The sequence below is a fragment of the Buteo buteo genome, chromosome 6 (assembly GCF_964188355.1).
Source record: "Buteo buteo chromosome 6, bButBut1.hap1.1, whole genome shotgun sequence".
Classification (NCBI taxonomy): domain Eukaryota; kingdom Metazoa; phylum Chordata; class Aves; order Accipitriformes; family Accipitridae; genus Buteo; species Buteo buteo.
Window position 1 is genome coordinate 5,243,752 of NC_134176.1, and position 144,115 is coordinate 5,387,866.

A 144,115-nucleotide genomic window follows, 5' to 3' on the forward strand; every position below is an offset into this window, starting at 1 on the left:
CCCCGACCGTCCGCACCGATGGCTGAACATAAACCTGATCCTGTTCCTAGAAACCTTTCTATTAATGGCAATAATATAGGGCTGGGAATGGAAACCTTTATCCCTATTTATGCTCCGGTCCCATGTACCGTGAGCTTCACGTGCAGTGTAAGCCACAGATATGATGCGAGGGCTATTTACATCTTTCAATGCTTTCTCTGTATTTCAAGCTCAGTCCCTAAGCCCTGATTCATAAAAGCGCTGAACTACTTACTCGGAGTCCAGCACATCTGTAAGTACTTTGCTGAATTAAAGCCTTATTAATCTTCCTGCATTTAAAGTAACTTTTTATTACATTTTAAAAATAAATGGGCATGTACTATTTTTTCATGTTTGGGATTTTTTCAAACATTGATTTTAAGGTTCTTCTGGCTTGGCTGGATATCCCTTCTTCCAGCCAAGCAGCTGCTTGCGCTAAACCTGGGAGAAAACTCCCTCTCGCAGCGCCGATGCTGCCGGGAAAGGAGCTCCAAGTTATCTGTGATTCCCACATCCAGGGGGAAAACAACCAAACCTCCCCGAGGAGCCACGCCAAGCCATCCCGAATCCGAGACCACAAGGCATTTTGCGTTGAAAAATAATGGATGTAGCTGTGGGTACATTTCTCAATTATTTCAATGGATTTTGGGAAAAATGCCAGCCAAGGGTTGCTTGCACAAGTTGCAAAAGGGATTTTTGGAGCTGGAGAAAATAGTGGTGCTGGGATTTGGGGCTGAGACCTGTGCGGGAGGGGGAGCCATGTGGTGTACAGCAAAGCTGCTCCCTCCTCCCGGCTCCGCTTCATTAGTCAAAATTAAAAATTTAAAAATTTAAAAAATTAAAAGCAGTTTTCCAGTGCTGGAAGCAGTAGGTCCTTGGAAACTGCAACGAGAAAACCTACGATTTGGGAAGAAAAGACACAGGAGCCCTTAAAACACCTTGTGAGGCTGGGGCTGAGCTTCCCTCTTCACTTGCCAGCCTAAAATATCCCGTGGGGAGATGCAGAATGGAGAGATTGTGCATGTACAAATGAAGCGCATTTCCAAGGAAAAAAAATAATGCATCAACCCAAGCGGCAGGGGTTATCTCGCTGTCTCCCACCACAGGTACATGGTGGGCAGGTGCCTCCCCACCCCAGCACAGCTCATCCGCCTCCTACAAATACATCGGGTGCAAATATTCCCCTGTGAATCCCACTGGGCTCTTTTTTCCAGGCCTGTGCCTTTATTTTTCAGCCATGCAAACCAGCACATTTTCTGCAGTTAATAGTTTCTGCATTTCTGTATTTAAATACGGCAAATGCACTGGTTGGCATTCCTGAAAAAAAACCCGTGCAGGCTTGGCAAAAGTGTGCAGAACCTTGCAGTTACGAGCCTTGTGTGCAAAGCTCTGCGCAACTTTTCCCTGTTCTCCAAAAAGCAGAGTGTTAGGAAATGAGAAAGTGGAAAAAAAGGGCAAAATCAGATCTTCAAGGTCCTTCCTCGTCCCTCCATCCCTGTGTGGGGCTGGGGGAGCCACAGGAGATGCTGCAAATCCAGCCACGTTAATGGGATGTTTGATTTACGGGAAGCTGGGCTGAGCTGAGCTGTTCGGGAGCGTTTTTTGGAAGAGTATTGAAGTTTGTTTATGCCATGCAAAAGCCAAGCTGCCACGAAGGTCTTGCTTTCGGGGGGAGAAGTTGAAGAGGATGCAGCCAGGAGGTTTATTTTTCACACTGGTTTTGGGGACGTATTTGTTTTCTTTGACAGTGACTTACAGCCTGGCTTTCTTTTCTATTTTGTTAGGGCAATAAAGAAGATAAATCTGTAATAATTCAGCTCTCTGTCTTTAATAAAATCTTGTCTTCTTCACACAGCCCCTGGGAAGATCTCCATTTTGCAGCCCTGCGAGATTGGCTGGGTTTTTCCATTTCACCTCTTCACCAGAAACGACAGAAAAATAACATTACCGGGAAAATTAATAGCTAAATACAATTTCAGGCAGAGGGAAAGCTTTCGGCAGGAGGAGCAGGACTCGATCCTGAGTCTGAACGTGCCGGCCCGGCGGATGGTTTTCGGCAAAGGCCGGGAGCAGCGTGGCGGCTGCTGCAATTACTTTTGTGTTCGTTAACGGGCTCCCGGGTTGGAGACCTCAAATAGCAGCTAATGAGAATTTCCATCCTCGACGCGGATCAATGTCGAGCTAATCTTTGTTGGTTTTGTGCTTGCGTTGGGTACCGAGGAGAAAGGAAATTAAGCTCCAAGCGAAGGGGGCGGTGGGGGAGACACCGAGGCAGCAGCGGGCTGGGGGAGGGAAAAGTCCTTGGAAGTCACTGTGGAAAGTTTGGGGTTTGCGTTTTTTTTTGCACCCCGTTGCCTTTTTAGCCCGGTTTTGCATTGCACGAGGCCTTGGTGTCTGGGCATGTGCCCCCGGGTGTTTGCTTGCCCACCAATTTTTTGACATAATGACTTATCTCACCCCAATTTGTCAGAAATGGAGGGAAAATGTGTTTGCGCTTGAGCGCTGTGGGGGGGTGGGCTTGGGAATACCATGGTCACCCACTTTTGTTCCAGACTTTTTCCTTTCTTTTTGGAAAGTTTTTTTTGAAGGAATAAAGCAGCTGGGGATGGCGGTCGTGCCTGGAGAGATGAGTCGGAGCATTGAAAAGCGCCGGCTTCGCAAAGCTCTTCCCGAAGAACCAAGGTTGGGTGTGGGGGGGGGGGCATTTTTGCAGCCTCAGAAGAAGGCACGGGAGAGAAGAGGCTGGAAGTTGGGCTCTGCAGCTCCATCCTCATCCAGGGACGAGAGAGGGGAGAGCGGCCATTCCTCGGCCACGAGCGCAGAACCTTGACGGTGGCCCCGTCGCTGGAGACCGACGTGCTGGAGACGGCGGGGAAGGTGCAGGAGGTGGGTGGTGGTCTGGACCCCCCCTTCTTCTGGGGTGGGAGGTGACCTAGGAACTTCCCTGGTGGGGGGGAATCCAGAGCACCACAGCTATCGAGAACCCCTGGGGGAGGTGATCTAGAACCTCCCCACCCAGCTGCAGGCAGCCCAGAACCACCCTCTGGGGCAGGAGGTGGCCTGCAGCCCCTGGGAGTGATCCAGAACCCTGAGGTGATCTAGACCCCCCCCCCAGCCCAGACAGGTGACCGAGACCCGGGTGATCTAGAACCTCGGGCCTCCAGGCAGGTGTGGGTCTAGACATGGGGCAGGCGGTGATCTAGAACCCCACGCAGTGATCCAGTCCCCCAGGGGATCTGGAACCCGAGACACCCCCCCCCCCCCCCCTCCACAGACAGGCTGCGGCCTGGACCCTTCGCTGATCCAGAGCCCCCCCCCCCCCCCCTCAGGCGCGTGTTGGCCGGCCTCGCCCCCTGCTCCCCCTCCGCGGGGCGCGGCCCCTTTAAGAGCGGCCCCGTCCCCTTTACTCTATGTTTACATAACACAGCGAGGCCGTACCATTTGCTAGCGGTGGGGAGGGGGGGAGAGGGGAGGGTGCGAAGGAGGGGGGCGGAGCCCCGCCCCCCCCCCCCCGCGGGCGCGCTCTCCTAGGTGGTGAATGGGAGCAGAGGGGGGGTGGGCGGGGCCACGCCTGAGTCGGGCGGGCGCCGCTTTTCTCCTCCCGCCCCCTACCGCGGCGAGTTGGTACGTCCTCCTCGGCGCTCCTCCTCCCTCCCCCGGGTGTAGTGGCCGTTGTCGGGCGGCCGGCGGCTCAGTGCGGGGCGCAGCGCGGAGCCCGCTCGGGACCGTCCCCGTTCCTTTCCCCCCCCCTCCCTCCTCCTCCCCTCCCCAGCGGCGGATGGGACTGTAGCGGCGGGTGACTGACTCCGCGGCGGCCCCATGTTTTCCCCTAGCCAGGAGGAGCACTGCGCGCCTAACAAGGAGCCCGTCAAGTACGGGGAGCTGGTGGTGCTGGGGTGAGCGCTGTGGAGGGACACCGGCGGGGTGTGTATGGGGGGGGGGGGGGGGGTGGGGTCCGGAGAGCGCGGCGGGGGCCCGAAGTGGGGCGGGGGGGGCGGTGGGATTGCCCCCCTCCCGTTCCTCCCCTCAGCCCCCGCCGCCTTCTCCCCGCTGAGGTAACGCTCGGAGGCGCGAGACCCCCGCGCGCGGGGCGGGGTGGGGGGGGCGCGCCGCTTCCCGCCTTTCCCCCGCCGGCGGCCGCGCGCGCCTTGGGCGGCCGTTGGTGGTGGGGGGGGGGGGGGGTGTCCCGTCCCCCCCCCCCGGCTTTCGCCCCCCCCCCGCTCCGCTGCGTGGGGAAGCCGGCCCGCTTGTCGGGTAACTTTGCCCGTAAGGGGAGAGGACGGCTCGGCCTTCCTCCCGCCGCGGCTTCGGGGCTCTTTTCGTGGGGGGGGGGGAGGAGGCTGCTGGCGGCGGGCTGTCGGTCACGGTGACCGTGGGGCCTGAGGGTTGGAAACAAACTTTGTGCGTGGGGGGTGCGGAGTTGTGCCGGGTGAGGCCGTGGGGAGACACCCCCCCCCCCCTCCGCGCCCCGGGTGCCGTCCTGCCGCCGGTGCCGCTCGCAGGTGCTGAAGGAGACGCAGCCGCTGGCTGAGCTCTCCCTGGCGGTTTCTCCCCTCGCTCCGAGAGACGGCGTCCTCCTTGCAGATTGCAGGGGAGATGACTTTGGAATTAGGAGGAGAGGCGGCGGGGGGGGGGGGGGGGGGGAAGGAGGAGGGGGAAGCACTTATATTCAGATTCGTGGTGGAAATGTTTATTTTCTCAGCTTGATACGGATCTTAAAGTAATCCGCTTGGTATTATGTTCTTGCCCTGCTGTTAAAAGCTTGAAGCCTTTCTGCTGAACACCGTAGAAGCAGATGAGGGAGAAGCGTCTAAGCCGTGCTGGCTGAGAGCCCTTGTGAACCTTATAAGAGATGCTTAATTTTTATAGTTTAGTATGTAGAAACATATGGTTAATGGAATAATTTTTAATAATAAATACATTAGGATGGTTTCAAGCCAGCCATGAAGCAGAACAGTTACAGCCTTGCTGCGTTATTCAGCCTCCCCCAGAATCTGTTACGTATTTGCTGCAGGGTCATAGAAAACCTTATGCTGGTTTTTTAGGGATTTTTTTGTTTTGTTTTGGCCAAGTCATTTCACAAAGAACCGTGTTCACCTCTGCAGAATAACTGTCTGAAGCTCTGGGAGCAGATAAAAAGAGCAGTCGAGACTGGGTACTCCTGTGTCCAATGGTGCACCTTTTTTCCTTAAGGGATGCTAAATCTTTCTTATCACGAGACTAGGTCAAGGTACAGTTACCGTGGAATAAAATACAGCTGTTACCATGAACGTGGCATAGCTGGCACTTCAAAGACTTGAATTTAAGTCGAGTAACTTGATTTGGGAGAAATACCCGTATCAAACTAAATTTAATAAAGAAACCTTCTTACTGTTTCATTTGTGGAAAGGGAGGGTAACCTCAGCTGTGCAACACTGTCTCTAACAATAAAGTCATAGTAAAATGTTGAATCTTTAATTAAATTAGAGTGCATAAATTGATGTTGTGCTGCAGAGGCTTTTTGTGCACAGCTGAAAGCATTTTCCTTTCTGTTGCTTTACTGTTTTTAGCAGCAGTTGAAAGCACAGAAGTATGAAATGTTTTGGCTCTGATCTTCACCTAGCAAAGTCTGGTGTGCTTTTCCTTTAATATGGAGATGCATTGATCTCAGCTTATCGGTTCTGCCAGAGGTCTTGATCTTCACTGCTGTGTGTTGAAACATGCCAATAAAATTTAAATAAACTTTCTATGACTGAGTTTAGTTGTTATTTGAGTATCAGCTGTTCTCTAACACTACTGAGGTTGTATCTTCTGGGTGTTACATGTACTAAAAAAGCAAACAAATCCTCTCGTCCTTGTAAGTACAATTATGAACAAGAAGTCTGCAGTTGGGCAGCTGAATCTCTCTGGTCAATACGTCTCTGTGGGCAACACTGAAACAATAGGGCATTGGCTGTCACAGCCTACTGACACAATGTGCTTGGTGGATGTGATGTAGAAATAGGTAGGCATGATGGAAGCAGTCCAGGAAATGCCGTGACTTCAGTAACTACGCTTTCCATTTTTGGACTGAAGATGGGGGTTTTAAGATCTATTTGATACTTTAGGAGTTGATTACTGCATTTCCTATCAGAGATGTCTTAAATGTTGTATGTAGTGCCATAAATAATACAAACATATCTCTCTCTGGTGACTCAACATTTGTGATTAGGAATGCTTGGGACAGCTTAAGCATCTGTTCAGTATTCTTAAAAAAAATAAAAAAAATTCTTAATACCTGTTTTGTATTAAAATCGTGTATTCTGGAGTTCCATTTAAGTGAGACAATGTAAATCTGCTCTCCTCCCCATACTGAAACTGAGACCTATGGACAGACAGAAGCGTAGCATCACAGCTCTCGTTACAACTGCTTGATTAAAATTGATAGAGTGACCTCACAGCTAGCTTTTAAAAAAAAAAAAAGTTGTTTTGAGACTGTGGTTTTAAAAAAAAAAGCATTGGTTGTGATATTGATGAATAACTTCTGTCTTGAGCTGTGAGACTTTTAAATTAGGTGGTGAAAAGGATGATGAACAAAGGAATTGACATACCTGGCAAATTGCTGTGAGTCCTGTTTTTAAGATGACAAAACTTTCCCTTTATCTTTTGCTCTTAACTCTGTCTTAGCAGTATTAAAGTAGGATTGTTGTATACTTGACCTTTAAATCAAGGGGAAGGTGTTCTTTTGGCAGTAGGTAGCTCTCCCACCAGAACATGTTCCTGTATTGTCTCCAATAGTTGTGATTGCTTGTCTGATCATTAATGTGATCAGATGGTAAAGCCTAAAGCATTTGAAGTCAAGTCATTATAAGTCAGCAAATACGTTTCTAATAACCTTCTCCCAGCAGTCCATTGCGTATTTTCCCTCAGTGATGTGGCAGTGCATGTTTGGTTAAGATTTTGTTGAGGTTTACATAATCAATGTTGTAGAGAATAAAGACGGTTTATGTAAATCAAGCCAGGCGGGTCAAGATGGCTGGTAAAGAAGAGATCATCTGCTTGATTGTGAATCTGCTTGTGTATGTCTGCTTGTAGCATCATCTGTTCACAAAAGGCTATGGATTTCTTGGTGAAGCAGAAACATTCATGTTCTAATTTTTTTTTTTGGCAGGGGGTGGTGGTGGGGGAGCTTTATTTGCAGTCCTGTCAAAATAATGGCCCATTATATGTTTCTTGGAACATGGGGCTGAAGGGAGTTTTGAAGGAGATAATGAATACAGTAACAAGTACCTGAAGAGAGTGTCATGGTATTAGTATGTTGTTTGTCAGTAGCCTTCATTTGACTTGTCTGGTATCTGGTTAGTGATACAGAGCAACTTACAGTTAAGAACTGTGCTAGGGAAATCAAAATTAGCCTCTTGAGGTGTATGTCCTGTCCGCCTCCTCCCACTACCCCCCCCCCCCGCCCAGGTTTGAATTGCACTGTGAATAATTTATTCTGGCATAATGGCATTCGGGCCAGCATGGCTTTGTCTGGTGTGCTGGGTGCTGATTCCTGGCTGCATGGGGTAGCATTCAGTGAAGGCAGGTGTCAATGGCCTGGTGCCACTGAATCTCTCTTCCTTTGGGATGACTTTTCCAATATTTAGTGATGTTGAAGGGCAGCTTTAACTTCTCAGAAAAGTCACTTGATTAAAATGATGTAAGTTGAAGGAGGAATACCAAAGAAGCCTAAGTTTCAGTCAATGGCTGAGTTCTCTAGCAGTGAAAAGTTTTTGTACCTGACATTAGATACTTTCAATGTGATGTATTGCGACCAATACTAAGGAGAGTTTTGGACTGGGTTTCTGATAGGAGTGTGCATGTAAATGTAATATTTCTTACTAACCAAAGACTTCTGTTAGCTACTCGTCAGCAAGGAGGTACAGCCTGGTGCGTCCTCAGCTGAGGAAGACTTCGTCATCTAGAAGTAATGGGTTTTGCAATATCTAATAAATTTTTTTATCTAACTAGACAAACCTCTAAGGGCTGTTGCTCAGCATTGTTATAGAGGTCACTTTGAAATCACTGTCAACATTTTATGTATAAATTTTCCACAGTCAACCATTAAAATAAATGAATTGGTTAACTTAGAGGCACTATGAATTGTTATGTGAGCTTTGTTTAATGTGGACTGTTGGACATCCTCAAATAAACAGGCTGTAGTTCTGCTTAAATTTAACCTTTTGAAAAAATAGAATAAAATTCTCATCTATATTTACAGTGGTAAATTCTGTGGTAACTTGTTCTGATTGATGGAACACTTCATACTTGGAGCAAATTTAGATTTGCAACATGTCTTTTTGTGTTAATCTGAAGGGACCTCCATTTCTAGAGTCCTGTTTCTCATACAGGCTTTTTCTGACTGGTCAAAGTTGTTCCTTAACCGCTACCTCCTTGACAAGCTAAATAAAGTTCCTGAAGTGTTTCCTACTTTTTAAGCGCATTTCCAGTTTTTACCTTATCTGTTTGGCTTTTCACGGAACTCTTTTGTTAATTTCTTGCTGTGCAGTTCAGGAAGAAGCTGATGTAGTTTTCCAGTAGTGTTGACAAATGCAGATGCAATATGGTATCTCTGCTTGTCCTTGATATCTCTTTGCTTCTGTTTATGGGCCAAAGACAGAGGGAGGGTTGTACTGGCTATGGCATTAAACTAGGGACTTATGTTGCACTTACACAGTTTTGCTGTTTGATATCAAGCTGAAGCTTTGTTTAATGTTTCTGTAATTTTCTGCACTATATGGTGTAGATATATTGGTGAAACTGCTCAGGTGACTTGGGTTCTGCTTTTGAACTTTGTTTAAAAATGTACTTTAGGCTTCATTTAAAGGCGCATCTGTAGCAAGTAATGGTAGCCACCCATTAGATACATTCGAGGTTATGATTCTCTCTGAGAATCATTTGCTTCAACAGTCATAGCTGGAAGGCTGCTGTTCTGGAGAAACTGATCTATTTTTTTTTATTTGATATTGACAGTGGCTTCTTGGAGACCTTTATGTCTTGTGCTTAGTTTATGATGTATCTTACATGCTGCATATGGAGAATACGTGATCAGTGCCAGTTCAGAGTGTGCAAGTAGATTAATCAAACACCAGAAGTATTATGTCTGAATAGAACATTAACTGCATTGTAGAAAAAAAATAGTAGAAAGGATTGTATTTGAGGAAAGATTCATGGATTTTTCAGCAAAAGCTTGTGTATGGCTGGATAGAGCAAAGGCTGTGCTTCATTTAAGCTAAGAAAGAAAACATACTCGAGTTGGTTCTCTGCGACTATCCTAATCCTTCGAGTACTTTTGACTTTCTCAGAGTGCAGATTCGTATCCAGCTGTAGGCTTTATTCACAGCGTCTCAATACTGATATAAAAATCAGAAAACAGAAACTTCAAACTCTAGAAGCTAAAGATCTATATTTGTTGAAGCAAATCAGAACATCAAACATCTGCATGTTTAATGCTTGTTATAAAAAGGAAAGCGAGTGCATTCTGGAGGTTAAACTGTAATCCCCTTGGCATGTACAGGCAGTAGGTCACACATGTAGGAGAGGAAGACTTAATTTTTTTTCTTAAAATATGGAAAACAGACCGTTCACTCTGAGTAAACAAGTCTGAAATGTAAGACTTTGCCTTTGACTGATGCACTTCTCATGTAGAAGCAAATAGCTTCTGCTTTCCTATTTTGGCAGAATCAGGGATGCATAGTTTTCCATTTTCAGCTGAAATTTATGAATGAGTAGATACCGTGAAAGTCCACTTGGTTCTACTTTAAAATATGCATATAAACCTAGAAATTACTTTCTAGGCTATTAAGATTTGTTCTTTGTTGCTGAAAGCAGCATCTTGCTTAAGCTATTTCATGCTCCATCTTAACAGCAGGCTGTTTTTCAGCTGTGATTACAAGGTTGCTTGAGAACAGATTTTTCCTAAGAAGTCAGGAACTTTTTATTATCCAGTTCAAACTAAATTATGGCTGGTTTATACTCATTTATTATGGAGCTAATGCTGCTCTCTGACTTGCTTAGTCCTTATTCCTCAGTAGTGATAGCACATTGCATCTTCTCCAAGTATCAAGTTGATACCTTCTTCTCCTGTACTCTAAGCTAACGAGAAGCTGTGTGAGCGTAGTATGGCACTGAGCCTGAGCCAACATGCCTTGCTGAAGGTAGGGTTTATTAGTTTAGAGTGCCAGCAGAGAAGTTTTACAACTGTTTGCAAAATACTATAGGCGTGCCTGTAGGCAACAGCTGTTTAGGTAGCCTGAACCAGCCTGTTGTCTTGTGTCATTTTTCCTGTTGGTATTGTCAGCGCATGCTTCGGTTCTGAATTTGTCTCTTGAGTATCTGACTAGTATGGCTATGAAACCTTCCAAAGGAGACTCCTCTAGCATGTTGTACTGTTACAGTCTTTCTTCATGTTTAGCAGAAGTGCTTCTCATGAGACATCTAGAGTTGCGTTTGGTTATTCTGCACTGTCATAAATGTGGCTTATTTGTCCTGTGGTCAGCAAGGCAAGTGAAGTAGAGGAGGATTCAGTCTGAGCTCCCAGCTTGAAGCAGAAACTCTAGTTGGTTTCCAGGTGTACTTTGTGCTGTCAAATCCTGTTCTTCTTGTACTGTTTGATACCCTAAATGTCATTTGTGTTGAGGATGCTTTTCCTTTTATCAACAAATATCCTTATGTTTATTCTCGCTCTGTCCCAAGGTCACTGCTGAAGAGCTTGCATGTGACTTGTCACAAGCTTAAACCTTGAGGGACAGGAGTGGGAATGCTGGCATAGAGAGCATGCCCACTTCCAGACACTTGTAAGGCAAAGCTTCTCATTTTGTTTGTTTTATAAATACATTGCTAAATGGTGCCCTCACATTTTTCACTTTTTATCACCTGCATATGCTAATAGTATGTTGGAGGGGTCCCATTTTTCTTTTAGATGACTTGTTTCCCTCTTGACAAGGTGCAGTTCAGAATTTTATGCCTCTTACCTTTGCCTCGTATTTTTTTAGATGTCTACTGGTGTAGCTTTATACAGGTTAGTACTGGGTCTTGAGATCATAGTGTCATTCACAAAGTTTGGGGGACCAATTCATAACTTCTGGCAAACTCTAAGTAACATCTGGGATTAGACTGGTTTAATCCTATTACTCGGTGGCCTAGAATAGGTCTCGGTCCTCATATTAAGCAAATGGTACAGTCAAGAGCAGTAGGGACTTCCAAAGCAGCAGATTAATGTGCTTTGAGGGCAGGGGAATAGCTGGAGCAGTGCTGTCCCAGCTCTTCAGCTGTGGTACACCAGTGTGCATCCTCCCTGGATGACCAGATGTGCTCCTTCTGTGATGACTTGTACATTTAACCTTGTAATACGACCTCCTGTGCAAGTACTCTCTTGCTGGGTCTCTGTATACTGTTGATGACTATATAATGGGTGCACTTCTGGCTATGCCATTTAAAACTAAACAAAGACTGGGGGATGGGAAGGGTGGCAGGCAGTAAGCTGTAGGGTTTTCTTAATGTCTGAGTAGGCATCGTGGTGCTGGGAGTTCAGCAGTAAGAGTAATGAGTAACCTGTCTTTGGGTTTGACTGACTCTACAAAATAAACATCTTTCTACTGCCCTTTCCACAAACAGCACTTGTTGGCTAGCATTATTAGAGTTTAAGATACAAGAAGATGGTCCTTGTAGGAAAACTTTGCAGAGCAAAGCTTCAGCAGTTGTAATATAAACATTCAGTCTTTGAAAATTTGTTACTGAGGGGCTGTGTGACAGGAGAACATGGCGTTTTAATATGATTGCATTATGAATGATGTGTGAACAAGGTGATACTGGACTTGCGTTATGTAGTTGTAGTTTTTACTTGTTCTGATTAGTGTAATTTCTGTAACAAAAAATATCAAATATCAGCTGTTCTGCACTAAAGTTTTGTTCAGTTCTTCCACGGCTAGAATATGAGTCCTATGAGGTCAGTCAGAAGTGTGCATGCAGCTTCATAGTAGCGGCAGTTATTAGCTCATGGTGAAGAAAGAATAATTCAGCTAAAAGCTTTCCTCCGTTTCACAACAGAAATGTCATATAGATGAAAGATATTATAAACAGCAGTTGTGAAAATGGTTACAGACAACATCTACAATGCTGAAGAGTTTGTTGTATTAAAAGCAAAGTGGTTTTGAGATGAGCTCAATTTGATTAGGCATGATATGAAGGTGCTGATTGCTGAAGGGCCTATTAGGCATGCTTCTATCAATAGCAATTTGTTTCTCCTGTAGGGAGGGAAAGTAAGCAAGCCCTGTTTTGTGCTTCTGGAAGTGATTTACTGTAGGTGGGTTTTTGTTCCCCATTTAATGATATCATCTTTAATATTGGACTTAGGCACGCTGCGTATCCTGACCTCACTGTAGAGAAAACTAGCATGCTTCAAGGAGGATGAACTAGATGTGGGGCTGTTCCTAATCTAATGTAGCAGAAGGCTTCTAGTGCTAGGGAGCTGTACGAAGGCCGCACATGCCCTTATGAAGTGTTTGGCAATAAAGACCTAATGTTTATCTGTCATATTTATTGCTTATATTAGCTATGATATAGCTGCATTACTGTGTAGCAACTAATTGTATTAAACTGAGGTGAAAGCAGCCAGTTGCAGTGTGAGACAGATACTAACTTAAAACATCAGTTTACTGTGCTGCCTCCCCAAAGGAATGGGGACAGGCGAGAAAAATTAGAGATAGCTGGCACATAGTAAGTTAAAAAGAAGGCCAAGAAGCATTATGGTCTTCCCCTTGAGTATTGTAACGTTAACTGATCCCTGTTGTTGCAAAATTCTCCTTTTTCCGCTTTATGTTCAAGGAACTGAGGATAAAGGAGAAGTGTTGGAATAGTCTTTCTAGCTGATAAACACTGTTGGAAAGCAATCTTCGTATTCAACTGTAGTGATGTGTTTAATAGGCTCTCAAATTACTCTTCACCGTCAAATATGTATGCTACCTTTGTGTTAGAATCCAGTAAGTTCATAAACTGTCATGAAACAATTTTATTCTTCAAATTGGATGGTTTTAGTAATGCCTAAACAAACAGGTAGGCTTTGAACTTATGAGATGTATCCTTTTAAGGCATGCGAATGTCATGGATGAAGACAAAGTGGTACTGGCAGTGAAGACAATTAGTCACTGTATGCAAGTAAACTAAAATTGAAGCATATAAAAGCTTAAATCTCCTCTTGTATATTACAAATAAATGGGAGGCCAAATGTGCAAACTCTAGCACGTGCCTTTAGGAAGAGTGAAAGAACTGTTTAGTCTAGACACAGAAGTTAATGGGCTGAAACTTTGATATAAGCACAGCTGTATTTCTTCACGTGCAACAGCATGACTTTATTTTGATTGTTGATGTCTGATTTAGTAATGGTGGAGTCATAGCCTTTGAAACAGGAGTAGCGTGTGTATGTCCCTCTTTCACAGGAAAGACTGAGCTGTTGAAAGATACTAAGAGCTGTACAGTTCCTGCATCCCTGCACATCCTGTGGCAGGGTTCTGTATCTCACAGATGACTGTGTTTTTTGTGGAACATTGACTAATAAACCAAAATGTTGCTGTACTTCCAACTTGCCTTCCCCCTAGTCCATGCTTGACCTCTTGAGAGCAAGCAGCTGTGAAAGTCAATACTTGGATTCAAAAATCATTTTGGCATTGGAGAGGAATCTTTCAGACTAGATAGGATTCATTACCTTGTAGTCGTCCTAACCTTTCCACTAAAAGATGTGTAAGACCTACTTTGAATTACGTTCTGAATCTTAAAATTTGCTGGAATAGTTTTGCTGTGCATCAGGGAGTGAGTTTTGAATTCATGAATTTAGTGTGTGGCCTTCTGTCGTAGGGTGTGGGCAGAAGTCCTATTCCAGAACCATGTGTGTGATTGGAGAGGCTGCAGTGCCTTCCTGCAGGTCTGTACCCCCTCTGGCAGAACAGCGGCGGAGACAGTGGATGTCTTTGTAAGAGTGTTCCCTAATCTGATTCTGCTAGAAGATTTAATTAAATGGGCTGTCATACCTTGTTGTTTTTTGCCAAAAAACTACCAGCAGATTAGGCAAATGGAACAAATTGGTCTTAGGGCAGATCTATGAGAAGGTGAACTTTGTTTGACATGAGGAGCTGAGTAACTTCTTCCATCAGAGCTAAATCTGGAGAAGGCAGTTTGGCAATAGCCAAATGGATGAGTCTTGCATGTTTTTTTTTTCTCCTCTCTTGTTTTTAGCGGGTCTTCACTGGACTAATGAAAAGTTTGAAAACATGAGACACGCCTTCTAAGGCTACTGGCAAGCCAGCTGCCCTTGGGATGGTATTGGCGTTCCTAGAGGTTACAGGAACGTGCCTCTGTAGGCAGTGTCTGTAGAAGCTGCAAGGCTTTAGTCTTACTGACTGTGATGAGATTTTTCCCTAGGTAAGGTGTCTTGCTGAAGGTGCCAGGGTGCAGAGGGATTTGTTTTTAGGGATGCACATTGCAATTTTTTTCCACAATTCTAAAAGTGTTTGTTAAATAACCCTTTTTGGTAGTAAGCCCCTGCACCCATTTAAAGACTTTGACAGAGCTTTCCCAAAAGCTCTAAATATGTTCCTCCTTTTGCCTTTGAGAGATAAATAAGCCATTTTTTGCAGTATTTTCACAGTCTGCTTGCTGTCAGAGCAAAAGAACCTTAACTTTTGACTTTTGTTTTGTGCCTTACTCTCAGTATTTGAGCACAAAATACTGCTGTTACATTGCTGGCTCAGCCCTGCCTTATCTCTTTGGTTGCACAATCACACTTCCAGCTGCAATACTTGAGTGCTATATATCTAGTTTTATTGCAAGTTTTGAGTTTACAGCATGCAGAGGCTGGTGTAATATAGCAAATACCTTTCCATGTAAGGATGCAGGAAGACTAACTACAAAACATAAAGTACAGTTCCCTCTGTAAGCAAAGCTAGGGTTTAAGTGATTAGCAGGCTCTAAGTTAAGCTCAGCATACCCTCCTAGTTTATTATGTGCAATGTGACTTTAAATTCAATCCAGGAATTGGCCTCTGATCATATATTGCTAGTTCGCACCTTAAACTCCTTGGAGGAGACTGGTTTATATTAAGGCTTTACCTAGTGGAAATCTTTCAGCATAGAGAGAACAATTGTAAAATAATACTTTGTTAAAGGGTAGGCAGATCTTTCTGTGGCAAAAGTGATTTGCTCTTTCTCCTCTGGGCATTTCGGACCCAATGCAGGCAGGAAGGAAGGAACTGGATTTGGGGTTGGCTAGATTCCAGTTGCAAACTCTATTCAGACCCAAGCCAGAAAGAGTATGGGTTGATTTGTACGTTTTGGGCAGAGATGGCAGTTGAGAAAAAACAGCTGTCTTGGTTTTGTGAACTCATGAGATTTTTTTATGAATATGTTGGGTGGTAAAAGTGTGATGCTTTGTGCTATATAGAGGTAGAGAAATATATTAAAGATCGGTTTATCATGCATAAGTCTAGAGAGCAAAACAGTTGAGGTAAACTAAAAGAAATATTGGTAGGTAAACATGTACGGTGCTCTTTAATATCCAGAAAATTAGTGTATTCACTTGTAAAAACAACAAATCATTCATTAAAACCAGATGTGCAAAGTGATGTTCTCCCCCCCCCCCCCCCCCCCGCCCCGCACCCGCCATCATTCTTACTTAGGCTTCACTCAGTTCATGCACATGTAAGTGATTGTAAGCAGTCTTTTGTTTACTTAAATGAAGGCAACTTCCCATCTATATTCATTACTAAATCTAAAGAGTGGTCTGGTTAGGGATAATCTAAACTTTTCATTTTCTTCCTCCTACTCCTAGGTCTTACATATGCTGTTGACCGTTTTTGGAGAAACAGTTTTATTTGGTGTACAGACCTATGCAGAATGTGACAGCTGTTGTCAGAATTAAAAAAAATAAGTGGTATAGCAAGCAGTATTTGACAGGACCTTTTAGCTTCCTATTATTTGTTGTTTGTTTTATCATTCTTTGCTTTGGAAGAACAAAAGTCCAGGTAATGACTGTTCAGATATGCAGTTTGTCTTGGCATAAATTAAGCCTCGTTGAAATCTAGAGAAGCTCTGAACAGGTGCCGGTTTCAAATTGATCATGGTAACTTCTTGTAGCCTCTAGAACCACTTGTATTTAAGTGGTGCGAGATAAACTGTTTAAGGATCTGGTGCCTCTTTGAGACTGTAAAGCGCAGCCATTGGTTAGAGGCAGAACAAGGTAGTTGGTTTTGGGGTAATGACCCAAACAGATGGTGTGAAGTCACATGTCTGAGGTAGTTACTGCTCCTGGCTGTCTAGGCAGTCTTCTTGCTGGAGGATGCCACATCCTCAACTCTGCTGGTACTATTAGCTCCTTATTCCAGTCATTTTCTGTCTGCCTCTGATGAATATGCTGTGATTTTAAGATGTAGTGACAGGTGAGGTTGTAGTCTGTAACTGGAAATGAAGTATGTCATTGAACTGATTTTATTCCAAAGCCTCCCAGTGCTGTTTGAGCTCTGTTGAGGAGAGTCTATAAGATGAATGAGCCCTCCACATCTCTGCCTCGTTAGATATCAGGAAATCCGTGTGACCATGATTCTCACCTCTGAGGAAAAGCTTCAATTGGAGCTGTCACCTCAGTAGACAAAGAAGGAATCCAACTGCAAGACATGTACCCAGAGTAAATCATGCTTTGCGGGTTCTCTGGCTTATGAAACTCCTTGTTTTTTGATTGTTCTCTTTGTCACTACTATTGCTTCACCTCTACTGCCTGCAGTGATGGTGGCATGGCAGCTTTGATTGAATAGGAATGGGCACAGAAGTTCTGGCACTGCAAGTAACTATGGGGAAGAGGTTTGGATGTACAACAGTGGTGTAATCCCCTAGTTGCAGCCTGGGCCACACCATAAGGTCTGTCACAGGTGTTTGTGAAGAAAACTTCAGTATAGTAGATGTTCATTGTGTTGTATGTACAAGTTGGCACAGTACCTTGGATGAAAAATTTTCTGGTTGTTACTGCGGTACTAGAAATCCTGAAGTACGCTTGTTCCATGAAGCATTCAGTATAGAATATTGGTCTTGTGGTGATCTGTGCTTTTACTTTGGATCAGTTAATCTCTGCTTTTTCATTGGAAAAAAAAAAAGTCCCTGAAGAATAACTCTAAGTGTCTGCTTTTCTTGGAAAACCAGCTTTTTGGAGGCATTTTGAACACAACCTGAAACTTTGTTTTGGGATTTGCAAATAATGTCTCATGTAGTTTAGCAGCCTCATACTTTTGCCACTCATGTATGAGCTCAGTTCAGAACTAAAACTACTATTCTGTGTTACTCAACATAAATGTTCTGGATGTGAAAAGTCTCCCTTTCCAAGTGGTTGTAAAATAGCCTGGTTGAGGATTTTTGTCCTTGGCCAAAACTCTGAAAGGAGAAGTTTGTTTGGGACTTGTCCAGATGTTAATGCCTATCTAGTGGACTTCAGTCTTGTACCATTTTGGTGGGCAGTTCCAGAAGATTTACTTCTGAGTTTTACATACAAAGATATTGAAACAGACTGACAGGGTGTGAGTGTTTCTGTACGTCATTCTTACCTTCTGCTACCCCTCAAGGTGGTAGAGTGATGACATTTCTCGCCTTAGAGATTTCTGCATAATAAGAAGCAAATGCAATAGCTCTTCCTCTGCTTTTGGTAGGGCTGTAGGAGGAGAGTAAAACAGTTGTGGGAGACCTTACAGATATGGGTGTAATGCCGAAGTATTGACAGAGTAGCAAGGGAATGTGCTCTTTATTTTCTAAAATGCATATGCAGTATATTTAGCTGGGTGAGGGAGAAGAGGTAAGAGTTTGGGTATCTGCAGAACCCACATAGAAAGGACATAGATTGTCTGTACAGGCGTATACTTGTGCACTGGCAGGGCGGTGGGGTGCAAAATTCCTTAGCATCATACTGCTCCCCTATTCAGTTAAAAACAGTGTATCATGGCCAGGGTGCCCTTATGGAGAGTGATGTCAGGTATAAAAACTTGAGGGCAAAAGGGAATCTCTTGAGCCATACAGCTGTAATCGATTACTTGATTTCTGTGTCTCTGAACTAGCTCTTTTCAGGCATGCTTTGCTGGGGAATCCACTTCCAATTTCAGCCTTGGGCTCATGAGCTTTATTTCTACAGCTGAATTTCCATTTGGCTTGCAAATGCTACTTCTAAGTCCTGTAATACTGTTTGGAATTATAGCCTGTACTTTGGGAAACACTGGTTTAAACAGATCCTCTGTTCTCTTGGTCTGGTTTTCCCCATAGGGCATCCTTGCCTTTAAAATCAAAGCAATCTAGATAAATAGAGAGAAACATATGGGGTGGCTTGTTTTTTGAAAGCTGGTGAACAAAAATAGTAATAGTATGCTGACTGTCTTTGTGGGTTTTGGCTAAGAAAAAGAGCTGGATTTCCAAAGGAAAAAATTTGAGGGAGAACTCTATGTGGTTTTAAACTTGTTTTCTGTTCTACAAACCATTGTGCCACTTGTGAGCATTACTTAATATCTGTTGGAATGCAGAAATGCAAACTTTATGAAACTTCAGATTGTAGAGTATGTAACCAGAAGTAGGCAGGCTGGATTAGCACTGCAAATAAGCTAAGTGAAAACTTTGGTCCTCCAAGAAACTTAGCTGCTATAGAGCCAGTGTGGCTTGTAAGGTTTCAATGGTTGCATCTGTATATAAACGCAGTCTTACATGGTTATCTTGCATAAAACCATGTCTTGCTGCATCACTGAGAACAACGTGCCTTCCCATCTGGAGACAACAGTAGTGCAGAATCTCTTGTTCAAGTGGTTGCTGCAAGAAGCTGTATAATGAGGTTCTTCTAGAGATCGGAATCTCTGAGCATTTACAAATGAAAAAGTTTAGGAATACATCACTTCTGTGACTGTGATTCATTCTTAGTAATTGCATGCAGATACCTCATAATTCTGAGACCTGTGAAGGGTCAGTGTTTATTTGATGTAACATTTTGGGAAGCCCTCTTAAGGGAAGAAAAATCTCAAAATTCTGTGTGTAAAAGTGTGGAACTGAAACACTTTGCTGTCATAAAGCTGTATAGATCAGAATTAGTTTTGCTGATCAGTAGCAAACATTTAACAGCCTTGCAGAATCTTTTCCTGCCTAGAGGTGACTGATTAACTTTGTTATAGATTATGATGAAAGCAAACACCCAAGGTTGCTGTCAATTAGTAAGTTGTCAGAGTGTTTTAAGTCTGAAGAAGATATATTGAAGTGTAGTTCTCTGCATTGCTGCACTGTTAATTTCTGGTTTATAAAGACTTTTTAAAAAAACCACAAAACCAACCACAGCTTCAGCTGTGCTGTGATGCTTGTGTACTTATGGTACACACACTGATCTGGTAGGTTTCAGGTAGTTCTTTAAAACTGGGTATGAAGAATAATTTATCCTGTATGGTTTTTAGGGCACATAACACACTTGTTACCAAAGAATAGGTACTGGTAAGCTTCCTTGCTAGCTGTTCTAGGTGTAATGCTGCATTGCTTCATGGTGCTCTCCAGACTTTTAGAGCTGTGCAGTTCTTCAGGCTTCTGTGTGTTCTTTGTCTCACTGGTTTTATTTCTACATCTACCTCATAGAAAGCCCATTCTTTTCTGGTTTATATTGTTTGGAGAATAAGAATTAAAAGCAGGAACCTCTGACACTAACACAGTGAATACTACATGCTAAATGTAACCAGAGAATGATTCTCAGCTAGGTTGGTACATCTGGTCCAACTAGGTGCTAGTGCAGCAGCCCTCTAAAATAACCTCCATCTGGAAACTTTTGACCTCTAGATCTTGCTGGGTGCCAGAAGGTGGAAAGGTAATTCTTTGGTTTTTCTTTACTTACCTGCTCTAAATCTGCTTGGAGCAGGCTGTGCAGTAGATTATCTTGCCTTTGGCTGCTTGTGCTGCTGTAGCAGTCGATGATAATGCAACACCAGTGATATTAAGGAAGCTGCTGTGTTAAGAGAGGCAGTAATGCTTGCAGGTGCTATGAAGAAGGAAACCCAATTCTTTATTTTCTGTTTCCGAGGCAAACATTTGGGATTCTGTTAAGCAGTTGGGATTGAACAGGGAGCTGTACATTCGTAAGGCAGTTTTTTCCCTGGGAAACTAAAATGAATGTGTAAATAGATAGGATTTGACACAGATGTTGCAGGTCAGGATACAGTAGTTGAGTGCTTCACTCTCTATTCAGTACACTGCCTGTGAGATCGCCTATATTCACAAAATGGATGCAAATTGTATTTCTTTCTCTGTGCTAAATGATACTGGAACGAACCTAAGAAGATTCCTGTCATGCTTGAGTGTTCGAAAAAGCTGTAAGTAACAGACATCCTGGAACTTCTTGTCTTTGGAATCACAAAAATGATGTTACAACTGCTTTTATTTGGAGGATAGCTGAAGTTATAAGAAAGCTATCACTTTTTCTTATGAAAATGTGAACTGTCAAATAGTCCTTGATAGTGTTTTAGGGAAAGCATTTGATTGCTTAGGAAATGAATTGTCTGGATTGTGCTTTTTTTTTTAATGGCCCAAATGGTCCTTTGAATCAAATGTAGTTTCTCCATAATGTTTAATGTAGTGAAGTTTCAGATGTAACATGGTGTTATTACTGTTCATTCCTCAGACTAAAATTTGAACAGCTTGCTTTTGCACCTTCAAGCATGTATGAAGCACAAATAGATAGGTTGGGAGCATGTTTGGTATGTCAGGGCAGGCATGTTTTGAGGTCTCTTGTCCCCTTGCATTGTACGAAGTCTAATTTGTCTTAATTTTGAAACTTGCAGCTTTTTTTCTTGATCTGGTATTTAAGAGAAGATTGTAAATTGTTTCCAGACAAAAGTATGTGGATCCTAAGCCTCTGGTGTTTTGGATAAACAGTCTTCCTCCTTCACTTCTTTCTCTCTTGCATCAAAACCCAGCTGTGCATAGTACTTTCCTTTGAAAGGGATTTTGTGTTTATCTGGCTTGTTTTGAACGCAGTAAAACTTAGATCTCACTTTCTATTGTATCTATCTGTATTTAGTTTAACAGAATGCCGTATCAAACAATTTCAGTGGCATTTGGCTAGATTATAGATAGTTCTCAGATGAATAGCAATTTCTTTATAGTATGAGAGGTTTAGGGTTGGAAAGAGGATTCTCTAAACATGGTGCTTTGACCACCTCTTATGCTCTTTTAGCTAGAATAAAAAGCATGCTTTGAAATGAACTTGATTAGTTTATACCCTGTATTTTGCTGTGCACTAGCATTGTTGGTTTTATGCAGTGGTGAATGGTTTTAGTTGACAGCTTTGGAGACGGGCTTAAAGCACTGAATAAAATTGCCTCCTTGTTAAATGAATGCTGGGGGGAGCAGTAAAATGTTGGAAATAAGGATTGTTAAGGAAGTCATTATGTGAAAGAACAGATTCCCTTACCCTTTGCTTTCTAAAAGGAAAACCGCTTGCATCCTAATGTTCTTCTGGCTTATTACTTATATTGGAATTGGTATAATAATATCTTAAATATGGGGTTTGGTGTTGTGTGTTTGTGTTGTTGTTTTTTTTTCTTTTTTTCTCTCCTCTCTCTCCTGTTAAAGGTAGCTGCTCTTTTTCCCTACCACTATCGTGGTTATGGAAGGCTTCTAAGAAATCTGTGTTGTAGGTGAGACTACAATCCTTCCTTTCTCTGGCTGTAGTGCTTAACTGGGCTACCTATACAGGTTTTTAGCTATTAAGTTGTTTGGAACTGTCAGGTTATTTGACTGCTTTAATTGAAGCTTATCCTGATGCTCTAGTAGTCTGCATCAGCATGCTCCTTTAGGCTCTTCTAGAGTATTAGCTTTTAATCAAACTCTTGTGCTGCTTATATAGTTGTACTGCAGAAGCCTATGCAGCAAATATCCATTACTGCCTCTTGAAATACCTATCTCCACATTGTCTTTAACACATGCAATTGAAGAGCTCAAATTTCTTTAGTTAAACTAAGGTTGCAAAGCCAACTGAAACTTTTACAGAAACTTACATCTTTCAGAAGTGGTGGCAAGGGTCTGCTGTCTTGTTATTTCTGCTTTTGTGAAATCCAAATGATTTTCCAGAAGAATAATCTGGGGCAAGTAGCAAGCCACTTAAGAAAAATATGGTCAAAGAGAGTTACAAGAAGTTTATATAGTAAGTTCCTCGCACCCTGGAAGAAGTATCAGGTAGTTTACACGAATGTCACAACTATGCTCCTAACTGGGTCTCTGTCATTTTATGTTACAAGGAGGTAGAGTAATAAGGCTCTGACTCTGTGCCCCTCACTTTGAGACTTGGCTGATTTTGCTACTTTGCTTCTGTATTTTCCTACTCTGTTTTCCCACATCAGTGAGGGGGAGGGTACCAAAATAGCAGAGAGGTTTGGGGATTTTGGAGGAAACTGGATGTGTAGTGTAAATAAAGCTGATTAAAAGCAATTCTTGCACAATTGATTTGGTATTTGCAAGCCAATAGCATCCTTTAACTTTTTGTGTAGGGTGAAGTTAGTATAGATCAGGTGTATATTTTCTTGAATTGCCTATATTATGTAAGCTAAAGATGCGTGAGGATTAGTCGGCTGTATTTTCTGTAAATATTCTACCTAAACCAAACTTTTTTTTTTAAGTATTATGTTACAGTAGCAGGGTAGTCCTGCAGACAGTGGAGGGAATGTGTGGAGTGGAATAGTTCAAAAAGCAGCCTATGAATTAATCTTAACTATAGTGTACCAGATCCTTTCATCACCTGGCGGGCAGGAGGGGAATGGGAGGAGGCTGTAGCAGCCAGAAACTGGCATTTTCCCCTGAGAAATAGGCTTTTTCCCCACAAACCAGAATAGCAGCGAGTTCTGTTCCAGAACACTAAAGGAGAAGTAAGGTCACCCTGGAGAACCCCAGCTACTTCACATGTGATTTCTTGTGGTGTTTTCAGTAGATAAGGTTCTTCTTAATTTGTATACCTTGTGAAGGAGGGAAGTAGGTTCTAGCTTATCTGATCTGTTGTAGGTGCCTCTGAAAGATCTCCCCCCCCCCCCCCCCCCGGTGTGCATAACCTTTTAGCCATGTGTTCAGTTAATCCACACTTCTGATTCTGATCAGAAAGAGGCTGGCTGTTTTTGAAGGTAAAAGCACCATAGGTGTAGTATACAGCTTCTGGTCAAGCTGACCGCTAGGTTACTAATGGTAGCAGGAGCAATTAGGAGCAACTTTTGAAGGGTAGCTTAAAAAACCCAACAAAACAAAACCAAAAACACCCTAATCACTAGCCCGTGATACAAATCAGACTTCTTTCGGAAAAATCTGCCTAATAACTATAGGGGTTATCAGGTCAGACTGCATTTCCCTGAACCACTGCAACCTCTTTGAGGCTCTAGGACTGTACAGGTAGCAGTAAACTAGGCAGGCAGTGCTAAAATTTGGTGCTGGGAAAGAGGAGGCTTGAGGTGGACACACAGGATTGATCAGTATGCCAACGAGTATTCCAAAAGTACTGGAGAAGGGAATATTTCCTAAAGTGTTTTATGAGATTAAAATGACTTCACAGATGCTAGTTGTAAGAACAAACACTTGTCTCAAGAAGAAAAAAAAAAAAGCTGATTATAGCCACAATTAATTACTCCAGCATACCTTTCTCAGGGATAATCAAGTTCATAGATGCAAAAACATTCTTTTAGTTGGGGAAAGAGAGGAGATTATTTGGTACTTTGGAACTTGCTGGTTTGGATTTTCTTGCTCTGCAGGAAGACTCCTTTATTAAGCTGTACTACTGGTAGTGATTAGGAAGCATTTATGCCTATAGAGGTGTCTTGGCCAGCAGAGTCTGAGGTGGGACTGTGTTTTTCATTCAGGACTTCCTCCAAGGTTGCATAAATCAAAGGTCTTGGATCAGTGGCTTTTGTTACTCAAAGGATGGAAGCCCTTTGCTTGCCCATGAGTTACTCATTGCTATAGTTATTACAGTAACAAAACCTCAAGGCTACTTTAGTTTGCTGCTGTAACTTCTTAAAATGTTTTCCTTCAGAAAGAAAGAAAAATCAGATGGGAATCAAATCTTCTAGCACGTGAACCTGCTGTGAAAAGGAAAAGAGAACAGGTTGTTTAGGTTCTTTGGTGGATTTGGCAGGAAGTGCAGGAGACTTGCTTTGACCTGAATCTCCCTTGCTGCATGCATGGGGAGAATTTTAACTCTAAAGATGTTGGAACAAGATGAGGAGGCCCGGATTTTCCAGACTAACTGAAACAGAAACGTCATGGAAGGACTGGATCAAGCCTTCGAGTTGTGGATGAACTACGTGACTCCTTGAAGTTCCATCTAGCTCTGTTTTCTGTTGTTCTGTGATCAGGAATCAGCTGTACATTTTCCGAAAGGTACATGTGATGCAGTGGGGAAAGTGTGTCTTTGGAAGACAGAAGGGAACCTTCTGTTCAGTCTAGGCTTGTTGAGCTGCTTGTTGAGTGCCTGGGGATGATAATGACAAGGACGACAGTATCCTCCTTCCAACCTCCAAGAATTGTCAAAATTAAAGTTTTTTGTTGTAATCTGTTGTAGTCATCTGAAGCACTACACTAGTGGTTCAAGAAACAGTCTTCTGTTCACTGCCAAAACTTTACAGGAACAGGCTGACAATTAACAATACCTCTGGTGATGTAGGGTGCTTCTGAGACAGAAATTGATGCATGCAATAATCAGCTGGAGGTAGGCTTAGACTTAAATTCATATTGAGTTAGTATCTGTAATACTGATACACAGTACCAGAGAATGGAGTTCAAAGGAGAATATAAACCAGTACTATCCTGTTGGTACAGAAGTAATGCTTATCTTTGCTTTTCCTATTTGGCAACGCTTCCCAATAAGATTAAGTTTGAGAATAACTTCACTGTTCTGTTTTACTGACATTCTCAGATAATTGGCAGACAGCAATTGCTTGTTTTATGAAGGTCTAATACAGAAAAACATATCTGGAATAAATATTGTCTTAAAAAAAAAAAAAGAGAAGAAAATCCCAAACCATTTGTTCTTTTGCTGAAATAGCACATCAGTTCTCCTAGATACAAAATGAATTGTTCAGTATGATACAAGGAGGGTGATGTAAAGAGTATGAAGTACTGGCAGTGATATTACATAAAAGGAGGTAGAAGTTCACTTATTTTGTTGTCAGCGTTGCATATGTTGAAGCTTTCTGTTTGCATTTTGATATAAACTAGCATGTGACTTTGAGTCTGTGTTCAGGGGAGTAAATGTTAGATGTTTCAGCAGAAGAGGGCTTTCCAGTTAGTCAGGACTTCAGCGTACAGTCGTGAAAAGCTCTGGGGCTGGATATTGCGAAGGTGAATAATGTATCTTTAGACATCTAATGTTGTAGATGTCATGATAACTATAGACTTGTAATACTTGCAGAGGAATCTCTCCTGCCCTCTGTGCCATTTTCCCCTTGTTGCTGATACAAGCGCTTCTGTGGCTTTGCAGTGAATTGGAGAGTGAGGAATTGATGTGGTTTAAAACTAAATTTAAAGCATAAATCTGGTTTTGTTTCCCCTTCATGTGAACAAGGGAGAGAAGTAGCAGGAACAAACTAGCAAATGAAAGGTGGGACTACTGCTTTTAGCAGCAGGATTGGCCCACGCTAGTTCCGTAACGGTAAAAATATGGTGTAAGCACAAACTGAATTTTTGATATGTGCAGAGTATATACTACTGGATAATACCAAATATGGAGTCAGAATGTACTTAAACAGAAAAATTCACTCAAGCCTGACTTGACTTCTGCAGCTTTACTGTATAGCGCAGCAAAGATGTGGGCTATGGTAACAACTGAACTGTAGCACGTCATCTGTTCATGTAGCTAAGTCTGTGAAATGGGATGGTTTGCATCTAAAAATGACAAGGTGTGCTGTAGAACTGTTAGTAGTAGGTGAGGAAAGTAAACAAAATTACTCTTTTTTTTTTTTTTTTTTTTGTCCAGGGGAAATATTACCTGTGAAAATTATGACTTGTTCAGTTTGTAGTCTTGTAGGAGGTAGGTTGCATAGGTATGGAGAAGTTCTATGATAGTTTGTATTTTCATAGCATTGTAACAAAAAAAACCCAAACAAACAAAGAGCTACATGCAGTGGCTTCTGTGTCTGGTAGCTAGTAGATACTCCCCTTAATTTTGAGGATTACTTCCCTGAGTTGAAGTCTGACTTTTCAAGGTGCAGGTCAAGATTTTTAGAGCTCTTGTCCTAAATAACAGAGCTCTTGTTTACTCTTTGCCGCTGGCTAAGCCTGATTCCTTTTAAAAAAGCAAAACAAAACAAAAAAGCTTGTGTAACAAGCTGTCCCACAAATGGTTCAAAACTTGTTGATGATCTCTGATGTAGTCAAGTAGGTTCCTACAAGACTTGTAGAAAATAGGAACTTGCCGCAGTGTTCGGACCGTGGGAGAGAGCGTGTGTGGTCTTGCTCTCCAGACAGCCATGGACCCATGCAGAGGAGAGGCTTTCATTACATATCCTAGCCATAGGAAAAACTTAATTGGAGTTTGAATTTCATTATATACCAAAGTCCTCGACTGTTTGATATAAATATGTAGGAAACTGGCTTTGATAATTATGGCACCCATAGCCTATGCCAGCACCACTCCCTTATTTGCAAGGAACAGTGCTATCAGCAGAGGTAATTGTCCCATAAGGTTTCATAATACTAGTTGTACCAGTATTGCTGTCACTGAGAAGCATTTGGAAAAAGTATAGGGCTGCTCTTACCACATGCATTGGGCTGATGTTTTGGAACATCTGGGGAGCTTCAGAAGTGCCCTGTAGATCTGCATGTGAGCAGAATGGTCTCAGAAGCGGTCATTCTGTCTCTGAAATTTAATTTCTCCTAGTTCATTTTATTAGTTGGGAACAACAGTTGTTGTAGGCTTTTTGGTGGGATGGAGAGTTCCAGCTGCAGGTTGTCTTTGGTAGTGCTGTCCATCTTGTGAAGCAAAAAGTTGGCATGCTAATGTGCTGGTCCCTAAGGTGCCTCAGGCTTCTGGAGCTATTGGAAGGGTGCAGGGAGAAGGGAAATCGGCTGATTCTGGTGGAGAGGGGTTGTGGGAAGATTGGACAAGGAGCTTCTGTTCTGTTTATGAAGCTCCTGTTGGCTATGTGGAAGCTCAGAGTCCCCCCAGTGTTCAGTGAGGGGATATTTTTGGCCTTAGTCCTTGTCTCTCCTCTACCTGTGCAGTGCCATCCTGCTGCTGCCAGGGAGGAGGCAGTCGTGGCTCACCCGCACACTGCTTGGTGGAACAGTTGAGAAAAATGAAGGATAGGAGAGGGCTGCTTCTCTCGCTATAGCTCCTTGTAGCAGTGTTTAGAAAAGCTGACTTGGCAAGGTGTGGGTGGCCATGCCTATATTCCTCCTCCTCAGTGCTGAAACCCACTGTGTCCTGTGGGACAGCTCAGTTCAGTGAGGCAGGGACTTGCCCAGAAATGAATGTGGGTCTGCTGCTTCAAGAGCAATCTTAGTTGTGTGCTTAGCAGGACACAGACACTGGGTGAGCGCGTGGGTGCAGGTCCTGTAGTGGCTGACAAGATCCCATGGCATTAATACTGGTTCATTTGGTATGTAGACTGTTTAGGTAGTGGCAAGGAAAGGTGTGGCCCAAGTGCCATGGGGAGTGCTGGTTTGATGAACAAGTTGGGAGTCCTGGCCTGGAAAAAAAATGAAGGCATCTGCTGGCTGTGGAGAGGAAAGAGGCAAGTTCGCTGATGTTCTTTTTTTCTCCTGTAAAACATACATATGCCTAGTAATTGTCCTAGCTCTTTTTATCAATGTCAGATCAAAATAAAACTTGCAGGTCTATAATTAAAGCATAACAAATAGTAAAACTACCACTCAATTCCTCCTGCCCTTTTGTGCAAATGAAATTTAGAAATTGGCACAAAGAAAACTTTCATGAAAACTTGTCAGTGCTAATCAGGATGAATGAATTAAACTTTCACTTTGCTTTTATTTCCTTCCTATTTAAAGTTTCCAAAATGCTTTTTAACCTTGAGTGGCTTCTTTCTTTCTCTTCTTTAAAAGACAATTAAATCCCACAGAGACCTGAAATGAAATCAAGTAGCCTTTCCCAGTTATAATTGTTTTGTGAACATGAGAAAAAAACCCACAAAATAACCCCACTAGCCTGGCTTTAACTTTCAGTGGAACTACTTAAATTCAGTACTGTTTAACAGTTACGCAAATAAAAAAAATTTAATTACAGAATATAAAGCTGGTGATGACACTGCTTATATTTCTGAAGGAGTTGTTGCTTTCTCGGGTTTTCAGATAAAAATACTTGTAGAAAGAATGTTGTCTTCAGGCAAGTTAAAACTTGCTAGCATATTCATGGTAATATAGTGTGTTTGAAAGAAAGCATGTGTATATATCTAGGAAGATTCAAGCTGCAGTATCAAATCACTCCTGTTCTGAGGGCTGGTATTGCCTGTGGATTGTACTGATATGTCTTTCTAGCAATTGGTCTCTTGTGATGAGGATCCGCTGTGTTAAGTGAGTGCTACTCTTGTCTTGTGTAGGGTTAATAACAAGTTTCTAGGTATGAGTAGGCCTGGCATGAAGTAATAGTGACTTACTCCTGTTGTTTTTCTGCTGTGTTGGGGAATCTCTTTTAATATTCCAGAAAAAATACAGTAGTCTTCCTTATGAAAATGGAAGTGGGAGAACAAGTTCAATTGTAGCCCAGCTGAAAGCCTCTTAACTTACTATGTGTCTCTAGCATCATGTATTAAATGTATATTTAAAAAAAGTGTCTTTATGTTCTAGAGTACTTAAATTTGAGATTATTTCAGTCCTTAAATCTGTTCTTTTGTGCTCACAAACATTCAGCAGTCCTGCAGTTCAGACCACCAGTATTTAGACATTGTGCATGTGAAGTTTTAAACTATTTTCCTGTGTGACACCAGCTGATCCTTGGCTGAAGTAAGCAGTAAGCCTTCTGCAGGGCAGTGCTCCAGAGCCTTAACAATGAGACTGCTTACTTTCATCCACTACCCATTTCTAATTTGCTTGCGAAAGGATACAAGGCTCTCCAAGTGCATTCTCTTGTAACACTAACTAGTTAGTTACATATACAAAAAGTACAGATAAGAAAAAAAAAATTCTGGGTTCCTGCATTGCTTTACCTAGTCAGCTGTTGTCATAGAACTGCTCTTACAGCCTGAGCAGTGAGTGGCTATTAGCCTTCTGCAAGGCTACAAACGAATGATTTTAATCTGTGGATAGTGTGGTGGATGTAGAGCTGAACTAAGTGTATCTCTAACCAGCTAATGAGTTCTCCTAACTTTTTTTTAACCTCTTTTGCTTTGCAGGGAGTTAGAGGAAGAGTTAAAGGTGACTTTCTTCTCTTTTCAGATTCTTTTCCTGACTGTGATGTTAGCTTTTAATCATAAAGACTGTAGGAGAGGGATATATGTGATCAGTGTAGAACAGACCCCACCAGAAAGACAAATGAGGTTTATAAGTGGAATAACATCTGTAGTTCTTCAGGCAAAAGTCTGAAATCTCTGAGGATCAGTTATGGAAGAGGCATCTATGCAGTAAAGCCCTGAGAGATCTTCATACACCAGCTGAGAGTTAGCAAGAATGTTGCAGGTGACAGTGCTGTGATGAGAAGTGTCTACCTGTCCTAAATATTCGGGATGGGGTGGTGGTGAATTCAATGCTTATGCATTGCAAAGGAATTTCCAGTTGATCCCTTCCCTGGAGAAGGAGCTATGTCCCCTTGAGGCTTAAGACTTCTCTGAATAATTAATCCGTTGGGTCTCTGTCCACAGAGAGAAATGAAAGAACTGTCAAAGGCTACTGTGTTACACCTGATAAAGGAAGTCATTAGTGAGTCTTCAGATACAGTCACATAAATTAAAAACACTTGCATCCTTTTTCCTTAATAGTAGATGAAGCCTTTAGGATTAGAGCTTAAATAAAAGGGGGAAAAAACCCCTCCACAACTAAAAAAAACCTTATATGGGAGTAGAGTAAAATTCCCCTTCACTTAGTTTTACTTGCCCCTGAATTACTTTGTTTTTCCAAATCACCCCTGTTCTTCCTCTTGTCTTTTCCATTTCTGCATGAGATGTGGGGAAGGGGGATGGTAGGGTAAAAGCATTTTTAAAACTCCCCATGTTTTGAATTACAGGGAAGATTTGTTCTTCAAAATTCCTTTAATTCTAGAGGTGAAGAAGTATTTCTGTGTCTGAACAACTCTATTTCGTTTGTAGTTGATTGCCTTATTAATGAGGAATAAATTTTCAACCATTGGTAAAGAATGTTTGAATGTTCATAATTCAGGAAACAAAACTTATGCTTGTTACTTTTTTGTTTTGCCCATGCATTTGACAACATCAGCATATTGTGGCCAAATTGCTGCTCTCCTTTTCTGTATTCCAAATTAGTGGTGGTTTATGGCAAACTCTTTTTTTCTTTATTTCTAGGTATAATGGATCCCTCCCTAATGGTGACAGAGGACGCAGGAAAAGCAGATTTGCCCTTTATAAGCGACCTAAGGCAAATGGAGTTAAGCCCAGCACTGTTCATGTGATTTCTACTCCTCAAGCATCGAAGGTACGTGACAGTGGGGCAAATCCTGTTTTTCTGATGATCCTGGGTGGAGAACAACTCATGTATTACTGCTGATTTACCTTGGTGCCAGTTCATTCTGTGGCAGATAATTTGTTTTAATGAAAAGTCTGCAGTGGATTTTCTTTCTGGGCATATATATCTTTAATTTTAATCCAGTTACCTGTTTAAAATAGCCTTTAACCTCAGATATGAGGGAATCTGACCCTTCTGCCCCTGTTCAGAAAGCTGACTTTGTCAGTGCTGACTGTTTTATCTGAGCCATAGAGTAGTCAGGTGATGTAAATACAAAAAGTATTTTAATTTCTTTCTCACTGGAGTGTAAGATTCGTATGTCTCTTTCCTCTCCAGGAGGATAACTGACATGGTATTAAAAAAAGTCACGATCTCTCTGGGCCTTTCATTTTTGTTGCTAATAACCATATTGTATATGTTTTTACCCAAAGTTTAGTGTAGGTGAAGGAGGAAAAGCAGTAAAGTAAATATATTAAGGTAGTAATTTATGAAGGAAGAGCAGTAAAGTAAGTATGTTAATATAGTAATATATTAACCCATAGAACTGTCCAGGTTACAATTCTGGTGGTGGAACATATTTCAAGTTGCAAAAAGTCATGCTATCTCTTCCCTCAAAGCCACCTTCCTAGAAGCAAAAAGTGACCAGAGTTTGGGCCAAACTGGAGGGGGAGTTCTGTGGTGACACTCACAAAAGTGGATGGTTTGCAAGAGGTGTATGTCACTTTTACAGAAATGTGTATCGGAGGAGAGGGAGAACCTACACAATTCTCAGAACTGTGTTGTCTAACTTAGATCAAGAGAAGAATATTGTTTAATACATAGTATAGGATTATGTTTTCTTTTATAATACATACCATACACAGTATAAAAGCTAAACTTAACAAAATATAGAGTATCAGAGCTTGGTTTTTTAAAAGATTGTATAGGGCCTGCCTAGTACAGATAAATATGTAGTCTTTTGGATTAAAAGTGTCTGTAAATATTTTTCAGTGTTGGTATTCTCAAAAAGAAAGCATTTGTGAGTTAAATTTTCCTGACGAAATCGACCTTCAAAATAGGCCCTTAGTATATGTTTGTATGTTGGTAACTCTGGTCTATTGCTTAAAATGTAACAAATGAAAAAAATGTGTTTTACATAGCTGATGGAAATATACACATGTTCTCACTGGATAATCTTTAAGCATTTGGACTGCAGATAGAATTTTGGCATTTGAGTTGCAAAATATTTAAACACCTGGCAGACACTGCAAGGTGTCTGGTTAATGTTCATCTGCATTGTTATTGTGCAGATAAAATATGTTTGCTGTACAAATTAGTGCCCTTATAAAGATAGCGTAGGGTCTGAGACATTAAAGCCCCTTCTTTGAGGATTTGGATTCAGGTAGATATGTTAGGTTGAACGTATGGTCTTGCACTTTCTCTGAACCCTTTTAAAAGAGCTTATGTGTATTTAGACTGTTGTCTGGGGCAAGGCTGGTGGATGTGTGCCAGAACAGTGATGCAGTGGATTTCAGTTAGTGCTCTTTCGATGCACAGAAAGAACACTTATGTTTTAAGATGCTTTTGTAGGCTTTTCTGACATCTTGGATACCAGAGCCTAAATCTGTTTTACTAGAAATGGTTTCTGCAAACAGCTTTTGTAAATGACTGCAGACACATAGACTAATAGAGAAAAGCTTTGCTCTTAGAAAATAATGTGCAACTTGACCTCAGAAATTTTGTTCTGCTCTCAAGTCTTTCAGTCTAACTTTTACTTAAGGAAGTTTAAAATGGTGGGAACTTGTGCTGCACAGGATATTAACAAGTTTCCTCCCTTTACATCCTTCCTTCTAACTTTTCAGATAGCAGTTCTCTGTTTTGCTTTGCTTGTCTGTCACTGTGTAAACTGAATCTTTGAGTAGAAAAAACCATGTTATTTTTAGAGTAGTGATGCTTTTTTGGGTGGTGGATTTAGCAGAGGTGGATAAAGGACTGACTGTCTCCATTTGTTTTGTCTCTGCTGTGGCATGGATGCTTGCAAAAGGTGCATAGCTGGTTTTGTGCTAATTGCATTAATGCAGCAGCTCAAGAACTGTGGCTGTCGCCAATTTTAATTTAGTGTGTAAGCCTGAAAACTGCAATAGATCGTAAGAGGATGCTTGTCATGTTCCATTGTCCCTGCTATGCAGGTGTCAAGGACAGCTGGAGTAGCGCTGGTTTCAGTAGTAAATTTAGCTCAGCTAATTGCATATGAATCAGTGCCTTTTGTTTTTTCCACTGGAGTGCTTGTTTTTTGCCACGCTGCCTTCTGGAGGTGCTGAAGAAAATTTAGAATTGTTTGGCCTTCTGAGGGTATATGGGTATATTTGGGGGGAAGGCACTGCATGGGGTAATGAGTCTCAAGTTTTTTCAGATTATTGTTAAAATACTCATGCATCTCTTCAATATTATGCACTTGACTTTAAAACCTATTTTATTAACTAGGCTTAGGTACCATTCAGGCAATTTTCTAGTGTCCCCTATTTTACAAAACTCAGACCATTTGTTTGAGACAGACTTTTTCCAGCATTGTCAAAATTGGTGTTACTGTAAGAAAGGAAGCTTAAAACTCTTATGTTGCCTCTTGTTTGTGTGTGTGTATGTGTCTGGGGTGGGGGGGGAAGTGTGAGACTTTCATTAACTGCGTGTGAACCTTACTCAAGATTTTAATAATCCCCTTTGCTAGACTAGAGAGTTTGTTTCAAAATCATCAAGTCACAGGAGAGGCCATTCTTTGCATTGGGGCTTGGGTCTTATGATGAAGAGGAAGGCTGTTGTCAGTCATGATCAGATGATCTGTGAAACCTTCCTCTGACTACCAAACTCTTAGGTGTGAGTTTGCTACTAGCTTATCGTGACATAGCTAGGATTGCTGAATTTTATTTTCAAGCCGTTAGAGCTATTTAACAAAATCAAAAGTTAGTTGTAATGTTTATTTTGTTTGGTTGAGTTGTCTTAACTGTTGCTTTCACGCACAATAGTTAGTGCTGTGGAACTCAAGTCTAGGTCTGCCGGTGTTGGAGATGATTACAGATTTTACTTCTGCAGAAATTTTCCAGTGAGTGCTGAACTTCAAGTGAGAGGGGGGTGTAAGTTTTCAGAATAATCACCTGGGAATGATGGGATGCTAAACTAGAGTTTACTAGGTTTTTTGGGGGGGATGTGGGAGGTTTTTTAAGGGTTTTTTGTGGTTGGGGGTGTGGTTGGTCTGGGGTATATACATGTCTGACAGGAAAAGAGGTGTCTGTAACTGAAAATAAAACCAGCTTAATATTGCTGTAGAAAAATATTTGAGGACAGTATATCTTTCTTACAGATCTTAAGTAGGTGAATAATATGCCCTGTCTTATATAAAACTGTATGATCCCAATTTCTGCTAAGCAAAGATATTCATGTTCCTGTACGCATCCAATCTGTTGATTCAGTGGGCTGTTAGGTTAACACTTGCCCCTGTGCAAACACAGGTGGGTCTTCACTCCTGTTTCCTCCTCTTCATAGCCATCACCAACTCCTTGTTGGATGTTGTTAGTTGGAGGAGTTCTTTTTGTGGAACAGTGGGAGAGAACTCCCCCAGTTCCATAGATGGGGAGCTGCTGGCTGCTGACATAACAATGAGATTACTGGTGATACTGAACACTCAAGTCATGTTATCCCCCATGACTTTAGGTATGCATACATTTAGAGTTCTTTATTGGTTTCTCATGCTTTGGAATTACACCCACGAAAGTGAAGTTTAGAAAAATGAAGAAGGTGCTTCATGTGCATTTGAGTTACTTGAAGTACGGCATCAGGAAGGGTGAGTTGTTGACATTAGCCCTCCGGGATTCCCTAGGATTACTTTGGAAGCATGAATGAATTCTATTGTAACAGCATGTGCGATATTTGAGACCTTACAAAGTATTGAGTCAGTGGGCAAGAGAATATAACTAGGAAGCACTGGAAGTAGTCCTTTCTAATGAGTGACTGTTGTGCTTTGATAGCTGAGGAGTTGCATTCTTAACACTGACTTGATGGAGGATTGCAAATGTCTTTTGATTTGCTGCAGAGTACAAAAAAAAAAGCCACCTTTAATACCTTTTTATGGTGGTATGTCTTCGTATTTATTATGTCTGTCTGTCTTGGGATCAAAGTTTTCCTTTGGTAACCTGTGGTAGATAAAGACAACCTATTTTCTCCCCTATGAAATTACTATTTCAAGCTGACTGGGGAAGATCTTTACGACTTCAAGTCCAATTACCTGCCGAGTTGGCTTCTGCTTTGTGCTATCACAACAGCAGCTTGTATAGTCACTGGCTGGGTTCCTGCAGCTCAAATCAAGTTTCATGCTGCTACTGGAGAAGAACAAAATGCAGCCATACAAATAATTATTAGGTTAGGGAGAGAACTACAATTTGTGCTTTGAGTGATGAGAGAAAATGAAAGTATAGGATTCTTGTGATTAGTTATCTACTGTAGATATTGCATCTGCTTTGACGTACTTTGTGAATTTTGAGTAAAAAGACCAGAAATCCTTTTGGCACTGACAGCTTTTTGGTGTTCATTGTGGATGAGAGCTGTAGAGCTCAGCTGCTGTCAGGAGGATACTGTGTCTGTCAGTGGCTTCTCTCTTTCATATTGGGCTTATTTATGGTGTTATCAGTTCATGGAGCACTAATTTGTTCTGAAGTAACTTAATCAGATAGGTATCTTGAGAGTCCTGAGTTGTGCAGAGGCAGCTTTTTCTTGGTTCGTCAGACTGAATCTGCTCGAATAATAGTTTCCTCGGTGTAATGTCCTTTTTTTTTTTTCTATTAAGTGCATCATCTTAACGTGCTAAATCCCTATCGCTTGCCCTTGCAAATAGTAGGGAATGGTTAGAAGAAAATGGTTAGACCAATTTCATTAGTAGGGCTTAATAAATAACAACTGTTACTTGGTTTGAAGCTCTCCTTCCTGGGCTTTTGGGACCTATTGAGCAGAATGCATGTCAAAGGTTTTGGAAAATCATTTTACAGTGTTTTCTAACAAAAAACAGATGGTTAGTGAAGGAAGGGGAATTAAAAATTGCTGAGGACTACAACAATTATTTTTTTATGACTTAACGTTGTTTTTTTGTTTTCATGTTCTCCCTTCAGAGGGTAGACAAAAGATCAAAAAATGCTTTCCTTGTAAATTCTGTTTAAACTACATCTGTTCTAAATCAGTATTTAGAGCAGATTCTACTTGAATTTGGGTGCCCTTTGAAAGCAGAGGAAGGTGCAGTGATCACCAGGGGTAGTGTTAAGAAACTTGGGAGCATTGCATTTCCCCATACGCCTCCACTTCACTTCCTGCAGGGTGCCAGGCTGTGTAACCCGCCACTGCAGAGTGTCTATCAGTTTGCAACTTCCTTTACCCTGTCAGAAATAACCTGGGGGAGTTTGGTCTTATGGTAATGGAGAATTAGGTAGAGACTGTATCTCAGCTGAATTTCAAATGCTGTGGTGTAAGGTCAGATGCTGCAAACCTGTGCTGCCCATCAGGGAATGTCCTGAATTCTTCGTGCCACTGGAAAAGCAAGTAGGATATGTACTGCAGGCAGCAGAGCTGCTTGTTTCACTGAAAGGTAACAATTTCACTACTTTAGCTTCATGTAGCAAAACTTGTTTAAAACTAATTTGTTCCAGTTTGACTGGTTTCTGCATGCTTCCCCACTACTCTTCAGGATTTAGAGTGGAAATTTTGGACCACCTACTGTAGTGGTGAAGCTCTGTTGTGTTACCCATTTGTTCTGTTTGGACTCTTAATTGGCTGGAATGGATCTCGTCTTAGAAGTGCATGTCTCCTGAGAGCTGGGCTGGTCTGAGCTTCCTAAAAGTTGGGAGAAAACCTGCAACTGGTTTCGGATCAGATGAAGCTGCATGGCCTGAGCGTAATGTTTCTGCCTGCATGGTGGGTACTGCCTTTTGAACTTGCTGTTGGGGATAACACATCATTGCAAGTTGGCATTACTAAGTGAGAACCTCCCTAGAATATTAAAAAGTGATGACAATCTGCTGTTGTGTTTGAGGTGTTTGGATGGGCTGTGCTGCCGCACAATTATGAACAGCCTGATGACTACAGGGGCTTGTATACAACCGTTGGAAGAGTCTGGGGCTGTTAGCATCTATAGTACAGGAATTCCTAGCTACCGTTTTGGAAACGTGCTTCATCACCTCTGTCATGGAGGGACTTTACACAAGTCTGAAGTGTGACTTTTGCATTAGCTTTGAACTGCAAAGTCCCTGTAGAGAGAGACAGTTTGATTCTAGGCTGTATAGAACGTAGTTTTATAGCACATATGGCACAGAGAGCCTGTCCTTGACTGAGGCTTGTACCACAGAACTGAAGACAGATGTTCTGGCACTATGAAGAGGCGTAGGGCAGTGGGCATCTTATTCTTGTGTTACCCTCTTTCAATGAAGTTGAAGGTTCTTGGAATGTTTGTTGCTAATGATATGTATATAGGTTGTCTATGCTCAAAAGAAAGTGTGGTGACGAGAGGAACATGCAACTAATGATGTATGTGCTTTTCCTGTTATCTCAAACTGTAATGTCCAAACAAAATTGTCTTAAATGGACGGAATGTTGTGTTTTGGAAAAATAGGTAGCATATACTCAGTCACAGCAGTATGGAACAGCTTTCCTGGAACAGAGGAGTTGGAACTGCATCAAAGACTAGATGAGGCTCCTATGCTCTAAGGCTTTGTTGAGAGGGGCAATTATTTTGAAAACACAGAAAGCAATTCAAGCTTCATGGGCCAACAGTAACTTTTCAAAGAAACAAACAGCTGCTATTCCTGTTTTACAAATTAGAAAATACTTATTTTCCAGAGTGCTTTGAGACTTTGTTGATGGAAAGAAAAAAATCTGAGTATTTCTCTTTTTGGGAGTCTTTTATGACTACATCTGTAAAATGAGTAATTTTATCTGTTCACTAAGTGAAGTACTAGAGGTGTGACTTGTGAGACTACAAGATTGCTCTTTCCACACTTTGTAGGTCTCTTGTCTGAGGTGTGTTTATGCTTTCTTTTAGATGCAGGACTACTTTGTTTTGGGATCCTGCTGTTTTGCTCCTACTGAACACCAAAGACCTCACAAAGATTTTAGGAGAAAACAGGGAGTACTTTATCAGGATAATCTCTTTTGAAGGGATGTATCCCCAGCAAAGTGCTTATGATGATGCTTCATTCGCTGAATGCTCCAAGCTCTTTAGCGCTGCGTGCGAAATTCTCTGTTATCTGTGTTTGGCAGTCATAAGAGCAATTCAGATTTCTTTAGCACTATGGGTTTGCTTCTACAAGATCATTATCTTTTTGTTGATCATCTCATGAGCTGTCTTTCCATGAAAACAAGCTTGTCTAGCCATTGGGTCTACATCAGAGCTTGTGCTTACATGACCTCCATGCAAGACTATGTGAGTTGTGTACAGACTTGTCTTTAAATTCTACATATGTCTCTTGTCCATAGTGATTCTGCCAGTACTTCAGGAAGTTCTGGACTCTGCAGATGCCTGGTGTGAGATAATGTGTATGGTAATATATACTTTGGCCTTCTAATTTCAGTAACAGCAGATGCCTATCGCTTTGACTTGAGGAAGCTCATTAAAGGCCCAGCACTGCCAACTTGCTTGGTTGTACAATACTCTGTTTTCCTCCAGCTCCATATCAGTGTGAGCTCAGAGAGATCTCTCCTACACTGAGTTCACCACAGTCAGGGAATGATGGATGCTTTCTCCTCTGCTTTTTGATACTGCTAAGCAAGGAGGGGCATCAGTCCCTGTCAAGCTGAAAAACTGTGGATTTGGTGCACTGAAGTCAGATGTGCATATTCCCCCTGGAACTCTTACTCCAGTGACTACTGGCCTGGCATTTGACTGGTTGCTCATGAGAATGAGACCAGTGTCTCAAGTGATCTGTCTTGGACTGGGATCATTTAGAAGTGTTGTGCTCTCAGCCTTGGATGTTGACAGCTACCACTTTTGTGGTTCCAGAGATCTCCCTGGGAACCATTCCTGTTTTCTAGGTTTAAGATACTGAGACATACTTTTCTTTCTCTTTTGCCCTAACCCAGGGTAAGGAAAGGGAAAGCAAACATAGGTTTGATTTTATATTTTTTTTTATTTAGTTAGTTTTCTTTCATGGCTCCCATGTGACCAAAGAAACTTTGGTTCCAGGGCTTGTTTTGTAGTTTCCTGTAGCTGCACAATTCTGTTTCTCCTCCCAGACTTCTCAGCTGTTCGAGCCTTAGATGACAAAGCACTCCCAGTTTGCAGTTTTGATAGCTCTTGTGTCTAAACCAGTACTGCTCAGCTTCAGTGAGGGCTGTTCTGCAGCAGGGGAATCTGAAAAAAACCTGCAACTTTCCTGGAGATACAAACCACATTTTATGCTTGCTTTGCAGCAAGGCAAACTACTGGTTTTTATTGCTAGTTAATCTCTAATCTCAGTTAAGTTTAACTGAAGTGATGCTTACTTTTGTAGGATCAGACTTCTTCTGGGAATCAGGACTTTGTGGGACCAGAGCATACACATTTACACATCCCTGATGATCAGAGTATTTCTGAACCTGTAACAGCTTGCTTGTTCCCCAGCTCTTTGGGGAATTTTCTATAGAAGCTGTTCTTTGGGTAGGGGTTATGGCCTCTGTAGATTAGAGCTTCTGTTCCCTTCCCCAGTGCTCTTCCTAAGCAGCTACTGTTGCTGAAGCTTAATTTCAGCTGAATGAGATTATTCTACCTTTTCCTTCCCTGTCTTTATAAGGTACGTGCTTTCTTGAATGAGTTGTGCTGTCTTCAATATTGACATGACTAAATTCATAGGACCAGCAACTCCCCATCTTTATGACAAATGGCCAAAGGTTTGATAATCCTCTAGCTGTGTTAAGACCCATTGTGGTCTCTCTTGTGTTGAGATGACTGAACCATTCCTAAAGAATGGTTCAGCTCCTGAGATTGGCCTTAGTTACATATCACTGGCGTAACGTAACACTACAGCTGAAATATCTAGATGCTGTACTTAGAAGAAAAAACTGTCCTTCAGTCCTTGGCTTAAGTGTGGACTCTGGGAGGCTTTTTTGCACAGCTGGGTCTTTGGGTAGTTCTGCTTGGAGTCCCTCACTGTATGGGGTGGACATAAGCTGATCACACAGATAACCAGCCAACCTCTCTCTTTGAAGCTCTTTCCTTCACAGTATTTTGACTATGCATCTGTTTAACGTGCAGTCTCTTCCTGAGTCCAGAATTCCAGAAGAGGTGATTAAGGAGATCATGTGGTTGAAAGAAGGTGAGGGAGAGGTGTGGTTTTGTGCTTGAGGTTTTGGAGTGCTTGGTGAGTGTTATTAAAGCAAAACTTTTTTCCTGTACTGCATGGATGCAAAAAAAGTGCATGAATGGTCAAAAAAAGTCTTTAACAATTATGGGCTGATTTCTCTAATTTGCACATTTGATGGCACTGTACTTTATATATCCAAACCTTACTAGTCTTGAATTTTCTACAAAGCAGGTTTGGAGGAAATATTGAATAGGACAGTGACTGCAAACCCACAAAAACTGGAAGGAGCTCTGGGGGGGCTTTGTGGATTACTTTTGACTGCTAGCCTTCATATAATGACATTTACTATTACAAACTTCAGACAATAGACTACTGTGTAAGACACGCAGAAATTTTTCCTCCTCTCTGTTTTCTTTTGCTAGCATTTGTTTTTCCACACCGTATTCTATTTGCTTCAGCCCACCAAAGAATCTTCCACTGCTGAAGGTCAGCAATAAGGCAGTGCCTTGGTGGTCCAGGTGGGAGGCAGGCAGGAACAAAGCTGACCTCGCTTCAGCATGGGCAGCTGCTCTTATTTTTTTCCAAATGAAAAGCTGGCCTTGAAAAGCTGGATTGTGAAACTTCTAATAGCTCATAAAGTGTTCTTCCTAACTCATCCCTCTCCCTCAAAGCTTTCTCAAATCTTACTGTTTGGTGTTTTGTCACAACAAATGGCTCCATTGCTGCTTGAGTGTAATAAATAAACTGTAAGTCAAAACAAAATGTTGGCAATTTTGTGCAAGAGACAGACCATGTTAAATATCTTAAAATATCACTCTCTTATGATCTTGACTGTTACTGGGAAGGTCTAACACTAGTTTCCTTGGTTAAAAATATCTTGATTATTTAATGTTGTATCTTAGTATCTTTGTACTATAGTAGCAGATACTGCTGGAGTTGAGCGTATTACTGTCATTATGTGATGCACGTGAGAAACAGGACTCTTCCTGAGGAACTTTTTTTTCCTGGAAATAATATAAGAGGATTTCATAAAGGAAAAGTTGCATATCTGTTAAGTTCTTTTAGATGTGTAAATTTACCCAGAGTCTCAAGTAGATTGTGAAAAGATCAGGCTATTGAGTTAAGGTAGTCCCATTCATTACTCTTAGTTCAAAACTTTTCCAGAACTGTTTTTGTCAAATACCTATGTAATGTACATGTTTAGATGATGCAACGTATGTTTTACAGCTGTTTTTCTAAACTGGTTTTATGGCTTTTGCCATGGAAATATTTTAAGGATTGGGAAAAGAGAAAGCATTCCAATCATTATTTAAAGAATATTGGATTTTTTTTTTTGAGAGAAAGAATTTGTAGCTTTAGTGGATATAAAACTTTGTACCCAAATTTTACAAATGTAATGAGTTAATTCAATAATTCTAAACAGGAGTATATGTTCTGTACCTTGTAGTTTGTTCCAATATTGGATGTTGGACAACAACTGCTTCTTTACAATCCATTATTAAAACCCCTTGGCAGAATGCTTTTCTTGCTGTTGGCTGTGGGGTTTAATTCCAGCCCTTCAAGTTCAGAAGGCTTTTTTCCTGGGGAGTTGGTGTGAGGAACATTCCCACATCCTGACAGATTAGCCTGCACCTCCCCTGCAAACCTCTGTAAAATCCAAGTTCATTTCTAATCCTTAGTGCTCTAGGATTAATCTCCCTCTATACCAGTATCTGCATACTTCTGCTGCCCTGTCTGCTATTGCCTTAGATCCAGTTTTCGTCATTTTGTAAACTCTTGATGTGTAACACTGTCTAATGCTTTGGAAAGTCGACATTTGTGAGATGATGGTGGTGAAGCAGTGGTATTGCATCACTTGATTCCATCACCTTCAGGAGGGATTTCCCTTCCTGCAACCCCTTTTTCTCTCTAGATGAAGATGTACTTGCTAAGATGAAAAAGTAGGGCCCTGACTTTGTGACTGTGTGAGTAAACACTCAGGAATCCTGTGTAGAAAATACTCTGATTAAACTTTAGCCATACTGATAAATAAAAATACATATATGCATACCAAATACAGATGACAAGAGGGAACACCGTCATATAGTGTGGCAGTATGAATGTACTGAGGTTTTTTTCAGACTGAAGTAGTAATTTGTTTTACTTGGTGGCAGTGAAGGTAACCACATTTAGCCTTAAAAGCACTAAACCCACTTTGAAACAGGAGTGTAGAGGCACCCTCCTAGGTCAGAGAGTTGGATGGCTTCAAACAAATCTCTGAAAAGGATTAGACTTTGGAACGTAACAAACAGTACCTCTGCTTCAGGTAGGATGGCGGGCTATGCAAATGCTGAGAGATGATAGTTCTGTCTCAACAACCAAACGTTACAGCTTTCACAAAGCAGTAATCCTTTCTGTTCTAGCGTTTGCCATGTAATGCTTAGCTGCAGTGTTGATGGCAGAGCATTAATGTGAATTAGATGATCTCTGATACCCAAATAGTCTTGCTCCCAGCTGTAACAGTCCTGCCTAGAATGCCCTGAATAAGCCACTTTGCACTAGATAAAAACAAAACCCCACAACAGTGCTCAAAGCTAGATACAGTGGAGATAGTCCATCACTTTGGCAGCATAGCTGTTTCAGCAGCTCTTACTTGTGGAGGTCATTGAAAGGAGTGTCAGGGCCATTAAGGCTGGGCTTGAGTCTGAGAGTGACACCTCAGTAGACATGCTTGCTGTATGTGTGAAGATGCTGAAGCCTTGTCTGTGCAGGTTTAGTCTACATCCTGGTGGAGTCTAGAAGGTGGCTCAGCTGAGCAGCACATGACCGTTCTAAAGCAAACTGATTTGGTCAAGGCTGCATTGACTAAGTAGCAGCTTAGACATCTGATGTGTAATGGTAGGTCATACCAATTTAGGTATCTTAATTGCTGATTTAACCCCAGCTGAAAATGACTCCAGAAGGAACTCGAGCAAGTTTGGGTATAGTGGATGTTTGACATTTTGGGAGCCTCATGTAATCTGTTGTCCTTCAGTAGTTTTTCTGCCAAACACTGAAGGAGTGTCTGCAGAGTCTTTCTTTTTCTGTACTCCTGCCAAGATTCAGATACTCTTTGTTATGAAGTCAAGGAAGTCGTCTTCAAGGAAATGTCATACCCAGAATCGTTTGTTAGTTGTGCATAGCTCTGCTTATACTTAGGGCTGGCTTTATTAGCCCTGAATGTTCTGTCTTAAAGGCGGTACTTTCTTGGCTTTCACTTGCCAACTTGTGAATTGAGTTATTAGTACTAGTAAAAGTTCGTAAGTCACAGATACCTTGATTCTATCTAAAGCAGTATGTTTAGTGTTCCAGGATTGTCTCAGTCTCGTGTTTCTCAGGCTTGATCAACAGAAAGGAAACAGAACACTTAGGATACTTGTTGCAAGTACCTAATGTCTCTTCTGTATCACTTGTATAACTTTTCCCATTCTGTGTCAATATGTATTTGAAGGACAATGAAGATAAAAAGTAGGTTTTCTTTAAAATGGAAAACCTCTTCCGAATATTAAGGACTCACAGTCTCATTTCAATGACTGGCCTAAGTCTTCACATTAATTTGACATGATGGTTTGCTACTTATGCACTTTATTTTGGGGTTTGTTTTTTTTGCTTATGTATTGGTCCAGATACCACGCTCTTTTTGTTAACTAAAATAGATGACTAGTATTAAAGGAAACTTGCAACCTATTGTGGGGGGGACATGCAGTTTACAGTTGCGGCCCTTTTTCATGAAGCATCTCGGATATATTTAAATCTATTTACTTGGTGCCTGCTAACTGTAGCCAGTATGATGTTTGAATGCTCTTTCATGCAGAGTAATGGAAGACTTGGAGTGGAATAAGAGTCACCTTTGATGGAATTTGCTAACATAACTTTGTCAACAGCAGGCAATTGTATACAGAACAGACAGGCCAAAAAGGTACTAAATGTCTTGGCATTGTCAGTGCCATATTAATCTGACTTATGATTGTGCCTTGCTGTAGTAGTTCTGTATTAATAGTTTGTTACACTGAGTGTATGTTTTGCTCCACATTGAGGGGGGAAACACCTTGCCTTTAAAATAGGGATTGTGGCTATATTAAAGTGCTTTTGGCAGAAACTGAGATTAATACGTTTCTGGGGCAGGTCGTCTTCTCATCAAGTATGCAGTTTGGTTGTATGTGTGTGTAAACAGAGTGAAAACTTGCTCTCTGATGTGGTGTTTCAGATGAATTGCTGCAAAGTTGTTAGGTTGGGAGTTAGTTCCTAACTTTGCCAAGATTTTAAAGCATTAAAAATTAGGGCAGAGGGGGTTGCATTAAACTCTTAAACAATTGACATACAGGATCGGGCTGTGACATAGTTTTGGAAGAATGTATTGTAACAACATTCTATGAGAAGGTGACATAATGTAGAAATAAGCTGATGAAGAAGCTTGCGGTTTGTCTTTTTTCCATTATACATGATCTCCTGCACATTTTATGAGAATAGATATCATACATAGCTTGAAGAAGTGGGCTTTTGATTTAATGAATTGGTTTTAAAGGATGGGTTAAAGCCCTTCTGCAATTACTCTCCTTCCAAATGCACCACCCCTCTCCCATGCCCTGCCAATTACCCATCTTGTGCTGCTCTCTACTCAGTGTTCTTTTGTCACTGGTTTTTGGGGTGGAGTTTTTTTTTTTTCCTAATTGGCCTATGATAGGTATTGTTGAGATGTTTTTGGTAAGCTTTTTAGAGAAACATTGCTGAACACTTTCTTTTTGGAAAGAAAAATGTTAAAACTGTACTCATGGGGTTTCTAAAAGAGAATTTTCCTTCTCATTTTGCATTTAATATATAAAACATATATGCACTGTGCTTAGCACTCTTTACTGTTGTAGAGCCTTGTTCCTACTGGAATACATAAAGTAAAAATAGTCCAGTATGCTCAGGAATTGTGAGACGTGATGTGTCCCAGTTTTTATTTGTACCACTAACACTTGCATGGTGTCGATCCATTGCTCCACAGTGGTAGCATTTGATTTTTATTTTTCTTCCTCTTGAGCTGGCAAAATGTGAAACTTGTTTTTGCCATAGCAAGTTTCTTTCCTTGTCTCTGAACACAAATTGTGGCAGTGTAGCAACAGAAAGGGAGGGGGTGTGTTGACAGAATATTCACATGTAACATTAGATCTGGAAAAGATACTTTAATCTAAAATGTGGAACTACAAACTGTTCTGTTAATCATTTGTTTTCAATGCCTGTGTTCATGAAGGTAGTTCAGAACATTGCTGATTCTGGCTTAAATCCTAAAATCTTCATTGAATCCTAGTTTTGAATCTTCATGAATAAATAGGTCTTAACTTTGTAAAGCAAGAAATTGTAGGATTTTATTGCACTGCTGTTTGTTCATGTTTCTGTGAAGGGTGAAGGGGAATCTTGGAGTAATAAACATGCTTCTGTAATTAGAATATTAGTTACACTAGATTATCTCTTCATTTTACTATTTCGTACTGAAAATCAGTACTTTATATGCTTTGCTAAGTGGGATGCACAGAGGCAAGCATTAAAAATGACATGTTACAGTTGACTTCAAACTCTGCTGCTGTTTTTGTATTTTCCTTGGTACTGAGGCCTTCTGCTACTGAAGGGAAAAAATGTGGGATACATGCTGTTCTTTCGTAGCTATCGTTCCCTCAGAACTATTATTTTGCTTGGATGCTAGTCTGCGCAGAAAGTGTCAGTCATCTATCTGTGTGTCTAGCAGCAGAACACTGATTTGTGATCTTCTAGTGTCACAAATAAAATGAGTCTGTCCAGATCTGGACAGAATTTCAGCTCGTTTTTCCGGTAGCGTTTGCACTGGAGAAGCTTCACAGCAACAACTCAGCTTTTTTCCTCCAGTAGGAATGCCTGTCTGTTGTTCTTACAACTTAAGCACATTGTTCTTTTATGAATTCCTTTTCCATAAGTGCTGTGTGGGTTTTTTGTTTGTTTATAACTAAAAAAAAAAAGTAAAATTTTGCATTAATTTGTGAAATTGTGTTTGAACTTCCTAACAGAAGTTAGGTTGATGTGCAGTGATACACAGCTGCAATTATCTCTGTCTTTGTACTCCCGTGGGGCTTCATTAAAGTGGCTCCTCTTTAGCTGCTTCTGTTTCTCAGCATGGTGAAGTTCAGGATTCAGCAGACCCAACAAGTATTTGCGTGTAGTTCCTGCAGATGGAACGTTTAACCACCCTTTTTTGCTGTTCTGGTAGCAACAGGAGAGTCTGTGTGAGTTCTGACAGACCTTTAGTGTTTAAACCTACTTGTTTGATGGTGATGCAGCAAAAGTATCGACTGTGTTGCTGCATCAGCTTGTTCACTGCTATCAGCTAAAAACAGGGACAATTGCATCTCTGAAATGGCTTTAAACTAGTTTATTTCTAATATTGCTTAATACAAATTGACAGGCACTTAATACTTTAACTCTTAAAACCTTATGCTATAACAATAATTTCATTATGGGATAGTCTGTGTTTCAGCAGGATCTCCTGAAGTTTTAGATTTGATAATCAACCCTGAGGGCAAGTATTTAATACTGCAGACCTTCCAGGCTGTCAGTTATGCATCGTAGTAACGTTGTCCGCTTCAGGTAGTGCTTTGTCTTTTCATAACACTTAAACCTTCCTTCATTTGACAACTTTGGCTATCAAATCAAAGTTTCAGCCTCAGCACAAGACTGTAATAAAGATGCATTGGATTGTGGACACAAAAACTGTCTGATGCTTATACTTTCCACTGTGTAAGAATGTGTCAATTGGGCACCTGATATCAAGACCCTTTAAATGATTAAACTCCATATAATTAATATTAGAATTTTTTTATTTAGAACTAAATGCTCTTTTTCTGCATGTGTATTTTAGTGGGGTGTAGTTCTTTTCCCACAGTGTATATGGTGATATCTTTGCCAGCATTTAAGTGTTGAGTGCAAGTCGGAGGAAACAAGTAGTTTATACATGTGTTTGTATCTCCTTGTTAAGGGAATTTCTATAATTTTTTGAAAAGAATGTGTGTAAGTTGGTATTTACAATTCACAATACTCTGTCTATGCCTGGAAAATGAATGTTAACTATTGTTCAATGTTTATTTTTACAAATAGACATGATATGGGGTGGTCTATCCAAAATATTATTCTTGAAAGAGAATGTGTCAATATATAGATTTGGCACCATGCAAATCCTGGCTTTCTCAGACTCTGTCAGCAAGGAGGAGGGGGAAAAATGTACCATGACCAGTGGGAATTAAATGTTCTACTGTTGTGCATTATTTTGTTCCATTTCAACGGAAGACAGGACTGTATGAAGGATGAGACTAGTTTTTTTGCAAGTGAGATTGTCATCTGTGTTGAAGACAAATTAGAGCATCCAGGAGCACAGTCTTTGGTAAGTGTGTTAAACAGCATATGTGAGAAACTCATTCAGCAGGTTCTAGTCGAAAGAAATTCCATGCTTGCCTACATAATAATGCAAGGAATCTCTAAGTCATCACTTGAGAAGAAACTTTTCTCTGGCATTTTTGTAACTTGCTGAGGATTTGCATAAATGAAGTGCTGATATAATAAAGGACACTTTCAGAAAGCGTATGGCGAAGTAGGAAGGGAGAATGTGGTATTCTAAACTACTTAGTTTCCCGCTCACGGTGGAAGGGGGCAGGAACATAGCATGAATGCCATGATCTAGTTCCTCATCCATTTCAGTTGGATTAGGTCCTTTACAGTATCTTTTGTATAGTTAAAGTAATGAGGCATACTTTAAGTTTGTTAGGAATATGAGAGAGCCTGGCTGTGTTTCCTTCCCAAAGGTAGGTGGGCAAGATAAAGCTTGGACAGCACCTCTTCAGTGCTTTTTCATCCCTGTTCACACATTTGTTGCCTGTATTTGGGGAAAAAAGCAGAACAGTGCGTGTCTATTCACTGGAGGGTTGTAAGGTGAGTCCTGGTTTGTTGAGTACATACTAGAAGAAACGCTTTTTAAAAGAGTGCATTTCCAAGAATCCTAAGTGGCCAAAGAGAGCACACACTAGCTTGGTAATTGATTACTGGTATTAGAGCGGTGGGGGAATTCCTGAAGAGTTTTATTGGTCCGATAAGAGTGTGAAAAAGTAAACTACGTGATTAGGGACCAGAGTTGAATTTCTTATAACTCTACGTACAGGATGAGAATCCAGCGCTAGTGAACACAATTCTGTGGATAATGTGCTTTTGTCAATAATCTACTGATTTATATGGGACCTTGGCATGCAACTTGTCTGATTAACTGTATCAATACCCTGTTGCGTATAATCCTAAACAAGTTCTTGTAGTTCAGCTGCCTGGTGATAACAGTCTAACTGTGCTGTTACTGTGGTGAATGTGAGGAAGCTTAGTTGTGTTTAACTGGGAGCGATAAAATAACTGCTAGCGTCCCACAGTATTGTGTGATGCTGTGAAGTGAGAATTGTATACAAGGATGGTAGAACAACTGATTGATGATAACTTGTGTATTGTATTTTCCTTTTTCTTTAAGTTTTTTTTTTTTTTTTTTAGTTAATGATATTCTGGTATCAAAAGTCAAGAGGAGAGAAATGTGAAGGAGCTTTATGTGATATCATCTTAACCATTATCAGCTGGTCACTAGTTAATTTAAATCCCAATAAATTAATTGTGAACTTTAAATTCCTGAGTTGATTACTAATGGGATTCCATAGTGGTAAGCAATTTACAGCATTAAATGCATTATAGGAAAGAAAATTAAAAAAAAACAACAAAGAAAATCCTAAAAAAACCCCCACGAACTTCTTTTGACAAAATTGGTAGCAGTTCAGCTGTCAGAAGGGTAAATAAAATAAAGGTGGCTGCATAGAGTAATCTAGATGGCTTGGTGATACATGTTTTTTAAAAAAGGCATGTTATTTGTCATCTAACTATAACCAAAATACTAGCAAAGCTAAATACTTGGAGGGTTTCAGTAGTGTCTATAGCTATTACAACAGGGGCTGTATCTTGGAAACAGAGGTTTTTTTCTACAATCGGTAAGGAGTAACAGATTTGTTGGCTTGGATGAAAAGGGAAGTAGTAGGAGTAAGCGAATGGTAGCATTGTACAGTCTATGTTGATGAGGCTGCTTAATGAAATACTGTCTGCAATTCTGCTGTCAAGTTTTCAGAAGCATTTTGAAAAACTGGAGAGGAGGCAAGCAGGAGTTGCAAAAATGATTTGAAGGAGGGAATAGAGAGACTCTGACTTGTATAGCATCAAGTGAAAACTGGCAGCTTAAACTAGCTATTCTACAAGTTTTATTCACCACAGCAACTCAAGAAACTGCCATTTCCATGGCAGAAAGTGGCTCACAAATTTGCTTCTGAACTGCAGCAACTGCCTAGCTCCTTGAAGAACAGTCTGGTTTGCTTCTCAAAGACTATTGAGCTCTGTTAGTGTGCATCCTGCAGCCATGAAAATACAGGATACTAAAAGGCATTCTGTTCTAGCAGGAGAATCAATAGTGAGAGCTAGAAGCTGAAGCCAAACCAACTGAGATGGGAAGATTTTTAAGAGAATGGTTAACTACTGGAGCAAGCTAGTAAGAAAGATGACTTAATATCTTGATGAAATCAGGTTGGTGTGGAGCAGATTGAAAGATCTTAGCAAAACATGTACTTAAAAAGCTATATGGGGACAACTGGATGAAATGGGGGGATATCTGATATGGAGAAAATTTGAGCTGATTAAAGAAATTATAATTAAGATTTTTAAACTCTGAATTAGCTAAAGTGCTCTTTGGGAGAAATTAATATTAAGTGCACAAAGGTATTTGGTTATTCTGCAGCAGGTGTTCACTGTTTTCTTTGAAGTTGGGGTGGGAGGTGAGATAACTTGTGTTGCAGTAACTATGGTGGTGTCTTGAGGATGGTAGAAAACATTCTTGTGTTATAGTAGCCACTGTTTGCAATGCATGAAACTGGATGTGGAGGGTAACAGATCTTGTAAAAACAAAATAGGGCTGTTTTTGAGTAAATGCCAAGATTGAGACTCCTTTTTTTCTTTTTTTTTTTTGTGTAGAAAATGATAGTGCATATTGAGAGAGAGTAGTATCTGTGTATACAGTGTGGATAGAAAACCTCGGAAGCATTAGTCTTGGAAGATTAAAGGAAGATACCAGCTTTATTGCCCGTATGTGATTTGTAGCCTCAGCTCTGTCTGCAGAGGCATCATATTGCAGGGAAGGAGGTAAAAACCATGCCTTCATGGATGTGGAGAAACCCTCTCAGCTGTTGAGGCTTTTTGTTTCTGGTTCTTCATTACACAAAGCAGATGCCATCCATCTTTAACAGAGTAGAGATTTAAGAGATTGTTACTCTTATAGAGGCTCAATAACAAAATCCGATACCAAAAAAACCCTCAAACTGAAGTTTGTATTTAATCTGCAGAATTATAAATTTGGAATTATGCTGTATGCAGTGTAAAGAAGTGGTTTATAATCGACAGTAAATTTTGGGTTATAGCTTCTGCCATCATTTTAAATCCCTGTGTTATCCCTACTCGCTGACTTAACTTAATAGTCAGAGGGCAAATATCTTGAGTGAAAATAATTTTAAATCAGTTGGCATGTACAGAAACAAAAAATGCCAAAATGAGATACTTCAATAAAAGGTCTTCTAAATTACTTATTATATATAATAGCTATAATAATAATATTAGTGGTTGATACAGCAGGATAGACTAATGTAGTTGGGGAAAAAAAAAAAAAAACCAACCAAAAACGTTTTAGTTGTGAAATCTTTCCTACTTAATAGGCTTTCTGTTAGTGAATGAATGCCATTATCCCAGAGATTAAGTAAAGCATGGGAGAGTCAATACAAAAATTAATGTTTTGATAGGACAAGACATGCTGAGACAGTAAGTTGTTCAAAGTCATGTTGCAGGTGGGGGATTGCATTCTGTTATTGAGATAGACTCAAACCCTTCCTTACATGTTTATAGAAGAACTGAATAGGGGTTCCTCTACAGTTTTCTGAAAGTAATTCTTTAAATAAAGCAAACTATTTGTGTACAATCTGTACATAAAAAGAATTCTTGTGTTGGTATTGCACTCCATGTGGTCTGCATTTCTCCAACAGTACTACGTTATTAAGTTCTTGCTTTTAAGGACCAGTGAATCTGTCCTAGCTTGTTGGGTGGTTGTTATGAAAACTGTTAAAGCTTTTTTCCAGTTATAATTATATTAAATACGAATTTGAATACATTCTTCAGTTATATTGACTTTGAAGATACTATATTTTTCTTTGGATTTCCATTTATTATAGTTTCTCTAAAAATATGTAAGTTCTTAACTATTTTACTATTTGGCATTTGATCTGGATTGCCGTTTTCATCTACTGTCATTAATTACTTTTCCTGCCATTTTTGTAGATTTACAGTTCATACTTTGTGAAAGAATCAATTGGTTTCAGTGCAGATTCCCACATTAGCTATTCTTAAATTACTTTTTTAGCTTGGCAGAGTGGTGGCTGATCAGTTTTTGCAATTTGATCTTCATGGTCACTGCTGTTTTAGTTTATAAAAACAACAACAAAAAGGCCTATTCACAATTTTTCTACTGCTGCCTGCATTAGATAATCTGATAATTTATTTGTAGATAGGTTTTGCTCCAAGGATTCCCTATAGCTGCTGCTTCATTTACCCATACGCTGTTGACTTCACCTGCCATTCCTACATTCAGTGTTCTGAGGATTCCTTTGGATACTGTCCAGATATGCCAAGTGTACTGGAATTTGACTAACGTTTGACCCAAAGCCATGTGACTTCAGTGTTTTTAATTATATACTATATATATGTATATAAAATATATACAATTTTCCAAATCATGCAACAGCTGTCATTAGATATTTGGTCAAGAGAATATAAAGGGCAGGTAAGTCGGGAGGTGAAGGTGGGTGCAGAAAAAAGGGACAATGCAAACTATTTAGATGATTCTGGGAATGCTTTCATGCAGCAGCTTTCTAGAAGGTGGTAATGGCAGAGGGCTTGCAGGAGGGAATCTTTTGTTCTTACCTGCAGCATAATTTTTATGCTGGAGTCATCAAAGCTCAAACTTTTATGAATGTTGGTCTGTAATACACAGCAGTTAGTATGTATTCATTTCATGTGCCAAATAAGCTTAAAAACCTGTGTAATGTGAATAGTCAACAGACTAAGCTTCAGGCCTAGTTGTGTGGATGGAAGAGGTTGTCCTTCAAACTGCTTAGTTTGTCAAAAACGCATTAAATAGTGGGTATTGGCTAGCTCAGCTCACAGATTCAAACAGGTTCGGGAACTTCTACACGAGCTGCTCCATTGGCAAGAGCTGTGGTCACAGGCTGCAAAGAGTGAGTAAGCAGTAATGTCTTCAGCTGTATGCAAAATGTGTAGGTGTCTGTACCAATGCTTTTTAACTGGCAACATCCAGCTCGCGTGCTGCCTGGAAGGGAGAACAATGAATGTCTAGCCAGCAATCAAAAAACATTAAACTTGGGGCAAAGTCTTTTGGAAGTTGAGAGCTGTAACTTCAACGCAGCGTGGTATCATACAAGGGAGTCTTGCAGGCTGCTCACACTGCGTGTTTGTTGTGCTGCAGTGTAAAAGAGGTGAAAAAATAAAATATTGGGGGGTGGTTTTGGTTTTTTACTTCCTTCTCGGTAAACTTGTAAAATTGTGGATGGTGAGGTGGTTTGACTCAAACAGGTCAAATATGCTTCTGAGAGTTTTAATCGCAATATATCTAAATTTATGAATTCTTAAATGTAAGCAATAATCTTGAACTCGTTTATCATCTTTATTGTAGGCAGCCTAATAGTTCTGACTGCTAAATACTCTTAACTGTCACAAGACTGAGATTCAAAGCTCTACCAGAAGAGTTCAATGCAGTGAAGACTTGCCAACTTGTTAGAAGCTGCTTTAAACAACTGATTTAAGAAATCAAGTAGTTTAAGATACCAAATTAAAAACATGATTTAAATCAGTTAATACTGGGAAACATGATTTATGTAAAGAACTTGTACCCAGGCATGCTGGAGGGGCGGGGGGGAAGGTGCTTAAAGTGCTTTTTGCTGTCTGTAGTTTCATAAGCCTTCTATATTCTCTGCATAAATGTAGGCTGCTTAACCCTCAGAAGCACTTGATATTCTATAGCCCTAATTAAAACTGTGCCTTATGTATGCTGTGGGCCTACTAAATGCCTTGTGTCATTGTTTAATACTTGTTTCTTGCCATTTGTTTTGTTCAATATAAACCCCCAAATCCCATACATCACTGGGTTCTAGTCTCTTTTTCATAGAAATAGTGATGTATCCCATAATTTTGCTACTGCAACTCTAGTCTTGTGCTGTACCTTTAAAAAAACAAAAAGTCCTTTTGACCATATGTTCAGATAACTTGGGCCTTATTACTAAAGGTACATGTGGAAAAAATGTGTTAATACATGATGGAGTTCTGCCTTGCTTATTTCTGAGAGAGCCTGTATGTGTTTGGGGGAGGGAGGCAAACGGGTCATATCAGTGGTAAAATCATGTTGCATGAAGTGCATAGCTTTTGATGAGCCATTCTCTTATCTAACATTACATGTGAATATAAAGCAAGTTGCCTGTAAAGCTTGCTTTAAATTTTAATAAACTGCAGAAGAGGTAAGTGGTAACTTCTGAATATAAGTGCATCTAGCACAGCCTGCTAAAACCAAATTCCAGTATTACGAATTTTAAAGCAGATCTTTGTGGCTTGAATTTTTAAGCTGGAATGATAGATTTAAATTTTAGGGACATAACTTTTCCTTCCTTGCCTCTGTCTGAACCAATCTTACTGAAAAATGACAGAAGATTTGAATTTGAGAACACAATGAAAATAACAGGAACTGAGACCTATAGAAGCGACTAATCCTCTAATTACTTTCTCTGAACACTGGGAATTGTGCTGCAGAATATCCTTCAGTACAATCTAGAGTAAGCTAAATTTATTCCGTTCCAAAGCTATAGAGGGAGGGATTTTGCTGCCAACTCAGAATAGTAATGGACTGTGGTGGTCTTTATCTGACAGAACTGAAACAGATGTGGCTACTCTGTCAAATGTCTGTCTACGGGCTTGAATTTTCCTGGGTGTTAATTGCCCTGTGCTCACCCTTTCACACCCTGGATTTTGAAATTTAACTAAATGATCAGGTAGGCAGAGCATTTCACTCTGAGGGGCAGGGGCTGAGGATGTGGCATATATGGAGTGGTGACTGTTTGTGCTGGACTGACTATAAAAGTTCTACTTGACTCCACTCTGATATCAAAGCTATTTAGCCATATTTTGACTGAAGTGCTCTTAGACAGTTCTTTTGTACTTGCTTTACTCTGTAGTGTACTGTTGATAATGAAACTTTCCCCAATCTGGTATTCCACACTGAAGTTGCTAAATAGGCAAAGTTAAATACCTGGCTTTCAGTTGAACCTCCCTGTACTAGTATTGAATGTATTTCATGAACCTAGCTGTTAGCTTGGACTGTAAAGTTTTTGGAATGACAGCCAGGGACAAAACAGTCTGATAAATGAATCCTGAATTTGCTTGTTAACACTTTGTTACAGTTAAGGAGGGTGACTGAGAGTGGAATATGTACTTGTTGCTTTTTCACTGTCCTTCTCAATTTGCAAGATGGAGAGGTAGTGCTAGTTACTGCATACTCCCAGAGCTGTGCCATCTCCTGCGTGAAGAGATGGTCTTTTTTTTTAAACTTGATAATTCAAAAAACCCACCCCCAAACCCCCCCAAAACCCCAAAACCTCCAAACTTCTGGTTCTGGCAATCAGAGCCAGACTTGTTTTCAGTTCTGTTCAGATTCAGAGACAGCACTGGAGGGGCTTACAGTCAGTTATGTTTTGAAATGAGCTTGGCAATAGCACATATAGCGAAGAAAGCTCCTTGTTTCCCACTTGTTTGCAAGTTGATTTTTCCACTCCTGTGCAGCAGCATAAATCAGGATTGCATTTTGTCTGCTTAGTGTGTTATCTTGTTGACTTAAATCACTTAAGTAGCTCAGTCAAACAGAGTTCAAACAAAGAGTGTGTGTGTGGGTTTTTTAAATACACTAAGTTGTGTACAAGGAATGTGAGTAAGTTCTGATCTTTACACAGGAAGATGCTTGGTGATACGTATACATGATAACTGGAAAGAATAGAAATACTTTTGTTTACTGTAGATTCGTAGGACTTTAAAAAAACTGAAAGTGATCATTTCCCACATGCGAGGTACGTGCTATTAACTGGCATGCATTTCCTCTACTTGAGTATTGGCGTACCGAGAGCCTGCTGGTCAGCCCTATCGCCTGCATCCATATAGGAGACAGATCCCACAGATGTACCCTTTTGTGCCTTCTGTACCCAAACTGTCTTGCAGTAAGGATGCTTTGTTTGAAAGAGGGGCTTAACTTGCTTTTCCTCTGAGAGCTACTGTCAGTAATATTTGTCCAACTTGGTTCAAGTAACAGTTGAACTATTCTGCAGGAATTTTTTTGTTGGCAGTCTCCAAGAAGGAAAATGCTACAAAGTCCAGTTTGTTGTGATGACTTGTTGCAATTTCTATAGGAATCTCAGACCAATAGAAAAGAATCTGATTGCTTTTGGGTTTGTTCTATTGAAGCGTGCTTTCTATCAGGACAATGCTTTAGCTATAGTGTGAAGTCTAGAAAGCAACTTCTGTCCCTTGTTGGGCTTTCTAAAATGTAACTGCTTTCTATAATTACTAAATGGCTTTTTGGTAAAAGTAAGTTCACTCCCCCCCCCACCCCAAGATTATTTTTTTTTTTGTGCAGCTGCTTAACAGGTCTATTAAGGTAACTGTCTGGAGAGTCTTTGGCTGTCTTAATGTAAAATTGATTTGTGTCAGATTGAATTTATGGTTTCTGGAAGGTACAGAATGATATGCAGCTTCTCATCTTGTTATGTGCTCTCCTTTGGCAGGCAGGCTTAGATTGGTGCTCATGGGTGCTTTGATTCACAGAAGCATTCACTGCTGATGCGCTGAGTGTACAAATCTTTCAGTCTATGTATTGATAGAAGCCCTTGAGGGGACTTTATCACTATATTTTTTTGTCTGGCTTTTAGTTAAGGATTCTAATTTGTGGCTATTTTGTGTGCTTGGCATATCCAAGTACATAAGTGTAGCCAGGCATCTGCTGCTTTTGTTCCTGATGTATATAAATGAATTGTAGACTGTTGGCACCAGAATGTTCAGCTACAAACACTGTTGCATCCTTCTCTAATTACTGATATTTTTGTGGGTGTATCAAGAGTTTTGGGGGATGTGCTCCAGCTGCAGTGGAAAAATCACGTTTATGCCTTCATGTTTAAATTTATAGGCTTGTAGTCTTCCAGAAGAAATCCTACTCTTAGTGAACTAATGCCAGGAGTTTTGGGGTCAGAAGTTTTGCTTTCAGAAGGTCACACATCAGGGAGGGTCTTACTGGTCTTCAGTATGTGATCTTAGTACAGTGAACTTCATATTCAACACAGCTCTTGGCATAGTAGGCTTTTTTCCAGTCAACCATTTAGTCTCTTCCTCCCTAAAGTGGCTGTAGCTGAACTGTCTCTTGTGCAAAGTCTCTTTTAGTAGACTGCAAATCTCTTCAGCTTCTCTTGCTTTTAAACAAGATTTCTTAGGCTTCTTTACTGTAGAAATGAGGAGAACTAGCTCCATGTTACAAAGGTAGTAAGCCTTAGTACTACCAAAGTCCTAGCAGCGTGACCAGGAACAGTAGCTCTCAGCAGAGCTCAGCTGGTTATCTCTTCTTCCATGTTTATTGCAGATAGGGGACCTCGAATGCTCAGTATATTGTAAGAGGTCTTGTTTCAAATCAGTATCCTGTAAGAATAGGTTCCAACTTTTTGGTCCTACTTTTCTGGGCTGTTTTGCTTCCATTTCACAAATGGCAGTAAAATACTCTGCAAAACGGCTTTGCAAATTCATGCCCATATGCATTTTTCTTTTAGATAATGATATGACTGCACGGTGGGTTGAAGCTGAAACAGGAACAGATGTGTCTTCCAAAAGTATCTTAATCATTCGTTTGTAATCTGTATTGACAGGTACATGGAAATCTAAGCTGTAACACAGTGGGTAGATCTCTATATACTCTGTAGTGATCAGCTGAGATAATGAAAAGAGAATACCTGGTGGAGTAAATGAGAATTTATAGTATGACTTTTTTTTTTAAATATGAATAAATTATTGTTGGCTACCAGTATATGAACTGCAAAATTTAGAGGAGTTTGCATGTACTGACAGTCTGAAACAGTTGTTTAAAACCAGTTAAGGTCACATATCAAATAGATGAAACTCAGTACAGGGCAGTGATAAACATGTATATCTCCTGGGTTTCCAAAGCAGGTGGAATGTGTCCGCAACACAGGACTACAGCAGGCAACTCCAGAGCAGTTGCAATAGGAAGTTTAGCAGCAATGTGCAGGCTGTAATTTGCCTAGAGGAGCATTCTGGAGTTTGGGGTAAATGATTTATGCTGTGAGTAGTCGATGTATCTGACATTGCCATAGCTTTGTGTTATGCCTCAGAGCGGTCTCTAGCTCTAGTCTGCTTGGGGGAGGAAATCTAGCAAGCTGACTCAAGGAGGAAGACTACAGACTTGATTTCAAAGATGGATGAAAGATCACTTGCAACGTAATGTTACTGAACATGGATGGAAGAAAATGGAAAGGGAAAAGAAAGGGGTTTTTAAGGGTTAGGAAGAGCTAAAAGGTAAGATTGGGAGGAAAATGATTCACAGGTTGGTTAGGTAAAGTGTTGATTCACAACCACTAAAAGTTTGTAATTTACAAAACAATTCCTGAGCCACTGTGTCATATAGCTATGCCTGTATAAACTGGCACCTACTTTGAGCTGCTTTTAATACTTTGAATTAAGTGGAACAACTTGGCTTCTTTTACCAGAGCTGGTCAGGAGTCCTAGGTATGAGGTAGGACTTGGGTCTAGTAAGTGGCTGCAACAGTGATTGATGGTTTTGGCTACCTAACTTTAATCTGTGCAGTTTAGTCAACACCCACTATGTGTTTTGAAGATGTGTTTTGAATACTCACTTCTGTCTGAGGAGTAGCCTACTCTACGTTATTCCCTGGAATAACGTAGCATGCAATCAAGTGTCTGTCAAGCCCAACCTAGTTTTACAGTAGCTTATCTAGAAATACTTTTAGATTGTTGCCTCCTTACTTGTTACAGTACCCAAAATAGAGAATTATGGAAATGACATATTTTGATGCCTCTTCTGGAGAAAGGGTGGTATGCACTGTTGTCCTGCTTTTGGCTGGGATAGAGTTAATTTTCTTTCTAGTAGCTGGTGTAGTGTTATGTTTTGGGTTCAGTATGAGAAGAATGTTGATAACACACTGATTTTTCAGTTATTGCTAAGTAGTGTTCATACTAAGTCAAGGATTTTTCAGCTTCTCATGCCCAGCCAGCAAGAAGGCTGGAGGGGCACAAGAAGTTGGGAGGGGACACAGCCAGGGCAGCTGACCCAAACTGGCTAAAGGGGTATTGCATACTGTGTGAGGTCATGCCCAGTATATAAACTGGGGGGTGTTGGCCTGGGGGGATCGCTGCTCGGGAACTGACCGGGCATTGGTCAGCGAGTGGCGAGCAATTGCATTGTGCATCACTTGCTTTGTATATTCCAATCCTTTTATTATTACTGTCATTTTATTATTGTTACTATTATCCTTATTATTTTCTTCCTTTCTGTTCTATTAAACTGTTCTTATCTCAACCCATGAGTTTCACTTTTTTTTTCCTGATTCTCTCCCCCATCCCACAGGGAGGGTGTGTGTGTGTGAGTGAGTGGCTGTGTAGTGCTTAGTTACCGGCTGGATTTAAACCACAACTATATTGGCTGGTTGTCTAAAATTGCACACAAACACAAATTCAGCAAATGGAGAAAATCATTTAACATCTGCCTATTGAGTTGATGAATGGTAAATTGCTTGAGTAGTAGTGCACAACCTCACATGTGCACTGGTAGCAGGTGGCTTTGATGTATGCTACAGACAAATGTGTTGTCCCTTCTGCCCCCTCCCTCTCAAATCTCCAAGCTTAGCATGAAAGGTTACGTAGAGCAAACTTGTGAATGCTTTGAAAGCTGTAAATGCTTGAAGTGTAAATAAACTGGACTATTTGCTGGAGTTGTTTCTGCATAGGCACTGAGCCTGTGGACCATGAGTTTGAGGGGTTTGATTTGCAGTCAGTGGATTGAAGAGAGGTGGCCTGCAAGTTACATGCATCAGCTCGTTTATTATGACTGGGATTGCAGACAGTGCCACACATATGTAGTTTTAAACTTTTTCTTTAAATGTCAAGTATCTGTTGTCCAATTACTTCCTACATGTGCATTTTTAACTTTCCCCCAGTCTATTTGTTAGTGTTTGGATCACTTCACAAATGAAGAAGACTGTCTGAAACTAATAAGGAATTTGTAATGTTTTTACAGTTAATTGGTGTTTTTCAGAAGGCAAGAAGCATTGCTGTATTCAGCTTTCCACGTACTGAAGAAAAAGAAATAATTTGCCAGTAGGTAGTTGCATCATCAGAATATGTATTAAAAATTTTTGTCATAAATGCTCATTAAGTGCTGCGTACAAAATTTAATTTCTTTACGGTGGCATATTCTCTTAAATTACCTGTATTTGCTGACTCTTGGTCTTTTTTGACCATTTCCTAACACTCATTTAGTTGTCAAGAGAATATTGACAGCTGAAATACTAGAAAGAGACAAGGTATTTGGCATTGGTATTCAAAAAATGTGTGCATAGATGCTGTTGCAGTTCTAACGTAGATATTTATAAGGAAAGGAAGGAAGAACATTGAAGGATAGGCTTGTATGGAGCTGTGCAGGAAGCAGATGCAGATTTGTTAAACAGCTGGGCCTGTGATGATGGTTGGTACGGTAGGCACATAAAACCTGAAAGGTTTCCATGATAATGTCTCTTATTTTCTTTGCAAAAGGCTAAGGGAAAATTATATAATAGCTCTATCAGTAGCCAGAGGTCAGTGTAAATTTTCAGTGTTACTGAAATCTAGTGTTACAGAAGCAGTAATTCTGGTCAATTACTGTTGGGTTTAAGTTGAGACAGTAAAACTGCAAACAGTTTTAATGTTATATGAATTGACGTTTGTTATAATTTGCCAGGAAACTTCTGAAGTGGACACGCTTCTGATGCGGGGAAAAATATCAGTGTGTCATGATCATGAGCTTTTGTTGTGTTTTCTTGTGGTAACCTAAAGTCTGCTGGCGCTGGCAGTCAGCCTGTCCAAAAATCCAGTGGATGTGTTCTTCACTTTAAAAGGATTCCTTCCTTGCTAGCTAAAGCTGCCTTTTAAGTTGCAAGATCTTTTGTCTGACGTCCCTGAGTGTTTCTTGTGTTCTCTTTTTATAAAAGAAATTGAAGGCCAGCAGCCAAGTAAGAAAGCATTTAACTCGTGAAGGCACTGCTGTCATTAATTTTAAACACGTCAGTGTGGTGTCGGTCAGCTTGACTACCAACAAAGAAAACTAAAGTGTTGCCATAAATCATTTTATTGTCCTAATCCAACCTAATTAACTAAACTAAAACTCCTATTCTAATGGAGCAGCCCTTCCTGTGAGACATCTGCCTCTTTTCTTAATGGGTTTTAGCCCTCACTTCTGCTATAGTGCAGAAGTGTTGGTAACCATAATAATGTTAAGTCACTCCCATGATCTTTGGGGAGCTAGCTAGGCACAAGTGAACTGTGAAATTTAAATTTCCAAATGTAGAGGGGTTTTTTTTGTTGGTTTGTTGTTTTTTTTTCTTGGAAACACTGTCAACAGACCAGAAGAAAGCGGCAAAATCCCAATTTCTAGAAGTGGATTAGACCTGCTCCCTGCAAGCTTGTAAGCAGCAGCTTAACAGCTGTGTGGATTTTGGGATCTGCTTCTCTAGTTTATTGACATACCCCTTAACACAGAAGGTTTGACCTGATAGTGTTAAGTTAATGCAGTCATGTGTGAGCTCCTGACCTGTCCTTGAACTCCTGGGGTGAAGATGACTAAGGGAAATAAGCAACTTCAGTGTCAGTGTGTGGGAGAGCGCTGTGGCACACCAGAAGATGTTCCTGTATAGAATGTATGTAGATGTAAAGTGTGTGTGGTAGACAAATGTAGAATCTCATGCTAAAGCAGTTAGTATAATTTTTAGGGAAGGAAAAAAAAAACCACCCACATGTACATTGCAAGCCTTTCTTCAGGTTTGATCCTGAAGCCAGAATGTTTGCTACACCCTTATGTCTGTTGTTGGTCCAAACAGTGGCATGCTTATTACAGAAGACAAATTTTAAGAATATACACTAGTTCGTAACTATGTGCAAAATAGGGGCTTTCGGAGCTCTCAGAATAGCTCATAAAGGAGTGTAAGGAAAATGTGGGTTTTCTCGTTGCACTTGGAGAAATCCAACACTGGTATAGTTAACCTCTTGAAAAAGAATTGCATCGTAGGTCAAATTATTTTACAGGCTTTTTGTATGCTCTCGCAGAAGGGGTGGTCTGCTGCCATTTTGCCTCCTTGTAGCTTGCTGGTCGATAAGAGCATTTCTGGAGATGTGTTTGACACTAATCTGTCATTGTGCAACAGGAAACAGCTGAAGTTTTTTCAGAAGTACTGACCTTTCTGCTCATTTCCAGGACAGTAGCCACCTATGCTGTGTCTCTGTGGTTCGGAGGAAGGTGGCACTCAGTAGAGTGGTGGCACTCAGTGCTGTGCATGCTCCTGGGTAACACTATGTCTGCAAATACGATGGTGTGTGTTGCTGCCAGTCGGTTGGGCCTATGTCCAATCTGCTGAAGACTTATTTTTTTAAGTTTTGTGTTCCTTCCTTTTTCTGTATCTTTGCTAAAAAAGCAGAATACTTAAGAAATACTGGTTTTGAAATGAAACCTTTGTGTATTCTTATTCCCCTTACCTGCAAGGTGTGTTTATATGTAGGGTGAGGGAATTCTACTTTCTCACTTCTTGAAAAGGTGGTAAAACTGATAGCAGCTACTTTTCCAGGGGAATGAGTGGAGAGCAAAGAATTCAGGTGGGCTGGGATGTTCCAGGGGCTGGCTGAGTTGCAGCCTTGCTGCTGGGAAAGCAATCTCTGTTTGATCTTAGTTCCTCTGAGACCTGACAGATTTGTAAGCCGTAGCCTTTAGCTGCTGCTTTGATTGTGAGTGCAGAGTGCTGGAATGAGGTTTTGCTCTCAAAACTGAGAAAAAAGAACAAGAATGAAAAGTGTGTGTAAGGAGGCAGGGGAAAAACCAAGGCCAAGTGTAATTCCAGCCAGTGGGAAGGATGTAACTGAAAACTTAGGCCATGTTAGTGTGGGGGTGAGACAGTGGCCTTCTCAGATGCAGCTCCTTTTCAGTCTCTGATAACATATGGCAGTTTTGATGACCCTAAATCACTGGAGTGCAAATCTCAAGGCAGTGGGAGTGCTACGCAGCGGGGGTAGCTGCAACGTTTATGTTGAGCGATGCGGAGGAGAGGAGCCTTCCTGTTAAGGTAAACTGTCTCAACATATAGTGAGGCTTGCAGCTGCTGCATACTGTCCTCCAACTTGAATACCCTATGGAGATGGATGGATTACTGTGCGAACATGGGTTCTGTCTTGGAAAGATGCTGGGGAAATCTGTCCCTTCATGCCAAGTGTAATATGGCACTTCAGGTTTCCCTCGTTGCTTTCATTTGGCATTTGGACTTTTTAAAATCCCTCGGCCCCAATGTGGACATAGAGTCACTATCAGTGGAATTATTGTGGAAAAATCTTTTGCTGCTGTTATTTGTTCCCTCTGTTCCTCCACAGGATTTTTGTCAGTTAGTCTCCACTTTGCTATCTGTTTCCTCCAAAGGGAATTACTTGAATTCAGTGGCTTGAGACAGCTAATCATATAAAACAAACTGTTGTGTAGGCGGCTGAATTAATCTAGCCTGTATCTCCCCACCAGCATTCCTACTGGACAAGAGATGGCACATGCTATGGCCAGTCTGGAGCCACATGTTTCCAACTTGTTTGGCAGGCTCAGGTTGTATATGTTAGCGAGGTTTTTCCAGCATTTTTTTCTTTTGGGAGCTAAGTTAGGTGGTTTGGGTTTTTTTTTTTTCCCCTGTGCTCAATTGATGATTTTCATTAAACTTTTAAGAACCTGAATGATAGGAGAACACTGCTCTCAAATTGAGCTGATGTTGGCCTACACACTGAAAAGTTTGGTGGACTCTTGAGTACAATCTTTGAAGATACGCACTGTTGCTCTGGTGGATCTTGGCAGCCTTGGGGTGGAGGTGAAGAGATACAGGTAAGGTTTAGTGCCCCGTTTTTGTTCTTTCATGTTTTAGTTCCTGCCTGGAAGGTGGACATGGTGGTGTCCAGGCTGAAACTTTGAAGTCATCTGCTAGAAGATGTGATGAAGCTGTATGGCTTGTGAGAGTCAGGGCTCTTCTCACAGCTTCAGTTACCACAGCACTGCAATTATGTGACAACATCAAGGTTTTTTGAGGAGGGGAAATCCTCCTGGCAGAAGAGTGTAGAAATTTGAATGTTAAAAGCGGTAAAAAGGCAACCTCACTATTTTGGTTACCACAAACCGATTTTAAGGGGGTTGGGGCAATCAATCTCCAGACTTTATTGGGACGTGTAGTAGTGTGGTTCTGTAGCGCCTCACACTGTCAAAATCCTTCATGATTTTGCCTGTGGCTGCATTCCACTTACAGTACTGTTTTATTAAGATGTTTACCTTTCACTTGTTATAGTCATTGTAAATAGTTCATAGTTCTTCTGTTTTGTGTAGTTCCTGAAATACTGTTACTTTTTTTTTTTTACTTGGAAGTGTCCAATTTTTGAGACCAGCATTTAAAATGCTTGTAAAATGTCTTTGAATCGGAGCAACTGTTGGTGATGAGTAGACTGTGAAAGCACACAAGTTGAAACATTTCTCATAATGTTCTTAGCTTTTTGAAAAACGATTACCCAATTCCAGGAAATGAAATGCAGCATTTCACACTGAAAATAACTGGGTTTAAGTAGTGGAAGACAAAGAGGAAGGGAAATAAGATGAGGAAGAAGAGTTGTGAGGGGAAAGGAACACACACAGAAAAAGAAAAGATTATGTCCTACCCTATTATTTCAGAGGAGATACTGACCCTGGTCAGCCTAATGGGAATTATTAACGTATCTAAGCCCCAAGTTCTGTAGGAGTGGTACATGACCTTACTAAGTAATTCTGGAAGTTGTTATATTTCACCTCTTGGTTTTTCCATCGGACCTTAAAACTTCCAGTTTTGTGTCTCGCTGAAGTTTCCATTTGATCCAGTATCTTGTCTGACAAGAGCATAAGCTTAGGGCACGCATCCACGCCCTGGAGTTTTACCTGGTTGCTGGTTGTCAGTGCTGCACAGACTAGCTGGAGCCGAAGCCAGGACCATCATGTTAACAGTTGCCAATGGGCCCTCTATTGTATCCGCAGCTGCAACACAGTTTTGTGGAAATGAATGAAAATTTTGTGTGTGAAAGCTATTCTTTCTGATGTTTGAAATGATGATATGTGATAATATGAATATAAATTGATTATTGACATATTATGCTTAAAATGCAAGGCGTAGGCGTGTCTCATTCATCACTTTATTTCATTTATATTCTAGGAACACCTGAGACCTTCTCAGGGCTCGAGATCCCCTTGTTAGTTGTCAAACATGCATAGAGGAAAAGCTCTTCATAGATGCTTCAGACCTACAGTTCAGTGTCCTAGCGGGTCACAGAGTGTTAATGACTTCATTAAAATTGCATCTCAAGACGCTGTTTATTCTTGCAACATACTGTGTGCCAGCGTAATGGTTATTACAAAACACTATAAATTTAAACTGGGAAATTTAGATTCTGTGTACTGCTGATTACCAAATATGTTTACTTCACTTTTCAGCTGTTGTTACAACTGTTGGAACAAAATCAGGGAAACAAGACTTTATAGGTTGAAGTTTTGTTAAAAGCTTCATTGCAGAAAAAAAGTACTGAAAGGGACTGGGAAAGGTCATCTTGCCTAATCCTTTGCCTCCAGGTATTATCACCTAAGCCTAAATCTTTAGCAAGTGTTGGAGCTGCTAAGAGCTTTCAGCAAGAGGCTTGTTGTAAAAGTAGTCTCTAATCTGTTGCTGTAAATGCACAAGGTTTACAAGAAAGAATTCTTCCCTTATGTTTTTTCAATAATTCTGTGTCAATTACTTTTGCTAACCCTTAGAAGGTTTTTAGTATTGCACATAGATGTTTCTAATACCTCCAACATTCAGCAAGACTTTTAATGATTTGTTTAATAATTGATCTGCAGCATTGGGATAATTTAGACTTTTGAGAGATGACAGACAGACGAGTAGAATATATTCAATTGCTTAGTTTAATCATCCCTGTCTGTGAATTTTGTAGGTGAAGAGCAGCATGAAAGAATGGAGCTAGTGAGAGAACCTCTTCTAGAAAATTACCCCCCTTAGCAGAAAACTGGAGAAAGCTTTAATTAACTTATTAATTCAATACTTAAGTGTCTGCAAAGTGTTTTCTAAGCAGTAACAGTCATTACCTTTCATAATTGTGTGCAGTTATATGGACCTTATATTTACATATATTTCGCCATTAGCCAATGGATTTAGTTTCTCAGCTTGTTTCCCTCTGTCCTGAAGCTTTTACTAGTGCCTTTACATCGTACAGCTAGTGCAATTACGCTTTGACACTGCTTAATCATTTGAAGTGAGTGTTAGTCTTTAAGCTTGAGAAACGATCATCAGTGCCACAGATTTTGTATGCTGAGTCTCAGAGGTTCTGAAAGTATTGCTGGGCCTTGCCCCTTCTTATGGCTCTCTGCTGTGGCAGCTATGCTCTGTGTTTATTCATCAAGGAAAACTGTTTCTCACTGTTTCTTTCCGAGTTGGGATTGCTCCTGTGCTGCGGTGATGTCTCTGTTCTGTTCTCTGAAGTAGTTGCTGGACTAGTAAAAACGCAACCTAGAGATGTGAACCTTGGAAGTCTTGACAAGTAAGGAATTCAATCTTAGTAAGATACGGCAGAATGACAGGAGTTGTTCTCTTCTAGTCTTGTTTTAAATACTGAAATACTATTTAGTCTTTGATGCTGTATCCGTACCTGTAGAGATCAGTTTCCTTTGACAGGTAGTAAGAAGTATCCTTTAATGAGGAAAAACAGGTTGAAAGTACTCAGTCTTTGTCACAATTTATAGAAAACAGCTAGACTTTTTCCGATGTAACTAGAAAACTTCTTAAATGTAATGATATCCCTGAAATCCTGGCACTTTTAACTGGAAATCAATTTTATTGCTCACTTGCTTTAAAAACAGTCAAATAAACAAAAGAACCCTAAACCTCAAGTCTTTGCTGGGATAGAAGTTCCTGTAAGGGTTAGGAACTCAATATAATTTCAGAGAGAAAACCATGTGTTTGGAGTCTAAACTGTGAAAATGGTAGGTATTGGGTACTTCTGAACTAGAAACAAACAAGTCCAGCTTGGGGTTTTCCATTAAAAAACAAAACAAAAATTCCTACTGTGATGCGTTTACCCAGCCTTGTAATAAAATGTTACGATACACTGCTTTTCCTGATCATAGTAAAGGTGTTTATATAGTGAAATGAATTTGATTATATTATTATTGTGGAAGCTGTGTATAATAGACATTTTTTTATCCAACAGGCAATCAGCTGTAAAGGTCAGCACAGTATTTCTTACACGTTATCCAGAAACCAGACTGTCGTAGTGGAATACACTCATGATAAAGATACAGACATGTTTCAGGTAAGACTCTATGCAATACATGCATTGGTTTTTTAAAAGCAACATATGGAATCGCAGTTCTGCATTGTATTCTTCTGGGTATTCTCTATGAGCTGTGGAATTTCCGTGGTTGAACTGAGTTTCATTAATATGGGAGCACTTTGAAATTTTGTGTTGTCTGCTTTTCTCAAATCAGCATCAGCATCTGTTAATATCCTTACTACCTTACTGCTTTCGCTACCTTACTGCTTTTCACTGTACTCTGCTTTTTCTGCAAGGACCGTGTAGGAACTGTACAAATAGTACTAGAAAGAAATGTGTGCTCTGTTCTGGATTCATCAATAAGCACAAGAATATACCCCGCACCCTCCAGTTAATCAAGTAGCTGGAGTAAAAAGGAAGTAGATAGGAGTAGGTGTCACATCCCGATTTCTCAGGATGATGACTCAGGTTTCCTGATTCTCAGGTGAGGATTAAGGCGAAACAACACCAGGGATCCTTTAACTCACAAAATTCAGCTTTTATTCACTCACAACAAGAATTGGCATGAAACTATGTCAGTAAACTGTGTAATGTGCTAACTGTACATCACCAAACATGTACTACTAAGCCTTGCTTATTTGGGGATCAGTTCAGGGAAGAAAATAAGGAGATCCCTTCCGTTGAGTCACGAGGTTCAGAGTGGACCCCCTTGCTTTTTAAACTCCTTCTCAGAGAGGAGCCTAGGGGTGGCTGGATCCACTCCTAGTCCCAGACTTGGTCAATGGTTTATGTCTAAAGGGATGAGGTGCAGGGATTATGGGCGAAAAAAAGAGAGAGTCAGAGAGAAGATAAAGATTTCACCAGTCCTGGGTCCAGTGTTGGTCCAGCCAGCTGAGAGGTCCAGTTCTGGAGGATGCATGCACATGGGGCTTCCATTTGTGTCATTTTATCATCTCCCCCCGTCTTGTTCTGCTGTGTTGGGTGTGTGTTTTCTTTCTTTTTTTTTTCCTTAATGTAATTCTGTGGTGAAATTTGTGTACAAATGCTACTATATAGCTTTGTCTTAGTGACATAGAGATCAGATTTCTTCATGTAATAAAAAAAAGACTGTACTAACAGTTTCCATCTGGCATCTCCCGAAGTCTATACGCTGCAGCATCTATATGCTGCTAAAAATGAAGATTTTCTTCAGAGTTTAGTAACCATTCTGTGCATGATGCATCAGTTGGAGTAGAGCCTTGTAGTTCATACCACTACAAGGACCCACAACGTGTAGCCTGCACCCTAAATAACTACAAGTTTATGCAAGAAGCAGGCACATCCAATATGAAGAACTGATTTTTTTCTGAAGAGCAGCCCTTCAGAAGATGCATGGTCCAATTCTCCCTATCATCAGAGTGAAATTCTGTTGGAAGTCCAGGAATCTACAGCTGTTAAATTATCTGCTGGCAGGTTGTCTGGCTTTGCCTTGTCTCAGGAGTGAGTGTTTTTAATAGCACTTCTTTGATTGACGGTAGACGCTAGCAAATTGATTGACTGCCTGGTTTTTAGGCAGCTTTTAACAATAACCTGTAGTGTAGACAACAGCAGCTGTCTTATGCATCAGTTGGAAGATTTATGGTTTGTTATTGGAAGTAACTTAGTGAAATAATACATAGTATGACACAGTTAACAAGAAGAGTCCCAAAATATAGCCAAAAATTACTAGAAAGAAGGAAGTCTTCTGTGCTATAGAGGAAAATGGAAGAAAAATGAGTAATAAAGTCTGTAAAGAGTAGCTTTGAATAATAGAACTAGGTCTGTAGTGACTGTAGTTTGACTACAGCATCAGATCAGTTAAAATTTTTGCTGGGTAAATGTTGATAGTGTCAAGTTCTTACTTTGTTTCTGAGGGCTTTCTTTTCAGGTGATGTCAGTCCCAAAATTTTGACTTGATATGGATCATGAGGAAATTGCCATGTTTTAAAGGCCACTTCTTAAAATAATTTCTAGTGTTGAAATGTAGCACAATACGTGAGACTGATCCTCTAGAGGCTTTTTCAACAGAAAAAAACCAACCCAAACAACAAAAGAAACCCAAATACAATATTTGATGTTGTATAGACATACTTGTGACACAAATGAAATATATAAAGTAATTACTTTGCTTAAAACATTACATGTAATTTCAGAGATTTTTAAAAACTGCATAAAAGCTTTGTATATAGATTGTAATGCTTGTATCCAAACATTCAGATTTCATGTTGACGATTAGTTTGATGTGAGGAAGACTGGGAGCAAACACTTGTGTGTTTTGTCATCCTTTAAGGGAAAATAAGGCAAGCTTTTCTTTAATTGCATCTAAAAGCTTTGAGAGTGTGGTCTAATTGAGAGACTGCAACAGGCAAAAACTTTTTACGAACAAATTTATTTCATGTTCGTTATTGATGATCCTTTAAGAGGCTTCACATACAGATGGAGAATAGTCAAGAATGATGAATAAGCTTCCTGCTGCTGGTCAGTGGTGACTCCTAGCAGGAATTGCATTGGATGGGAAATAGAAGCCTGTTAAAAATAATACTGTAAAAGGAAGAAGAACATAGCTTTATAAGTTTTAGCTTCAACTTGTCAAGTTATATAAATCAGAAATGTCCCATATTAAACAGTTTCTAAAAAACTCTGTCTCTTGGGTATTCTAGTAGTCACTTTCTGTGAAAAATTGAAGTGCATACTTCTGATTAGGCTTTTTTTAGTATTTCCTCGGTGCTTTATCTGCAGCAAGCTCATCACATTTTATACTTGGGTTGAGACCCGTGGTATGGAGAAAGTAACTGGATGTGTCAAGATATGAATTTCGACATGTGTTCAAGTTTAACACTGCAAAGTAGAACTGAAAGCAAAAGAGAGGTATGGGAGAGATCCCTGTACTGTTGCTATCAGTTCAGTTGTAACGGGTTAAGTATTAATAATATCACTCTCCTTGACTCTTGAATAATGTTTCTTTACAGCAAATCTGGTTTGCAGAGATGTCTGTTAATGATAGAACCATGCATGTCTTCCCATAGCTGGCTTTGAAGAGCAAGAAGCTAAGCAGAATGTAACTGCTTGGGGGACAATGAGATCATGTTTAGTGAGGAGGTTATATAAACGTAGATGCCTGATATTGAAGGTAGTTTCATGTGAAGAATATTCTTAATTTTCTTCAGTTAGATCACAAGGTGCCTGTAAAATTAATACTCTGTTCTACTCCTTGTTCCTCAGCTCTACTTCCCAGTTATGCTCAAAGTTGGTGTAATGCTAATTTGCCTGTAGAAGTATTGATAAAGTCTCACTGTATGTTTGGTTGGCAGTCAGATTCCTCCATCCATTTTGTCATGAAGTTTTCTGTTACAGTTGCCAAGATGTTTCCAGTTATAGAATTAAAATTTATAGATGGCAAGATAGAAAAATATTCTTGTCTAGTGATCAGCTGTGTTCTATTTCTGCTGAAGAAAGTTTTTTAATTTCTTTAGTCATGCATGTGCATGATTAGGAATAAATTTAATCATATGGTGGGTTTTACCTGAAAACTCTCCTACTCTGGAACTACAAATTCTGAAAACATGAAGGTGGGTAGCTTTTTGTTATGATGTATCAAAATAACTGAGTTCTGGGTCTAAAAAAAAATGCTTTCTTTTTATGGCAAAATAAGTTGGCATTAGGAATGTGAATAAAACTTGTCATTTCAAGCTAATGTTTTCTTAATTGACAGAATATAGTGGTAAGTAATTTGCTGTGGTTGGATTGTGAAATACCAAGGTGATAATACTTTCATGTTGTTGACAATATAAGTGCAGCTGTGTTGGGCAAGCATGTACATCACTTGTAGTAAGTGAAAATTTGTCGTGCCATGTCAGTGATGTATTTCTGCCTAGGACAAATGTGAAAATACAGGTTAGTCTCAGATTGGATCTTGCCATCCAAAAATGCAGAAGACAATAGTTTACTGATGTCATCAACATTAACTTGGCAAAACTGTGTCCTTAATGCCTGATGTTTCTATGGTTCTTTCTAATTATGCCATTAACTTCATTTTTTTTCAGGTTGGGAGGTCAACAGAAAGCCCCATAGACTTTGTAGTAACAGATACTATTTCTGGAAGTCAAAATAATGATGAAACACAGATTACGCAAAGCACCATATCCCGTTTTGCATGCAGGATTGTTTGTGACAGGAGCCCACCATATACAGCAAGGATTTTTGCAGCTGGATTCGACTCATCTAAAAATATATTTCTTGGTGTAAGTACTACTAATAATTGTTATGTACGAGCAAACTCTGGTTGTTACTCTCTGTTATTTTCAAGCCCCAAAATTTCCTTGTTCTAGTTGATAACTTATACTGTCGTTAGACTTTTATTACTCCAGTGTACCAGCTGCAGTGTTAAGTAGAAACTGCAGTTTTATGTGCCTGATTTATTACCAGCATGGACTCACGGTCATAATTGTCTTTAACAATGAAGCGCTACTTTAGTAACCGTTAGTGGATTTTGTTTAGGTTGGTTTGATATATTCTTGGTAGTCATTGTGAATAAGCCGCTGTTGCAGTTCTGAGTGCTGAAGACCAAGGAGCACATCAGCTGCATTATGGAAAAGGATGTGCCTGTTGCAGTGGTGTTCCATTAAGGTAGTTAAGAGCATGCTGCTGACCTTTGAGGCCTTAACTCTTACCTGAACTGCAGTCAGAGGCACTCAACTGAGTAAAAAAAACCCTAATATTTAAGATAGAATAGTAATTGAAGATGCATAAGCAAAAGATGTTACCACTCTGGCATAAGGTATTCTTAAAAATGCTTTTTTTTTTTGTAAATCTATGTCTAATTGCTGCCAGCTGGTGAGGAAATGTTGTGTTTTAGACAGGGCTAGTAAAACTTCAGTGTGTAAAACTTTAGTCTATAAGCTTTTAGACAAAGTCTTTCTTTCCTGGGGTGGTTGTCACATGCAGGAAAAAGCGGCAAAGTGGAAAAATCCTGATGGCCACATGGATGGATTGACAACTAATGGGGTGCTGGTCATGCATCCAAAAGGAGGGTTCACGGAGGAGTCTAAACCTGGAGTTTGGCGGGAAATCTCAGTCTGTGGTGATGTGTACACTCTCCGGGAAACCAGATCGGCTCAACAAAGGGGGAAACTGGTAAGTTGAAACTAACTGGTAATTAAAAGAAAACAAGGGATACTTGTTTTCCTGGCATTGAATGGAGGCAGTCATAGGGTGACTGCAGAGTAGCAGCATTGTCCTGGGGTAGTGGGCACTGAAATAATCTAAGTAGATGTGTATTACAGTAGATTCTGTACTGCTGTTCTGTTTCGGTTTATACAGGCGAACAGTCTTCAAGTTTTCTGCTAATGTCACTTTTCAAACTGAAATAACACAGAGTGTAAAAGCTAAATAAACTTTGCTCTTGAGTCTCCATCTCTGAAATGTTCTCCTGGGACATGGGGGACATCTGCAAGTTACTGCGTGGGGAGCTGTCTTTTGCAGTACTATCTTAAAAGGAAGAGTCTGCTTGCATGCAAAACAAGTTTGGATCATGCCGCTTCTGTTTGATTTACCTGCCAATAGGAAGATAAGAGAAGCCCTGCTAAGTATATTCCTGTTTTATCCTGTGAAGCAGTATGGGCTTTACCTTTAGCAAAAGTGAGATGTTTCAGCTGCTGTAGAGACTTGTGGCATACATAACCAGGAGAGAGGTTCCCGTGAAAGCACGTGTCCACTTCTACATAGACGATGGGAGTGAATTCCCATAGTGCTCTTGTTCTTTCCCCTTCCCAAGATCTGTGGGGCCTATGAAGGTGAATGCTATCATCACTCATCCCTTTTCCCCTTGCCCTCAAAGGGGAAGGGAAAGGGAGGGTGGAATCAAACACCACCATATAGAAGTACCCCAGCAAAATACACAGACAACCATATTTCCACTCAGGCAGATGAGCTTCCCCAGAAGTCCTCTTTGTTTCTGGGTGGGTTAGAATGCTGTCCTGCCTGCAGACCTGGAAAAGCCCATTCTGTTCTTTGTTAGGGTTCAGGAAGTGAGAGGATGTTCAAGGGGCATCTTCACAGCAGCTGAAAATGCCCCTTTTCTTTTGTAACTTTATGATCCAGCTGTTGGACTTGAAAGACTAAGAAAGTGTGCATGGTGGGGGAAATATTCTTCTCCATGCCAAAGCTGCTTTTGTGCTGCTACCTTGAGTTCCCATTAGCTTGATGATGATAGGAGGTATCCCACATACTTGCGCTGAACTGACTTTCCAACTTTGCCATTGGCTTTGCAGCAAACTGACTGCTTAAAGGAGTTAGGAAAATGGAGTTTGACTATTTTGTTCTGCTTTCAGTAGACAGCCTGCAGTACATAAATTGCTTTGTCACTTTAATGGTGGCAGGCAAACATTGCCTCCGGGACTGGGACAGATGATGTTGCAATTGCGCCCTTTGTATGTGGTTAGCAAAACACCTTTTTAGTGCTGCTGAAGAAAGGCATACTAAAACAAATAAATTCCCTTCCCTGCATCCAAAATGACTTGAATTCTCATTTAAATAAAATTACATGGCACACTGGTATTGATGTGATCAGTATTCGTTGATTGGGTTCATAAAACCAAATGTACACTGTATAATGAATTGAACACATTGCATACGAGAGAGCTTTTTGCTTTGCTGTTTGTGAAGGAATTATCTTAAAAGTGCATCAAATCAAGGCTTCTCTCATCTCTGCTTGAACTGCCAAATTTTTCTGCTAGAAGAACTTTACACTGGTGACCTCTTATCTGTAGTCTATTGTACCATCTAGGTGTTTTGTGCAAGTATGATCCACAGTTAATCTGTGAATTTAAACTGGATTAAAATGTAAATGCCAAATTGATTGTCATTCATGGTATTCATAGGCAGACATCATGATTTAATGTGACCTACTTAATGTATTTGTTTGTATTTGGGTATTTGTTTTGCCTTAGTGGTTAAAGCCAGGCAGTAGGTCTGTTATGCTCTTTAATTTCATAAAGAACCTTTTTAATATATATTCATCATTACTGAACTGGTAGCAATAGCACAAATTGCTTATATGTTTGTGACATTAAAATAAATTAAAGAATATATCAGTAAAGTACAACGTGTGTTTGGCATAATCCCTTGAAAATGTTTTAAGTACCTGCTTTTAGTCAGATGAGAGAAGCCTTTAGGCAATGCACATTGGGGCTGTATTTGCATGGAATACCTCATTAAATAAAGGGCCTAACTAGTTGGGGTGGTTAATTGTTCAGAAGTTGAGCCTGTGTGGCTTCAGTTGCAGAACTTGTCACTTGAGAAATTCAGCTGATAATTCACTCTGCTGTAACGATAATCCATGCAAGTACCTGTAGCTAGTATTGCATTTGTCATTTATCCCTAATCTATCTGTGGAAGAGTTTCACTGTTGATGAGGTATGCTGTGGGAGCTCATGCTTCTGCAAAATGCTTTACACTTACCACAAGCCAAAAAAAATGGTATCTGAGTAGCAGGACAGCTGGTCTGTCTTGGGTAGCAGTTTTTAGTCCAAAAAGGATCTTTTGCTGCATAAGCAGCCTCTGCCAGTCTACATGAGCAAAGAATTCCAGGGGAGCAATATGCTAATACAGCCCGTAGGGAATGGCAAGTTTCTTCTTCTGTCTATCATGACTCACCTTAAATGTGACAAAGGCATACAGAGAATCAATATTAGAGAGAAAAAGTAGTGTGCTCAGAGGTAGGGGGTATTTGTGCAGAAGTTAGTGATTACTAATGTAATACCTTTCCCAAAGAATTAGGGGCAGGAAGACTGTATAATAATTAGTACTGCCCTAGCATGTAACAGCTGCAAATTTAGGACCTCCTGTGCAAGCACAGAATAAGACACCAATGCTCATTATAATCTTAAATATAGGATAAGAAACAAGAGATGAATTCAGACAAATGAGGGGCCACAATAAGACAAAATTAGGTAGCATGCTAGGGAGTGTAACGACTTGGTGAGAAAGATGACATGTTTACAGAACTCAGTTATCTGTTGTCCTGGTTTCAGCTGGGATAGAGTTAATTTTCTTTCTAGTAGCTGGTACAGTGTTATGTTTTGGATTCAGTATGAGAAGAATGTTGATAACACACTGATGTTTCCAGTTGTTGCTAAGCAGTGTTCATACTAAGTCAAGGATTTTTCAGCTTCTCATGCCCAGCCAGTAAGAAGGCTGGAGGGGCACAAGAAGTTGGGAGGGGACACAGCCAGGGCAGCTGACCCAAACTGGCTAAAGGGGTATTGCATACTGTGTGATGTCATGTCCAGTATACAAACTGAGAGGGGCTGGCTGGGGGTGGGCAGATCGCTTCCTGGGGACTGACAGGGCATTGGTCAGCGAGTGGCGAGCAATTGCATTGTGCATCACTTGCTTTGTATATTCCAATCCTTTTATTATTATCATTGTCACTTTATTATTGTTATTATTATCCTTATTATTTCCTTCCTTTCTAGTCTATTAAACTGTTCTTAACTCATGAGTTTTACTTTTTTTCCCCAATTCTCTCCCCCATCCCACTGGGTTGGGGGGGCGAGTGAGTGAGCAGCTGTGTGGTGCTTAGTTGCTGGCTGGGGTTAAACCATGGCATCTGTATAAGCTCTCAGGTTTAACTACTTACCCTTGTGTTCCACCACTAGGTAGAAAATGAGACCAACATCCTACAAGATGGCTCTCTCATTGACCTGTGTGGAGCCACCCTTCTGTGGAGAACGGCAGATGGACTGTTTCACACTCCAACTCAGAAACACATTGAAGCTCTGCGACAGGAGATAAACGCTGCCAGACCACAGTGTCCTGTTGGGTTAAACACTTTAGCATTTCCCAGTATCAACCGTAAAGATGTGGTAGAAGAGAAGCAGCCTTGGGCATACCTCAGCTGTGGTCATGTTCATGGCTATCACAACTGGGGACATCGCAGTGACACAGAAGCCAATGAGCGAGAATGTCCTATGTGCAGAACCATTGGCCCCTATGTGCCTCTTTGGCTTGGTTGTGAAGCAGGCTTTTATGTGGATGCTGGTCCTCCAACTCATGCTTTCACCCCTTGTGGACATGTGTGCTCTGAGAAGTCTGCAAAATACTGGTCTCAAATCCCACTGCCTCATGGTACTCATGCATTTCATGCTGCCTGCCCTTTTTGTGCAACACAACTGTCTGGGGAACACAACTGCATCAAGCTAATTTTTCAGGGTCCAATTGACTGATATTATTTTGCAATGACCACAATAACATTTTCTTTAACAATTTACTGTGAAGATTTTGCCACTAACTCTAGATTTTACCTTTTTTTATAATGTTATTAATAGGGTGGTAGGGTGGGGATGGGGAACTGACAAGGAAATTCTGAGGGACTGTGGTGGAATTGGGATACATTGATACCTGGAACTTGACAGATATCAGTGGTGTTGCATGCTCAAAAGCAGCATATTCATGAAGTCTTCTTGGTCAAATTGTAGTATATTTGTAATCTTTTTATTAGTACCCTGGATCAGAAGAAGGTGTCTTAATAATGATTTTTTTAAGCTAAGATTTTTTAATGGAAAGGTTTTTTCTTCTAAACTTTGACAGGCCTTTAAAACCTATTTTTCAAATCTAGAAGGAACATACAAAATGTAACTGTCTTTAAATTTGCAGTATAATTTAACTTGAATAGTTTCTGAAGGAGCTAATACAGAATGTGTGGACAACCATAGGTGAATGTTCACTAGAGATAATTGGATATGTAAGAGAAAAATTAGCTGCCTAAATTGTAGAGTATAAAAGCTATTAAAATATCTGTTATGGTATAACACAGCTGGCCAAAAAGGCATCAAGGATTACTTGAAACTGAGGAAATCTTGTTTGCATTGATTTCCTTTCAATGTAATAGATATCCACTGTTCATTACGTATGATATCTGGCTGATTCCCCCCCCCCCCCTTTAACCTGCATCTGGTGAAACTGCTTTACTTTTTTACATACTTAGTTCTATTTTTTAAGCCAATATTCTGTATATGCGTAGTCTGGCCTTTTTATTTCTGCTTAACTTAGGTTGCCCTAACTGCTCCTTGCATGCCCAGGATCATTGGGTTAATTGAGGTGTAGCGAGCCTTTAAAACTGCATTAATGAAGGGGTGGTGCCGCAGCAAGACAGAAGGTTTAGGTACAACTTATACAGAACTTATTTACATAGACCTGAATTCAGGAAAGCACTTAGTTTGTGTTTAAATATAAGCCCACGGATGGGACTGTTTAGGTTCTCAAGTGCTTCAATGGATTGTGGTTATATGTTGCTATGTTTTGAAATGAAAAAAGCAGTTAATAAGTTATTTTTTTAAGCTCACTTACTAGCCAAAATGCTGTAAGGAGAGCATCGTTTCTAGTTCAGCTGAGTATTTTTGTTCACTTTTCAACTTGCTGCCATCTGTCACCTTTTTTTGCAGATTGAGATCTGTTTGTATCCATTTTTTTTTCGAATGTTTGCAAATTAAACAACATTCAAATGTAATCAAAATATATGCACCAGGGTGGTACGTCTGAAGTGGATCACTTGAAATTCCTGACTTTCTAAGAGAGCTGATAAATGTTTATTATGGAAATAATTAAATCAGAATTTCATATGAGATGTACCCCGCCCACTGTTAGTTTCATTTCATACAGAATGATAACTCTTTGATTTGTGTTTTTTTGTTGTTGATTTTTTTTTTTTCCTTTTGCTTTCTGTATTCTTGGTATCTGAGGTATCAATCTATCCAGGTTTAAAAAAGAAAAAAAGAATTTGGGAGAAAAATTATAACATCTCTAGATGAAATTGATCATTCAAGCTCAGTTCTGTTTAATCAACTATAGCTTTTTGCTATATTTGTGCCCTTTGTATAAATATATAATTTATATGATTTTAATATATTCTGTATATATATACTTGAATTGGCCTGTTCATATTTTGGTTGTAAAATTGTTTTATAGTTAACCTTATAAACATTTTACATGTCCCTTGCCAATGGTGATGGGACGTACTTTGTCTGCTGCTGTTTTTAATATAATTTTGCTGTATAAATGTTCAGCATTCTAATAATTTGAAAATAGCTTTACTTTTCTTCTATGCTTTTGCTGTTCAAAAAAAATCTGCAGCATTTTCTCTAAAAATCCCAAACTGTACAGTTTTTGTCCCACTCAGTGATTGAAAATAGGATGAATCTTGTTGACCTAAAACTCTATATGCTTCTTCCTAGTGCCTTTTCAATGAGATCCTCTTGTGATTCTGTATTCTGAGTCCTTACGCCCACAAGTCAACCTTGTGGCTAATCTTCATCAAGAGTGGCAGCCCAACCAGATTGGGACGAAACGCCTTTGGCCTTCAATTCCTTGTCATGGTTTCTGTTGTAAATGTGAAGGTGCCTCTCCCTTGTTTATATTCAGTACAAGTTCCTCAGGTCCCATATGCATACTGCAGCATTATTTCTATTTAGCATATACCTCATCTGTGAGAGGCAGTCTCACCTCCACCTCGTTCTTACTGGACTCTGTGAAATACTTAACTTTGTTTCCCACAAGAGATGCTATGAAAACACACTTTCAGGAAATGTTCCTTATTGAATTAAGGCCATGAGCTGTGTGTTAAGGCTGGTGACCGGAGGTCTTGAGCTCTGTGTACGACAGCTTCACAGGTCTGGGGTGGCAACTGTATTACTGAGCTGAGCTGATCAGGACTTGCACGCGTAGTGTCCCTCTGAGCATAAATGGATTGTAAACACGCAGGTTCCCAGGCATCTCTGTTATCGAGCTTTTTTTACTTTCTTCCTTTGCAGTTCCAGTTTAATGGCTGCTTCACGCCTTCATATAGCTGCTATACCCTGTGCAAGGTGAATGTACAGTGTTAGAAGAATCCTCACTGGAAACACTAGTACACCATCTGGTTGTGGTGCGTTTGGCTTGCATGAAGCAGAAGACTGGCTAATGGTTTGTATCTGAGGGAAGTGTCAGTTTGAAAAGACTGTGTTTTAAGCGAGATATTTTCTTTCACTGTTGGCAGTTCTGTATAATGCAAGAAGTACTGCAGGAAGGAAAATTCTCCTCTTATCTGGGAAACAAACTTCACAGTTCCTTTGCATGAATCCAGGTACTTTGCCATTTACCAGTATTCAAAGCTAGGGCAAGTCCTGCAGAGCTGGATTTACTGGGAAGGCAGAAGAGTTTGTGGCATTATTTTTCTCATCACTACTGCCACATATGCTGCTCTAATGAAATGATGGACCATTTGGCTGCTTAGCCCTTTTCTCTTTCCCTCATCTCAGTAAACACACACCTTTGGTGCTCTGGTAGCTGAATAGGAGAAAGTAGTTTCTGGATAAATAAGACTGGTTCTGTTTGGAGTGAGTAAACTTGAGAACCACCCTCAAACTTTGTTTTGAAAGTTTATTTCATGATTTCAGTGTTATGATATTTCTTGCATACCATTTCAAATGCTGGCAATGTATTCTGTAAGGATTTTTTTCACCTGTTACTGTTGATTCTATTTGAATGCTTCAAAACCAGCTTTGACTGCATAACTTATAGCTAAAAGTATTTTTCTAGTCTGATCTTAAAAAAAAACAAAAAACAAACAAACAAAAAAACGAAAATCTGTCATATCCATGCACACTGGAGCTGTAACACTTTCCTTTTTCCTGGCAGCTTTTTGATAGAGTGCTGAAGTCTAAATAGACGACTGAGTGGTAAGCGTTGTTCTTATTTTGAATCGTGGTCCAAGTTGTACAAAAGAGTTAGCATGATACTGCATTTTAATCACAAATTTTTTTCAAGTGTGGTCACTTTGTGCCTCAGGGTACAGTAATAGTACTGTACTGGCAGAATAATTAAAGGAGGATTTTTTTTCTTCTTTGCGAGGGTGGGAATGGGGCTCAGAAGAGACGAAAGCCATTGTTGGGCTGGTTCCAGCAGGGACAGACCCACCTTGAAGCAAAAGCATGCCAGGAACCGATCAGAAATGTGATTGTAGCTGTTCCTGCTTTCAGACCTGGTTCATGCTCTGAAAAGGATTCTCCTCAGTTTGTTAGGAAGCTCTGGGATGATGTGGAAAGGCTTCCTAACAAAACACTCTTCGATGTTTTAATGGCAGTTCCTGGAATTTGAAGGTTCTACTTCAGAGCCTGAGCGAGGAGCAGAGGTGCTGAGTGTATCATAGTGAGAAACTGCAATAGCCTCTGAATAGAACTTTGATTATTTTTTTTTTCTAACTCCACACAGCACCCAAAAGAAACTTGGTTTCAACTGTGGTAACTCTCCCTTCAGTGCTGTTGCACTGGAAGTGGAAGGAAGCTTCTCCAAGACCATCATGTTTCTGTTCATCCAGCTTATAGTCTTGATGCTTTTCTGGGGTCAGAGAAGTTTTGGTAGTGATCTGGCCATCATGAGAACTGATAGACGCATTTAAATGCATTTTTAGTGTGGTAGGAAAGCTGACCTGGCTTGACTCCTGCTCTTGCTTAAAGTTGAGCTGCAAATATGCCTTGGAAATGAGCTGTGCTTGTAAAGGAATGCTCTGTCACGGGTGGTTAGGTCTTGTTTTCCCCGAGACTGTTGTTAACATGCTGCATTGGATGCGAAGTGGAATCGACAGGTAGAGCTGTTGATGGGAACAGGTAGGAGCAGAAGTCTGCTGGGCACTTGAGCTGAATAAGTGTGGACAGCCCACTGTTCTGCAGTATTCTGGACAAGGATTCCTCCTCCTTCTGTTTGCTCAGTTTTCAGCCTCTTGTGAGTTCTTGGCTCCTTTCATTTTCTGTTTATCCATGTAGTCACAGGTAAACAAGTAAATAATAGCTTGGAAAGAAACAAGGAAGAGAATTAAAAAGATACCTTCAGGCTTGGTTATCTCTTCAAGGAAAATAATAATTGGAGTTGCAAATGTCTTTTACAGATTTTTCTCATTCTGATTTTTATAAGCACTCTTCACAAGTCTTCGCACTTGGTGTTGTGAATTAAAAGGAAAAACTTAGAAGGTAAGGCTGTTTTTTGGGGGGGAGGGGGGTGGAATGGGGGTAGTTTCTAGGATAAAGTCGCAGCAGTTCTGCAAGCCCTGTGAAAACCATGTCCCATTGACTGCAGCAGACACTTTGGTCTTGAAAGAACAGTAGTTAGCCTCGACAGGTAGTAAAGATAGAGCTTTACTTTCTGTGTTGATCAGAGTTTTCATTTATTGGCAGTGGAACAAAAATGAGTTGCTTGGACAACCAAACTACAGACGAAACTGGTGGCTGTCAAATTTCCTTTTAATGGGGCATATTTATACCTTCCTGGTGGGCAAGCCAGTCTTTGAGTCACCTGGAAGTCCCTTCTGTTTGTGTCATGATGATTAGGGATGGATATCGCTTTCCTCTTGGATCAAATACATGATGGAGAGCCCCTGGAAGGCTCCTTCTTGTGGCACAACCGTAGGAGAAGTCTCGTTCACACAGCGAGCCCTGTACGATAGAGAAGTGATGTTTACCTTTAAACAGTGTTAGCAGCTGTTAAAACTTCTGGGTATATTTGTGAAATTGGTCTTTTATACACCATGTGAAATGGACTGAAATAACTTCTTTGCTGTTGTACCTGTGGAAGTACAAGCCATTTTACAGGAGAAAAAAAAAAAACTTTAAAAAAAATTAAAATATTATCTCAGTATTGTCACTGACTCCTTCAGTTTTTTCCCTGCTGTTTGGTTGTCAGGGTTTAACTTTGATTTGCAAAACCATATAAGTAACTTCAAAAATAAACAATTCCTCTTACCCTTTTATCCCCTTTCTACTCCTCAACAAACAAAAACCTAAGCCTTTGATTGACGATTCTTAAGTATTCAAGGTAGTGGAGTGTATTCAGGTGTGAGTGCCCTGAAATTTCAGTTAATTCACTTCCCTGATTTTAAATTGAACTGTTTGTTTTCAATGCCAACTGCCTTCTTGCGGTGTTAACATAATTGCTAAATAAAAGCAATTTCCAGGAATAATATGCTTTGTGACTCTTAAAATTAATTTCCATAATGGTAATTCACTGTTTTGTTTGCATCTGTGTATTCATCCCCTTTTGTATGCAGTCCCTGTGAGTACATAAGCTTAATTTTTTTTTTTTTTTAAATGAGCTAAAATGAATTGTCAGCCTTTTTTGGTAAGTAGAAAAAAAAAATGTTGGCGCAAGCATAGGAAAGGGAAACAAGGATATCTGCAACTTTCTCTAGATGCAGTTGTCTGCCAGCTGGCTATCAGGCTTCCTTGTAATTGAAGAGCGCTAAATACTTTCCAGGGAAGATGTTCCCAGGCGAACGGGAAAGGGGGAAGCTCTGGGTTATTTGTGTCCTCTGGGACCATCGTTGTCTGTATAGGGACCAGCTTCATTTCAGGACATCTTAAATATGCTCAAAGTGCTGCTGGACGGGCGCTGTGTAGATGGGGTCTCTGACACGGTGGGTTTCTGAATAGGGCTTCTGTGCTTGAAGAAATGCAGTGCACGGGTGAAGAACAGCTGGTCATACCTGACCAAAGATAGGGATGATCCTATTTTGTTTAAAACTGTTGGAGGCAACCTAAGAGGAGAAGTTCTGCTGGGGATGTTGGGGGGGGGGAGGTTTCTGCTAATCCTTAGAGGGGATGAGCATCAAGGCAGGAACAGGGGCTGAGAGGGAGGAACAAGGAGTGTTCAGAGCTGAGGTGGTTGGCGGTGTCACCTGAAGGCCTGGGAAGAGAAGTGTCACCGCTCGGATCCTGAAGCAACACTGTAGTACCCCTCAGCAGTAACCTTTTGTGGGCTTTTTATGCAAATGGTGGATTTTTGTATCAGTTCTATCAGGCAACACCACAATTTTGGGTTTTGATTTAAACCTACAGCTTTAAGTCTGTTCTCACTTCATTTTGTGCAAGACAACGGGACCAAATGTCATCCTAATGATCCTATTCCCTTGATTCTTCCAGCTACTTGATTAAAGATGCTGTGGTCTTTTTTTCACTCCCTGCTGAAGAAAGCGTGTACTCCTGCCTCTGTGTTAACCTGGCTGTAAAACTTCACTTCTTACTGCAGCTGGTGCTGCTGGGAAATGATCTTTGTGAGAGGTTTCCAGAGAATTTGTGATTACTGCTTTTCTTTCCCTTTCAAGGTGTTGCTGTATGGATGCATATTTTTAGGAGGAACTTCAGAAATCTCTTTCATGTAAAACTAAGGCAGACAGAAGTTTGACATAGGAGTCTGAGCCTGATACTTTTCTTTTTAACTCACTGAAAACTCATGTCTGAAGAAAGCCTCAAGATGAGGGAGTACTTAACAGCAGAAAGGAATTCAGTAGAACTCCAATTACATCAGTGTTTAATATTATAAACATGCATGTATATAATTACATATGTAAAGAAATACATTTTGTGGAGTGTTTGCCTTAAATGCTGTATTCTTAAAAGCTCTAGCTGAAGCAGACTGCAGAGACAGGGGCCCTGGCCTTTGAACTGAGCAGGAATTTGGTACTTCTGGTAGAAATTGCCCTCTGCGAGAGCAGCAGAGGGAAGAAGGCTGTACTTAAATCTAAAACTAAACTTGGGCTCCCTTGCTCTATGGTGAGTCATTGGGGGCTGTTGCTGCCCTTTCCAAAGAAGCGACTCTGAACCCCCTTCTCAGTCTGGGGTTAAATTGCAGAGGGCGGACGGAGCTGTGCTGGCCGTGGGGCAGGCTGAGCCCACAGACCAGAAGAGGGATGCTGCTGCCTATGCTGGTGGCTTTCCTCACGGATGGTTTCTCTGTTGTCCTCCTGCGCATCACCTTGCGTAGGCGAGGGAGGTGTGCCACAGGCAGCTCCTGAGCTGCTGAAATCCAGCTGTGGATCTGCGGAGCAGCTGCACAGCCAGGTGTTAGCAACGAGAGGAGCTGGGGCTTGGCCTCAGCCTCAAGGGCGATGTGGGATTTGGGCCAAATTGCCTGTCAAGCTAAGACCACAAATCCTGCTCAGCAGGCTGGGGAGAGCAACGAATAACATCTGGCTAATCTCAGGTCTGTGATGCATCCCCTCCCCTCTTTATTTCTCTCTGATTAAATCAAAGTGAGGAGCCAGGGAAGGGGTGGGGGAAGGGAGAATGGGCCAGAGTACTTCTCCTGATGAGAAGGTCCGGACGAGGGCTGGGCTCAGCTTCGTCCAAGCAGTGTCTGTAAAAAGTGGAATCTGTTCTCATGTCAGATGTCATGCAGCAAACCCTACCTGTGTGTGTATCAGGAGGCTGGTGTGTTCCCCAGTCCTGGGCTCACCTCTGTCCTGCTTCATACTCCTGCGAAAACTACTTTGCCTTTTCTCTCCCGTGTATTTTCTTGTCCCCTTTGGAAATCTTGACCTCCTGAAATCTGCAGGTCCATGCAGAAAGGCACTTGAGAGTGCTGCCATAGCCACCCTACGCTATGGGGGCTGTATGGGCACCTAAAGCCAAAAAATTAGTGGAGCACAGGAGGAGGCAGCAAGTCAACAGAGAGGGCAGGTCTGACTTCTGGCTTTTCCCTGCTCTACCCTTGGGTTGGATGTTTTTCATTTCCTCTTTCCTATCTAAAGAATAGGAACTACAGGTCTACCCAGCCCTGCTTGGAGGGCTGAAACAACAATTTGAGGGTTTTCTGAAAGAAATCTGGCCTTTGACTAAAGGGTTTTACCCCCCCTCCCTGCAAGCAGAAAATAAACGTTTTCCCTTTTTTTAATGGAAATGTTCCCTGCAGAAACCAGCGTCTTCCTTCATGTGTCTGTTCTTCCTTCACCCTCTGTGGGCTCCGAGGAGTGCTGTCCCTTCGTAAGATCCATTTTCTCCCTCCTGTCCCTTCCCATCAGGATATACCACGCCAGTCCCAGAGCCGTCTGGCCGGGTCCTACATATCAAGATCCTCCTGCCTTTCCCTTGGCTGGGGAGAGCTGTACTGGCGGGGAGAGTCAGCCTCTCCTTGGGAGAAGAGCCAGGAGGGTCACTTCAAGCCAAATGAGGAGCGGCTGGGGATTTGAGTGCATGTAACCGAACATGTCTAGACAGCCAGGAGCCTCCAGCGGAGAGAACAGTGAGTTTTTACAGGCGGTCCCTGACGTACAAGGAGAAATCTTTCATCCCCAACACACGTGTGGGCCAGATGTTCTGCCTTGCTGTTGCTGCGGTGATCTGCAGGCTCCTGAGCTGCATGGACAGCAAGCAGTGAAGGTGGGCTCCTGCTCTCCTACCCAAGATGAGGTTCCCCAGGCAGGGGCATGCATGTGTGCAGCAAATGCAGAAAGGACTCAAACACATGGTGCAGCAGGGACCTGGGCAGACAGGCAAGGAACATGCAGGGAATCTGAGAATCATCGAATTACAGAATGGTTTGGGTTGGAAGGGACCTTAAAGACCATCTAGTTCCAACCCCTCTGCCATGGGCAGGGACACCTTCCACTAGACCAGGTTGCTCAAAGCCCCATCCAACCTGGCCTTGAACACTCCCAGGGATGGGGCATCCACAGCTTCTCTGGGCAACCTGTTTCAGTGTCTCATCACCCTCACAGCGAAGAACTTCTTCCTTACATCTAATCTAAATCTGCCCTCTTTCAGTTTAAAGCCATTACCCCGTGTCCTATTCCTATATGCCCTTGTAAAAAGTCCCTCCCCATCTTTCCTGTCGGCCCCCTTTAGGTACTGGAAGGCTGCTATAAGGTCTCCCCTGAGCCTTCTCTTCCCCAGGCTGAACAACCCCAACTCTCTCAGCCTGTCCTTATAGGAGAGGTGCTCCAGCCCTCTCATCATCTTCATGGCCCTCCTCTGGACTTGCTCCAACAGGTCCATGTCCTTCTTATGTTGGGGACCCCAGAGCTGAACGCAGTACTGCAGGGGGGGTCTCACCAGAGCGGAGCAGAGGGGCAGAATAACCTCCTTTGACCTCCTGGTCATGTTTCTTTTGATGCAGCCCAGGATATGGTTGGCTTTCTGGGTTGTAAACACACATTGCTGGCCCATACTCAGTTTTTCATCCACTAATAACCCCAAGTCCTTCTCTGCAGGGCTGCTCTCAATCCACTCATCACCCAGCCTGTGTTTGTGCTTCGGATTGCCCTGACCCATGTGCAGGACCTTGCACTTGGCCTTGTTGACCTTCATAAGGTTCGCCCAGTCCCATGTCTCCAGCCTGTCAAGGTCCCTCTGGACGGCATCCCTTCCCTCCAGTGTGTTGACCGCACCACGCAGCTTGGTGTTGTCGGCAAACTTGCCGAGGGTGCACTCGATCCCACCGTCTGTGTTGCTGACAAAGATGTTAAACAGTGCTGGTCCCAATACTGACCTCTGAGGAACACCAGTTGTCACTGGTCTTCACAGGTTTGGGCTGTCCACGCGTGGTTCAACTTGGCAGCAGTAGGTCTGGCGTGTCCTGGGCAGGGAGGACTTGCTGCAAGCCAGCAGGCTAGAAAGTGGACGCCAAGCAGCTCTCTGTGTGGGACTTCCAGCACGTGGAAGCACACAAATATGCAAATCTCTTTATTTCACTTGGACAGAATTTGCAGGGAAGAATTATATTAAAATTGAAATAATTCACAGCCCTACAGTCAAGAAGCAGTATCTATAGCCTCAGTGGAAGGGTGTCATATTTAAGGCAAAGGAGTAACTTGCTTGTCTTCATCCTAAGCATTGTCTCATCCAGTTTCCAGGGAAGGTTTTTTTTTTTTGTTGTTGGTCTTTGCTCACAAATACAAAGCTGCACTGCTGTAGATTGCTTTAAATAGAAAAATTTCTGATTTGGATAGTTTCCCCCACCCAGAAAACTTCAACCAGTTTGGTCCGAGTAAGCTCTGCAAGGAGTATCATCACTCCTCCATCAGCTTCCAAACAGACTTGTTGGGAATGGCTTGTTCTATAGAAACTCTCAGCATTTTAAATTCTTATCGTGAACAACCAAATAAATTAAAATACTGAAAACATCTCTAAGAGGACATTTCCAGAAAGATTCAGAGCTTCAAGTCAATGACTCCACAGTGGTTGCTGTTACTGGAAACACCACGTGTGCCAGTAAATATACTAGAAATTTCCTCGAAAGCCCAAAGTCTTTTCAAGTGATTCATGATACCAGGCAGGCTAGGAAAAGAACCCAGACGTTGTTTGCAGATTTGAAGGACTTGGCATATTTCGTATTCAAGGTCTGCAATTAATAAACACAGAGCCTGCTAGGAGATAGGGCCCTGGCCCCTCGTCTTGGCAAATGTAAGTCAATGCCCTGCTGCAGGGGCTGCTGAAACTACTGCGCTACGCTTCTCTGGATCTGGCTTTTTTTAAGGGAAGTTTTTGGAAACAGATCTGGGGGGGTTGGCAGGGGTTCTCCGAAGCACGGCTGTGTTTAGCCTGGGAGGATAAAGCACCATTAGTGTCACTCCATGTACAGCAGCCCCGTTTGTCCCCCTGCATCTCTTGTGCTTTACCAGCAAGGATCAAAGCAGCCAGGTCCTGCCCTTCTGAACTGAAGACATGCTCGCACTAATGGATTTCTCTGAAAAAACAAATGTCTTGGTTTTGAAGCAAAGAATAAATTTGCAATGGGAAACCAAAGCGTCTGACTGATGCTGTAGCCCAGGGTTTGCTCTGGCAGCCCTGTCCGATGCACAGATTTCCTTCGGGACCCTGATCTGCAGAGCATCAAGCGGCACTAACTGATAGCTTCCAGCCCCGGGGCTTGTATAAACTCTTCTTTTAAGAAGAATGTGACAAGGGTTGAACTCTCACGTCTTCACCTGCTGAAGAGCTGTACCGGGGTGTAACAGGGGTGGCTTATGTGTCTCAAAGGTTGACGTTTCAGTGTTTTGGGGTTTTTTTGTTTGTTTTGGTTTGGGTTTTTTTTACTAGTATCAGCAGGTTTTGCTGTCGTTTTGTTCCTGTTGATAGAGTATCACTGTAGAATTATGCACCGATGTTGAGTTGCCTCCTGCTTTGCTTGTGAGCTGTCCTGAGCCCCTCCATGGTGAAAACCCAAAGCACCATCACCCTCAAGCAATTGCTCTACAGGTTTCTGGTGATCTGTCGGTTTCCCCCAAAAACAGCCTGCAGGCTGTGTTGAAGGGCTCTATGGAAAGGAAAGGGCAGTAACTGTCCCAGCACCAGTGGCCAGGCACAGTGGGATGCTGTGGGCAGAGGGAATGAGGGGAGATGGACACATAGACGGGACCCCAAGTGGGATGAGCCATTGTCATCAGGTTTTTGCCAGGGTTTTGGTGGCTCTAGAGGCTTGTGGGGCAAAGCACGCTTAGACAATGCCTTGCTGGTGTGTCCGAAAGCAGATGGATGAGGAGATGGCTGCTGAGAGCCTGTGCCACCTATGATAGTGCTCACTTCTGCTGCGGTGGTGCTCCCCAAACCTTCCTCCTCAGGGTACCGCGTGGGAGCTCAGCCCAGGAGGGCTCAGGGACCACCTTCGATCCACAGGTCTGAGACACGAGGAATCAAAAACCCAGCCCAGGTTGCTGGATGCCAACCTAATTTGAGCTTGCATCCGACCCAATGCATCTCTCCCAAGATCACGTCTCATCATCATTTTTGAGCCATTTGGAGAGGAATATCCCTGACTTCCCTTGGAAGCTGTCCTGCTCTTACTCACCCTCCCCATGAATGAGGTGTACCTCGTTATTTTGTCAAGTCTGGCCCTGCTTTTTAGCCATTCTTTTTCAAAACAGGCTACAAGCCCTTTAGTTCTCAGGTTTTCCTTCCTGTTCAGGTGCAGAGACCTATAGAGTCAAGCCACTGTCAATCTTCTTTCCCATAAGCTTAAGCAGGATGAGATCCTTATGACCCTTTCTACATGGTATTTTCTCTGCCCTTAAAACCTTTTTTGTGCTTTTTCCATGCTTTTTCAAGTTTCTCTACTAGATCTGTGCACGCGCTTTCCTGCTGAGCTCCTCAGCGGGATACAGAGATGTAAGATCATATCCCATCCTTGCAACCGCCCTGTTCATACCCGCAAGGCTCTGGGCAGCTGGTAAGTAATGGGGCTTGCTGGTTTTGTCGAGCGGAACTGGGTGGGATTGGGGGTCCCCTGGTTGCGGACCCCCACCCTGTGGGGCTGACAGCCTCCCCCCACCCTGAAGCCCCCCCCCCCCCGCTGCCATCAGCCCCATTCCCGGGGCTGCGCTCAGCCTGGCGAACGAGCCCGTTTGCTCTAATAACCGTCCTGCCTTCCTCGTTACTTTGACACTCTGCATGCGCTCAGCAGAGACGTTCGGATGGATTTTCAGCTCATTAATAGCAAGGTCCCCAGGCAGCTGCTGAGCACTGATCCCTGCTGCACCCCAGGGAGCTCCCCCGGGCCGGAGTGCGGTATTGACCACACCGTAAGCCACTTAGCCTGTGTTTATTGATATTTCGCAGTCCTGCTTTCAAATGTCAGGGTTTTTGAAGTCAAAAGCCTCCTGGAAGTCTCTCTGCATTCCCTACAGTGCTGGGCTGTTAGTAAACCTGAGCATTAACTCATTAAGAATGAGAGCACGTGTGTTTGATGCTTATTTCCTACGCAACCATGCAGTGGAACCAGTTGGTTTTGCATTTCTTTATTCTTTGAGTTGAATCTTGCACAAATGCATGCGGTTTTCCACCTGGGACAGCCGTCTGGTGGGAAGCAGCCTGGGTTACCCCCCCTTGCCTTATTTGATCCTGGATCCACGCTAAACCACCTTTCTATTTTTCTAGTAATTCCTTGGTATCCACAATTATTTAGATATTAGCACCATGTTGGCTGCCGTGAGGTTTCTCGCCTGCAGTTTTTACAGGAGAGGAGCCGTGATGTGCAGCGATGACTGACTGCTGCTTCCACTAGTACCAGTGAGAAATGCCCCTCTTCACCCAGTCTGCTAATGCACAAGCACTCTGCACCCAGGCATTTGCTTTTCACTTCCCTATTTTTCTCTTTTCTCCCCCCCCCCCCACCCCGGTGATAGCATCAGACTATGTACTCCAGGATTTACAAGGTAAAGCTGCTCCTCGGAGAATACTACAGCACCGATCAAAGTCCCAGTAGCTTGTATTCCCCGGTGATTAGCTGGGTGCTCCCACCGGCCCCGCGCTGTGCCAAGCAACACATCAATTTTATTTAATCGGATTATGCAAAGCATTTTCCTGTGCAATGGCAGGATGAGGCAGACACCTGGCACGGCGGCTGGGATTATCTCCATCGTCGCTCAGATTTGGGGAGTGCTGCAAAGCGCTTGTTGGGGATGGAGAAGCCCAAAGGCAGGGCTGGGTGCTGCGGGGGGGGCACTGGCACACTCTCCGGGGATGCTCACTGGGTTGCTGAACGGGGTTTTCCTTTAATTCCCTCGGCAGGAACAGGAATCAGAGTGTTTTGTTTTTTTCTTTCTGCTTGGTCCTGGGTGCAGGATGCGGCCGTGGGAAATAGGGATTTGCCCTGTCCCCGTATCCAGCCCCTGTGAGCAGTGCCGACTCATTCAGCAGACATCCCTGTCACCTAAAAAGGTTTTTTTCTAGGATTTTACCTGCAAGTTTATGTCCGTTTCCTTTTTTTCTAGCACATCCAAATCCAGCAGAGCAATAAGGTCCCTGACACACACCCCATTTCTGTCCCTGCCACCGCTCTTGACCATAGGACATGAAGCTCTGAGGTTCCCCAGGTACCAGACGGGATTTTGGGTGCGGAGGCAGTTCCCTGGAGCTTCCCACCAGCTATTGTGGCTTCATCCTGATTCCACCACCCCCCTTTCCCCCCCCATCTGCTTTGTTTTAAGGTTTAACATCTGGAGCTGTGTGAATGTATCAGAATTACAGCTATCTTTTCTTCTTTTTCTTTTTTAAAGCCCATATGGTTGCAGGGAGAAACACAAACCCGAAGAGAAGATACATCAAAAGAAAGCCAAATATAGAACATTAAAAAAAAAAAAATTATGACAATTTTGAATAATAGCAATGTATGAGTGAGTTTCTAAAAAATCTGCCGACTTTGAAGCCAGTCTCATGACTTATGAATATTTAGAGCTGACAGTCCTGGATACAGGCTTTTCCTTGAGCTTATTTGGAAAAGTGGAGCTAAACTCAAGTGCAAAGCTGAGAGTGTGATGAGCTCAAAGCAACCCAGCCTGGCAGCGCATGTTGGAGTTACGTGAACTCAGTTTCTTTAGTTTTGGGGGTTTAGCAGAAGGGTGATGTTTCCCCGAGATGCGCTGGGGTTTTGGGAAGCAGCCCACCCTATTCAACCTGCTCCATCGGTCCTTTGAGCATTTCTGGGTGACAGTTCTGAGCCTGAAAAGGGGATGTTGGGGCTGGTTTACTCTTGGCTGCATCCTTCCCTGTCCCAGGAGATCCATGTGGTCTTCCTAAAGTGCTGTGAGATGTCAGAAAAGAGCGATCCTGGGGTTTATTTCCCCTTTGGAGCATGGGGGAAGGATGCTGCTGCTTTCAAAGGGTTTGTGCTTTGGAGAATTGAGACTGCAGGCAGGTCTTAATAAAAAGGAAAGGCTGGAGGAGACTGCTGATGAACAGGCTGGATTTCCCTGTTTCCCTGCATGTCTCCAGTTTCTGGGTCCGGAATGTGTCCTGGGGCTGGTGTGGGATGCAGTTGTGGGTATCATCTGTGTGTATGATGTTTGTCATGTAAACTCCACCAGAATTAAGCTGCTGGTAGGAATACAGCTAAAAGCATCGCTGGTGAACTTTTAAAATTATTTTTTTTTTCTTTTCAAGGTTGAACACTTACCACGAGCGTAGGAACACGTAGTGTGTGCAGAGGCCAGATGTTGGGGCCACGGGTGGGTGTAAGGGTGCAGGAGGGCTTGTGGCTGTTTGAGTCCACGGGGACTCGTTGGCTCGTGCACGGGATACCCGGTGATTTTGTGCTTCTCCCACCTCGGTGTGCGCTGCTGGTTTGCAAATCTCGTACTGAGCTGCTCGGTGAGCATCCCCAGCTCTGCAGGTCCTCGTCAGCCCGGGCGGAAGAGATGCACCTAATTATTTTCATCAGAGATTTACTGTTTTCCTCCCCTCGCCAAAGCCACTTTGCTTTTACAGCAAGGGCTGCGAGGGCTTTGTCACGGCCGCGCTGTAACTCACGGGAGAGCATCAGCATGATGGAGATGGCAGCCAAAACCACTGAGCTTTCAGCAGATGTTCAGCTCCTGCAATATATAGCGCTGTGCGGGTGCAGGCGATGCTCTTGCTGTCTAGCACCAGCCACCGCGCTGAAAAATAGACCCCCCCCAAAAAAACTCCAGAGGGTTTTTCCCAGTGACTTTGGCAGGAGGAAAAGTAGAGCTCGACAAATAACGAAACGAAGGTGCAGCTCAAGGTCTTGCTGGAGGCTGTTTGATAAAGGTTTTGGGATGCTGCAGGAGGGCTGTATTTGCAAGGAAATGCTTGCTGTAATAAATAAAGTGATTATACATTTTTCCAGATGTATTTAGGGCTAGGAGGCTAAGAGGAAATTCCTAGCTGAATTCCTGTCTGTGGGATAACGCTCTTTCCATCGTCTTCCCTGCCAAGAATCACTTAATTATGAGTAATTAAAAAAACCAACCCCAAAACAGGGCTTTGATTTGGCTTTAAAATGCTGAGGGATTTGGGGACAGGAAAATGGAAGAAAGGAGTAAACAAAAAAATGAACCGAGTGACCTCCTGTGCGGGTGGAATTTGGCAAAGAGGGGGATGCTGGGGGCAAGGGGATGCTGCTTAGCAGGGCTGGGATTTTGTCCCGGTACATCACAATCCCGCACCCATGCTGGAGCCAGGGATGCTTTTTGGTTCCTTAAATAAGCACAGCTCCTTCTCACCAGAAGAGTTGTTAATTGTGTTATTTCCCTCTTTATTCTCCCTGGCAGGCAAAAATCTCTGTTTGCTGCAGGGATTTGGGGGTTACTGCGAAGGACCGGAGGCCGCTGGCTCGCCGGTGCCTGGAAAGATGCAGCTTTCCCAGGGAAAACCTGATGTGTTTGGACAGGGGCTGGCTCTCAGATTAAGGTAAAAAAAACCCAAGCTCTGGAGCGTTTGTGGTCAAAATTTTTGGGGATTCATCTAATTTTCCCTTTCTTGCCAGGGATTTGAGTATGGCCCCCCAAAATGCAACACTTAAAGCAGCAAAATAATACCAGTGTGTAACTGTATCCCTGAGAAATTAAAGGTTTTGCTCAACCCTCATCTTATAGAAAATGGGGGGCTCCCGTTTTGAGATTTCTATCCCCCAGCTACAAGCCACCGAGGAAAGCCCGGTTAGTTTGAAAAGTTGGGTTGAAAATGCCTTTTGCTAACTCTTTTCCCTGGAGACGTGCCATTGCTCTGGGTCATCCTGGCATAAACCAGTTTGATTTTGAAAGTGCTTAAAAACCACACACAGATCTGGGGGCTGTTAAACACCCGTACTAGTTTTTGGGGAGCGATTCCCTTGGCCGGTGGCTCGGGGCAGCCCGACCCTGCCTGCCGCTGCCCACGTGTATTCAGGGATGCTTTAGTGAAGCATAAGCCCAAGTGAGATTTTTGTGTGGTCCCTCCGTGTTATCCCTGTTCCTGTAACTCGGAGACCCGCAGCACCTACGGACCAAGGAGGGTTTGCACGTGTACATTTAACCCTGCCAGGGCTGTGGTTTTCAGGTCCTGGTAATAACTTCTCCTGTTCCGTGTTGGTGCGGGTGCCCTGAACCCCAGACTTGCATTCACAGGGGATGCATGTGTTGCAATGAGATACGCATCGATACCGAGCTTGTCAAAGCCCGTCGGGGGCAACCTCCGTGGCTGATGGCTATGGAAACGCTCTTGGTTTCACGGGAGAAGGGGAGAGAGCTGGAAGCGATGGAGGGAAAATATGATGTTGAGGGAAATGGGTGGGAGAGGATGGAAAAGGAGGGACAGGCTGATCCTTTCGCCTGTTTAGGTTATGATAGCCACGAGGGCAATAAAACAAGTGTGAGGTTGGGATGGAGCCTGCGTCCGTAATCTCTTTCCCCAGGGGTTGGTCCACCCATTTGGGTGTGTGGCCCGGCTCCCGTCCAGCCGAGGGGAAAGGTGGGGAGGGGGTGATGAAAAGTGCTTGCACTTGCTTTGCATCTCTCCAAACTCCGAGTCACAGCTGCGTAAATGAACCCCAGCTCCCAGAATAACGTTGCTATTTTGCTTTGGCTGTCAAGGGCAAAAAACCCAAAAGCTTGGACCACAGAAGGACCAGGGATGCTGAGCAAAGCTCTCCCTGTGCCTCTGCATCCCTGTCCTTGCCCGACACGCGCGTTCATCAGCTGGAGGCGGTAAAGAAAAGGTGATGGGTGTCACCCAACGTCCAGATGGGCGTTTGGGTGTCTTATACAGAGGGAATGGGATAACGTAACATTTATCAAACGAGAAGCTGCAGCACAATGCTACCCTGGGTTCCTCAGTAGCTGCCCAGATGCAGCCGCCGGGCTGGAGAGGAGCCAGCGATGGCGGGGAGCCTCACGGCGAGGGCTGGCTGCCACTCAAGAAGCAAGATTTATAGCAAATACCGAGCTTTGCCTTATCTGCTTGCGCTAAAGCTGCAATCTTATTCAAAAGAGACCGAAATCCAACATAACCGGGATGTTTGTGGTTGATGCAAGGTACTTTACGCTCCCATTTAATTAAAATTTGGGCAGAGGTGGGATTGGAAGCAGCCGGGCTGGGATGTGCTGGGCTTACTGGGTGGGGGCAGATGCACCCGTCTGCCAGGCGCTGGGGGGGACGGGACACCCCCGTACCCACGAAACGCTTCCTTAGCAAAGGCGCTGGGGGGGATTTGCGTAGGATGCCCGAATCCTGGAGATCAGGGAGGGGACGGCCAAATGCCTCCTCTCTGCTCAAACCAGATGTCAAGGCAGAGAAATTTGGGGAAAGCCAAATGTTTGGTGGCTCAGTGGGAGACACTGGTTGAAGTTGGCGCTCTGCTTTTGTTCATACAGCTGTAAGCATCATCTCAGAGGCTGATTCAGTCTCTGCCCATCATCTCTCTAGGAAGACCGAGGATAACAGCTTATATCTTCACTCCCCAGCTGTAAAATTCTTTTAAACCTTTTGCAAAAAGCCTGTAGGTTTTGACAACATGCTCCTTCTGAAAAAAAGTCGCAGCGACCGTCTCGAGCAGCCCTGGCTGTGATCTTTAGCTGCCTGGGAGAGAGCCATCGGCACGGATGCAGGCTGAATAATAAGGACTCCTGCGGTTGCAGAGGACAGGACAATATATTTTTGCAGGGCAGTAAAACCTGCTCGATGCCAGGCTCTGGCAGGAGCTGGGGCTCTGCTCTGTTCCTTCCTCGCCTCCAGGTACGACATTTCACGGTTTCAGCCCCACGCCACGGCTCGGCACAGCACATTCCCGATATCCCATCCTCGCAGCGGTTTTTGAGGCGCGAGTGATGCCGAGCAGGGACTCACCCGGACCCCGCGGTTTTCGGGCAGCTGTTGAAAGAGACTCTATTGCAGAGCACTTAGTTTGTGTTTAATCCCCCTCCCCCCCCATCTATATCACGGGGGAAGGTTTTATATACGGCTCTGACAGCGCCTAACGGCTCTACCGGAGAGGGATGCGGGGAATTTATAGCACACCGACTGCTGCCGGTTAATACGCAGGCGAGGCTCCGAGCGGTGAAGGATTTCTGGGTTTATCGGAAGGGGAGTACAAATGTAAGGCAGGAGCCGGCTGGGGATCTTCCCAGCTGAGGCGGTTTAACCTGCAGGACTGGAGAATTTTAGGGCTGATGCGAGGGTATGGGGATTGCCGTGAGGGATGGCCGGGCACCCTCTCCTCTCCTGGGGACCGGGGTCCACAATTTTATGATGCCAGACAACTGCACCGGGAAGGAGGTGGGAGATGAGCTGGGGTTTGGGAGTGGGATCTGATGCCCAGCGCCCTAAGAGCTGCATCCCGACGCTGAGCAAGGCTGGATGAAGGTGCAGGACAGGAGCAGAGGGTACCTGCATTTCCCTCTTGCCATCCCAGGCTCTTCCCCAGCATCAGCAGCACTTTGGATGCTGCGGTCCATTATCTTAATCCAAAAAAGCAGCCCATTTTTGAGCCCAGCTGGGTTTTTGCAGGTGGAAGGAAAAGTTGATCTTGTCCTGAGCTCAACAGAGGCTGTTCCCTTCCAGGACCAACACTGAAGTACTGGCACGCTGCTTTAGTTAGGCTTGGTGGGGACTTTCCCGCAGCACCCCCTGCTCTGCGCCTCGTCCCCCAACTCTGCCCATGAGTCCCCCACCCAGATACCGCCTTCGTCTCTGCTTTTCCATTTTAAATCTCTTGCACTCTCAGTATCTTTGAGTCTTCACTGGCTTGGAGACATCTTTTCTGGTTTTTTTCCCCCTCTGTCTTACCCTTCACGCTACCATCGGCTTTCTGACATGGGAATTTTATTGGAATAACAGTAGATTTTTATCTCCCAAGCCTGTTTATTAAACTCTCTCCCTTCTTTCACAGTAAGCTACCACCCACCCTGCCGGACGTTTGTCGATTCAAATCAGGTTTAATCAACTCATAATATTGGACACAGTAAAATTGGATTTCTGAGAGCCCAATAAAGTTGTGCCACTGCACTGTACCGTAGCTCGAGGAGCTCAGATTTCATCACACCATGTCGGCAGCCGCAAGAAACAGCCCATAAGAAACTCATCTACTGTGCTCCAGCAAGCTGCTAAAAATGGATGAAGCCTCTCCCGAAGAAATATTGACTATTAGTATTCTTATTAACATTCTGCTGTCAGAAGTGACCAGTGGTAATAAATACGGCTGTATCTTTTCATCGTCCTGCCCATTCGTCACTGTCTGGCTGAGCTTCCCGCGGTGCCAGGCACGCTCCCCATCGCCGCACACGACCCCTCTCTTCGCCCCGTCTCCTTGCCCAAAAGGAGCCGTTTGCCCTCGTGCTGTGACCTTGATTATTTTTTTTATTATTATTATTTGCTTTTTGCTTTTTGCTGAAGCAAACGGCAGAGCAAGAAGGAGAACAGCTCACTCCGCGTCTCCCCTGCCAGAAGGTCCCACAGAGATGGGAAAGGGCAGGATGCGGCCCAGGTGCCCGCGATGCTCCTGCTTGCCTGTAATTGGATTTCCGTAGTTATAACGAGAAATATTGGTAGACTTGGATTATCCTCACGTCTTATTTCTTCCTTAATCTTGGGTGAGCTTTAGCGCTTGGGTAAATCAAGCTTTATTTTTGCAATTGCTTTGAACTAAGCCTAGCGGAGCTGTCCTTGCCCTGTGCCACTGCCCAGCACCAGCCTCCTCGTGCCGCTGCAAACCTTCCCAGAGCTGCACCGTAAACCTGATCCGGGAACCGATCTGAATTAAACCAACCCTTTTTTCTTTTCTTTGCAGGCTGGTTTTAGTCCTGATGAGCTCCCTGATCTGGCTGTGTGCGTCTGCAGGATGGCATCGGTCGTGTACGGGAGAGGAATAAGCGGTGGTGGGAGCGGGAGGAAAATGGCTTTTTTGGGTATTAAAGGGACTGAAATGATGGTGCAAGACAGAAGGTCTGGGCTTGACTCTTTGCCCAGAAGCATTACCTGGATGAGAGCAAATGCCAGCAAAATCCCTGTTTACAAATTCATTTCAGGGCGGGCAAGGACCTTGTGTCTCGTTTAATTCTGGCAAGGACGCAACTTCCCTCGCTCGCTGCAAAACCAGCCGCTGAGGAAGCGTGCAAAAGATAACGATGTAATTAATGCCGAGGGCGAGGCAATTCACGCATTAACGAACGTCTTTTCCCAACGCGGGGCAAAGGGAGGGTGAATTTACCACTGCAGACCTCGCCATTTCCTTCCTCCCAAATTCTTCCCAGTACTCGGTTTCACCGCTCCTTTTTGCTTGGATCGTGGTGTTTAGCTCTGCCCAAGCAGGTTGGAGTGTCGGAGCCTGGGCTGCTCCTGCCTGCACAAGAGGGAGAATCCCAAGGAAGGATTTATATATTTTTAACACCGATCGATCGCTAAGCGGCTGCTGCTCCACGGAGGGATGCCTTTTGGATGTGAGCAGCTTCGGGCAGGCTGTGCTTTTGGCACGATCGATGGTGTGAGCCCCCTGGATGCTTCTCGGTGTAGTGGGTTCGATGGTTGGATGGAGATGGAGGCTGCTTTGAGGGCGAGAGATGGTCCCTGGCTGCAGCACGGCCGTACCTTGTCTCATGGGGTCAGTGTGCAGAAGGGGTCCCTCGACCACGTCCTTCTCCAGGGTCTCTGCTGGCTGCAGTGATGCTTCAGAAATTCATCTGAAGGCAGAAATGCCCCCCCCAAAGTGGGGGGCTCAGCCACCAGCTCCACCCGTGGTCACCGTGGTCTTGGCCCCGCGAGCGTGGGGAGCGGCAGAGGGTGGCCGTGCCCCGACGAGCAACTGGGAGATAACGCAGTCCTTGCCGGTTGCCCAAAATAGCCTCTTCCCAGCTTAAAAAATTTGTATTAGCATCGCTTCCACAGCCCGGTGTGTTCCCACATCCCTGCGCCAGCGCGGCAGGTCCCCGGGGAGGGGGGGACGCGGCGGTTTTCCCGCATGTGTAGTCCCAGGAATAGGCAGCATCCCTCAGCCCCGTGCCCTCCGCCTTCTGCCGGGCTGGGAACGGAGCCTGCGGAGCCAAATACTCGCCTACGGATATAAAGACAAGTGCTTTGGGGGGTCTGTGCCCGTGAAACCAAACCTCAGGGGGGTTTGGGCTGGGGACTTGGCACCCCTCGTGAATTTGGCTGTGGGGGAATGACATCCCTGCCCCAACACACCAGTGTAGCTGTGGCCAACAGGACCAGCTTGGATGGGGCTTTGCTGCTCTGGAGGAATGAAATATTCACTGAGCAGCGAGCGAGCTGTCTCTGCTGCTGAAAAGGAGTGTTTTAATGACTGGGAACCACGGTTTACCAGCCAGCCTGGGGTAAAAAATGCTGCAAAGGCAAAGCAGTTTGTTTTGGTGGGCCGCTTAAAGCCAAGCAGGGGCTTTAGAGCAGGTTTTTCCTCCAAGGCATCGGTGGCCATTAATTATCCAGAGGCATGGGGACATGGTCCAGATTTTCCCCTCGTGGTGTTTCTCAGTGGGGCCCGTGGAGCAATTCTTGCCAGACGTCTCCAGCAAACCTCACTAGTTCCCCTCCCAGGTTTGGAAATTAAATCTGAGCCAATTTCTAGGTGTCCCAACCCACCCGGCGCAGAAACCGGCTGCTCCGAAATAAATCAACCGCGGTGCGGAGGCAAGGTGATACGAGCGGGGAGATTGGATTAAGGAGCGAAGGTGGACAAGACAGATGGTGGGGTGGGAAGGGATGAAATGGGCTGGTGGAAATCGAAAGGGAAAAGATGACAAGGACACGGGGCTCACTAAAAAAGACAAAGTGCTGGGATTTTCCTGCGGGGAGCTGCGAGAAAAACAAAACGCTGAGGAACGTGTTACGTTGCCACTGATGTTGGTCGTTTTGGGCTTTGCTGGGGCAGAACACAGCGGGATGTGGCCCCACCATGGTCCCAGCCCAGCAGGAATAGTTTCAATTTTTAATTAAGAAGAAGTGCTATAACCCATTTATTAAATGTGCTTTGAATGGTTCTGTCGTGAATTAAGGTCAAAATACAATTCCTAAATTCTCAAGCTATGACGTAGGCTTAGCTTTATTATCCATATATTGCATGATTTGTAGGAGCCCCCATCATTATTTTGACAGTTTTATCATATAGTAATAACTTCCTTTTAAATAATTACAGTTACTACATTCAATTTCAATCTTCTGTAGTGCTTTTCCTTAGATAATCACACTTAGATCATGTTTCTTTAGCCATACAATGCAATAAACTTTGGATAACAGCACTAATTATTTTAACACTGTAATTTCAAAGCTTACCAAAACGAGTTCAAGGGTTAATTATACAAGAAAACTTTCATCTTTAACTTCTGTTGCCACAGTCATTTTATAAGTAATGAACATCTACTGTTCATTAGGAACATCAGGAACATTAGTGTTCAAGGAAACAAAAAGCAGAATAGGTAATGTTAATACATAACAAACGTTACTTAAAGTTGGTAAGTTGTATGCATCTCGTTTCACTTTATCCCTGTTTCTCATCCTAGCACATCCCCGGTGGGTCACGGAGGAGTCCCCAAGGGTTGCCAGGGAAAGTGTTGCTGCCTCCTTCTCCCAGCCAAGCACTGTGGGTGTTTGAGACTGTTAATTAGGCTTTGCCATCAGTAACGAAGACAGATTCCCACTCGGGAGCGAGCGTGGGCTTATAGCTGATGCTCTGGCCACCTCCAGGGTCAGAAATATCTTTGCATCGCTCAGACTGGAGCGATCTCTCCCTCCAGTCCCCGGTCATTAAAAGGAAATTAATTTTACTGGGTGCTGAAGTAAGTAAACTCTCTGATTTCTGGTCGGTTATGACTGTTAACCAGCTAGATCTCACTTTAATAGCTTATTTAAAGCACTGGGCCTCTGACAGCCTGGGTGATGGATGGAGCTGTCAGCGTCTGCTTCGTTTGGAGAGGAGAGGAACATCTCTTAAACTAGAAGCTCTATAAATCAAAAGGATGAAAATCAGCAAGTGCATTTTTCTGGACAGGGGCGTCCTTCTCCCTGCGGAGTGTAACAGGCACTAAATTGAGGTTGGATTTATCGGGTCTGAAACCCCTTTCGACAGGCGCTTTCGCAGCTGGAATGGAAGAGAGCGGGCACACAACAGCAAAGCCGGGCAGCAGCCGAACCGAGCGCCGTCTCCTTCGCAAACCCCAACCTCGGAGATGCTGACCGCGCTGGCCAACAGCCCCTCGATAGCAATTTTGGAGCAATTGCTCATAGGTACAGGGTACTGCTACTTTTCCCCATGGTCGATGCTCCCCAAATCCCGTGTGCTCCCTGCAGACGTGGGGATTCATTCTGTCTGCGATGCCTGGAGGTTTGGCAGCACCGGACCCATCGCGCTTGTGTTAACGGGAAAGGAACGGCATAAAGTTTTGCACGGGGAGATGGTTCTGCCTCCTCCTTCGCTGGGGAAAACACAGACCCCTTGTTCAACCCGTGGAGCTCAAACAGAAAGCAAACTCTTGGGTTTTTCCAGCATCGACACAAAACCATCATCATATGGCACGAGGTTGTGCAATATATCAAATATTAGCAGGGCAGATTGTTACTGCTTCGGGCTCTGCCAGGTTTGAGACCCCAGTAGTACTAGAGCCTTTTATCCGTGTTTTTTCAAGGCTGCCTTTCCCACAAAGCTGATGGACAGGCGCAGAACCCTCCCCCCCCCCCCCCCCCCGATGAGTTATTCGCAGCGCCTTAGTTTTGTTTAATATTGAAAGATGTTTAAAACGCAGCTCTGACCTAGATTGGAAGTTCTTTGGGGGAAGGCTGTCGCTGGCACAGGCGGGTTGGGGAGCCCCTGCCTCGCCGAGGATAAAATAATCGCTGCTGTGATAAAATAATCATTTAGGGGTGGGAATTAACCCACTTAATCAGCAGTGCTCTTGGTTTGCTCCTTGGCGAGTGCTCAGAGGTGACTTGAGGTGCGCTCCTCCTGCTCGGCCCCGGCAGTCGCCATGGCTGCTCCCATCCTTGCCTTGCTTCCCTGATTGCAAAATGTTTGGACTTTTTCCTTTCCCCCTTTTCCTTTTTCTTTTCCTTTCCCCTTTTTCCTTTTTCCTTTTTCCTTTTTTTTTCTTTTCCTTTCCCTTTTCCTGTTTTCCTTTTTGTGTTTTCCTTTTCCCTTTTCTCCTCTCTCCCTTTTTCCTTTTCTCCCTTTTCCTTTTCCCTTTTCTCCCTTTTCTCCCTTTTCTCCCTTTTCTCCCTTTTCTCCCTTTTCTCCCTTTTCTCCCTTTTCTCCCTTTTCTCCCTTTTCTCCCTTTTCTCCCTTTTCTCCCTTTTCTCCCTTTTCTCCCTTTTCTCCCTTTTCTCCCTTTTCTCCCTTTTCTCCCTTTTCTCCCTTTCCCTTGCACTGCTGGGGCTCCACCTGAGCAGCCCCCAGCTCCGCTGGAAGCACCCTGCCCTGCCACAGCAGGCAAGCAGAGGGATCTTTTGGACTCAAAGGACAGACATTTTTTGAAAGCACACCCAAGGAACTCTTTTTAGGTTGAAATCTGCATTTTTTTAAACACTTCCCAACATGCAAGTGCACCCTTAAAAAATTCACAAGTGCCGTCACGTCGCCCTGGGATGGGTGTCTGTAATGACCTTTAAAAAAATATGAATTTTAATTTTTCTCCTCCCAAAAATGTAAGCGTGCACCCGGCTGCCGCGGGGCTGCCAGGGCTGTTGCCCCGGGGTACGTGTAAGCTGTACCCCCTTCAATTTGTGCAGAGGATGCATTGAGGATATTTCAGGGGTTCCCCCTAAGGGGAGCCAGCGGTGGGGAAGGGGCACAGGGGTCAGCTGGGGCTTCCCCCCCAAAAAAAACCCCCTTTGCACAGCCCTGGTGTCTCACACCAACGCAGGGCTTCACCTTGGAGGCTCGTGATGTGCAAACCCCGTTCGGCTCCGGGTGCGAATCTCTTGGGTTTGACGCACGAACCCTGCGATGCTCCCACAGCTCTTCCAGGCTCGTCTCAAATCGCTGTGAGCGTTCCTTTTTGGAAGGAGGAGGCATTTTGTGCCATTGCGATGGCAGAGCGCGTCTCCCTGCCCATCAGGTCCAGGGGTTTCACGGCAGAGCCGTTGAAGGGAAAGGGAAAACTAGTGAACCACATAATTAGTTTTTGCTTCAGTGATTAATATCACTTGCAAACAGGTAATCGCAGCCCGAGCAGGCTCCTTCGCAACGCTTTTCCTAATGAATGAATGTAGCTGGCTGGTCCTTTGCCTTTTAATACGAATACAAACGGAGGCAGCTGCCACCAGAATAAATAGAGCTTCTCGCAGCGAGAGCAGACCTCTTCATTCAGGATCAGAAACTCCCTGATATCCCCCAGCAGCTCTTCGCTGCCGCCCCATCTTAAACCATCCCCACGCAAACCCCCAGCCCAGCATCCTCCCGCCGCCATCCGGCGGGGATATTGGCTCTTCCAGCCTTTCCTGCAAATTGATAATTCCAGTTGGCTTTCAACACTCGGCAATCAGCCTGGAGAATCGTATTTGCTGGTAGGAGCAGGGGTAGCAATTGAGCGCGGGAGCGAGCGGGCTGGCTCGCTCGGCATGCGGGAGAGGCAGTTGTACTTAAGTAATTGGATAGCGGCGGTGTATAAAATCGTAATGGCTCTGTAATCTTGTCGTACAATAATCCCGCGTGCGGCTGCAGAACGCGGCTCCCCCCGACCCCCCAGCGGAGCGCTGCCCTCGTTTAAATGTGATTTAACGAGGCTGGAAGAGCAAGCGCTGATTGCTCGGGTTTTTGCAGGCAGGCGGTGTGGCTGCCGCTGTGGAACAATAATAATTTTGGGGAACGTTGCTCCAGCGCTGAGCGGAGGAGCTCGGTGTCAGGATGAGCCCCTGGGTCAGCCCCGGTGTGTGCCCAGACGGGATGGAGGGTGATGCAGCCCGGTGGTCCACATAGTCCCCATGCCAGGAGCCTGGGGCTTCTCTTTTTCTCTTCCCCCCCCCCCCCCTTTCTTTTTTTTACAGCCTAAGCAGTTGTCCAGGCCAGTTGTCCTTGGGGGCTGAAGAACTACCTCTTCCCATTGATATTTTGGGTGCCGAATTTCCATATGCAGGCTGTGCCTCTCTTTACACACCCCAGTCGCTGGTAATGGGGGGGGGGGGGGTCACAACTCAGTGAAGCCGGGGACACAGCTGACCCTATTGCTACAATATCCAGGCACTTCTCGTATATTTAAAAATAGAAACACCAATAACGATCTGTCTCTGTATCAAGCCCGGAGGGGAAGTAGCTTGATTAGCTTATAGATCTCCTCGTTTACGTGCGAGTGACCGCGGTGTCCGGGGAAGGGGGTGGAGGAGGTGGGGGTGTACAGGGAGAAATTGGGGAGCAGCCAGGAGGGGAGATCCACTGGCCACATCTATGGGTCATGGTGTGGGTGTCCGGACGGTGCTGGTGTCTCTGGGTTTGTGTCCCCCAAACGCCCTCTGAGGCTGGTTTTTGGTGGGGCGGCTGGTGCGGAGCTGATGGATGAGGGGGAGCCTTTGGGGCACCGCGCCGGGCTGTGTCACCGTGATCGATAGCGGGGAGACGGAGAAATATGAATAGGGAGAAGGATGAAAAATGCAGGAGTTTGTGAGCTGGGGCTGTTTCGTGTCAGCTTGTGATGTGCGATACGTGGTGTGGGTCCACTTGCAATGCTTTCGCCCTTGCGTCCCTGCACCCAAACCCAAGGTCTCCAGGGAAACCCTGTGGGTTAAGGCTGGGGCTGCTCCCAACGCTCTGCTTTTTGATGCGACCAGGGAAATATCGCTTCATCTCCCTTCCCAAAATCCAAGCCGATAACACAAAGCAGATTATTTTGCAGCCTGCAGTCGCCACCCTCTTCAATCCAAATAAAACCCCAAATCGGTGCAAGTGGGAAAAGAAGAGGGGAAGATGCTTGGGTCCCGTCCAGCCGGTGAGCGGGTCGGTGTGGAGGTCGCAGGCATTCACTGGTGTGGATTGAACGTATGGATTAGCCGCGGCTCGGTGTGTTCTCCTGGTGGGAGTCAATCCTATGGGAAGTGGGAGCAGAACGGGGCAGCGCGTTGTCCGCTGCACCAGTCCGGCAGCTGCCGGGAAGCACGCGGGATACAGCAAATATGTCTCCCGATGGTCGGGGAGGGACCGGTTATGTTTTAAAAAAGTGATTTATGCTCTAATCGGTCTTGAAGCTTCATTATTCCAAGCATTAGCGTGTCTGAGCCAGTGGCCTTATTTGTTAATGCACTGAAAGCAGCAGCAGATGTGCTATTTTTCATTTGTGACCCGATCAGCTCGCTGATTCATCTACTTCCATTTTCATTTCCCTGTCATTGATTTATTAATGATGTCTTACTTATCTGGGGCTCTTTCGGAGGGCTCCTACGGCCCAGCCCCCAGAGAGATGCTGGAGGAGCCCTCTCCCCTCCCTAAATATCCCATTTTTCAAACCATATTCCTCCTCATCGCTCCAGACATTAGATGCTTTAAACATTTAGTAACTGAAACAACCTCTGCGGCTTGTACGATTTGTGGATAATTTGTCTGCTGAGAGAGCAACCTCCCTCTTTTCCACCGCAGGGGGGGTACCCCGTCCTCTGGGATGGATTTGGGTATGGGGGGCCATGGGGGCTCCAGCCAGGAGCTCCACGGGATGCAGAGGGGCGATGTCCAGGCTGAGAAAATTGACTGGGTTTCTTGCTTTTCCATCCTCTCTGGGTCGGTCCAGCCTGGAATAATCCCCAGGGACAGAATTTGTGGGAGAAGCTCCATTTCCCCCTTTCTTTGAAAAGCTGGTGAGGAGTTTGATCAAACTGTGAGGAACTTATATGGATTTTCTTGGACAAGCAAGTCCTTTCTGCGCTGCCTATTTGACATGGGCCATGCTGGATGCACAAGAAATTATTTCTTTTCTGCATCCTATTCCAAAAAATATCTTTATTCCCACAACTTTCCTAACAGTAAGCCTGGAGCAGGTTACTGGTTTGCCTTTGCTGTGTAAGGGGATTCTCCTCCTGCCTCTGTCCCACTGATGAATCTCTTCTGGACAAGCCACCAAGCAGAGGGAGCTGTGGGGACCTGGGAAAAAGCTATGGCCAGCCCTGTCCCACAGTGTCCCCAGGGATGTCTGTCCTTGGCCACTGCCAGGCTTTTGGCATCCAGCATCTCTCGAACTTTTTCCTCCTGAAACCTTTTTTCACTTGGCATCACGCTTTGCTGAGCTGCCCAGAGTAAACCCATGCCCAAAAAGCCCTTCTTACTGAAAAGTGTCTTTTTACAGAGCAGCTCTGACCTAACGCCTTCGGGGCTTTTCAGAAACCAAATTCTGCCATTAAACACACACATGAAGCCGCTGGATTTGGGGAAGGTCATTCCAGTTTTATTCACAGATCCTCTGTGCTTTTATTCAGACAGCCCTAAAGCATCATCCCTTGCCCCTATAAATTGCTCCTTGCTCCCAGCTTTCCTGCTGGGAACGCCTGGGAAATCTTATCTGTTTCCAGCTGCTCGCCTGAATCCCTGGGGGGACCGTCTTTTGCTTCTGGGGATATTTGAGGGATTTACGGTGTTGTTCAAGTAACTGATCCCTGAGCTTCAGATGTGCCAGTGATCTTGCTGCTCCATCTGATCGCTGCTTTGATTTCCAGCTTAGTTAACTCCTTGGCTCTTTGCAGGATAGTTGGCTCGTTATACAGTATGTTGGCCTTTATTGGAAAAGCGGCTTTTTTGCAGAAAAAAAAAGTTTCCTGGGTTTTTTTTCCCTTTGCATCCTTCTCACATGATGAATTTTACATGCTGATAAAGGACTTGCAGGATTAGAGCCAGCAGGTCTGTGTTACATTATTGGCACTATAGACAAGTCCTTGCTGCTTTTATAAATGTAAGTACCTTTCCAAATCAATAAATCATCATTAACATTGCTTTAAATTGGTACAACACATTGAGGGAATTTGCTGGGTAATTCTTTTTCTTCCTGATTAATTTACTTTGCCCGTGTAAAATTCAGACACTTCAGGGGCAGATCCTCATCTCAATGTCCTGGATTTTCACCAACGCCATCTCCGAACTCTCGCTTGGCTGTAGCCCAGCTTCAGCTGGGCACTGCGAGAGGCAGAAAGTGGTCTTGTGGTTTTGTTCTCTTTCAGAAAGGAAAATATCCAGTGCCACAAACAGGGATAAAACCCTTCCCCAAATCCTCTGGGAGCAATAGCTTGGGGGGTGCTATTCTCTTCCCCTGAGCCACACATGCTTGCTTTCTAAGACTGCCCAAATCTGCATTGAAATGGAAGAAAGGAGCTCAGTGTTTCGGTCGGGGCTGGGAATAATACACATTTTGAATCGCCTGGGGAGCGCGATGCACCCCACCTGCTTCTTCCTCACAATTAGGGCCGCTGAGCTAAAGCCACTTGCTTGGAAATGCCCCGAAGACATGTTTGCACGTTGACACAGTCCATTACCCTATCTCCGCCGGTTTTATTGTCGCTATTTATTAAAGACTCTGGAAATGTGCAAAGCTTTCTTTCTGCAAGGAAGGGGCCTGTTATGGGCTGGGGAGAGACCGAAATCCCAGCCACCCGCATGAAAAATCACTGCCCCCCCACTGTGAGGGGCAAGACAGCCGAGACCAGCTCCCGTGGGCACATGAACCTGATTTATGCCCTGGGTAGAAAACTTTCCCAGCTTTTTTTTTTCCCCTAAAACGTTTTGAAAACAAAGCATCTGAGCACCCCAACCCCTGGGAGCACCTCAAGCCCTGGGGCCTTGGCTCATCTTCCCTCGCATGGGATGAAATGCAGTTGTTGCATCAGAGCCCCTCACTTCAGCGTGTGTGTGTCCCCCCTCACGGTCCCTTATTAGTGGGGTGTGGATTAATCTCCCATCTTTTAAAATTTTCTTGCCCACAGGCAGTTTGCAACCTTGTGGCTTTAGCCTCTCTGTCCCTCCAAAGTTGGGGGGTCTCCTTCTGGCTTCCCCCTGTATTTTCTCTCCCAGCATTTTCACATTTGGGATTTGGACTCGAAATGCCTTGTATTACCCCCCCCCCCTTTTTTTTTTTTTTCCTGCTTGCTCACAGCATCCCAATAGCTTGCTGTACAGATTCGGGAAAAGCCAGGTGGCGATGTGGCGGCTTGGGCTGCCCTCTCTTGGCATTGCTGCATGTTGCACAGAGCAAAATCTCCGGACGGAAAAAAAAAAAGCTTGTTTCAAGAGAGCATCTTCCCTGCTACAGCTGCCTCCTTCGCAATGCTTGATGAGAAGGGCTGGTTTAAAGCTCTTCCATCCTCTGCTTTCATTACATGGTGGTCAGGTTCCCTGTTTTAAGGTCAGGGACCATATTGCGACTCCGTGATTCGGGCACATCTGTCTGCCAACTTCCTTAATGAACCTTTTCAATCTCGCTTTTGGCCCTACAGTAGCTCCGAAACAGCCCTTGGGGGAGTAATTAAGGATTTTTTCACAACATTTGTGAATGTGACCTCCTGCTTCCCTCCCCTCCGCCCGCCCCGACGGTGGAAATCACTGCAGTGCACATGTGATAAGGCACGAAATCCCCCTGAGTCATGAGGGCACGCTGCTCGATAGCGCTTGGCAAGTCCTGCGACTCCTTCTTGGCAGGCAGGCTGCTGAATCTCATCAGCGAGACGGAGAAAGGTTACAGCCGAAGGTTACAGGCAATCTTTTCCTTTTTTAAAAAAAATATAAATTTGGATAATATCGATCTGGTTAACTTGCTTATCTGCAGCTTGCTGGTTTTTCACTCTGCAAGGTGCAACGTTGGCTGGGGGCACATCATGCCAGACCTAGGAAAGGGCTGTTTCCCCGGTTTGGAGACCGTGGTCAGCTTATCTGTGGTTTTCTCTGTAATATCTCCAGTCTGTTGTGGTTTTTTTTGCTGTGAGGGCTTTGCATTTGCAGAGAAGAGATCTGGGGGGATGCTGCTTTGCAGGGACCATTTGCGTCTCCCTGTGCACTTTCATGCCGCTAATACGGTAGGCAGTTGGGGGTCAGCATCCGTCCTTGGGCTCTGGAGCAAAACCTGAGGGTTCAGCCAAAAAAAATGCCTTTTTTTTGCTGAAGCAAAGACTTTCTAGAGTCACTCCATGGTCTGGCACCCTCTGGTTTCCAGGGCTTGAACCTGCTGCTCCCCACAGGGTGTGGGTATGGGTGCGCTGGGCATTTGCAGAAGTGGTACCAGGAAAAAAAAAAAAAAAACCAACCCAAAGCCACATCATCTTTTTGATCTGTTTTGTAAAACAGCCCTTTGGTTTCCAGGCAGCCCTATCTCCAAGGGGCCAAAGGACACGCTGCTCTCTGTCCCTGTGTTTGCCACACAGACCCGATAAAATAGCTCTTAATTGCTAATTTCTCTGCTGGGTTTTCCTCTGGGGCTCTTATCGGGATGGTAGATAAGACAATGTGAGACTGAGCGAGTGGATATGTCAGGCAAAAAAATAAATACTGTGCCTTACAAGTCCTCTCGTGCGTCCATGAATTTGGTGCAGCAACAGCCAAGGAGCCTTTTTCCCTTCTCCAATTTATTTTTACAAAGTAATGGTCTGTTCCTGATGGGAACGAAATCAGAAAGCTGGGGCTGAAAACATCATTGTTTATGAAAATACTCATTAAACGGCTGCTCTCTGACTCCTGCCCAGCTGGATCGGGCACGGGGCTGAAGGTTCTCCTTGGCAGAGGACTGCATTGCAGTTTACGGCCGGCTCCCAGCAGTGGGGCCACGCTCCAGTGCTTCGCATGGAGCCGCGGCCGCACATCAGCCCCTTTGCCGCAGGCTGCGCACCCGGCCGTGGGGAAAAGGACCCCCAGCCTCTCCTGAACACCAGCCACGAAGCCAAAAAGCCTTGGGGATTTCTTAACTCACGCCTGCGACTTTGCAGAGCATCCCTCTTTGCCCAGTTGGTTTAAGGGAATTACCTGTTTTGCTGCCATCGTGTCTCTGGGGATGAGGGTACTTGTGGTGTGTCGGTGCTGGTGACACCAGAACACTGTGGGAATCCAGACCGGTTATCCCCAAATCATGTCTGGAGGTAGAGCATCGCTTTTCCTCCTGCACATTGCTTCCAGAAGTTGGGCTTATAGCAGGGTATCCCAATGCCCCCACATCGTGCCCCACCACCCTAAATTGAATGTTGTCCCTAATCTGCCCTATAAAAAGCGACATTTTTCTTCTGTTTTGTTTTTTTTTTTGTTCGGTTGGTTTTTTTTTTCCCCAGAAGATGACTTCTCCGGGTGGAGCAAGGAGGTGACCTTGCATCTCTTTACAGTTCGGTGGAGCCACAACCTGCGGCAGCCGTGCCCAGCTCTCTGCCCCCATCACCCCCACGCTCAGCACCATCTGATGCTCCTGGGTAGCCCCTTCTCTTCCAGCCTCAGCTTGGGATGAGGGTAGAGCTGCTTTGGAATCAATCCCAAAGATGCTCTGGAGGCCACGCTCAGCAACGCATCTGGGATAACGCTCGCAACCCAAAGCTGCTTTCCGAAATACCTTCGTGTTCTCCGCCAATGTCCAATATTCGCTGCCGCCCTGTAATGCACAAGACGAGCGAAACCCTCTGGTCTGCAGAAATGACCCTAAAGCCGGTTGTGAGGTCCTTGGCTGGGAAAGGGGAAGGGGAAGGGAAAGGGGAATGGGAAAGGGAAGGGGAAGGGGAAGAGGAAAGGGAAGGGGAAAGGGAAGGGGAAGGGGAAGGGGAAGGGGAAGGGGAAGGGGAAGGGGAAGGGGAAGGGGAAGGGGAAGGGGAAGGGGAAGGGGAAGGGGGGGGCTGCGGCTGCCCGAGCCCCTCCATCCCTGAGCGCTGCTGCCATCTAATGCCCAAGCCCGGACAGCGCAGGGAGGCTGGGGCACAGCCCGGCCAGATCCTGCTACCCAGGAGAGACAGCATCACCCGGGAAAAAAACCCAGAAAACCCCTTTTGGGTGCTAAGAGAGAAAAAAGAAAACCCCCAAACCAAGCCCTCTTTCTTTAAGGGGTCTTGTTGCTGCAGGTAAGTGATGCTCCTTTTCCACGCGCCAGCCCGAAGAACCTCACGGATAACTGCGAGTAGTGGGAGCATCCGAGCAGGGCTGCAGGGTAGCTCGGGATGTTTTTTAGTTACAGGTTGGTCCTTTTGGCTGAGGACACTCAAAATTTGCAGGGTAACCACCCTCCAGCTCACCACAGCCAGGACTCTGGTCCTTCCGAAACTGGTCCCCCTCAGTCTTTTTCTGCCATGGAAGTGAAGGAATGGATTTCTGGATTAGCTGGGATGGTGGGCTGGCCGGGAGGTCTGCAGAAGGACAGGGGAGTTTCTTCAAGTCAAATATTGAGGGTTCATTAATCTCTTTATTTAAGTGGTGTTGCCGTCTGTAATGACTTTTTATTTATTTAGTAGTCTTCAAAGCACTCAGCAGCAGGCTTCTTACTCTGCATCACTCTGCAGAGGGCTATTTTTTTCCATACGGCTTTATATTCACAATTACCATTCACCCAAATGCATGTCACTGCACGTAAAATGGATTAAAAACTGGCTTCTGTCCTGCCCAAAGAGTAACTCCAGTTCTGGGAACAGGAGGAACAGTGAGACCCTCAAAGCGGTGTCTGTTTAATCTCTTGAGGTTCTTCCAAGGGCTTTTGATGATTCCACCAGTGGTAATTTTATGTTTCCTTCCTGTTGTTGGTAAGGGATGCAGAGGGCAGGAGGTCTACGTGGCTGAACACGAGTAAAGGCAGCATTTGGAGGTCACAATATTTGGGGTTGTCTCTGTCTTTTGGGAAGGTGCTGCTTGGTGCTGGGGGGGGATCCTGGGGGGGTGAGGAGGGCAGAGATGAAGGGTGCTGGTGGATCCGAGGCTGATGGCCCATGGGCTCATGGGACCCAAGCAAGGAGTTTCATAATGACCATGCCAAAAATCAAGGTTTGATTTTATTTAGTTACCACAAAAAGATTTACCTCTGTGTGCGGGTCACGATGCTCCTGATGGGAGCTCCTGGGCCTCCTGTCAGGCAGCATGACCCCCAGTTTGACCGTGAAGCTCATGCAATTGGGCATGGAACTGGTGTGTGGCCTCCAGGCTTTGTGTCAGGTAGGAAAAAGCCTTTTTTTTCCTTTACCACTGGAAAGGCTCCATCTGCGCACACATGTTGGTGGTCACAGGGCATCCATCCCCTGTCTCCGGCACTTCTTTTGTAGCAGTTACCTCCTGCCAGGAAACCATTTCTTGCTGGTTTTAGGCTTTGCCCTTCACTTTGGATTAGCCCAATATTAGAGATTTTTCTCCAAAGTTTGAAGAGCAGATGCTTATGATCTGGGGATGAAGACTCATCGCAAAGGCATGGTCAGCTGGAGACCTCTGTCCTCTGCAAGGACATGGTCACCCCATGGTCTCCAGCAAAGGGGACCTTTGAGAGGGGGCAGCTGTGTTTGCAAAGAGTAGTAGGGATCAAATTGGGAAACTTTCTGCCCTGGTGCTCAATGGGGTCTGGTCAAGGCTCCCTGGTACGCTGTCTTCTCCTACTGTGCTGGCAGGCGCCTGGCCGAAGCCATTGCTATGTGCAAAGAGATTAGGTAATACCGGTTCTGTGTTTGGGGTCTGAGTGTTTCTTTCAATTTAGCTTAACTCGGTGAGGAATTGACTTAAACTAGATTGATATAAGCCACTCTTAAAAGATTTAAGCCCCATCGTAAGAGGATGTGCTCATGGTTTTACACTGTATTAACACAGGCATTTGAATAACTGCTTCAGGCTAGGTCTATACTTGGGTTTTATACCAAATTATTGCATTTCAGGCCTGCCTGGTTTTTTAATTAAATCCATGAAAAATGTTAATGTGGATTCACTTACACTGGTGGGAAATTATCTTACAGTGGGTTAACTTTGGGAGTCACCTAGCTTTCCCAAGAGCGGGGACGAGGAGGGTTGCATGCTTGAAGGGAAGAAAGTTTGTAAACCCAGGTAGCTCTTAATCTATTTTAATCAGTGGGGAGAAGAGAGGAACCAAAATGTCAATTAAAAAAAAAAAAAGAAACTCCTTCACATTATCCTGGGGCCAGCAGTTTCTGAAAAGTGAGGGCAGAGATGGCCCCATCCACGGGGCAGAACCAGGACATTTGGCTGGGTTGGAGCAGTAAATCCCAGGGTGGTGGTTTCCCTGTGGCTTCCCACTCTAAACCCAGTGACTTTGGCTAACTTTTTGGTTTTTAACAACGTGCCCATCACTGTGCCAGCACCTTACCCCGCTCACAGCTCTGGCTGATGTAAGATGCCAGTCTCATGTCGGGCCAGAGACCCGTGAAAGCAGCGCTCAGCTGCAAAACAGCAAGTTTTGACTAATCCCTCTCCTAGCACAGTATATCCCTTGCACGTATACGCTGCTGCTCTCTAATAGTATTAATAATTCTCCCTTTATTTCTCACTCAAACACTCTTGGAAGGATCATCCAATTTAAATCACAGCTTCTCTAGTTAGCGTGTGTCACCACGAGAGGGCAATAAATCATCTAATTACAATGATGGAGCCGGTGTCCTTTCACAAAGCCACCCATGATGAACTTAAATGGATTTTAAACATTAATATAATAGGCATTTAGTAAAGAATGGGAAGGAAAAAGAACATTTTAAACAAGCCAGCAGGTTCCCCTGAATGTATTTGGGATGCGGGGCTTGGATTGGCCACCAAAACCATCCTGATGTGCAGCGCGACGCTGGAATTAAAACCGGGGAAGGGAGTCCTGCCTCTTTGAGATGCTAATTCAGGTAAAAGCTCATTTTGAAGAGTGCAAACGTACTGACCCTAATGATTCAGAGCTATTTGGAGAGCTAATGGAGGGTTACTAATTTCAAAGCATATCAATCTCATAAAAAATGAAAGAAGATGGTTCCTTACTTGACTGTCCTGAAGGATGTCTAGGGGTTAACCGGCCCCTTCCCGAGCCGGCCACTGGCTCCGTGTGCCAAAATGCTCTGCCACCCCCATCGCTGAGGCTTGGCCCTATGAAAACCAAGGAAAAGCCACTTTATCCCCCAGGCCGATGCTGTCTGGAATGGGGATGGAAAGTCTTGTGCTCTAACCTATGGCCACTCTAACCCAAGGGGGTATTTTTGCTGTAAAATGGTCCTACTCTTTGGTTTTTTCCTCCAGGGTGATGCAGCAGGGTCCTGGTGGGCGTTTTGTGGCTCCTGTTGGTAAGTCCCCAAATGGGACCACTGGTGGTGGCATGAGCAGATAGTTCCTACCTCTTGTGGGATGGGTGCTTGGGCTGACCTTGGCTGGTTGCTGCTCATGAGCTGCTGGAGGAGTGAGGGTGGAAGATGGTCCTCAATCACCCAACTTCAGCGAAATCTTGTCTTGGCATTCCTTGGTCTCTGACGGGAGTCCCACATCCTCAATGTCCTCATGTCCTCAGTCTTCCCAGCTCCTAAAAGGTGTCTCTTTAGTGACACTGAGTCTGGTTACAACTCATTACTTAACTGGGACCCCAGCAGGTAGACAGGTCTCCCTTTTATCCCCTCTCATGGGGAAGTCCCAAATTATGTCTTGGCCTCGTCTCAGCCGTGCCCTGGGTCAAAAGGGCACCTACCCATGGCTGTTCAAGAGCTTTGAGGGTTTTCAAGTGCTGCAATACAAGATGTCCCTGGCATATTCAGGTCTTCCATTTGCCTTCTCATGCTTGGTAGGCTGAGATGCCGAACTGGTACACCTGCCCACTGTGAAGCTTGGAGATGGGGAGAGACCAGAGGTTTTGTACAGGAATCCAAAATGACCCTGATGAGCCAAGGTCAGAAATGAGCGAATACAAGTCCTCAAGGCCCAGGGCTTCTGGGTACAGTTAGGAGGGAAAAATTAGACACACAAGTATGAAATGGAGACGAGATGGGGAAGCAGCTCATTGGGGGACAGGTTGTGAACGCAGAGAAAACTGCAGCCTAAGGCCAATGTGGCACTAAAGAAAAACTTAATTTTGGGGATTTATTATAAAGAGAGTCACATGTGAACCCTGGTAGGGAGTTATCCTGCTTTGTGTGCTCCTACCAGGCATGAGGGAAAGCACCGTGTCCAGACTGGGGCTTCAAAACATTGTAAGCAACTTGGACAGAGTCCAGAGGGGAGGAACAGAAGTGATCCTGGGCCGTGGCTGGTGAGGGGTAGATGGGCTACGAGCCTCCTGGAGCAGGAGTTGGCCCCCCTGTTCCTTGGGGAAAGGTCAAAGCAGCAGCCACTGCACTTGAGGCAAAACTGGTTTGAGTTGGAAGAGCAATGACATGATGAAGGGACCGTGTGGAGCTTCTGTCTTGGAGCTTTCCAGGACAGAGAACTCCTGGAAAGGGACTGGGTCATTCAGACCTTCCCCAGCACTGACTTTGTGGCCACCAGGAGCAAAGCAAGGCTGACGGGAGCGTTATTAGCTCCATCCTGGTGCCGGAGCTGGGGAGGACTGGGAAATGCTGCTTGCCATCAGCTCTGGAGGTCCCCTGCAGCCCTGCGTGTGCCTGAGCCCTGTTGCTTTGTATTGCTTCAAGAACAAGGCTGGTGATTAGACTTAAACCACAAGAAAAAACAAGGAAGCCAGTGTTAATCTGCCAACGAGACCTACAGCACAGCCAATGCTGCAATGCTATCAAGAAGCGAGATGCCACAGGCTTTGGGAGGAAGGAGGAGGCTTTGGGACAGGACATATGTGCTATAAATAGTTATTAGAGAGCAAAAGAAGCCCATGCTACAGGTTCTTCTGCAAAATAAGGGGCTGGCAAGAACCGAAGTCACCTCTTTTTACAGCAAGTCCTAATGTAAGGTTTAATGAGATGGACGTTACAGACTCAGGTATAGATTTAAACTCTGTGCAGCATCATGAACGTCTGGGTCCTCCTGGTAGCAGTTTTCAGCATCTTCCACTTGTACGAGCAATGGGATGGAGGACAGTGCAGTGGCGTGGGTGCTGGACACCCTGACAATTTGTTTGCAGCAGTCCTGGACTAGTATTTCCCAGGCTTTCCCCCAGACCAGCCCTGGGAAGGCCGCAAGGGTGAGTGAGTTCAGTCCCGAATGGAGCATGAAACGGAGGAGGACACAGAGCCCAGCCAAGTTCTGCACTGATTTTCATAACTAATAAAGATCCGGTATGAATATGAGATTGAAAGACCTCAAAGCTGATTAAATCTGTTTGATATTTGAGGGTTTCCTCCCCCTCCCTCCCCTTTGTTAAAGGACAGTCTCCTCCTTCAAAGTGAGTGATGGTCTAAAGTCGTAATGCCGATTACTGCTGAGATTCTCACACCAATGTGGCGGGGATGGGGGGGGGAAATAAAAATCCCTGTAGGGTAGTTTAAAGTCGGCGTGAGTAGTGTGTAATCTACCCAACAGGATTGATCCAGGTCAGGCATTAAAGGCTAAAATGGATTAAACAAAAGACATTCCCCTTGTAACAAGAAGGAAAAACTTCAAAGGTGGGATTTGTTCTTGTTATGACAAAGGAAGTGGATTTACCAAGTGCCTGGGGGCACACCCCTCCGCGGCTTTCAATTTGCTCAAGTTGCTATGAAGAAACAGGACAAAATGCGTGGGGGTTTTCGCCGCGCGCTTCGGCGCTGCCGGAGCCCTCCCCGGGGTAAGGACGTTGGGTTAAGAGGATCGGCTTGGCACTGCTTTTTCTTGTTTTGTTTTGTTCGCTCTTTAAGGGGAAAAAAGAAGAAAAAAGGAAAGGCGGGGGGGCGGGGAGCAACAAAGGGAGGGGAGAAAGGGAGGGTTGGTGGCATGTCAGAGAGAAACGTGATGGTTGAGGGTGGCAGGAATGGGTGGGACAAGCGTGGCAGAGATGAGATGGGATGGGAAACGGGACCTTCAAAGAGCAGGTTGTCCCAGACAGGGGTGAACAGCAGTGTGAGGGCTGGAAAAGGGGCCGGTCCTGCCTTAAATACCAGTCACCAGCTGTATGGAAATGCCTTTTTCCTCCTGCTCCTCACTGGTCACACCACGGCCAATTGTTGGTGCAGGTTGTCCCTGGTCAGTGGAAATGCAGCTGTAGGCACGTTCCCAGTTCTGCACATCCGGGGAGGAAAGAGGACCTTCAGGCCAACAAATCTCACCAGGTCTCCAGGTGAGCGTTACAGCCGCTGGTTTTTATGAGACTTGCACCCTGCCGTGGGGGGATTATTGGTTTCTGCTTGTTCTTGAACCCACTCCAGAGCAAAGCTAATTCTCCTCCCTGGCTGAGAAAAAGGCACAGTGGCGGTAGGCATGGCGGCAGCAGGGCATGGTGGCGACAAGTCACGGTGGCAGGAGCCCTGCTGCCTACAACACTGCTCCCTCCGTCTTTTCTAGGTCCTGCTACCACCACAGAGGACCTGCTGTGACTCTGGCACCAAAAACCCACGTCACTCGCCGAGGAAACCCGTAACACCCCAAAGTTTTCCCAGCACTGTGCTTCCACAAAGCCCAAAATGCACCTTTGCGGCTGGTGCATCCAGGTCTGGAGCATCTCAAGGTGGCCTGGGCTGAGCTCCTGGGCAATCCTGCAAAGGTGCTGCGTGGTGGGACCGTGGTGGCTCCCATGGTCTCTGATACCTCTCGTTGCTGGGATCCAAACTACAGCATGAAGGAGGCTCTTTGAAACCAAACTTCTATCATTTTTAACTATTTCTTTAAGGGAACAAGACCTTGGGTCTAGTCTGTGAGATTACAGCTGGGTTAAGTTATATGTGTCCATGTGCCTCTGTGTGTGTACAAGTTTTCCACATTCAATTAGGCAATTAGGCAATTGGGTCCAAGCTGACATCAAGAGAAGAGGTCCCCAGGTTTGCACAGTGACAGGCCTATGGCAATTAAATGTGACATGCTCAATTATCGAAATGTGAAAGCGTCTTTGGGAAACTCCATCTCCATCCATGCACGTTCTCTATATCAACCTACAGAGCTGAGCTACAGCTCATTTATTTGTGGACAGAGAGGAAGGACTTCTTATCTTTCAATGCCTGATGGCCGTAATTAGGCTCATTATCGTACACAGGCCTTGGAAGCACATTGCAAAAGGCTGTCTCTGAACATGAGCTGCTTTTCACCAAGTGTCAAGCTGAGGAGCTGGGAGTGAGCTGACTTGTCTCTGCAGGGCCTTCTGCTTGGGCTCAGCATCCTCCTGATGAGACCTTCTTGGGCTGAGAGTGGGAGGGACCGTCTCACCACTAGCTGGGAAGGACACTGGAGAACGAATTAGGACTCCTAAATGGCAAATAAGGATGCTGACAGTTACCACAGAGCATCTTTCCCTTTTTTGCAGTACAGTTATTTGCACAGACCATGCCCAAATCCCTTTAAACACAAGTGTAAATGGTTTCTGCTGAGATCCTGTCCCAGCAAGTGCCCCATCACACACCTGTCAGTAGAAGAGGGAGGTGGCAGAGGTCTGCAGAGCCCTGAGCGGTGGGGATGGTGGAGAAGGGTACAGTGTTTCGTTTTTGCTTCATAAAGCCAAGACTAGCAGGTTAGTGCATCATTTCCAAGAAGCTGTAGGAAGCCCTTCATCGCAGGACACATGATGAAATCGTGGACCTCTTCGCTGCAGGAACCCCTGCAGATCCATAGGACCACCTCTGGCTGGAAGCAGTTGTGTGGCAGAGCAGTGGAGGTGAGGAAAAGATGTGAAGGTACCACTCCATGCTTAACTTCTTCTGACTCGGGCAGCAGTGACTGTCAGGGCTGTAGAAGGGCTGTGGGGTGAGGTGGGCTCTGGGGCAGGGCAGTGAGGCTGCTCTGGTCCTTCTCTGACACCGCTGCCCGGACAGCTTTGGCTTATTGCACCCGTAGTTGATAATGTCTGTGCAAAGCTTTAAAGACAGTCCCATTTAATGGTAAATAATTGATTTCTATTTGAATGAGTTGTTGAGTCGTTCCCGCTGCAGGTTGTCCAGCTCTGTCACTCTCATCACTTTTTTTCGTTTCCTGATATCTAGATATTTTCCTAATATCTAACCTAAACCTCCTTTGCCTCAACTTGAGGCCATTTCCTCTTGTCCTATCTCCAGCCACCTGACAGAAGAGACCAAGATGGGCTGTTCCAGGCTGCTCTGTGCCTCAGTTTCCCCTCTCTAAAGCGGGGATTCTGCCGCGTGGTTCTCCTCCCTGTCTTCTCTGAGCAGAGGGGCAAGGACTGGCACCCCACAGCCCATTAACCTCCTCCCATGCCCTCTCTCTGCAACACCTTATATTTTGGGGTCTTTTTATGGGGGGTCTCAATTTTATGGTAAGGTCCTGGAAGTGTTTTGCATCTCGTGGCAGGGCAGTGGGCATGTAGACAACCACATCAGCCCCAAAGACGTCCCAGATGGTCCCTCCTCATTCCCAGCCCACTTGGTCATTAAAAATCTCCACTTAAAGCACATATTGCACAACCTCTTTTTTTGCTTTATCTCAGCACCCATCAACATACTGGCATCCCCATGGGTGTCCCTGAGGGCTGGCAACTCCTCCATCCTCCGTGGCTCTCCCACCTCCTGCTCCCTCTTGGGCTTCAAAATGCCGCTGGGTTTTGTTCGGGTTTTAGCAAATACCTTCTCACCTTGATTTGTTTCTTTTTTGCCTTCTTATTTTCTGCTCCCTTGGAATGGGCTTATGCACTCCGCGAACTTGGCAAGCTTGAAAAAGATAAGCACAAGTTTGCTGGCTCCGCAGGTGAGCTTTCTGCGCGGGGTTCAGCAAGGACCCCTTGCACGCAGGGAAAAAAAATGCGCCTGATTATGCTCTACCACCGCCAAAGCTCTTGTTTGCACCAGGTATTCAGTGCAGTCAACTTTAAAAAGGGGGGAAAAAAAATACAAAAAAATCGAGCAAAGCAAAGGAGGCATGGAGTTCGTATGACATGGGGCAGTGGGGGAAGCATGGTGGTATTGGTGGTGGTGCTAAAGGAGCAGTAAGACAGGGATGCTGGGCACCACGGGGCAGAGGGTGGGGAGATAATTCCCTGTGGCAGGAATATGCCATCTGTAGAAACCCATTTGTGTTGCTTTTATAGGAACTGAGGTGCTATAACTACATTCGCTAGCAAATAATTTAAATATTGCCAGTCACGTCACATTGTGGTTGTTTGGAAATAATTATATCCATATCACAGACAGTAAATAATAGATGTGCTTTCACTAACATTTTATTCATGTTCTGTTTTAATATGGCAAACTTAGAAGTAATTTAATCTCCCAGTAAATTGAACTGGTAGGGGGTTCTTCACACAGAAGATTGCAAGTTATTAATTCCAGGCAGTCTTCATCTTGTACAATTAGTCACTGTTTGCAGCTGGAAATGTTTTATTAATTTTCCATAGCAGTTGATTTTCCACAGTTTTCTCAGTTTAAATTAAGCAGTAAGAGCCGCTGTTTCTTCTTAAATAAATTTCCTTTCCACAAAAATACATGCCTCTGGCTATGTCAATTTTCCCGTTTGATTAAAGTGCCAGCAGGCAATTAATAACTTAATGCATTTTAAAGTACTTTTGGAAAAGTAATTTGAATAGCCAAACTTGTATATTTGAATTGATTGTTGCAGAAGATTTAACACACGTTCTTAAATCACAGAACCTTGTAAAGGACAAATGAAGAGTTGCAGAAGACGAAGGCACTGTCCGACACCGTTTCCTAAATACAGAGGGATCCTCTGAAGCTCGTCCTCTTCTGGGATTGTCACCCTGATCCTGGGAGAGGGGTTCAGCCTTGGTTTGTCTGGATTCCAGGGACAGAGTTGCAAGAGAAGGGGCTTGCTGTGTTGGCTGAACTCTCTGGAGATGAGGTCCTTGGGAAGCCCTGAGGAAGGCAACTGCTCTGGTGAATAATTGTCACGTCTTCACTGTGTGGCCTGGGACATTCCCGGTCCCAGCACGGGCTCCCTCTGCCACCAGGCACCTGCTATCAGGTGGGTCCCAGAGGGCCCTTATGGTGATTCAGACCTAACGTCATCGCTCGTGTCCATGTTCATCCCCACGTCCGTGTCGATGCCCATGCCCATGCTCATGCTCATACCCATACCCATTCTCATGTCTACCCATGGTCAGTGCAGCACAGAGGCAGGGCTCAGCAGGACCACTTAGTTTGGTTTAGAACCCAAAACTAAGGCTAGCAGGGACCTCAAAAAGCCACCTAATCCATCCCTGGCCCTCAGGTGGGATCAGCAATCTCTAAACCAGACAGACGTTTGCCTAACTGACTCCTAAAGACCTCCCGTGAGACCCCACCACCTCCCCCGGCCATCTACTCAGGCTTTGCTGCCCTCATCATTAACTCTGTCGCAGCCGTACCTTCCTTCGGGTGCGTCTCCCCACGAAGCTTGTGAGCGGCTCACGCCAGCGTGGTCGTGTGTGCCGAGGTCACTACAGGCGGGCGAGCGGGGTGTTTCGGTTCTCACACCTGACACCGTGATCCAGCAAAGCACTTAAGCACCCTCATAAATATAACCAGATAAACAAGCCCTTTGAGTCGATGGCTTGCCTTAAAGCATGCGCTTAAGGACTTTGTTGGATTGGATTTGAAATGCTTTAGCCCTCGTCTTTATCGGCCTTAAAATCAGTCTTGGAACAGGACTGCCTTATATTCGGTTGTTATTTCTTTTAAGACATCAGCAATTCTATCACGTTTCTTCCTTTTGCAGAAGTTGACGAATGTTCTCGTACCGCCCAGCTGTGGGGAGCCGTGGGCACCACAAAAGATAACCAGGGATTTCATCTGATGCATCCACTATCTGGAAAGAGATTATTTTTCTTGATGCTGAGCTGACTTTTCTGACCATCTCAGTGTAGATTTGGAGTCAAGTGTGGGGTCCCAGGAGGGAAAAGGAGGGGTGATTCATGTTGCGGCTATCAGCGTTTCACACATCTGAGAGCGTGGCGTGCCCCAGCTGAGAACTTCAATTCACTTAGTGCAAGATGAAATGGCAGCTGTGTTGGATTGATAAAACAATAATAATCGTGATGAAATAATAGGCTTAATGCCAGCTATTGCTGTTTAGCCAAAAGGTCATTTTGACAGATGTAACTTTTATCAGGAAGCATCAAAATATCAGATTCATTTTTGATTTTTTGAGGAGAGGGCACTGAGAAGACAAAGTGGGGATGTTGAACATGCCAGGACTTTTCTGGGCTCTGGCATTTGGCTGGAAGCAGCTTATGGTCTGCAAACGGCAGGGGACATCGTGGCCAGAGCTCTGCCGTGACCAGCACCAGGCTCTGCTGCCCTGGCTGAGAAACTCACCCACAAATCATGTCCTTTTGGCTGAACTCTTAGGGTTTTTAGTTTTCTCATCTCCTGAAACCGTGGGCAGGTTTCTGATTCCTGCACCAGAAAATACCTTCCTGCCTTGTCTTGGAAACCCGATGCAACATTGCTTTGGTTCCTACCTGCCCTTGGTGGTCTGTCTGGTCCCCACATGCTGCCTCAGCTCTCCAGGGACTGCACAAGTTACGCCAACACAGACTGTTCTGCTTTTCCTCCCTGGACCAGCTTAGTGCCCATCCTAAGGATGATGGGGCTAAACTATACATACATACATGAAAAAAATGGTTGTATAGCTCTGCTCCTTGCCCAGGGCTGTGTCAGAAGAAATGTTGATTGGGAAGACTAAGTCTTTGTGTGTCTCCCTTCTGCTGGTGGCTTTGCTGGATCTCCACCTCTCTGCTTTCCCACCAGAGCCTGTCCTTGCCCTCTGCTGCAACCCTCAATTTGCCCAGAGGGTCTCACATCCCTCCCGGAGGAGGGACCCTGCTCATCCCGCTGCCGGGGGACTCTGTCTGGGCTCTCTATCCTTCCTTGCTGCCCCATGGGTTGTGCTTTTTCCCTCCTCTGAAGGTCAGAGCGGTGTCCTTGAACCTGCCGTTGCACGCGCATCCTCACTGCCATGGGTACCGTGTCCAGGGATGTCACCGTTGGCTTCTCCACATCATGACAGCCTGCACCCAGACACGCTCCGTCAGCCTCAAGCTCCACATTTCGGAAGCTCCCGGGTCCCCCAGCATCCCAGGGCCAGAGTTTGGGGTCTCCCCCCTCCTGCTTGCTCAAACCGCCGCCTCCCTGCCACTGCGGGTGGTTTCTAGCTTGCTGGGTGCGCACCTGCAAGCAGAGCCCAGTTAAAAACCAGCGCACCCCAGTTCAGCGAGGGGAAAAGCGGACTTGCTTTATTTTTTGTTTTGCGAGCGAGAGGCGCTTTCCAGCGCAAGCCAAAAGCGGGTCTTCTCTCGGCTTTGCCAGCTGAAGTGCGGGACTGCGCTACTTGCAGCCGAGAAGCTGCTCTCCCACCGCTCCTGGATCAAATGCAGGCAGGAGCCGTGGGAGGCCAGCCCACCTCTAACCGCGTGAATCAATCCCAAGGAAAGAGACAAAATCCCCAAATCTCAAAATAATGAAAACAAAGGTATCCGAGTAATAAAATCTGCAAGAAGCACAAAGACAACGTAACTCAGATCTCAGCTGGCTCAAAGAAAGTGTCTATTAACAAGGGATTAGCGGGAGGGAAGTACACAACCAGTCAATAGGAAGTGAAAATACACCGCACAGTCGCCTAATATCACAGGCCAACGCAGGGTTAGGATGAAGGCTGTGTTGGGCGACTTAGAATAAGAGCTACTCCAGAAATCTAGCAAATAAAAAACCAAGCACTGCAAAGCCTGCCTTTGCTGTGGCGCCTGGTTTTTAAGAAACCTTGAAGACTCGTAGCTCTCAGTCAAAGAAAAAGCATCTTGTTCTTTCACTCTGCATACTTATGTGCATCCCTTACGTGCTGCACTTCACCACTACACCTGAGAAATAGAGATTTTTTTCTTGTCTTGGGGCTTGTGTATCTTCTTTCACTGCCAGGTCTGGTCTGGACTCAGATCTTCCAGATGCCCTGGTATTTACCTCCCTGGTAACACAAATAGGAATAAAAAATGAGTGAGATTGATTATGTTCTCCCCACGGCCATTTTCCAGCTAGTCTGAACAGGTCCAAAACTCTTCTTTACCTAAATTTCAAGAAAATCAGTTATTCTATGAAAAGCACTGATGGATTGTGGAGTATTTCTTAAAAAGGAGGGCAGGAGAAAGCGCTATGTAATTAAATATGCAGAGAGCGTAGCATGTGTGGGTGATACATTCATTTGGAGTAATACACACACTTGCACTTCCATCATTATTTAGAGATTAAACCTGTGCAGCTCCTCAGTGCTCACGTCTGCCCGAAGCCCCCGTGGACTGCAGCAGGCGTTGGGGTCCCTTCTGAAGCCACAAAGCATTAAACCCCATCCCAAAAGCCATGTGTGGCTCTACTCTTAAATGAGTTTTCACAAGCCAAGCCTCGTTTTAGTAACTCGATGTTTTAACTGGTGTGTGCTAAGAGGATGGGGGGGAGAGGCTGGGTGGTACCCAACACCCGTCCGTGGTGATTCACAGCCCCTCGGGGGGGGGGTTAGCCCAGCTGCATCGGAAACAGGGCCAGGTTCTAAATAGGGGCTTAATCTGAGTTAAAATTAAATGGGCTTAATCTGGGCTTAATCTGAAATAATACCTCCGGTGTTTTGGATGTATCGGCGTTGCCTCAAATGGTCGGCGGTACCAGCCGCCGTCCTTCACAAGCCCTGGGTGGTGCAAGCAGCATCCCGCTGCCTCCTGCAAACATCTCTGGGTCTCCGTGGCCACCAGCGGTAGGAGGTGATCTTGCTCTCAACCTGGCCGTGATCTGCAGACTGGAGACCTCTGAGTGCAATACATAGAAATTTGTGAATTTGCAAGTTTGTGAACGCCCTCCCAGGCCTGCCCACGACTCTGCTATTTCCAAGCGGAGTCAGTGGAAGTCCTAGAGCAGTGCAGACGCAGCTGTAGGTACCACATGGCTGTGGGTCCAGCACCCGGAGGTGTGCTGGACGTGGCACACACTGACTGTCAGGGTCCCCCTCCGGGCAGCGGTCCCCATTGCTGTCACAGGCAAATGCAGCCCTGGGGCAAAGGCTGAGGTCCAGTAGCCCATCCTGCTGGATGCAGGCGAAACCCTCTGCCCAAGTCTGGAAGAAAAGAAAAATGCAATGGGTACAACAGGGAGAATAGAAAGGATGTGTGACAGACCTCAGTGGCAGGGTCACACCAGTGACCCAAGCTAAACAGGACCCTGGCGATGCTCAGCCAGGCACTGGGATCGGATACACGCACTTGAAATATGAGTAGTAAAAGTAGCAGAAGGATGTTTCAGGAGCAGATGAGGGGCTCTCCCATCACCAAAGTCCCCATTAAGCCCTGGTCAGCACTTCCCTTGACAAGCACAAAGGGACGTCTCCACCAAGGAGTAAGCAAAGGAGGGAGAAAGGGACAGGCAGGACACGGCAGCTGGCTGCGGAGCACACGCATTCCTCCATGCCTCTGGGGACAGGATGAGGCAGAGGATAAGACATGGAAAGTGAGCAGATAGATGCAAATCCCAGTGCTAGCTCTCACCCTGAATACGGGAGCTGAACTCTCAGATTTCCATTTGCTTTGAGACAGAGGAGTTGTGCTAACCTTATCTAATATTTCTCACCCATCACCGCCCAAGCCTGCCCTTAAGGTGTGCCACTTCCCCATCCACCGCCACGCCAACGGCCCAAACCCACTGAAGTCAAAAGGAAAGCTTCTAGCTGACTTACAGCTGCCTTTGGATGCAGCTGCGGGGAGAAAGCAATGTATAGTTGAGCCCTTCTTCACCCTAATGCCATCTCAGCACCCACCAGAGGCATCCGCAGGTCCTGCTAAAGACCTTTTCCAGCTCTCCAGATGTCCACCAGCGAAGGAAGGTGGTGTTCCCGAAGTTGTGTCCCCATTACCAGATCAGGGCACCTCCAGCTCTGAGTTATGCTTTGTTTCTGCTAGCTGGGTTTGCAAATTTAAAACAAATGTGGTTCCCAGGACGTGCGCCCTAAATCCTGCTCTGGCTTGACAGATTTAGGTAAGCATTGGTCCGAGTGCCATCACGCTTCTCTGACAACAACTCCCGTATTGGGAGAGAAGTTATATGGCTTTGCTTTCCTTTTTGCCTGGCGATTGGCGTGCAAACACCCGCTCCCTGGAAAATAATGTATATTGTCTTGAGGATTTATGTATTGCCAGCTGCAATTTGTGAGATTCTGCAAGCTCTGCTGGTAGCTTTGTATACTGGAGGTTTCATTTTAGTGTCATCAGCCACATATTATGACTGCAAGGGGTGCCTGTCTTTAATCTCATTTTTGAAGGAATTAATGTTATTAGTTTTGATGAATTAATGGTATTTAGGTGTGCAAGGTTAGCATGAATTAATGTCCACCTATTTCTGTTGTGTGGCTGACTATTGTAAAAGGACTCTGGTAAGCAATCTTTACACAGTCTCTTTTTTCTTCCTCTTCATTCTTTTGTAATGCTCTTTCAGGAGCTTAAAAATAATGTTTGGGATTTTTTTTTCTTTCTTTTTAAGTAAAAAGAAATATTGAAGATTTTCCCCTGGGTACAGCTGACATTAACTTAGCCACTGCTGAGTCACAGAAGGCTAACAAGCATTTGGGAGCCCAACCAAAAGGCTCTGCTTTGTGGATGCTGCAGGTATAGGAATAATTCATGGCACAGTTCAGCTTTCTGGGGAGGTCTCGCATTGCTGAGAATTGCAGCTTTAGCGGCTGATGGAAAAGCATCAAGCAAGAGAGAAGTTGCAGGGCCCCTGCCACGTCCAAGGTGGGTCACAGGGCTGCGAGGCCACGCGGGACCTGCTGCCACACGGAGCCAGGGTCCATAATTGTCTTTATTTGCTGCTCACTTTCTGCTTAAACCACCTTGTTTTCCTCCCACTGCTCCGATCAGAATCAGCCAGCCCTGAAGATTGCCAAACTTCATTTCTCCAGGCTGATTCATGATCAGCTGAACCTGGCGTGTTTGGCGTCCACGCTGTCCCTCAGATCAAGGACACCTAATGTTTACCTGGGTTTAGACGCAATCGTAGACCCCTGACATTTTTTTTTCCTGGTCTGTGTAAATCCAGCTCCCTTCATCTCTTCTCACAAGAAAGATCTCCAAACCTGATGCTGCTCCCTGTCTCTTGTGCTCTTGGAGGGGGTTATGCACACACTTGAGGTCCCCTGCAAGGGGAAGGGTGCTCCAGGAGGACGTGCGCAGGCTACGAGGGAAGAACGTACATCTCGTAGTGCCACCAACTCCGTTCACCTCAACACCCATCTCCTCACCCACAGAAGGGCACCCGTGAGATGTGCGTATGAGAAAAATGAGGATGTTGTGTTTGCTGTAGGAGGAGGCTGAGCACGGACAGACGGTCCTGTCGAAGCGTGGGGTGGATTCATCTTGGTCAGCTCAAGCTGGTGTGGCTTCCCCATGATGCTGGTGAGGAAAGATGGGCTCTTCGAGGAGATGACACATCCCAGCCACCTTAAGCCCCACTCAGAATGACAGGAGATGCTCTCCAGTGATGTTTCTCTCTGTCCAGGAGAGGAAATCTGTACTTTTAACAAAAACCGGACCCCTAATTCTCGTATAGCTCAAATTAAGTGGCATCCATCCTGTATGTCTGCCTGGATGGAGACAGTAGAAAGCCTGGCAAAGGCCAATACCAGCAACTGATTTGATTCTCATGAATGGCTCCCTGGATAGCTAGTGTGCTTCTTCCACTTGTTTGAGATGATTCTCTAGATTAACATCACTTTTGTGGTGAGGAAAAAAATTCAGCACAAATATTGCATACTTCATGTCCAAATGGTTGTGACGGGTCATGTTTTGAATTTCTGTGTGTGGGCTGAGAAGGCTTAACTTTGAAATGGGTGGACAATCTGTTGAAGGTCATCTTTGCCACTCCAGCCCCAGCATCCTTCAAAAGCAAGGACAGATGGATCTGTCTGCCTCTTTCTCTGCCCATCCTGCAGAGACTTTGGCATGGGCATTTTATAAGGTTACTGGGGAAAGATTAGACTGGTCTAGTAAGTCTGGCCTCTTAGAAGGTGGCTCAGCACAGAGGTTTCTGGTACCAGCTTTGTACTTCTGAGTACAAACACCCTTTTCTGAAAACAGGAAGCAATATTCGCTTCCAATTCTTGAGGAATAATCCTACCAGCAAAATAAATTTCTACAATAAAATAAGCACAAAATTGACTTCTGAATAGATGTGCCATGAACACCAAGGCCAGATATTTAACATTATTTTAAACATGACGTTGGTATATAAAAAAATACTCCCGAGTGCTCTAGCCTTGCATTTGTTCCAAGTTCAGTGCCTTACACAAGGTAAAGCAGGCATCTACCGTAGTTCCCAGTGAAAATATGTTGAGTGACTGACTCAGCCCTTGTGGCAACCAGCGAAGTCCCTGCGACAGGACCAAGGGCAGCTGGTGAAACACCCCGATAGCCTGTGCTTGTAGCTGCTGTAAGTACAGACACCCCCCGGGAGGTGAAGATGCTGCACAGAGCGGAGGGGGAAGCAGGTGGGCTGAGGGATGGTAACAGTGGTAGGTCAGGTTTCATGGAGATGCTCTTGGTGAGCTCTAAGGCCATCAGGTTTCATTTGTAGTGTCTCCAACCCTTCAAGCTAGAAAAACCTCTTGAGCCAGATTCCACCACTCTCCAAACATGAGATTAGCTTCAAAGCCACATGCTTTTTTTTTTTAACTTGTCTTCGCTTGTCTCAGTTTTTGGAGTACGTTTACATCAAGCTTTCAAGCTATTGTCAACACACCTGGGGACTAAGAACATCGATCGTTAAAAACCCCGAGTCTCCTCTGCCTTCCCTTGGCCCCAGTGACCAGCGACTTGCTCTGTCCTGAGATACTTGATAAGATCTAAGAGCTGGCAGCGTTATCTAGGTGGAGGGAGCTTTTTATTGACAATTTTATTTCTTTCCTAAGGAGGAGTCTCCAGGAACAGGCAGGGAACGTCTGTACTGCTGGAGGGATCCAGGTTTTATTGTGCTTGCTTGTACGAAATGGCATGTTGTCTGGTGACAACTAAAGAGCCTTATCCAAAATTGGGTTTGCTACAGTGTGCTGGCTAAAAAAAAATGAACACAAAATATCTGAAACCCTTTACTAGGGAAGCACCTGTATTATGTGATAGGCTTCTTTCTCTCATATAGGTATATTTAGGAATAAGTAAAAGTCTGTGTAAAACTGCCTTGAGCTGTTCTTTAAGTTAATTATCACTTCTTTTGGTACTATGAATGGCTGTTCAATGACACTGTCAGCGAGTGGAATGAACCAAATTACTTTAATTATGGAGTAATTGCACAGAGTGATGGTAATTAAATCTTGATCAGTTTAAGTGAGTGAATTAATTGCTCCAACTTGGAATGCACACCGCAGCAAGAGGAGTTGTTTTGTAGTTTAATTAACACCAACCACTAAATTCTTATCATATCTAAAATGCAGACAATTAATGAGTTTGATTCTGCTCTCACCTTAATAGGAACTAGGACAGAATGCATGCTGAGAAAGGTAGCTGTGGTAGCAAAATGACAGAAAACTTAATATTCCTGTCAGTTGTGGAGATATATTAGTTATACGCTCTGCTTTGCCTTCCAGTGAAATGTGCAAATAGAAATATTTCCATATAATTAGCTTCTGGCCCCATTTTGTTTCAATACTCACTGATCTGCTAAACAGGAGACATTGCCAAATTTGTTAATATTATAAACTTCAGGGGCCTGTGTTTTCAGGTGATTTTTAGCCTCTTCTCCTTGTATTGTCCAGCGTGCGGCTCCCAAGCTTGATAAACGAGCTGCCTCCTTCCTTATGTCATGTGCAAATGAGTTGCCATAATTTAGTCGTGTAACGGTCACACAGATCACTCCTTAATGGCATGTCCACCTTCTGTCCCACCTGACAGCCTTCCAGAATTGCCTCCTCTCACGGGTAGTGTCTTTGCTTCTCTTCTTTTCACTCCTACCACGGTAGGGGCAGATGGGGAAGACCTTCCAAGCAGGAAAGATAAGTTAGGGAGTTGGGTCATGAAAACTGGTAGCATCCAGGTGTCTACTGGAGGAGGCCATGGTCATAGAGAGTGACCAACATGGTGAGGACACTTCTGAAGGACCACAAGGGAAGGGAGAATTGGCCCTGGGGACAACGCAGCGCTTGAGGCCACTGCCACGCTCCTGGGGGGTACAGTGCAGTCACGGGGCTGCCTCTGTGGTGGGTCCCAGTGATGCCACCCCAGAGACCTCCAGGCTGGTGAATGTACTGTCCAGAGAGCCCAGTGCAGGTCTTGCCTCCTATATACCAACCACAGGCTCGGCGGGACGGCGGCGACGCAACCAGCCTCCCTCTTTACAGCACCTGGTCCTGACACGCTACCAATCCACGGGACAAGGTGTTAAAACATCTCCTGCACAAGGCCATGCAGACCCTGCTGGGTCCGTACAAGGCGTACACAGTTCCTGACTCTCCCTTTTACATGGAGGTCAAAACAAAAACTTATTATCTTACACCCACCTCCTTGCACAGGGCATGGGGTCACCCTCGGCAGAGGGATCTCCCTTCCTCCCCATCCCTCTTGGCCATTTGGGGGGCAGTTTGTCCTGTGCCATCACCTTGGCCTCCTGGAGGTCATTCATATATCAGTCACGGTTTCCATCAGGCTACTCTGACTAATGCTTTAGCCAAGTCTTTACAGGATTATGCGCACTAATCGATGCAACAGCCAGGAAGCCAAACCGAACCAGCGGCAAGCAAAGAAAGGCTAAACACAAACTGCATGAGGAATTCAAGAGCTGGTCCTTGAGTAAGAGGCTGATATTTCAAGGCACTTACCTACACTGCAATGAAATCATATTTTAATCAGTTCCTCTCTATGTCCTGTAAATTAAAATGGTGTGGATTAAAGCACTCAAATATGGCCAAGCTGTTGCTGGTCTTCCCAGAAGGGCCAAGTGCTGAGTTTTCCCTTCCACACACCCACTCCTGTGCCCTTGGCTGCCCAGGAGCCAGGCATGGTTTTATCCATCATTATTTAACCCCTTAATTTCCCTATGGATGGGCAATATGTTCCCTTGGGGCATCTCACCACCAGCCTAGCCCCACTCTGCCTGCCTACGGATGGGATGCTCTACTGTGAGGATGACAGGTCCCACCATGCCCCCGCTTCATGCCTTTGCTGTGAAGCCTTTGCTGAAATAAATGAGACATAAAGCTGTTGTCTGCCCTTGTCCTGCTCTCCTAAGGGAAATCTTCACTCCATTTGGGCTGTGTGGGAATAGGGGAGACCTTGCTGAAGGATCAGAGGGACTCAGAGGTTGTGACATTGTCTCTGGTGCCAGGAATCCCAAAAGAGACACAAGCTGAAAACGAAACCCACAGTTGCTTGCCACACTGGTGACGCTGCTCAAGAGACACTTTAAAGAAGAAGGGAGTTTCCAGCAGATGATGCGACTACAGGTTCAGAGCAGTGAATTTCAGCTTATGTCATGGAGCAGGTAAGAGGAGGGGGGAAAAGTCCCTGGAATGATACCAAATGAGGCACTTTGGCTTAAGGTGCTTTTAAACGGTAAAATATCTGTCATGAACACCTGCCTGAGCCACCTACACATGCACAGCCAGCCAGCTCCATCTTTCACTAACAGCACGCGGAGGTGCTCATTTACTCTGCAGAGAAGCCGGTAGAGGTGTGACCCTGAGCTGGAGATGCCATCTGTGATTCATACCCATCACCGTCTCACCAGAGCACGGCTGATGGGTACTGACCGACACCTCGGAGGGCAGCGGCCACAGAGGGAACGCCATCGCTTCAGTGGCACCAAGGTTCAAGAGGGTTTCAAGTATTTCATTGGAAATTGCACCCATGAAGTCTCTGAATTTGGCCAAACGTGGTAAATTTTCAAAGACAGAAAAGCACACTCTGGTGTGACCAGTGACACTGCCTAGCTGGCAATGCCAGACCAGCCACTGCCCCGAAAGCGTGAGCTCCGATTTCTGTTTTCCATATCTTGTTCTGACCTTGGTACTGTTCCCCCACCCCTTCCACATCCTCACTCAGCTGCATGTCCTGGACACAGGCACAGCTACAAGAACTAATTCCCTGCTGAGTGATATCTCCTCTGATTTGAATTGCCATCAGCTCATGGCACAACACCATCTTTTGGAAATGAAAGAAAGAATCTGCCGAATTAGAGGTATTTCTCCATCCATTTGTAAGATTTCATGGAGTTAATTCAAATTCATGGCTCCTGTGGCTGCCATGACAAAATCATAGCCTTATAGATGGCCAAGGAATTCCCATTTGTAGGGATTTTTGATCCCCTGAGGCATACTCAGCTTCTGCTAAGGACACAAGCCACATAAGGGGTTTAGAGAGCAGCTCCCTCCTGCTTTGTACCACTGTCAGACTCACAAAACCATTTTCATTTGTTTCAAAGCGTTGTCATACTGTTTTACCAAAATAACATGGCCATGAGATGGCTGGGGCTGGCTATCCAGCATCCTAGCTTTTTCTTTTACTGTTTTTTCTTCCTTCTTTAGTGACTTTGCTCACGAACCGCTGCATGATATTTGACAGGTTTAACAGCCATGTCCTGAGGATACCTGAAGGTAAAAGTTTTTTTTCTGGAAACTGAACCTCTTGAGTGAAAGGTCCTGCTGTTTGGTTTTGGTGGTACTAGACTAGTTGGCCAAAGGACTTGTAGCAGCCCAAGGCTGCTGGGTTGAAAACAGCGTCAGCAACTTATTTCCATACCAGCAAGTGTTGTCTAAATTGTATGACAGGGTGGGAAATGCCAAATCACTTTGTTCCACATTTCCCTGGAACTGAACAAAAGCCAAACTTTTGACACTTACTCTTATCTATCTGTCCCTTCCCCCAGTATTTCTTCTCTGGGCTTTACAGAGCGTATTAAAGCCCTGAATAAAGCAGGCTGTGTCAGACTGGGTGGACCTTCATCCCCTTTGCTGCAACCATACAGCTTCTGGCCCCAACCATGTGCATGGAGAGCCACCTCCCTGTGCTTTTGCACAATGCTTGTGTAGGGATGGGACAGCAGGATCCTAAAAAAAGAGAAAGCCAAGGAGACATCCCAAATCCCCTGAGTCCCAGCACAGCGTGCAGCCACACAAGCAACCACTTTGCCTTTCCTCACAAGGCACCACCTTCATTTTGGCAATGGAGAAGAAGCCACATGGCCACGCATGTAGCACCACATAGCCCCCACGCTGCCAGCATCCCTGCGCTGCACTCAGGGACTTGTGCCACATACCAGCTACCTTTGGGCACCTGCCTGAAAGACGTATGCCACTGGAAGGATGGAGAAGGAGGGGAATTGCTTGTCTCCATTATAGGGAGGGTCTGGACCCACTTGGACCTCAATTCCCTCTGGGTCCCCACTCCACATTGCTTTCCTGTTGGTGGTCCCAGCCATGCAGTGCCCTCCCTACGCCTCCTGCCTGGCTCTCGGAGGGTGTCAGCCCTCTCCAACACCATCAAGGTAAGCATGACCGTGAGTGACTTGTAGTGATGGTGCAAAGATTTGAACGCACGCCCTCGCCGGCGTCTCAGCCCTGCAGCCCTCCTCCAGGACCCTGGCTATAAGGAACAGCACATAAATTCTGCTAATCTCATGCAGCCATAGAGAGCTTTTCTTTCATTTGCTGAATGTATGAAATCCATATGTCATCAATCTCCTTCTGGTGGCTGGAGCCTGTTTATGAAGCTTAAATCTCTGGCATGTGGCTGGGAGCACGGGGGCCAAGTCCCGGTGCCTGCCAGCACAAGCTTCCACCTCCTGCTTCTCCCGCTGCCCTCTCCTCTCCCTCCCTTGGCAGCCGGCACCCCTCGCAGCGACTCTTAGTTCCATTTTAGGGGAACCAAATGGTTCCTGTTTTAAACAGGGTGCTGGTGGAGCAACCCAGAAGATAGGCTGTTGGAGCAAAGAGGAGGCAGAGCTGGGCAGCTGGCTGCGTGCCTTCCCCCTGGGAGGACCATCACCCCGGCTCTGTGCTCCAGAGCCTGCTTTCTAAATCGCCTGCCAGCCCCCCCCAAACCCCCAGACAGGCAATTAAATAAGTTGCAGCAAGGTCAGCCGCCTGGCCTCCATCAGCGTCGGAGAGCTGAAGCTGCTTAAAAATGATGGTTTTGCCAAATTTGTGGGTCCTATGCAAAAACCAGCCCTTTGTGGATATTGTCTTTGCTTCAACGCATGGTTTGGGCTTTCCAAATTGCTCTCCAGAGGTTGGGCAAAGGAAATGGGTAAAGGGGACTGGTTTTGGAAACAACCCAGCCCGCCACAGTGGGAATGTGTGGCTGAGGAGGTCCTGCGGTTGGCAAGGAGGAGGCTGGCAGAGGCTGAGCTTGATGGAGACGTGACAGACCCGTTGGTCAGGACCTGGGTGCCAAGAACGCCGTCCCACCACCACCACTGCCAAACCATCCCCGAGCCCCGGTGCTGCCCGGGCACAAAGCAGATGTGTGGGGGGAGCCTGGAGGGAGATGGGGAATGCCGCCACGGAGAGGTACGCAAGAAGGGGGAACGGGAAGGAAGCCCAGGAATGGCACGTGGACAGGATGGGGGGAGAATTCACGCAGGGTCAGAGCCCTTCTCCCTTTATCTTTGGGAGATTTGGGTAGCTTACTTTTTATTTTAGTCCCTTACGACACATTTACATAAAGCTGCTTTGCGCTGAGTGCTTCTTAGTGCTGGTCTCTGTTCTATTTAAACATAAATGTTTTAAAGTGCACAGATAGGTTTTTAACAGGAAAAAATTGCATGTGAATTACATTTATTTCTTGTTTACCCACACAGCTCCAGCCGACACTTATCAACAGATTAACTTTCACTAAACTTTCTATGTAATATGTTTTAAAAACCCACTTGAAGTACAGATTCTATTAGTTCCTGACCTTATGTTTTAAGAGGAAGAAAGTGGCTTTACACTCCATGAAATGTGTTAATGCATGGATAGAAGCCCTCTTATCCTCCTGCTTACATTAGGTCCAATCAGGAGAATGGATTATGTTTTTAATAATCTGACATTAGTATTAAAAGTAATATTTAAGGCATTAGTCTCCGTAACTAGTGCAGCGTGCTCAGAGCTTTCTCTTTGTGTGTGCGCGCACACGGCTGCATTAAAACATATGTTTACGAAACAATGCATTAGCCCAAACTGCCCAAATATATGGAGATAAATTGGGGCAGCAGATTACTGCTGACATCACTTTTTCAATTAGAGGCAGAGGGAAGATTTGTTGGCCATTTTAAAACTGATTATGGAGGGCAGGGATTAGAGGCTGTTAGAAACAGGAGGTCTTACTCTCCTCCCAGCCTTGGCCTCGTGGAGCTCCATCGACTTCAGGAGTGGATGCTGCTTTATGGGGTGGAATAAGGCTAGTGTTGCTAGTGGTACTGGTCATGGGTATGGATCACCTGTTATACATAGGGCTGGACCACTCTCCCTGTCTTAGTCCTTCAGAAACGTTTCATGGGACAGGGAGGGAAATCTGGAGACTCCATCCCTAAAGCAAATGCTTTAGTGGAAAGCCAAGTCTTCCTGGCTGGTCTGGGAATTGGGGTATCCTGGCAGGTAAACACTGAACCCCTCCGGTCTGGACCTTCTGTTGGGCTCTTTGTTATTGTCGCTGTCTCCACGCACGGTTTGAGGGACATTTAAGTCATCTCATGCCCTAATGTCCCCTGGAAAAGACAAAGGGAGCTGGAAAAGAAAGAGGGAACATCATGAAGAGAAAGTGGTGTGTGTGGCCATCACAACGCAGAGGAGTAAACTAGGATCTGCCACCCCAGGCAAATTTCGCCAGCATTTAATTCCCTTCACTCAGGACCACTCACCTTACTTCTAGGTGTAGTTTATCTAATTGCAGCTTTTAGCACTTCAGGCTCACTTCGTCTTTGTCCGCTCAATTAATCACCCTTCCAGTGTCAGAAATCTTCTCCTCATGGGGTACTTACCGACCACGGTCAAGTTACCGCCTACCCTCCTCTCTGCTAAGCTGTAGATTGCTAAATGGAACTGCGAAGGGGTTTTTTGCACCCCTACTGGTGCTTACAGCAATTTTTAGACCTCTCCTATGTTCTAACAAGTCTCCTTGGGAAGCCTAACCGGAGACTAACACTCCAGAAGTGCTCCCCCTCAGTGCTGGACACAGATGTAACTCCGCACACGCTATCTCCGGGGCAGATGCGCTCCCTGTTTGCAAGAAGCCCAAGCCAAAATGCTTCGACTTTTATTCCTCAGCTGCTGAGAGAGCATCCTCCCTTATTTTCACACGCACCTTTTGCTCTCGCATCTCTTCGACAGCAAGACTCCCAAATTGCGGCGAGCCTCTGGCTTTTCCTCTACCAATGGCAAACAATGCTTATCTTTGCAACATATGTGCAGTAACTGTTGTTTTGCAGCAGAAGGGAAATCCACAAGCTATCCAGCCACTGCACCTGCCTGCTTGGACCAAATTCCCCTACTTGTGTTTGCTCACTGGAGTTAAGCAGGTCCTGGGCTGGGAGACCAGCTGGGAAATCCAGTTATTACAGGCACAAACAAATGAGCGAGGGGCGGAGATGGGCAGCCGTTGCTATTTGACCACAACCGAGGGAATTTGGCAGCGTGCAGTCCTGACTCTTTATTTTAATTCCAGCCGGCCCATGACAGGAGAAATTCAAGTGAGCCAAAGGAGGTGGGAGACAGGATATCCCCCACCCTCCAATCTGGACTTCTGACACATCTTGTCTGGAGTGCAGGACTAACGCGGCGGTTCAAGGCAGCCACCTTGAAGTCTGCAGACTGTCCTGCCTTCCTCCTGCTCTGCTACAGCCTTTTTTAACACCGAGGGGCTGTCTGAACGGCGTCTCTTTGTCTCCAGCCTCTAGGCAGAACTGCTGTTTCAGGGGGCCCTACTGGCAGCCTCTCAGAGGTGTGATTTTGGCCAGGGCAGGGGAAGGAAGTGCCAGGTGAAGGGGAGGGTTATGGAAGGCTTACGGCATTTAGCAGACAGCTTCCTTCCCCAGAAGTGCTGCAGAGCTGGGTCCTTTCTGGGAAGATGAAAGATGAGACCCCACAGATGCCTCCATCCTGCCCTTGGTGTCTCCCAGAAAATAACAGACGCGACTCCCTGAACCCAGAACCTAATGGGTTTTATCCATGTGTACAAAAATTAAATGAATTTGAAAGGTTTTTCTTGCAGTTTTCCTGGTGTTCTTTCCAGTAGGTCAGCTGCAGGGGACAAAACCCCAGACTAGATAAGCCGATAGCTATATTCATGAACAACCAGTGGATATTACACTGCTTTCTGCAAAAGCTTTGTTTGGGAAGGTCAAGTTGTACAGCATTATCTCATATTTATGAGTGAAAAAATCCACAAGGTTCCTAAAAATCAGAAAAAAGGGTGTAATTATCTCATATATTGCAGACGAATTATCTGTGCTGATTAAGCTGTCGCTCGTTAGCTCATCATGCTTATCAAGTCACCAACTGGCAATGCCTTTGACCCCAACAGTAATGATAGCACAGAACATTTGGACCACCTTGGGTCACAATGCACCCATTTTGTCGTTTTTCCTGCTAATATCATGTGTAAATATATGCACAGCTGACCCTGCTAGAGAGTCCTCCATCCCCTGCAAGAGGCTTCAGTTCCTCTGCGTTTCCTTTTGCAGTGTAAGTTCAGACAGATTTGTGAAAAGCAGGAGATTTTGTTTGCGCCTAAATCTTTTTGTAGGATTTTCTTTAAAGGCCTTAATGCCATAGAAAAACAGCAAGAGGCAAACTCTGCTTTCGGTGACACCAAATGGGGAGTAAATCAGCTGAAGGCAGTGAGGGATGCTGGATTTATCCCCATGAAGGCAGAAGCAGAGCTCAGTCCCTAGCACTTAGCTATTTTCTGCACCAGCAGTTCTGGCCTTTGAAAAATGAGATGCATTTTTCTCCTTCTGACTTGTGAGGAGCCTGAAAATACCAGGCCACAGAAAGCAGAAGGGGAGAAGTCTGAGGCTTCTAAATGATAAGCAGTGGCAACATCAAGCGCACTAACATACAAGCAGACTTTGTAGTGACTACTGACCACGTAACACTGTAGTCGTCCTCTCCTGGGCTCTTGGATGAAGGAGAGGAGAGGAGGTGGCTGTAGAAACTGCTCCCCTTCAGCTAACGTAACATGAAGGTTTTGGAGGTCTCAAAAACTGCCCTTCATACATATTGTTTCTTTTTATCCACCCTTGGAATAACAGTTTTAGGAAACATCATCATATTCTGCAAAGACCTTTGTCTCTTGCTTTATGTTAAATATTGTTTTCATGTGATTGTCAACAGCTATTTGGTGTTAAAAAGATGCTCAGAGCAAGATCACTCTACCTTCAGTCCAAGATTAGGGAGTGCCAGATTGGAAGTTTTCTGTCTTAATAGGACCAGACCAACTGTCCCACTTCCCTCCCTGGAAGGCCTCATTCACATGACAGTTTATTGGGACTCTGCCTTCCGTCACCTTTTCATTTCTGCAGTCTACAGCCCCTTGTCTCAGCCACCTTAGAGCCTCCAGCATCCTCATCAGCTCTTTTTGATTATGAAAATGTTCCCCGATTTATTTCTAAATCACCATCCATCCTAGGCATCAAGTGAGGAAAAAAAAAGAACCCGTGGGAAAAAAAATGACAAAATCCAGCCACACGCATTTGGGTAAAGGTTGTTGTAACACTCATGCCCTAGAGGGGTACACTGAAGTTTTGTGCTGATGTTTTCTAAATCTTGACAGCCTGACATACCAAAATTGGTGCATCCTTCTGCTTCAGCCTCAGCAGGAAAAGCTCTGACAGCACCTGTGATCTAGGTTGTATTTGAACCTGGGCCCAGACCCCAGGTCACCTAAAGTCCATCCTATAAGGTTACCAGGTGATGTTCAGATGCAAGCTTGAAGCAAGCTTTGGGGCATGCCAGGAGACACCTGGGTTCGGGCCGTGTTTTAACATGTGCTCACTTATATCCTTACTTGTGATGTCGACATCTTGGGCAGAGTGTGTTTCCTTCATCTGGTCTTTTGCTGTTGGGCCCTGGCTCCTTGTGGTGACATCCCATGGCTGCAGTCCAGCAGATAAATTGAATTTGGGGTCCTTCCTACAACATCTTCCACAAGGCAGCTAGCTTGAACATGGACTGCTCATGCAATGCTCTGGCCACATGGGCACTGAGCAACTGGCGATGTGAATGGGCAAGTCAGGTCTGGGTATATGCCAGGATTTAATCTGGATTTAATATAATCCATTTAATCTGTTTCCTAGCCTGGCCTTCTACAGGAAATGGAGATGGAGCCAAAATATCTTCATTCTGTTTTTGTGCTTCCTGACCTCTAAGGAGAACAACTACGGGACCCGTACAGACATTGGAACAAGTGGACGGAGCACGTTCAGGAGCTTTGCTTGGAAGAGCACACTGAGAGGGTAGAGGTCCATCTGAGCCCTGGGGATGCTGCTGCTACCCACAGTCAGCGTAGCTGCTGAGCTCGGACATACTCCTCTCAGCTACCAGCATGCTGAAGGAAATGTGGGTGAGGTTTGGCAAAGGCTTTTTTTTTTGAAGCTATGGAGAATCTCATTGTCCCAGCCTGAATTTTATGGGAGACTTATGCTTAAATGGTTCAGCCATTACTGAGAACGTAAGAGAAAAACTGTTGTGTTTTGCTCCTGTGTAATAAAGGACTGCCGCCCACTGGAGCAAGGACTAAGAAGGCTGAGCCAGAGCAAACCAGTCCACTCAGCTTAACAAACTCAAAATCCCACCCATGGGCTAACCCTCCACCTCTCTCTCCTGGAAAATTTGGATTTGTTACATGAGAGCTCTGCAGGTAACACAAACTATCCCAGAAATGGCATGTCCTGCATGCTGACACACCTCTAACAGACCTCACATCAGCAGGGCTGCTTGTATATTGGGGAAAATGGGAGTCCCTTGCAAGTCCCTTCTCTTGAAGGTTTAGCAGCATTGTCTCCCCAGAGTTCAAAGCTGCAGCAGATCTAACTTGCAATTGTAGGAGCAGGCAGGGCTATATGCCTCCAGAGACTGGATATAAGCACAGTCCTAGTGCTGCCTATATATAAGGTTCCTCACTGCCTTCCTCCTAGGAGGCCCATGCATGGCAATGGGACATGAACCTCTTCTTTGTGGAGCAGTCTATTGATGAAAAGAAAGGAGTCCTTGGCTGAAGTGCATCTTGCATCACCTTCTCTCCTGCTATTCTACACTACCTGCTGTTGTTCAGCATCTTCACAAGTTAATTCTGGCCGGATATCAACACATCAGAGTCCTGGCCAGTAACCTCATCTCCGCAGAACGGCTTGGAGGAGAAAAGGTTCCTACTACAATCTTACCATGAGACTAATACAACAACCTTATGGGAGAACACAGATTTTTGAACTCACTCTGGAGCTCCATCAGTTTCCAACTAGATTAAAAGACAACCTGTGGTAGCTTAACCACTGATAGCAGCATCAGGGATTTGTTCAATGCAAGAACACAATGAAGATATGGCAGGCCCAGGTAAGAAGGCACTGGTAAACCCAGGTAAGGAGAGTCATTATGGAGGATGCAATTCTTGTCCCGCTTGACACCCATCCTTTGCTCAAATTCCCTGAGCATGACCCTCAGCTGATACAATCTGATCACAGCTTAATAAATAGGAAGGAAACAGAAAGGACTGGATGTAACGTGAAAAATTCTTACTATCTGATGAGTTTTACTGCAACCGTGAACACAGGTGAAGAAAGGAGAGTTTGAACCACTGGAGATCCCTGAAGTACCGTCTGCTGTTGCAGATCTTCAGCTACATGCTGTGTTTGGGCATTTCTTGGGCCAGGCTGTGAATTTGGCCACTGAGGCAGAAGATGGCAATTGGTGTCCTACAACTGTAATTAAAAGGATGAAAAGCATTTAAATGTGTTTTGTGGTGGTAAAAGGTGTTCCCTTCTTGAAAATACTAATCGCAGAGTAATTCGGCGGTCTGGGGATGAAGGGAACAGGGCCCTCATGTGGTGCATCAGCCGCACTCGTGAGAGATGGTCTCTAACGTGTTTGTGGAGCCACTGTGCAGATCAGACACCAGACCTGAGTCTGCCAGTAAGGCATGCGGGTAAATAAATAATATTAGTTCAAGGAAATCAGGTGTGAAAACATAGAGCTGATTGTCAGAGCTCTGGGAAAACCAGCTGAGACAAATGGGATCTGTGACTGCTCAGTGTGTCAGAAAACCAGCTGGAAGGCCACTAAGACCGGCGGAAGCAGGGACTGGAGGTCTTCTGCAAGAAAATAAAGCCTCTCTCACAAAGTTGCAAAATCATGGGAAACAAGAGCTGCACAGGGAAATTAGTTCAGTCTATTTTCTTATTTGGGGAAGAAAATTAAACTGATTTTTGAAATAATGAACAAGCTGTCCTATGAGTGGTGGAACCTCGTCTGTTTTCCTGTGAAATTGAGCCCCCAGATTCTCCCAGCCCTCCGAACACAACCATCCCTGGGTCCCTTTCCCCACGCCAGATGACAGCCAGCATGATGCTAGCATGATGGAGAGCCTGGCCAGCAGCCCCAGTTACAGCCACATTCCTCCTTCCTCACACTGCACACACTGATTTGGGTTTCTTACCCCTGCCCAGCTTTGCATGAAATAGCCATTACTATAATAACATCTCAGAGACCTTTGCCTTTCTTTTGAATTTTGACAGGTTCACAAGGCACTGGGGGTATCACAATGGACGTACAGTGCAATCGCATGAAGCTTGGTCCCTTAGATGGACAAGGTGGATACAAGGAGTCACGTCTGCGGCGTATCCAGGCACGCAGGTCCCCACGCGCTTTGGGTGACCAGCCACATCCAGACTTGTCCTTGGTGGCCCATCCTGGGCCAAGCCCACAGCCCGGTTGCGTGCAGCCGGAGGCAGATCCCTTCAGCAATACTGAACATGTGCGCTTGCAGGATGGGGCAAGGAGAGCCTCATGATCGGGGCCAGAGGGAATGCTCGCTGGACCAAGTGCACTTTTATTCCACTTTATTCCGCTTGGAAGTTCCCTCTGCACCATGTCTAGCTACTGCAGTCATGTTGCTGTAAACGTGGGATATGACCCTGGTCTTCCCCCCTGCAAAAAAAGCCCCCAAGAAGTCATAAAAGGCAGCTTATTCAAGCCACTTACAAACACATAAAAGTAGCGTAATCTTCCTTCTTGTGCTCTGCAGGCAGGCATATATCGTCAGTGGAAATACTGCCAAACTTCTTGTTTAAATATAGTAGCGGTGCTTATTTGTATTGTTAATGGTCCCCATGAAGACCTGCTTTCCTTACACGGGGATATTGTTTACGATGAAGACTGGGCTGGCTACTTTGCCATTAAAATTCTGCGCCAGCCCAGCACTGACAATATTGAAGGCTTTGCTAAATGTGTATACACGTAAGTTCATTAAATGGATGCTGACTGTTGTTACACAAGTACAGCAGTTGAGTGCTTTCTGTATTAACCTTATCACCTGATGGGCAAAAGAAAAGGTTTAACTAAAGCTTAGGGCTAATTGAACGGTATTTCAGTATTTTCTTATGTAAAACTGGTTCTGGTCTATTGTTTTTATTTATTTGCAATAACTGTGCTCATTCAAGTTTGTAATGACACTGCCATGGGTGAACAGAATTTGCTTTAAGTATTATTCTCCCTTTTCCTATCTCCTGCCTCCTCTAAACTGTGTCTCTCAGGAGAAAATCTGCAATAAGGTCTGGTAAAAAGACAACTCTCTAAGTACACATCCATTTGGTGGAGATATGTTCTCAAGCTGCGTTTTTAAAATTACTGTAGAAGTTCCTGTTTATTTTCTCTGCCTGCCTTGGGTATTTCCTGTCAGGCTGAGCGCAGAGCATGGAGCTGGAGGAGATAGGAGAGAATAAGCCTCCCCTTGAAAGGTGGGAGGCGTCTCACCATCAAGACACTGCACAAACCATGAGCACTTTCTTTGCTCAGTTGCCACTAGAGTATGCTCTCGTGCTACAAGTTCCAGGGATTTTTTTAAAAAATAATATGTGTAGCACAAGGCCATCTTTCAGATGCTTTCCACTTGCCCTAGTCTGTTGGTTTTTTTCTAAGCAATACTATTTTTATTGCTGTTGAGCCCGTCCTCAAGGCTTTGAGAAAGCTTGGAGGGTTGCCGTGCATCGCTCTGCAGCGAGGTGAATCTAACTTGGGTTTGGACAACTCAACTTCCAGAGCATGAATGAAAACAGTCAAAAAACATCTGCCTGGCTCTGACAAACCCAAAAAAAGAGGGTCCGCATGTCTTTCTTGTCTTGGTTGGACCCCTGGGTCATGCCTGGTGAAGCAGGGGGAGTCAAATCTCATGAATTAATAGATTTCTGCTTACAGAAGTAAAATGTAAATGCGCTCTCCAAAGCGTTTGTGCCGACATAAAGTGTGTCTGTAATCCTGGCCTTTGAAACGGTGGTAGTTATTCAGCAAGATAAAGGCTGTTGTGAGCCTGCCCTACCATATTACAGCAAAGTACTTTGTCACTGGCACCCTAAAAGTTCCAGTTTCTGCATGACAAAGATATAAAACAACTTGCAGGACAATTAAAGAATAGTTTGTCCTTACCATATTATTACCAGCCATTCTTCCACATTTCGATATTCGCCTTTAAATTGCTACCTCCCCCATCAATATAATTGTAATCAGTCACGGTTAACATTTGTCTTTGGATGCCTTTTCCAAGTTAAATACAAAGAAAGAAAAATACCGCAAAGAAAAAAGCCATGCTTCGGATAAAGAGCCTCGCCACCAGCCTGCTTTCACACACAGACTGTGCACTTTGCTGCTAAAATTACATTTTAGCAGCCCCAACGGGTGCGGGAACAATGACCCCTCTCATTACCATAGTGACAATGGCTGGCGGAGGATTGCAACATATCTTTTTCTTCTCCCTGATGAACCTCAGCCAATAACCGCAGAAACCTGCCAACAAGTTGGGTATATTGAAGCACACTTGGTCACCGCAGAGCCAAGCGGTTGCCTTCTGGATGGAAGGCAGCCACATGGGCCCAACTGTTATTCAGCCGGTGTTTATACCCTCAAAATACCAGTTCCTTCAAGCAACCCGATTAACTTCTGAGTGGGTCGCAACTTCAGCTTCTTTTGCTGTCTCCGTACGTACCGGCTGGAGCGTGTAAAAAGGCCTTCCCTAAATTCCCTTGTATACCTTTCTCAGTTTTGGCTTGTGCCCTTTTGGCGTTTTTGTGCCGGCTGTTTCAAAAGGGTCCTTCGGCACCAGCTTCTCCAGTCCCCGGAATACGACGCGCGGTCTTTCAGTCGTGTCAGCCCTTGATCCTGCCCTTTTTTTTAATAAACGCAAACCTAATTTTCTAACGCCTCCACTTAGATCTAATCCATAAGGCTGTTTATTATCCTGGTTACCCTCTTCTATACCTTTTTCATTTGTATTCAAAAGCCTCTCTTTAATCTGTCTCAATTCTCCAGGTACGGCCTCGCCGCTCTTTTGTACAATCCCATAATGATTTATACGGATGCGTTTTAGTCTTCCATCGATAGGTCTCGGGATGCTATTTGCCTTCATTAACTACTCCCGCAGCGGGAATCGCTGCTTTTAATATTCTATACGCTGACACCTCCAATCCTTTCCTTCACCGGCACCACGTGTAAACCCCGTTCAGGGCGTAAATCTTTATTACCTGTGCACCGCCACACTGGTACGCGGAGCTGTGAGGCACTTAAAAGACGTTTATTCAAAAGTTGGTGTTTCAGGAGGCCTCGGGCCCGGCCCACCCCAAGGCTCACGGGCACCAAGGCACCCTCGACCCCCTTCGTGGCAACCCCGGCCGTGTCCCCCTCCTCAGGGTGCCGGGCCCGGTGTCCCGCCCGGCCTCCCACACCGCCGGGTCTCCCCCGGGGCCGGTCCCGCTGAGG

The 144,115-nt window shown here is 44.2% G+C and overlaps 1 protein-coding gene across 1 annotated transcript; it reads left to right on the top strand.

Annotated features, from left to right (window-relative positions):
* Nucleotides 1-3,765: 3,765 nt before the first annotated feature.
* PELI2 (pellino E3 ubiquitin protein ligase family member 2) lies at nt 3,766-77,701 on the top strand. The gene is made up of 6 exons (XM_075029537.1): nt 3,766-3,914; nt 30,503-30,632; nt 66,695-66,796; nt 70,819-71,016; nt 71,720-71,908; nt 75,433-77,701. The coding sequence occupies exons 1-6, from the start codon at nt 3,838-3,840 to the stop codon at nt 75,997-75,999; spliced, it is 1,263 nt and encodes a 420-aa protein (XP_074885638.1). The 5' UTR covers nt 3,766-3,837; the 3' UTR covers nt 76,000-77,701.
* The last annotated feature ends 66,414 nt before the right edge of the window (nt 77,702-144,115 follow it).

Excerpts from the sequence above, each read along its gene's own strand:
- PELI2 (XM_075029537.1), top strand. The coding sequence starts at position 3,838 with ATGTTTTCCCCTAGCCAGGAGGAGCACTGCGCGCCTAACAAGGAGCCC. Across the intron at positions 66,797-70,818 it reads AAGATACAGACATGTTTCAG|GTTGGGAGGTCAACAGAAAG; the intron begins GTAAGACTCTAT and ends ATTTTTTTTCAG. Across the intron at positions 71,017-71,719 it reads CTAAAAATATATTTCTTGGT|GAAAAAGCGGCAAAGTGGAA; the intron begins GTAAGTACTACT and ends TGTCACATGCAG.